Source organism: Hydra viridissima, unplaced genomic scaffold (assembly GCF_058129835.1).
Source record: "Hydra viridissima isolate aposymbiotic clone 2 unplaced genomic scaffold, HvirCarnegie_v1 scaffold_16, whole genome shotgun sequence".
NCBI lineage: Eukaryota > Metazoa > Cnidaria > Hydrozoa > Anthoathecata > Hydridae > Hydra > Hydra viridissima.
This window is the reverse complement of record NW_028324315.1, coordinates 5529723-5634234: the sequence shown is the minus strand read 5'-3', so window position 1 is coordinate 5634234 and position 104512 is coordinate 5529723. Positions and strand designations below refer to the sequence as shown.

Here is a 104512-nt window from a genome sequence, read left to right as displayed (position 1 = left end):
AGCATGGAGAAGAATATAACAGTGTATAAAGTTTATATAGCGTTAAAGTTTATACACTATCTGTTATATTCTTCTCTATGCTTCTCCACGTTATTTCATAACAACTTACGACAGAAATAGTTGCCAATATTTTTGATTGTTTATTTTACTCAAAGAAAATTGTGTAGTAAAGCCGAATCTGAAACCGAAAGTAAAACCTTTTCAACCAATAGGGTTAAATACAAAAAATTATATTGTTTACGATCTAATTTTTTTTTCTTTTTCAGAGTGTCATTAGGATGCAGGAGCATCTTACAAACTTAGTAAATGATTTTGAGTGGGCGTGGGGTGGTGGTGGCGAACACTGGAAGCAACTTAACCTCCTATCTAGTAATTTACATCAATTTTTTTTTTTTAAATTGACCTTTTTTGTCCTTATCATAAAGTATAAACTCTGACACATTTTTCAAAATGCATATGGCTTAACTTTATTTAAAAATAGCCATGTAATAAACAGTTAAATCTTTGCCAGTATTTGCTACACCCACTTGCTTGTAGTCGCCACGGTTGATGATTGCTCTTTAAATTTTTAATAAATAGATATGCAACACTGTTTTTTTTTTAAGATTAATTAAAGAAAAAACTAAAGAATTTAATTCAATAATTATGATATATTTTGAAACTAAATCATTAAATAGAAGTCGCTGTCGTATAGAAATATAATTTTTATTTTTTGATTAATGATATTATGCTTATTTATTTTAAAAATTTCATTATTAATGAAATTATACTTATTTATTTTAAAAATTTTTCTGTCCTTTTCATACCTTTTTGTACCCTATGCATGACTGTTCCAAAATAAAACAGCATTTGAAAGATGCGGTTTGCACTTATTCAAGGCAGATAAGCCAGACTATTCCTAACTCAATTTATATAAAGTTCATTCTGCTGATGCGAGAGTTTTCGAAGGAGCACTTCAAAATGGATTTGTGGAGACAGCAACCTAGGTTGATCGTACAATGCAAAAGGATGCTTGGACTCAAACTGACACTAGTAACTTTTTGGATGATATAGGTATTGGTCTAAATTTTAATGAATACTCAGGTGCTGGACTCAGCATATACCTGTAAGTAATAAATTTATTAGTATACATAGATTATATAAATCAAAAATATTTAAATGTAAGAATGGGTTAGTATGCTAGGTTTGGTACTTAATTTGTTATAATATTTTTAATCACTGAATTTCTAATTTTCATTATTATTTTATTCTAACTTTCATTATTATTAAATTTCATCAAGTAAATATAATGAGCCACTATCTGATACAGCAGTTGTTAGAACACCTAAACCAAAGAGAACTGGTATAAATCCTAACATGCTTCACTATAAGTGCTTTCGTTTGCCAATAAAACTAACAGGTTAGAATTGTGAATGACCTTATTTTCATTTCATTATTTTTATATTTTATATGGTCAAAAAATTAACTTTTAAACCCACTAACCTACCAAATAGGTATATACTCCAATATTAACCTATATTGTGTTACCTATAATTGGGAAAGCGTAACAGTGTCGAAAATTAACTGATCGAAAAAATGATTAATATCGAAAAATAACTGACCGAAACCCATTTTAATGATTAAGATCGAAAATTTGATTTTCAGATTAATATCGAAAAGTTTTTATATCGAAATTCACAAATGCGGAACAATATCGAAAACAATAAAAACGGAATAAGATCGAAAACTCATTTTAATGATTAACATCGAAAATATGATTTTCTGATCACACTTTTTCATTTTTTTTTTTTTTTAAAAAAAACAAAAAAAAAACTAGTACTAAGAGAAAATCTTAAGAAACTTTTAATACTAAGTCACATTTCAATAAGAAACTAACTTTTCACCTAAATATCGCATCAACTTTACACGAAGTTAGCGTATCTACAATGGAGTCCCTTTTCGATATTGCTCTTTTTTTCACAATTTCGATCTAATTCCGTTTTTTAAATTTTCGATACTATTGCTTTTTTTCAACTTCGATATTATTCCGGTAAGTCCATTTTCGATATTATTCTCTTTTGAGCTATTTCGAGATTATTTGGCTGTTCGGATTTTCGATACTATTCCATTTTTAACAACTTCGATGTATTCTCTTTTTCGATATTATTCCGAAAAGTCCCTTTTCAATATTATTCCTTTTTTCACAATTTCGAGATTATTCTGTTTTTCGGATTTTCGATACAATTCTTTTTTTACAATTTGGATGTTATTCTCAAATTCGATGTTATTCCAGAAAGTCCCTTTTCGAGATTAATCAGTTTGACTGTTTTCGATACAGTTACTGCTAGCCCAAATAACCATATCATTATGACCACTGCTGTAGAGTGCAGCTCTTGCGCGACAGCTCGAATTTTTTCTAAGAAAATTATAGGTTTTTTTTTGTTTTCAATATTGTTCCGCATTTGTGAATTTCGATATAAAAACTTTTCGATATTAATCTGAAAATCAAACTTTCGATCTTAATCATTAAAATGGGTTTCGGTCAGTTATTTTTCGATATTAATCATTTTTTCGATCAGTTAATTTTCGATACTGTTACGCTTTCCCGGTTATTTGCATGCTGGATCAAATGCATAATCAGAAGAAACGGCTTAAAGAAGCCAAAGAAGAAAGTAAAAATAAAAGCTTGGCTGCAGCAGCAGCTAAGAAAAGTAAAGTAGTGGTGGCAAAGAGGAAACAAATGTCAACAGCAAAACCTAAGAATAAGCGTAAAAAAAAAACCAGTTGTGCAATAAAATTCTGATTCTGGTGAGAACATCATAAAAGCAAACTAAAGTCTAACTACCTATCTGTTCTTTTAAAACGCAACATAAAAGTATCTAAAGCTTTAAGCCAGCCGAAGCCTAGCAATTCAATTGGGCTATTATCACAAACTGTGTTAATTAAAGTTATCTTTAATTTTTTTAGTAATACAGCCTTATCAAGCAAATGCAACGAACTTTGAGCTGCTGAAATTGATTGAGCCAGAATCGAAACCAAATTTTTAGTTGTAAAGCAGTCGAATGTATGGATTTTTTTTTTTAATGATATCATTCCTTTGTTTGCCTTTATAAATTTTAAATACATTCAAGTGAAAAAACGACTTCCAGAATATATATTTAAAAAAAAAAAAACATGTGGAATAACACTGGAAGAAGCTAAAAAATCTTTTCTCTATACAGTCAAACTTCGAGATCGATATTTGTTAAAAAAAATGAGTGAGAAAACAACTTTTGTATGAGACTAGGTCGAAGATATTGGCGAACACTTGGTGTTTTACCTTATTCTGAAAAATATTTACATTATTCCTTAGGTCATGTGATGTTTAAGTGATGTCAAGGTGTTCAACATTATTAATGCGTTCTGAATTCTTCAATACATGAGATAGCGGCTGAGGAGCTAGATCAATGCTGCTCTAGTTAATTCAGCTGAATAATACGCTTATGATACTTAGCAATCAAACGAGGTTTTTTTCTGATCATAACGAGCATTCGGCAACTAAAATTGCTCTTTGGTATTGGAAATAAATATAAAAAACAGAGAACCACTTTCGTTAGTAAAAGAATCCTATCCAATAATTTAATGGTGCTTATTTTACTAAAGATAATCCTACCAAGACTCAGAGAAGTCTAGGAAACGGGGAAAAAAGCAATTTGTATATACTTTCGAAGCGAAAAATCCATCGATGTGTATATACTTTCGAAGCGAAGAATCATATGATCGAGAGCAACTGCAATTGCCTTAAATTGACGTAGACCATGGGCGTAACCGCAATAGGTACGGAGTTAAACATTTCCATCCCACTCCTCATGTATGTCTTTTCCGCCCCGCCTCTTTCCCAACCACTTTAACTAGCAATTATAACAGCTTAATTCATCATTACATGTGTTTTTCTAAGCAAAAAAAAGACCTGTAAAAAATGTTCCCCCCTCCCCCCCCCCCCACTTTCAAAATAGTGATTACGCCGTTGACGTAGATTACCAATCCGAGAAGCATGTGAGAAAATGGAAAACTTAATAAAAGATAAAATTGATATTGTGATAATAAGACGTGTTGTTTCTTTGATACGAATGAATTACTTAGTTTCTATAAAAACATGTTTTGAGCTAACAAATTTAAATTCATTGTCTATAGTTAGCATCGGACAATAGCTGGTCAATTTTCTTTTAAGGATTCTTTTCAATAAGAAACAGATTTTTTAAAAATTTTTTGTATTTTCAAAGATTTTGCGAACTTCAAAAATTTTTAAATTTTTCTCGTATATGTACGGAACCAATCGTAAAAAGGTGCTGTTTTTTAACTTTTATTTTACTTCAAATTACAAGACATTTGATGAGTCTAACAAAAAAATATATATATTGAGAAATGAAATGAGAATCATGGGGTAATTTTATTCACTTTTTGCCGATACACTTTTTAAAACATGGACTGATAATTCAGAATTTCACTTCTTGGCTAATAGTTTAGCTAAGTCTTGGAAAGATACTTTATTCTGGTTCTGATTTTCGGATGGTTTCGACTCGAAAAATAAATCGTTCTTTGAGTTTCGGTCCGAAATGCAGAACTTGCAGCCAAATATGGCGAGTTTCATCTCCATCTTGTTCATTATCTATCCATAGTCTCATAGTAATAAGTGGTGCCATAGTGTCAGTTTTGTTGTAAACATTACATTTAGGTATCTTCAGGTTTCAAGGTACATCTTCTGTCAGTGATTACGCTAACAAAGCCACTAAACAGTCTTTCTGAAGCTGCAAAAGTCACTTGATTTCCATATTTTCTACTTGCTGCATTAGCTAGAAGTGGGAACTGATCTTGATGGCCTTTCTACCTTAAGATGATGTCTACAATTTGCAATAATGGTGGACTCGCAAGTGCAAAAATTGATTTTTTTCTATAGGTGGTTTTGTGAAAATGGTGAAATTGTGAAATTGGTAAAAATGTCTAATACAACTTCCTTTAATACTGATTTGAATGTTGTTTGACATCTTCTTCAACGATTTATCTACAAATGAATCCCCTTTATCTGTGAATCAATATTTTTACTTTCATAAGTATCATATTTACTTTGTCATTCCATTTTAACGTAAATTATGTACTCACTATAATAATCATTGTATACGAATTAAATTATTTTTAGAATCTGTCAGATAATCTGATAAAAGATATTTACAATTTGTAATCGAACATTCGTGTTTCACCAAATATATCTGATTATAATCTGTTGTACGTGTCATCAGATAACCATAATCATCTAATGAAACATGCAACAGATTATCTGATGCAACACAAATGAATAATGTTTGATCAATTCAGGTATGAAACAGAAATGTATATATCATTTCTCTCTCTCTCTCTCTCTCTCTCTCTCTATATATATATATATATATATATATATATATATATATATATATAAATATATATATATTTATATATATTTATATATATATATATATTTATATATATAAATTTATATATATAAATAGTAGTTAAGACATGTCATTAATGTCTCAATTACTGTAATTTGTCAAAAATTTGGAATATGTTGACACTATTGTAAGCCATTACATAATAAATTCTTTAGAAGTGTTAGTTTCTGTATTTTTATATTTTTAATGGGACTGTTATTATTTTATAGGTTTTTTTGTTTTTATTGTTTTTCAAAAAAAACTTAATTTTTTTGTCTATAATTAGATATTAATTCCAATTTTTTATTTAATAAACAATCTTAGATTTGATTGTGTCAATATTTTCTTTCAGGCATAGTATACATCTTTTGGAAATATCATTATATGCAGGTGCTGTTTTAAGAATAGACCAGTTCAATATAAAATCATTAATTTCTTAATCTTTCAATTCCTGTATGTATTTTGATAGCATAGTGTGTTTTAAATACTTTTGTTTTTAAAAGAATTGTGGGGTGTTCTTTTGTTTTTTATTTATGCTATATTTTTTTAAACAGCAGTTCTTATCAGAAAATATTAAGTTAAGTTAAACTTTATAATGGCAACATCTAATGATGATTTCAAGTTGTGTTCAGATAGAACAAAACGAAGTAGAATTAATTCAAAGGTTTCAATAATACTTACAGAGCTATGTATGAAAAATGAGAATTGTGCTAGTATTTCCATGTTAGATAGAACTGTGGATGATATAAGTTTTAGTAAATCAAGAAAAAAATTTGATCAGAATGCAAATGTTCATGAAAAGCAAAATGAATCTATAACTATTTTTGATAGGTTAAATTCTCAAAGCGAGTTTTCAGAAAAGTTTTCTGATAGTATTGATAATAAATCTGATGTTGATTTTGATTAAAGTAGGGACGATTCGAAAACTGATGAAATTGATGAAAATAAAAAAAGTGATGATGTCAACGATAATTATAACTGCAATGACTGTACACTAAAAAATAAGTTGCGAGATTGGGCAATAACTTACAGTGTATCACACTCAGCTTTAAAAAGTTTATTGCACATATTGAGTCCATTACACTCCAATCTTTCTAATGACTCAAGAACTCTTTTAAGCACTCAGCGAACTGTAGATATTAAGTATATTGCTGGTGGAGAATATTATTACTTTGGGGTGCAGTATTGGTTGCTTAATATTTTAAAATTAAATCAGCCTGATTCTATGGTTGACCTTTTGCATATTCATATTAATATTGATGGTATACCACTGTTTAATAGCAATTCAGTTTCACTTTGGCCAATTCTTGGTTCACTGAAAGAGTGTCCATTAAGTGGACCTTTTCCCATTGCAATTTACAGTAGTACGAAAAAACCTACACCTCTTGATGAATATCTGAATGATTTTGTTTCAGAAATGAAGAGTTTAAAGCAACATGGTTTTCTATTTAATGGTAAAACTTACATAGTGAAGATTGATGCTGTAATATGTGATGCACCAGCAAGGGCTTTTATTAAATGTGATGCACCAGCAAGGGCTTTTATTAAATGTATTAGGCCTCACTCTGCTTATAACTCATGTGAGAGATGCATGCAGCGTGGCAAATGGTGTAACAAAGTAACTCTGCCCAATTTAGAAGCACCACCAATTACAGACCTAACCTTTACTGAGCGTCATTATTCTGACCATCATGTAGGTTCTTCATCATTGGAGCAGTTAGGTTGTGGTATGGTTACAGAATTTCCTTTGGAATATATGCATCTTGTGTGTTTAGGTGTGATGCGCAGGCTTTTATTTCAATGGATTCATGGACCACGTGGGGATTGTAAGCTATCTCAGTTACAATTATCTATGATATCTAACAACTCAGCAATTATACGTAAACACATCCCCAGAGAGTTTTCAAGAAAACCACGATCTCTTTTAGAATATAAAAAATGGAAAGCTACTGAATTAAGACAATTTTTATTGTACACTGGGCCTGTTGTCTTAAAAACTATTTTAAAAGACACAATATATTCAAACTTCCTTGATTTGTCTGTTGCCATACGGATATTGCTGAGCCCAAATTTATTGTCAAAAAATATTGCCTATGCTGAACAACTCTTAAAATACTTTGTGTTTTCATTTTCTAAGTTGTATGGTGAAAATCAACTTGTGTATAATATTCACTCTTTAATACATTTGCCCAGTGATGCTAAACATTATGGTGTTCTTGATAATGTATCTGCGTTTCAATATGAAAGTTACCTTGGGAGATTAAAAAAATTAGTTCATAAGCCTCAAAATCCAACTGGTCAAATAGTACGCCGAATTATTGAAGGGCACTGCAACATCAATGACAACACTTTCAATAAGAAAGAGCCAATGTTGAAGAGAATTCATTTAGATGGTCCTATACCTGTTGATTATCGTTCTTATTTTCAGTTCAAACAATACCATGGACCTAGGTATTTTATCTCCACATCCATTGGAGACAATTGCTTTCAGATTGAAAGTAAGTTAGGAATTGTAAAGAATATTTTGCACAATTCTACCTTTGCTGAACCCAATAATGCTTTAGTTGTGTTTGAAGAATTTGAAGATGCTGAACTATTTTTTTCAGATCCAGTTAGTTCAATTTCACTTTCAATATATTTTGTGACCAAGCTGGAATTAGACAAACTTTTCCTGTTGCTAGTTTGCTGACAAAGTATCTTCTACTTCCATTTAAACAAGGATTTGTGGCTTTACCACAGTTGCATTTATCTTAACTTTTAAAATATTTTTTTCAAGTCAATTTAAAATTTCTATAGTTTAAAAAAGAAAATAGTTTATTACTTATACAACTTTAATATTACACTTTCTTTTGGTAATGCTTTGAGTGATTTTTTTTGTTTAGAATTTGTGAATGTACAAGTTCTTACTCCATAGATAAATAAATGTTAAAAAAATTTTACTTTGATAAGTTTAGTTGCAATATTAATTTGTAATATTTTTATTTGATTGAAAATATTTAAAGAATGGTGAGTATTATGACTACATGACTATTAATATTGATTACTAAATTTCAGCTGATGCAGTTTTGATTTTACTATACTCAGTGCTCGAAGTGGGAAAAAAAAGGTAGCGGGATGGTTTTTAATATTTTCTAATCACCATCCCACCTATCCTAAAATTATAGATTTCGTATTTTGTGTAGATTAAATAAAGGAATTATAAATCCCTAGAGTATCCCTATAGTAAAAAACCTATATTAAAAAAACAACTTGAGGTCCGTTATATTCTTAAGAGACTGTCACCGTAAAATATTGAGTTGAGTTTCACATCAAACGTCATTAAGCAATCAAAAAACAATGATATATTTAAACATTTTATTTTTAAACAAGTCTTATTTTTTTGTATTTACCAATTTTTAAATAATTGAAAAAAAATACCATCACATTGAGGAAAGGATTAGCAAGTTTCAATACTCGAAAAATCTGTCACTTCTTTATTTATTTCAGTGTCATTTTCCAAATTACTTTTAGAACTATCACTGCTTAACTTTCTTTTCCTTCCGCTTGCTAGCCATTTACCCATATTTAAAATAAGTAAATTTTTTTTAAATCATAACATTTAATGTTGAGTAAATCTACTGTGTACTATATTTTATTTCACCAAAAAAAACTCTAATGATACTTTATCGAAAAAAAAAAACCAATGTCGCTTTTTGTTGCTTGGTAACTTTTTATTTAAAATACAAAAGAAAAGACACAATGTTTTATAATTATCGATTTAGTTTTTGAAATTTCTACCGCAAATTTTTAAATAACAGCTGAGACTTTAGTTCATTTAAATTCTTTAAAATTGTTTTTACAAGTTTATTTATAGGAGGAAAATAAAATAAAATTTCCATTAATTTATTATGTACCGGGATGGCATCCCACCCCAAAATATGCATAAAAAAAAGAGGTGGGATGGTCTTCAAAATTTAAAAAGGTAACGGGATGGCATCCCGCCCCATCCCGCCTCACTTCGAGCACTGACTATACTAAAATGTATGCAATTGTTGAATATGTTGAGACTAAAGAGATTGATTTTTTGCCAATGAAGTGGATGGTTAATGGAAATAAACAGAATGTTAAAAGTTTAATTAAAGATAAAACTGCATTAAGTTTTTACTATCCACCAGTAAAAGCAGCAAGTAAAGTGTCAAATGCCAAAAAAATATGCAGTAACCCAGAAGAACACTGGCTTTTATACAAAGTGCGAATTCTTGGAACTGCAAGTTAGTACTATTGTTGTTTTTAGAGATCCTTCTATGAAGGATCTGGCTTTCTCTCTTAATAAGATTTTTAGAGCTCCTTAAGGGACTCTGATTTAGTCATTAATAAAATGGTTTTGCAATGGTAGAAAGGAGAGCACTCTTTTCTCCCATTTCTAAAACATTTAGAGCACTCATGTTTGCAAAGAAAAAATAATTGTTTAGAGCATAACACTTAGCTATTGATGTGTAAAATTTTTCACAGACATTGCATGTAATCAATGAAATGTACACAAAATATAATTTGTTCTAGACACTCTTAAAAGCGCAAATGAAAAAACAAAACAGGCTGAAGACACATCTAATGTTGACTATGACACAGATGATTATAATAACTGTAGAAATTTGGAAACACAAAAAATTAGGTTAGAGAATTCCAGTATAATATGTTTCACTCATGTTCAGAGTTAAAATAAATGTAAATATATATTAATTTTTTAAATTTAATTTTAACTGTAGAAAAATTGTTTTCTGATTTACAGATCATTTTAGAATTTTTCATTCAAATTATTTTTAGCTTGCTGTCTATTGTTTCAATAATAAAATCAATTAATAAAATTTTTTAGTTTAATTTATAATATTTAAAAATAATAATTGTCACTTTTGCTTAGAAAAAGAAAACATTCTTTTGAAATGAAAATGATGTTGCTGATGATGAAATTGAAGACTTTTATCAAGAAAACAGATTGATTACGTAAAAAAATTAAATCTATAAAGTTCTAAATTGTTTATCTAAGATCATGAGATACCAAAAAATTATAAATAAATAAAATAGTATTAATAGAATGGTTTTTGTTATTTTTATCACTTCAAATTTTCAGATATGAAGGTTTTTTAATAGATGGCAGGTGTGGTTCTTGGTTCTTTAATAGATGGATTGCCGTAGTAATAGTTTTAAATGTGAATATAGTTGGTAAATCTAGTACATTTATACCTATTTTGTTATCTTGTTGTTTCAGAAATACAAGCATCTCTATGGTTACAAAACCAACACCACCTCAACACTTAAGGGCAATACAATCAAGCTCACACTCATCTTTGTCTCAAAATGTGCCTGTATTAAAACACCTACCACAATCCAGTACCTCTGATCACCACTCTAATGTAATACAACCTGATATGTTACCCAGTCATTCAAAAAATATAATGGAAACATCAGCTCAGGTGTTAAATTCAATAAACTCAAGTAAGCTTGTTTTTTAAAGTTGCTGAGTTCCATGATTATTAATTTAAAAAAAAAAAATTGAAGTAATTCAAATTATTGAAATAGTGAGATTATAACTTAGATTTTGAAATTGAGTTTTTGACTGTATTGTATAGCAAATTGTAGAGTATAAAACCAAATTTTTAAATATGATTTAGCTGTTCTTATGCAGAAGTTATTAACAACTCTTGAAGAAATAAAAGAAACTCAAAAGACTCATTTTGTAATGTTACAATCTATTATGCGAAAATTAAATACACCTCAGTTGGAAAATGATAATGAGTTGCCAAATGACATTCACTTTCCCCTTTCTAATATCAAAGATATTAATGATTTGGAGGAGCATCTAAAAGATCAATCAATAAAGAGAACACTGGTGAGTATTTTATTTTCCATGTCTAACAATATTATTTTTCATAACTTCATGGTTTATTTTATGTTTTATGAAATAAATAAGTAATGTGTAAACTAAATGTTTTATAATTACAACCTAACCCATGGCCTGGGCATGGTGTTAAACTGATCCTATATTGGCCCAGGTGAGGTTCTTTAGCTGTGGTAAGGTACTTAGTTAATTTAGCTGTGGTAAGGTATCAAAGTTTTCCATCTCCTAGGAGATGGAAAGCTTTGAGGTTAAACCCCCAATTTTAATGAGGAGTTTGTAAATCTAGGCTGAAGGGCCACTGTAGTTATGGGGGCCACTCCTTTTTTATTAACAGTCTCTCAACTCTTAATTTTGACACACAAGCCTTGTCACAAAATTGCTGCATGGAGAAATAAAATGAGTGTGGTTCTTCCTGAGGTGGAGAGTGGTGGGATTGAACCACAAACCTTGTATTTACAAGGTGGATGCTCTACCACTACTTCATCTATACTTAAAAGCCTAATCATATGTGTTACCTCAAAGTCTTCGAAAAATGTTACATTAGCAAATGTAATTGGCTGTAAAAGAGTACATACATAATTCAATCATTTACTAATTTAATTCAACTTGATACTTTTTTCAGACTTGTATTGTATCCAATATTGGTGGAAGCTCACTAAATGATGCCATTAAAAGAATGATGAAATTCATTCTCTCTAATAACCTTGGAAGACTGTGTAATCTTTCTGGGCAATCTGGAAAAGTTTGTTTTTCCAAACTGGAAATATTTGAAGTTGTCTGTGGTATGTTATTCTATTCATATAATAATCTTGAGACGTGCAATTTAAAAAATGTTTTTTCTGTTTTTTTTTGTCTTGTGAAATTTTTTTAATAAAGTTTGTGTATTAATACACAAACTTTATTAAAAAAATTTCATACCAGCAACTGCGGTATGGAAATTTTCAGCACTTAATCTAAACGGTCAAATCAAAACGTGTGTGTGCGTGTGTGTGCGTGTGTGTGTGTATATATATATATATATATATATATATATATATATATATATATATATATATATATATATATGTAATTCTTCTTTTGTGCGTTTAGGTGCAGTTAAAAGAAATGCATTAACGACTAATGCAACCCAAAAGGAGATCGAAGGCGAATTGCGCAGGTGGTTCGCTAACGCCCGAGACCGGGGCGAAGACAGCCGAAAAAAAAAAGTATCTGTAACATCTTCAGATTCTTTATTATCAGAAATATAGTTAGAATTCAATATATATATTCGACTATTAATTAAAGTATAAAGTATGCGAGGTTTACTAAGTTTCAAATACATTTGAGGATTGCCATGCGGTGATACTCATGCGTGTGGTCATACAGGTCGTAGATTGGTCCCAAGATGCACAAGTTAAGCTTAACAAACGGTCTCTGTGGGTCACATCCCAAGCAGTTCCCATGCGGGCCCCTTCCAAAAATAATGCCTTGCGGTTCCCGTGCGGGCCCCCTGGACAAAACATTGTGGGTCCCGACTGGGATTCCCGTGCGGGACCCATACTTTAACTAACGTGGGACCCGTGCGGGTCCCGACTTGTTTGGCTGGTTGGGTAAGTCCTGCTAGCCTATTTCAAGAACAGCCTTATTGTTTGCCTGAGTAAATTCAAATGAAAATGAACGAGCAACTTTTGTTGATAAACCATGATGCAATTTGGATGATGTAACTAAATATTCGGCTAATTAAAAATTTTTCGATGTAAAGACTTTGACTCAAAATGAAAAACACTCTTTAGCTTTACTGCATAATCATATTAAGTGGACTTTGGTATTAGGTTGAAACTAGCGGCTGCATGCAATGACGTTTCTCAGCTGATTACAGCTTTGAAGGCAGTCAACACAACCACACCACTTGCTACTACTATATTTCGTTTGTGAATTCTCTTTCTATTTATTTAATATACTTACCAATTAAATAGTATCAAACATATATTTACTTTGGTTAAAGCCAATTGAAAAACGCAAAACGGATTTAAGTTTGATATTTAAAATGAATTTATAAAGAACTTCTGCGACGTATTCATTTAAAGTAGTGTTCATATGTAAGCAATTAATTGATTGACAGAATTAACTTATACAGTTCCAACTTTTGAATAGTTAGATGCCTAGTGTACTAATAAAAACTGAATATTCTAACGCCTTTTATTTTTTATATAATAATTTTCAGTTTAAAATTCATATCGATTCATGTTTTTTTAGAATTTTTTGATTTTTACTTTAAATTGCATTGTTCATCTGTGTACCGTGTTCAACTGATTTATAAGGACAAACTTATAATAATTTTACAAAACATAAAAAGTTATTATTTTTAAAATTACTTATTCATGTCACAATGTCTATACATCAAGTTCTGGGTAACTTTACATCAATCAAAATTACATTTTAAAATTATTAGTTGATTTGGGTATTCTGGTTTAATTAATGACCTCTCAGCACAAACCTTATCTCCTGCCAAAAAATCGCTCTGCTTATACACTTGTTATTGGAGTTCGGAGAATTTTTCTAACAACCTTACTTAAAGTAGAAATTTTCACTCTTTATTTGCCTACCAAGTCAATGGACATTTATCACTTCATATTCTTGTAAGTGCTAATCTCCCATAAGTGGATAGTAATTTGATATTTTATCAAGAACTTCATGATATTTGTGAAAACGGTTTACATGTTGCACCTGGCCGGAAAATTTTTAAAAAACGTAATCATAGAAAAAACTGTTTCTTAGTTAATTCTAATCGTTGAAGCATTTACAAATAACTTTACTAAGTAATAAACATCTTACTAAATAAATACAGTTCAGTAAATAAAAAGTACTTTACTTATCAAAAAGCGGTATCTTCAGTGGAAAATGAAAATCTGGTTTAAAATAGAAACATTTTCTTCTATTTCTCTTAAGTATGGTACCTTATACAAGAATCAGAAAGCAAAAAACTATAAAAATCATTAAAGGTGGGCTCAATTTTCATTTAAATAATGTCTAGTCATTTTAACTTAATAAAGCATAATTCTTTATTTAGGCTATTGTATGTTAAAAGTAAACAGCATATTTTGGTTACATGCAAAGCATTGGCTATATAATTATGTTTAAAAGAAAATCAAATATTTCTTTTTGAGAAGTTCGTTAATATATAATATTTCATGAGCGTCAACAGTTTTTTTTTTAACGGGGTTGGTTTGGGAAAATTATCCGTTGATCTCTTAACTAAAACGTTCGTTAAGTGATTAACTAAATATGCGTTGTTGTTAACATGTTTTATTGTAATTGTCAATGACAAAGCAGTGATAAATGTTTAACGCAGAAGGTTTGTGTGATTTACAAACATACTTCATTTATTTGGACCATAACAGTCCAAAAAAGTTTTAGAAAGATTCTATTTACTGCACAATTAATTAGAATATAAAAGTAATTAATTACATATGAAGTTGGACAATATAAAAATTCAGACAATAAAAAATCATTATGCAACATAGACATGTGTTACAAAATTAGTTTTGTATATATGTGTAAATTCATTTCTATTTCTTTCTTTATGTTGTTGTAACATTCATGATGTGCCAATTAAGTACAAAAAAGTATTTAGTCTGTTTTCAGTTCGCAAGTATTTCAATATTGAGATTTGGAGATTTAGCAACTACATATTTCTCTCCTTATTTAACTGTTTCTTTATTTATTAATTGTTGTTACAAAAGCTCTTTTGAATTTTAACAAGTATACTTTACTAAAACGCTTATAAAACATATGAAGCTATAAACATACATGCTACATGAAACATGTAACATGAAAAAATTCTGCATTCGAAAGGTAATTTTTTTAAGTTTGTTGCAACATTTTTTAATAAAATAATGGTATCAAAAATTTCTTTCGTAATTCAACTTCTTAAAATGTTTTGTTGAAAGATTTTTCAAAAATCTGTCGCAAAACATTAAAATACAAATCCCACTTTTGTGTTTTACAGTCTACCAAACTCTAAAACAGTCATGGTTACTTAACTTTTAATTATTCTTGCTAAAAGTTTAACAAACCAAAAACCAGGCACTATAGTCTGTTCAAGGTGGCTCAACAAAGGTTCTTCCTTACTCTTAGTATGCAAACATAGATTAGAGGGAGATGAATTAAAAAATTATGAATTAGTTGTTAAGTTTATTATATCAGTATACTTCCCTATGTGGTTGCAAATCAAGGTGAAACAGTTGGATAGAGAGAACTCAACACATCCTGAACAAATTTGGCCATATAAAACTTCAAGATAAAAATGTACTATCTTCAGCATGGTATTCTGATTCTAAAACCTCATTACAAAGTTTAATTTGCAGCCAAAACAAGATTGAAAAGAAATTTGCTGTTAATAAAATTTTTGAAACTAGAAAACATCAGAAAGTTTAAGTAAGGAATCTCATATTTTTTTGAAACTAGAAACCATCAGAAAGAGGGAGTCCTCGCTCTCTCAGAGCATACAAGATTCCTTACTTAAACTTGCATGCAACCAATTTGAAGTTGGACAAATATAAAAATTCAGACAATAAAAAATCATTATGCAACATAGACATGTGTTGCAAAATTAGGGTCATCACGGCAGGACATCATTCAGCTCCCGTCGTGATTATCACGGCGGGAGCTACGATCTATTGTTAATAACTTTGACATCCTTTATCAAAATCTAAAGCGGTGTTTAACTAATTTGTTATAATGTAAAACATTAGACCTTTATTAAATATTCCATGCAAAATTTACTTTAAAATATAGTGCAAACAGACAGCATTGCATTTATAAATCGCGGCAGGAATTAAAATGTACTCGAAAATCTTGCCACAATTTCTCAATGAGGTTATAATAAACTATTACTAAACTATATATCATTTGAAAGGCTGTTTTTTGGTCTATTTGAATCAGTGGAGCTATTTTGACAAATCAATTGTTAAAGCAGAACTATTACCTTACCAACTGAATGAATAAAAATTGGAGAAAAAAACCAAATATTTATAGTCTTATAATACAATATTAAATCTATACATTTAATGGCTTTAATGTATTCGAAAGTTATTAAGGTTTTAAAAATTCATTTGTTTGATAATTATGATAGTTAAAAATTCACAGTTCAAACCGTTTGTAACAACAGTCACTTTTATGCTAATTTTCACTTCTTCCATGGAGTTGCCAATTACTTATTTATTTCTTCCTTATATTGTCCATTTTGCAATTTTAACCTTTGTGCTTAGAGTGATTTTTGTATTCATAGATGAATTTTGTATTCATAGTATACAAATACAAAGTTTTTCTACAGATGCTTAACGCACACCAAGTTGCCCAAAAGAAATATCGTGAAGGGAATACTGAATATCATGATCGGGATATTCAACGACGGCGAATCGCTTGAAAGACCATGACAGAGGATAAAAAAGAGAAAGAAAAACAGCGTCATTGTGAAAGAAAGCGGAGGAAGGTGGTAAAGTATTAGGCAGAAGCTTCGAATGATTCGAATCCCCAATTGGGGAACTTGGCCAAGCTATGGGAAAGGCAATCGCCCGTGTAGAGCGTGCATTGCTTTTTTCTGATACGACTAAGAAAGTTGTAATTTCAAAGTTGTAATAGAAATACTGTTCATTTCCCCAGCCTGACATCACTAGCTCATCAACTACCCCAAAACAAGTATACCTTAGTTGTCAAATTTTATCAGCCCGATGGCATTTCTCGACAAGCCCCTGGAAGGAAGGACTACGCCTTGAATAAAGAGACCAAAGAGGAGGCAATTTTTTATTGATGACATACAGATCAATAAATATTATAAAAACAAAGTATAATATATAATATAATATAATTATATGTGTTTGTTTTCTTGCATTTCTATCAGACTCAATCACGTTACATGCTGTTTGTTCTTCGTGAGGCGCATGCGGTTGAGAAGAAGTTGAACCAAACTGTTTTGATATCCCTCAATAAATTCTGTTCCCTTAGTAAAATCTGTTCCATATTTTATCAAAATGCTTGCTGAGATTATGCACAATGTGTGCGTTTGTATTTATCATACAAATATGGACTTGTTATTGTCAAGTGTGCAGAGCGTGTGTCCTGAATTCTCTTATAACATTCTTGCTGGAGAGGTTGTTGTCGTACATGGAAGAAGAAGTAGTGGAGAAGGAGGTGACCTATTTGCAGTGGGAAAGAGCAAAGAAAGTTGCATGCACTCCCAAGAACCAGGCTTCATTTCTGTGATGAAAGAGAAACTCCCTCATTACTTGCGTCACACTCTAATAAATTGTCGAAAGAGCAATCACTTTCATCTAATGTTGGACCTATGTGCATCCCATCAAAGGCGTGGCATAGTTCAGGTCTGTAACTGTAGTCATTATTTTAGTTACGAAACAAAAACCCATCTCGATTTTCTCTAATAGTTTAAGTTCCGCAAATTCAAGTCCATCCATCAGGTAATATCTTTGATTTTGTTGAAACTCCTATAATTTTTTGTGACAATATATTTAAAATAGCAAATTTTGTCCCTGTTTATTGCATTTGTCTGCAGGTTTTCTATGATCCAAGTGGTAAAGTTGAGACCACTGTGTGCACTTTAGAGGATCGTGTTCTGGTGGGGGCAGGTATCGAGGATGGAGTTCACATCCCAGCAGCTATAGTGAATCATGTAGGGGAGGTGGCTAATGATGATTGCGATGCAAAAAGGAAACTATCAAGATTGGCACTCATCTGGTGGAGATACCTATTGAAAATTGCATTCCAATGGAGACCAATCCAGGGGACTCCAACATGACTCCCATCAGCCCGATGATCATCCCACCATATTATTTTGGCTAAGGAAATGTGGTAATTGCCAAGTTTCAATATGGCAGTAAAAGTAAGCAGTATGTTGGCCAGGTTTTGGCTATCGATGTTGAAGAGCAAAAAATCAATTTTCTTTGAAATCGGGGAAGAAAGTCTTCTACTTCCGAGATGAAAATGGTATTTCTTGGCATGCATGGGATGGCTGCTCACTGTGTGCAAAACAGCCATTGTGCAATAAAATGAGACAGCTGGTTTTTAACACTGATTTAACTCCATTACTGTTTGTTCAATATTATTTGTTATTCTCATATTTTCCATGAATATGATTTCATGTATCTTTGGCAATGACCAATAATTCAGAACGAATATTACCACCCCACCCCCTTAGTCTCACATTTCAAACATCTTTTTATTAAACACGTATACCCAAAAATGAGTCAGTGGGAACAATTCTCCATTACCTACTTAATAGTATTTGTTGATGACAAAAGCGCTTGAAGATACAAGTAAGACCATGATTTCTATGTTGCTTATTCACCAACTTTCTCAACGTTTCTGCCATAGAAAAGAAAAAAAGAGAATATGAAACGAATGATAAATGGGCATGCATAATATACATGCTAAAAGTAAATTAAGGACGTAAGCTTTGTTAGTGTGAGGCGGGGCTTTCTTTTAAATATTTATATTTTATTTTTTTCTCTCAACGTTTGTATGTAGTGTAGTTGCGTTTGTAGATTTAGGGAGGAGTGGGAATGGGGTTTATTGGTTTGTATTTTAGGAGGATAGGGTGTATTTTGTATGGATGCCTCTTGGTTCTATGTAATGGTAGCACTCTGACTAGTATATGATACGCGCGTACTTTTCTTGGCGCGCTATATATTTCTCCCTTATTTTCTTTATGAATAACAAATCTTTTATCTTTTAACACTGTTATTAACCAATAATATATTCTCCACTTTAAACTATAAAAAAAAACTGTTTCTTACTAATTCTTCTGTTCCTTCTTTTATCGTTTAACATGTAACCAACTATAAATCTCCCTACCCTAAATGCCCACCCGTATATCCCTTATGACGGTAACTTGTCTTCCCCACTTTCAACAATTTCGTAACTTTCTCGTAACCTATCTCTTAGGTTTTCTCTCTCTCTTCTCTTCTTCCCTTCCTCTCTCCTTTCTTTTCGGGTTTCTCGTTTTTATATTTGCTGCTTTGTTTTTGGGCGTTGGCGTCTTTTCATTTTCGTTAGGTAGCTTGTAAAATATTAATGGTTGATTTTGGGTGTTTTGATTGTTATGAATAGCATCTTGATTAATTAGAATTAGCTTCTTCACATTAACAAGGATAAAAAATAATCCCACTTCAGAATTTCCCAAATTTTTACCAAAACAGATTTCCAAGCATTATTTGAATGTTCATGCATTTTCTATGATTTTAATGCTCCTAACAATCGCTAAATCAGAAGGAGTTAGTGGTTATGAATGAAATCTTTTTATTTTCTTCTATTCCCACCATGATTTCTTATTTTCCAAGAGTTTTCTATAATTAGGATTAACAAATTATTAGATTTTTTTTGGAATTCGTAAGTATCAACCATTCAAATGAACAGCTTGAGTTTCAATTTAATGACATCAATTTTGTTTATAAAAGTTAATTAACTTTATAAATTTTCAAACCATTTCTATTTCCTTTCCCATTTTTTAGATTTCAAGTGAATTAAGCTTGAATGGGATTTTCACGTCATTTTCACGAGAACCTCCACTGGTTCAAATGTTTTGATTTTGCCAACGTGCAATTTTTTGTAATCCACCCTTTTTTTTTTCTTGATAATTCATATTTAAAATAATATAACTTGTTTTGGTGTACTCTCACTCAAAACAATCTGGTAACGAACGTCATATTGGTCATAAAAGAAACTAAAAAAAACTGCACATGATGCTTAAACAGTGTTGGGAAACTGAAAATATTTTGCGAAAAAAGGTCTGAGTCCAAGTCTATAACTTGGTCCAAACTGGGTCCAAGTCCATAATTGGATCAAAATCCATAACCGTGAAAGATGGAAAACTAAAGTTTGAAGCACGTTTTTTGTATTGAAGTCGAATTTTTTTCCAAATTTCATCATTTTAGAAAGAGACGGGGGTTCAAAAACAAACATTTCAAGTTACGTTTGTTCTTCAGAACAGCAAAAAATATACAAAAGTGAAACAAATTTTAATTACCAAAAATAGGTGTCTCTGGTTCTTTTACGTAAATTGCATGCTGTTTTTTTAAGCTAATTTTATTTGTTTTTGTATTTTTCTCCATTAAAAAAATTTCTTACATTCTAACAAAGATCTTTTGATTGGCTTCATATAATTTTTTTGCCAAAAATGGCTCGTGTATTGAGTAGTTCTTTAAAATATGTATTTCAATCTTTTAATTTAAAATATATTTGTTTCCCAGGTAGGTTCCTAATCTGGGTATTAGTTAGGATCACTTAAATTAGAAAATTTATGGTCGCGGTACGGTATATCACTGCACTATTGTTTATAGCCAAAATTTTTATCATCTAAGCTTATTTGGCAATGTTAGTAATTAGAAATCTCGGAATGAAAAATCTGTATTTTTTTTTCTAAAGGCGCAACTAGCGAACTGTTAAAAAAATCTTCATTAAAAGTTTATTAACTTGTTTCTTATTAATAAACTCATACTCTTTATTTTTTAGATGCTATGAAACAAATAGATCTTTAATAGATTAAACAAAAAAGCTAGATGGTATGCAATACTGTTATAGTAACACATGCTGTTTTTTTATCAAGAGCATTTCCTCTGTTCAATTTTAATTCATCTAATCTAATAGATGAATTAAAATCAAATAAACATACAAAATAAAACGGAAATTACAATCACAAAGTAAAAAAAAAAAAAAACACGAATGGGCATTTTATGTCATTTTATACAACAATCAAAGCAAAAAATTAACAAAAAATTTAAAAAAAAGCGGTCGCGTAGATAGGTGGGGGCTTATGGGTTGGCTAAACATTTTTTGGGATAGCAGATTTATAAAACTTTTTCGCATCCTCAACTGAGTACCATAACACATTACATTGTTTTAAAAAGCATCAACTGGTTACTATAATGAGAAAAAGAAAACATATTAATGAAGTAGTGCTACAAACAGTAAGCTAAGAGCTCAGTTTATGTGATACAGCAAATTAGGTTCAATGTTTAGATACTTTGGTTGAATTAAAAAAACCGTTATGAATGATATTCTTACGCATGGCTCAATCTTTGTAAATAACTTATCTTTACAAGATAAACTTCTTATAAAGATATCTCTTTACTAATTGATCAAATTAAATCAAGTGAAAAAATAACATACATATACAATAATACATATATATGAAATTACAATACCCTTTAAAAAAAATATCTTTATTTAATTTTTACACAAATTTTTTTTAGCAAATAGATCTTTTATTTCAATTTAATCCGTGAATCTGCAGCCACAATCAAATTATGCTGTCTGGTTGTATGTCTGGTTACGATATAAACAAATACGCGTGAGAACTTTAAGGTATTTCAGATATTGTAGATCACAAAAATAGCCGATTTGATTTTTATATCGTAATGAGATAAGGATAAAAATAAATTACTATTATGTACAATTGACATCTTCTTTCAAATAAAACTTTAAAAAAATAAAGTTAGTATCTAGTGTATTATATCATAATGCAATCAAAGTTTTAAGTTCGTCAATGCTACTAATTCCTTGGATTGCACGTTATGTAATAATCAAAAGTTTCAGAATATTTTAAAACATGAATCTTTGAATATTTAGAAGGGAATACTTCATTCAAGAGAACTTTTAGATTGAATGAGCGATTCTTTTTTCTTCTGAAGCACATGAATGGTGAACTGAAAAAAAAGGATGGTAAGTTATTTTGCTTGTTGCTTCGTTAAATGAAACTTTCTTTTCGTTCTTTTTCAGTTCTATCAAAGTCAAACTTCAAACAAACAAACAAAAAAAGACAAACAAACAAAAAATTTGAAACTTATGAGCAGATTTTGTGGCACATGAGTTTCAAATTTTTGACGTGTAGTTCCATATAAATGCAAAAGACTAATATAGAGAAGTATGTAAACAACTTTTGCGACTTAAGTTAAAGTACTTGCACATAGTTTAGAGCCGGACATTAGTAGTGCAATATTTTTATCAATAATCAGTAAGACTTGCTTAATTATGCTACTACTTGATTAAGCTTAATTATTAAAAATTGACTTTTAATATTCTCAAAATAGAGCGAAAAGAAAGAACCTGAATTTAGATTAAACTCACTAAAATTTGAAATGCGCATTTAAAAACCTTAAAGTCAAACTAATATGTCAAACATTATGTAACAAATTTTTACAACCCTCTTCATGAAAATATAGATTTCGACAAATCAAATTAAGTTTGAATTAACACAAAAGTTCAAAACATTTTAGATAAATTTAGATACCACTGGGTATCTAAATTTATCTAAAATGTTTTGAACTTTTGTGTTAATTCAAACTTAATTTGATTAGTCAAAATCTATATTTTCAACACTTCGTTGAAACAACGTTGAAATAACATTGATCAACGTCGATCAACGTCATTTCAACGTTGTTTCAACGTCGTTGCCGGCTGGGTACGAATAAGATAATAAAACATGTTTTGCATTTTTTCGTGATATTAGGGCGTTGTTTCTGATTTATGTTTTGTATTTAGTTTTAAACTTTTAAAATTGCATTGTGGGGTTTGTTTAACCAATTAAAATCCATGGAGTTGGTAGCAACGTCATCAACATATAAAGACTTTTTATATTTTCTATAGATCTAAACTATTACATTGAGAGTTAAAGCATAGGTTCTCATACTTTGATAACTCAAAAATGACTGCAGAAAACGAAAAATGGGACGTAATGGTGTCGTATAATTGGAAAACGGGTGAAAAAATCGCTGATTATCTATACAAAGTTTTCACTAAAAACGGCTATAAAGTTTGGATTGATAAAAAGAACATGAGTGGTCAATTAGAAAGCGAAATGGCAAAAGGTATTGCAAACTCCCAAATTATATTGTTACTTATTTCAAAAGAATACCAGGAATCACATAATTGTAAGATGGAATACACACATGCAAATACCTGCAGAAAAAAGATCATACCAATCAAGGTTAAAAATTATGATCCTCCACCTGATTCCAACTTAGCTCTTATCATTTCAGGGAAGATATACTATCCACTTTATGAAAATAAGAAAAAAAATATGAAGAAGATATTAGAAGAAATTGAGAATCATATCGGAAAAAGAAACTCGATCGAAGGTTCGTATTAAAAAAAAAAAGTTTTTTTAAATCAATTTTTTAGTTAATTTATTTTATTATTACAATTTAACTCCATTTTTTTTCTCAACACTCGAAGGAAACTAAATCAATTTCTCGGTTTTATATATAATACACTTATTTTCATTAAGTTATATTCGGTGATGAATTGTGTAGGCGAGGCCGCTCTCCTCCGTGTTTGTTGTTTCTTTTGTGTTTCAATGTCGCTTCTAATTCTCATTATCTCGAGCAACTTAATCTTAATACGAAAAATTTAGAGCATTTGTAACAGGAAATTCTTTTTGTTTTTTTATCATTAAGCATTGAAATAACCCATAGTATATGACAAGGTCTATTGCAAGTCAAGGGTTGTGAAAATGTATTCTTTATTCAGGCAAATTTAAAAATGTTAATTCTAGCATTTACCTTTAAAAAAGTTATGATTTTCATTCCAATCACCATTAACAATTAGTAAAATTATGAAATAGGGAAAACTCTTGTGAGTCATGCACTCTTCTGTCTCTGCCAAAACTATATAAAAAACTTGAATAAAATTTCTTTACTTCAAATTTTTGTTCGGAGTGTTAAATGAAAAGACCGTTTATTTAATCCTTAACCGTCTCGATTATTAAACCTAGGAACCTTCATTGATTTATCTTCCTTTCATAGATTATCTTATTAAAATGATAGGGTGTGGCATCTGGTGAGGGTATAGTTGGAAAGCAAACTTTAGTTAAAGTTTGCTTTCCAACTATGAAGTTCTTTTTAAAGTTCTTATAAACGCTATCGTAACCATTACTTTTAAGAGATCATTTTTATGGGGAATGTAAAAAATGTTTTTCTTTAGCGGTTAACTGTCAAAAAGATGCAATTCGGAGGTTTTTGGCCAGGATTTCAGGGCTTGTAAATCAATTTCCCTGGAAATCTATTACCACTGAATCCAACTCGTGATATTTACTGACAAATAAGTATCGTTTTTCCTGCAATGTGCACCACATACTGCGCTGTGCAGTGTGCGCTTAAATAGATTTGCAGCTAACTGCCCAAAATTTTTTGAGAGCAGCTGATGTCATTTGCAAAATTATTTACACTAATAGTTGTGCAGGTCAAAATAATAATTGAAAAATAATGATTATAATCGTCTTTGGATAAATACAATAGCGTGCGCTGACCTGATACTCACAAAAAAACTTTTTTCCATTCATAGTTTAATAGAAACCAAGCTGATGATAAACGATAGATAGTTATTTGGTTCAAAAAGAACTCGTTTAATGAAAAGATATAAGCTCCGAAAAGTATAACCTCAGTACGGCGCTACTGCAGTTACTCCCCCCCCCCCCCCGTCTTCTTTTTTTATGATTGACTATGATAGAAAATTATATGCTGATTCAGAAAAATACAAAAACATAGACCTGAAAATAACAAAAAATACTGTAATTTGAAATCAAACTTTTAAAAAACCCCACCAAAAACCATAATATTCTCCATTTTTTAAGTCTTTTTCCTAATTTTTACTAATCGTAAATTTCCTTTACCTTGCGTAATATACTTAGTATGTAATTAGTTATGGTTGATGGTTTTTATAAAGTTGAAAACTCTTATTATTTGAATATTGTTTAAATGATTTAAAGAAAAAAATTAGATGATGAACAGAACAGTAGGGTATCCCATACCTTTTAAAAGTCACCTTTTTTACCATAAACACTAAGCCCCAAGTATTTTTTGCTTGCAGATATATAAATGAAGGATATGTTAAAAAAAACTGATAGTATAAAGTCTTCATTTGCGAAAATAGACTTTATTGCTTCATTTTCTAGACAAAAAAAAATCAGCTTTTGGCGAAATTAAAGTTGTTGCGACAGCAATATAAAAACCCATTACACTTCTTGATAAAATTAATATTTTTAACAAACACAAAACAAAGTTTTAGAAAAAGTACTTTAACAAGATTATTTTACTAAAAGGTTTTGACTCATCTTTTTATTTATATATTTTTCGTATCTCGATTTTTTTTGTAATTACTTATTTTAACCAAGTATATTGCCAAAGTAAAAGAGATATTTGACAATGAGTATAAAACAGTATGAAAACACTAATGGGTTAAAAACAAGAAAAAAGGCAAGCATGTTTGAATTAATTGGTAATAAAGAATTTTTTAAAATTAATATATTTTAGCATTATCTTAATATTATATTATATAGATAATGTTTTAATATTTTATTTCTTTAGTAATATTATTGTTAATGTTTTCTTAAAAAAAATTAACCATTAATAATAATAATGATATCGATAAGTAATATAATGATAATATTTCATTTCCAGAGAAAAGGAAAAGCTTTTATCATATGAATCAATATTTTAAAAAAAGTATTCCACTAGTTAATTTTGTATGATGTTGAAGTTACATTTAAGTCCATTGTTTTTGATAGCAGTAATACAAATATAAGTTATAATAGAGATGTTATCCATTGTTTAGAGGTTAAATTAAAAAAAATTATGATGGATAATATGTTCATTTAACACAAATGAACTTTGCCTTCAACATCTAATAGAAGAGCTTGATAGTCAGAAAACCTCTAAGATTCCTAAAGAAGTTATTTCCAAGGTGACTAAAATAAAAAGAAATTACAACTTCCAACCAATATCTGTAAGTCCTAGTTTAATTGAACTTCGTGAAGAAATAGTAAACGAGTTATCTTTAGATTAGAAATATGCCTATAAACAATACCAGATATTAACTTTAAGAATTCTTGCTAAAAGTTTAACAAACCAAAAACCAGGCACTTTAGTCTGTTCTAGGTGGCTCAACAAAGGTTCTTCCTTACTCTTATTGTGAGTATGCAAACATAGATTAGAGGGAGATGAACTAAAAAATTATGAATTAGTTTATTGTATCAGTATACTTCCCTATGTGGTTGCAAATCAAAGTGAAACAGCTGGATAGAGAGAACTCAACACATCCTGAACCAATTTGCCCATATAAAACTTCAAGATAAAAATGTACTATCTTCAGCATGGAATTCTGATTCTAAAACCTCATTACAAAGTTTAATTTGCAGCCAAAACAAGATTGAAAGGAAATTTGCTGTTAATAAAATTTTTGAAACTAGAAAACATCAGAAAGTATAAATAAGGAATCTCATAATTTTTTGAAACTAGAAACTATCTGAAAGAGGGATTCCTCGCTCTCTCAGAGCATACAAGATTCATTACTTAAACTTGCATACAACCACTTTGATTGACCTTATAACATGGAGAGAAGCCTATAAACCTGTCAAATGAACAATAGTGATCTAGAAAAATTCCTGATTGTCTTATGGTATTTCCATATTTCTCTGTTGACACACAGAGAGGGCAGTTAAGGATTAAAATTAATTTTCATTATGCTTATTAATAAATTATAATTTGTAAAATTTAAGAAATATTTATTGTCATGAAAGAAGTTTTTAATTGATTAGCCTGTTTTTAGTAACTGCTGCTTTTAAAACCGTCTTTGATTTTGAGAGAAAAGATGGTTTTATCTAAGCGAGAGCAGAAAATATAGGCAAAAAAATCCTTGGGGCCAACTTTGTTAATGAAAGTTGAAAAGTACGGGATGCCCTACTGAACAGTATTAATCCTGTTTGCTGGTTTTTTGAAACTGAATTTGATTTATATTAAAAAAATTTCAAAATGCTTATTTTTTTAGTTGTGTTTATTTAAATGATAAAGTTTGAGAAACTTCATATTGTTTTCTATCTATGTAACTTTTATGCTCAAGAAGAATTATTATGGCACGTTTTAAGAACAGTGTAAACATGAAAAGAAAATTAATCTTAAAACATTTTTTGAATTACTCATAATATTTTTAAAGTTGTTTAATTAGGCATATGAAGTTTTACTAAAAACAACTTAAAAAAAAAAATCTTATTGAAATGAATTTTAAAATTCTCTCTCTTTATAAACTGTTTGTTAAACTTGATTATAAAAAAACTAGGTATTTTAGCATAAGATTCTGGCCTACCATTAAGATACCGGTGGGTAGCAGTACAAATGTGCTGCTGAACAAACATAGAGACTTATCAACCATAGGTTTTAAGCCCAAAAAGGGAAAGTCAGATTTCAGGTCTTTCTTTTAAGAGAGTTTAAGCTTAAAAAATAATTTTTGATAGTGATAATTTGGTTGGGATGGTATATGTTCATTCTTATTTGCTTTTTCAAAGTTAGCATTTTTTCAGCTTGTAAACTTTTCTTCTCTGTAAAAAGTTAAAATAATCTTACTCCAACAAGTAAAAACATGATTTATAAAAGCTATCTTCAACACATTTTACAGGGAAAAAAATCTTATTAGCTGAAATAAAACTATCATTGAAATTATAAACACTTCAGAACGAACGTTGTAAGATTTACAAGAACATACTAAAATTTCTAGTATATTAACTGGAAAATCTATTTATCTTTTGAGTATGCAAACCTTAAAATATGTAGTGGGATAAAAAATTAAATTACTTTTTATGAAGGTTCAGAAGTGTATTGATTGCATTCGAATTAAAAATAAAACCCTTAGAGCAGCAAATATGGCTCTTAAATATGAAACAGTGAAGATGAGCTGCAGTATAATTGTGCAATGTAAAAGAATATGAAAGGAACCATTTTCTAGCAGAATTAGTACTGCGAAAAAATAATATAAAAAATTAATAATTTAAAAGAAATTCATATACTTTTTGTGTATAAATATAATATAATAAATTATTAGTGTGTTGAAGGTTAATGTGATTAATTTGAAAAATAAATCAATAAATAAATAATACAATTTTTCTTTTTTATAATTTACAAAAGGCTAATTACGCGAGAAATAGTTAATTTTGCATGTAATTTATTTAAGTAAAATATTTTTTTTTCAAAAATACAGGTTTTTTTAATGTAAAGATAATATTTATTGTGTGAAAAACAATTCATTATCATTGAATATTATGTATATTTGGAAGTAGGGCTAGCAGTTAGGGGCTTAGACCAGCAGCTTGGCAAACCATATGCTCGTGATCGCTGAACGCCTAGGCGAACCATAGGTGCCAACAAGTCAGCGCATAGGCGCCAACAAGTCAACGCATAGGTGCCAACAACTCAGACCGTCTACCTGATGGGCAACACTGAACCGATCCTAAACAGGAATGATATGCTAGCGAGATCTAAGGGAAGGACCATAGAACAGTTTACATACTTAATGGGTCAATAAGGATTTCAAATTTTGAAAAGGACTTCTTCAAGCAAATGAACAACAGTGTGTTTGGCAAAACTATGGAAAACCTCAGGGAAACTTCACAGGATAAAAATTGATCCTCTTTTTAAACATCCATAATCTGCCCATTTGGTTACTTGTTTTAGACTTTCTTGTGAGACAAATCTCTTAAGAGTCTCACCAGTTTCAAGGGTATTTATCATGGTTGGTAACAAAAAATAGCCATTTAGCATTTAACAAGATTAGCAAAACTTTTTAAATTGGAATGCACAGCAATCCAAGTAGTACTTAACACCTAATGCATCAGGTAGATAGTCTTCGATATATCTAATTACATCATTTCAAATTTTGTAGAAGAAAAGATTTTTATATTTGAAAAATGTTTCTACTTTAAGGTAAGGCACAAGTGGGTAAAGTGAGCATTAACTTTTGCTCAAGTGATATTCTTGACATCATCCTGGACAACATGTTGATAACTTTCATCAGTTTTAAGCTTTCTTTCTGCTTCAGATTTTCTTTACTGTTGTCAATTTTGTTGCATAACAAACCATTAAGTTGATTGAGTGGCACCGTTTTTAACACTAGCGTTGTTTGGTCAGCACTGTTGTACGGGACTTTGGTTATGGATCCACACATTTTGATTGCTTTGGGTGTTACGCAGCACTAAGATTTCAGATTGCATTTTTAAACCCATTTTATATTTCATTAAGTTTGAGTAGTAACAGTTTTTTTTGACCACGCTGGTTTTGTCTAATACTTACAAATCCATTTTGCATTTACATTTGCGAAAAGTCATCACTTAAAAGTCAATTACTAGTTTGACTGTATTTGGTAAAACAGGTTTTCCAAAGTTTTATTCATGGTAATAATAGAATACCTTGTTCTTCTTTAACTTTTCATGGAACTCTAGCAAGATACCTAGACCATTCAAACAAATCTTTTTATGTTTCCAGAATTCTAGTTGGATTCCTTCTTTAAACAAAAATCTTCACCAATTTTTACTAATTTCTTAATAATATTACTACATTATATCTCCAACCTGAGATTACTTGTGCATTTCTTGTTTAGATTCCCAAATTCAAATCTTTAGATTGCCTAAACGCAATTTAAAAAATACTGTTATATTGCCTGTATTAACTGAATAGACGAATTATTCTGGTTTAGCTGATTTGATAATCTTATATATTTGCAACAAAGTTGATTCTTAATGACAAAATTGTAAAAATAAGCTTCTGAATAGTTTAAGAATATAAAAAATTATTAATTCGGTGAGATTCTTATTAAAATTTTACAAAAAGCAACATATATCATAATTCCTTTATTATTATCATTTTTAAATCAAATAGTTGTTATTATTGTTATCTTTTTTGATTATTATTATAATTATAATTATTCTTATTATAATTTTCATCATTTTTATTGTTGTTGTTGTTAATACTTTTGTTTTTGTTATTGATATTATAATTTATACGAGAAGATGATGGAGATGAAGATGAAGATAATGAGGAAAATGATGATGAAGGTGATGATGAAGATGATAGTAAAGATGATGATGAAGATGAGGATGATGATGAAGGTGATGATGAAGGTGATGATGAAGGTAATGATGAAGGTGATGATGAAGGTGATAATGAAGTTGAAGATGAAGATGATAATGAAGATGAAGATAATGATGGAGATGAAGAAGATGATGAAAATGAAGGTGATGAAGATGATGAAGATGAAGATGATGGAGATGAAGATGATGATGAAAAGAAGTTGAAAAAATAAAGTAGATGAAAAAAATAAAGATGCAGATGAAAAAGATGAATATGAAAAAGATAAAGATGAAAAAGATGAGGATGAAAAAGATGAGGATGAAAAAGATGAAGATAAAAAAGATGAAGATGAAAAAATGATGATGAAAAAGATAAATAAAAATTTAAGTATGAATATAAAGAAGACGATGATGATGATGAAGATAAAAAGATTTCAATTAGAAAAATCAACAGCTTTGATTTTTTTTATTAAAGTATAAGTTTAAAAGCGGCGATGAGAATATTATACTAGATGGTAAAAAAAAAAAAAAAAAGCAGAATTTATTTTAAGGAGATATAAAAGACTTTTCGTCAAAAATTTTTCTTTTAAGAATATTTCTTTTAAATTTAAGTTTGTCGACAACATTAAAAGCTGGGAGGAAAAAGGAAAAATGAAAGCAATAAGAATTTATATATATATATATATATATATATATATATATATATATATATATATATATATATATATATATATATATATATATATATATATATATATATATATATATATATATATATGTATATATCTATAGATAGATAGATAGATAGATATATATAACATAATAACTTTGATGGACGTTTTTGTTTGTAAGAGAAACACCAAATGAAAGAATCTTTCATACCTCGATAATTGAATACAAGCATCCCTAACCATTAAAAAAAAAAAGCCTTAAGAAGGAATGGATTTTTTTCATAGCTCTGATATAAAATTTATGCGCGCGCAGAAATGGAAGTAAAGACGTAAACAAACGTTATTTTAACAGTAATTTAATCGAGTTTTACCAAGCAATATTGAGATTTGCCAAGTAGTACTGATGTTTACTAAGCAATTATAGTGAAACAATGCGATAAGTGTTTTGTTTAATGTCTATTTAAGATGAGAAAATCAAAATATATAGCTTGGTTTTGAACTGTTTTACAAAATGATTGCAAAAAGGTTTTATGCTAAATTTCGAATGTGGAACTTCGAACTTTGCTGAAAAAGCCTGAAACAATATAATTTTACAAAAGGCATGATTTAAATCACACAAAACCAGAAAACTATATATATATATTTATATATGTATATATATAGGATTCTTTTGGTTTGGCTTGACAAAAAGCACCCCGATGGATACGGATGGAAATATTTCAACGGAAATTTTAATTAGGTACATAAAAAAGGCTTCCGGCAATTTCTCAAACACCTGAAATTTTCATAATTTTGAAATTTTCTTAATTACTTTTAAAACCAAATACAGACTGTAAACATATTATGAATATTTTCGGTTTACATTTAAATCGAAATACGGAATGTATACATGTTATGTATATTGAAAAAATATCAAAATTTTTCCGAACTACGTTTTTGCTTCTCCAAAATTTAGATATTGTTCATTTTTCGGAGCAGTAGAAATGTCATGATAAAAACCGTCAATTGAACTTTAAGTTATATGGCTTACTGTATAATAATATTCATGTATGTATAATATTTACATTTATTTGTAAAAAATCTCAGATGAAGAGCAGGGAAAATGTTAAAAAAATTCTGGTATTTGGAGAAAATTTTTGACATGCCAAAGATTGTAACAGAATGGAAAAGTTTAGCAGCACTCGATGGATTGGCTAGAATGATAATAATAATAAAAAAAAAATACAATTATTGGATGGTTTCAATTTTTTGCTCAAAATGAAAAAAATAGAAGTAGCAGATTTAATGAGATAGCTAATGAATTGAAAAAATTGTGTGAAAAGTTAAATTTTACATTCATAAAAAAAAATGTCAATGGTGAGGAAGATTGAAAGATTAATTAACAAATTTTCATATTAAGTTTTTAAGAAGTAACATTTGTGCTGAATGAGCAATTAAACTCATGCAAAATATACAGTGCAAAAGTGCTTAAAAATCAGTTTGAAGTTCATTTTACCAAACAAGTGATTGCATTAAATTTCATTATTCATTTACAAGGACTGAAATGTGTTACATTTTAGGATTTTCTCATAAGTATTATCTTATCCACTTATACTATATCACAAAAATTTTAAATATATAATTCATATATCCTTGAGTAGTCTTCTGACAAAATATTATCAATGAATGTCTATTTCAGTGTTTTTATACTAAAACTCATCTTGTAAGACCATGGCCATATGAGGTTGTAACCTAATTGAAAATTTATATTGACGCAGAGGTGTGTGTGTGTATATATATATATATATATATATATATATATATATATATATATATATATATATATATATATATATATATATATATATATGGGCGCCGAGTCCACGGGGGAAACAGGGGCAATGATCCCCCTCCCCACTCAGAAAATTATGCACGGGGGCGAGAGTATCTGTTCGCGCCCGTTATAAAGTTATTTCACATGAAATAAAAAGCGAATTGCTTCAAATGATTGCAACTGAAATAATCAGGGTTATTACTGCCAAAATTAAGAAAGTTAAATTTTTTTTCAATAATGTTTGAGGAGACTTCAGACATATCTGTGATGGAACATATTTCAATGTAAGTCTCATTTCATCTTCGAGGTAAAAGATATTCTTCAGCTTACTAGGGAGTTAATTTCCTTCATTCGCAAATCACCGAAACGACAGACTTGATTTAAGACATTTTAGCAAGAAAGTGACAATTTGTCCTTTAGATCATTTTGACCTACACGATGGACGTTGCAACGCACATCGTTTGCATCAATACTAAATAATTAAAAGGAATTACGAAACTTCTTTTCAAAACTCTCTAATACTAAAAAACTTTAGGCGGGGGCAAGAGCTAACGGATCCATAAAGCAGCTGGATAAGGCAGGTACATTTATCATGTTGAAAATTATTAATAGCATCCTTCGAAATGTTTTAGGATGCTATTAATAATTTTCAACATGATAAATGTACCTGCCTTATCCAGCTGCTTTATGGATCCGTTAGCTCTTGCCCCCGCCTAAAGTTTTTTAGTATTAGAGAGTTTTGAAAAGAAGTTTCGTAATTCCTTTTAATTATTTAGTATTGATGCAAACGATGTGCGTTGCAACGTCCATCGTGTAGGTCAAAATGATCTAAAGGACAAATTGTCACTTTCTTGCTAAAATGTCTTAAATCAAGTCTGTCGTTTCGGTGATTTGCGAATGAAGGAAATTAACTCCCTAGTAAGCTGAAGAATATCTTTTACCTCGAAGATGAAATGAGACTTACATTGAAATATGTTCCATCACAGATATGTCTGAAGTCTCCTCAAACATTATTGAAAAAAAATTTAACTTTCTTAATTTTGGCAGTAATAACCCTGATTATTTCAGTTGCAATCATTTGAAGCAATTCGCTTTTTATTTCATGTGAAATAACTTTATAACGGGCGCGAACAGATACTCTCGCCCCCGTGCATAATTTTCTGAGTGGGGAGGGGGATCATTGCCCCTGTTTCCCCCGTGGACTCGGCGCCCATATATATATATATATATATATATATATATATATATATATATATATATATATATATATATATATATATATATATATATATATATATATATATATATATATATATATATATATATATATATATATATACACACACACACCTCTGCGTCAATATAAATTTTCAATTAGGTTACAACCTCATATGGCCATGGTCTTACAAGATGAGTTTTAGTATAAAAACACTGAAATAGACATTCATTGATAATATTTTGTCAGAAGACTACTCAAGGATATATGAATTATATATTTAAAATTTTTGTGATATAGTATAAGTGGATAAGATAATACTTATGAGAAAATCCTAAAATGTAACACATTTCAGTCCTTGTAAATGAATAATGAAATTTAATGCAATCACTTGTTTGGTAAAATGAACTTCAAACTGATTTTTAAGCACTTTTGCACTGTATATTTTGCATGAGTTTAATTGCTCATTCAGCACAAATGTTACTTCTTAAAAACTTAATATGAAAATTTGTTAATTAATCTTTCAATCTTCCTCACCATTGACATTTTTTTTTATGAATGTAAAATTTAACTTTTCACACAATTTTTTCAATTCATTAGCTATCTCATTAAATCTGCTACTTCTATTTTTTTCATTTTGAGCAAAAAATTGAAACCATCCAATAATTGTATTTTTTTTTTATTATTATTATCATTCTAGCCAATCCATCGAGTGCTGCTAAACTTTTCCATTCTGTTACAATCTTTGGCATGTCAAAAATTTTCTCCAAATACCAGAATTTTTTTAACATTTTCCCTGCTCTTCATCTGAGATTTTTTACAAATAAATGTAAATATTATACATACATGAATATTATTATACAGTAAGCCATATAACTTAAAGTTCAATTGACGGTTTTTATCATGACATTTCTACTGCTCCGAAAAATGAACAATATCTAAATTTTGGAGAAGCAAAAACGTAGTTCGGAAAAATTTTGATATTTTTTCAATATACATAACATGTATACATTCCGTATTTCGATTTAAATGTAAACCGAAAATATTCATAATATGTTTACAGTCTGTATTTGGTTTTAAAAGTAATTAAGAAAATTTCAAAATTATGAAAATTTCAGGTGTTTGAGAAATTGCCGGAAGCCTTTTTTATGTACCTAATTAAAATTTCCGTTGAAATATTTCCATCCGTATCCATCGGGGTGCTTTTTGTCAAGCCAAACCAAAAGAATCCTATATATATACATATATAAATATATATATATAGTTTTCTGGTTTTGTGTGATTTAAATCATGCCTTTTGTAAAATTATATTGTTTCAGGCTTTTTCAGCAAAGTTCGAAGTTCCACATTCGAAATTTAGCATAAAACCTTTTTGCAATCATTTTGTAAAACAGTTCAAAACCAAGCTATATATTTTGATTTTCTCATCTTAAATAGACATTAAACAAAACACTTATCGCATTGTTTCACTATAATTGCTTAGTAAACATCAGTACTACTTGGCAAATCTCAATATTGCTTGGTAAAACTCGATTAAATTACTGTTAAAATAACGTTTGTTTACGTCTTTACTTCCATTTCTGCGCGCGCATAAATTTTATATCAGAGCTATGAAAAAAATCCATTCCTTCTTAAGGCTTTTTTTTTTTAATGGTTAGGGATGCTTGTATTCAATTATCGAGGTATGAAAGATTCTTTCATTTGGTGTTTCTCTTACAAACAAAAACGTCCATCAAAGTTATTATGTTATATATATCTATCTATCTATCTATCTATAGATATATACATATATATATATATATATATATATATATATATATATATATATATATATATATATATATATATATATATATATATATATATATATATATATATATATATATATATATATATATATATATATATATATATATATATATATATATATATATATATATATATATATATATATATATATATATATATATATATATATATATAAATTCTTATTGCTTTCATTTTTCCTTTTTCCTCCCAGCTTTTAATGTTGTCGACAAACTTAAATTTAAAAGAAATATTCTTAAAAGAAAAATTTTTGACGAAAAGTCTTTTATATCTCCTTAAAATAAATTCTGCTTTTTTTTTTTTTTTTTACCATCTAGTATAATATTCTCATCGCCGCTTTTAAACTTATACTTTAATAAAAAAAATCAAAGCTGTTGATTTTTCTAATTGAAATCTTTTTATCTTCATCATCATCATCGTCTTCTTTATATTCATACTTAAATTTTTATTTATCTTTTTCATCATCATTTTTTCATCTTCATCTTTTTTATCTTCATCTTTTTCATCCTCATCTTTTTCATCCTCATCTTTTTCATCTTTATCTTTTTCATATTCATCTTTTTCATCTGCATCTTTATTTTTTTCATCTACTTTATTTTTTCAACTTCTTTTCATCATCATCTTCATCTCCATCATCTTCATCTTCATCATCTTCATCACCTTCATTTTCATCATCTTCTTCATCTCCATCATTATCTTCATCTTCATTATCATCTTCATCTTCAACTTCATTATCACCTTCATCATCACCTTCATCATTACCTTCATCATCACCTTCATCATCACCTTCATCATCATCCTCATCTTCATCATCATCTTTACTATCATCTTCATCATCACCTTCATCATCATTTTCCTCATTATCTTCATCTTCATCTCCATCATCTTCTCGTATAAATTATAATATCAATAACAAAAACAAAAGTATTAACAACAACAACAATAAAAATGATGAAAATTATAATAAGAATAATTATAATTATAATAATAATCAAAAAAGATAACAATAATAACAACTATTTGATTTAAAAATGATAATAATAAAGGAATTATGATATATGTTGCTTTTTGTAAAATTTTAATAAGAATCTCACCGAATTAATAATTTTTTATATTCTTAAACTATTCAGAAGCTTATTTTTACAATTTTGTCATTAAGAATCAACTTTGTTGCAAATATATAAGATTATCAAATCAGCTAAACCAGAATAATTCGTCTATTCAGTTAATACAGGCAATATAACAGTATTTTTTAAATTGCGTTTAGGCAATCTAAAGATTTGAATTTGGGAATCTAAACAAGAAATGCACAAGTAATCTCAGGTTGGAGATATAATGTAGTAATATTATTAAGAAATTAGTAAAAATTGGTGAAGATTTTTGTTTAAAGAAGGAATCCAACTAGAATTCTGGAAACATAAAAAGATTTGTTTGAATGGTCTAGGTATCTTGCTAGAGTTCCATGAAAAGTTAAAGAAGAACAAGGTATTCTATTATTACCATGAATAAAACTTTGGAAAACCTGTTTTACCAAATACAGTCAAACTAGTAATTGACTTTTAAGTGATGACTTTTCGCAAATGTAAATGCAAAATGGATTTGTAAGTATTAGACAAAACCAGCGTGGTCAAAAAAAACTGTTACTACTCAAACTTAATGAAATATAAAATGGGTTTAAAAATGCAATCTGAAATCTTAGTGCTGCGTAACACCCAAAGCAATCAAAATGTGTGGATCCATAACCAAAGTCCCGTACAACAGTGCTGACCAAACAACGCTAGTGTTAAAAACGGTGCCACTCAATCAACTTAATGGTTTGTTATGCAACAAAATTGACAACAGTAAAGAAAATCTGAAGCAGAAAGAAAGCTTAAAACTGATGAAAGTTATCAACATGTTGTCCAGGATGATGTCAAGAATATCACTTGAGCAAAAGTTAATGCTCACTTTACCCACTTGTGCCTTACCTTAAAGTAGAAACATTTTTCAAATATAAAAATCTTTTCTTCTACAAAATTTGAAATGATGTAATTAGATATATCGAAGACTATCTACCTGATGCATTAGGTGTTAAGTACTACTTGGATTGCTGTGCATTCCAATTTAAAAAGTTTTGCTAATCTTGTTAAATGCTAAATGGCTATTTTTTGTTACCAACCATGATAAATACCCTTGAAACTGGTGAGACTCTTAAGAGATTTGTCTCACAAGAAAGTCTAAAACAAGTAACCAAATGGGCAGATTATGGATGTTTAAAAAGAGGATCAATTTTTATCCTGTGAAGTTTCCCTGAGGTTTTCCATAGTTTTGCCAAACACACTGTTGTTCATTTGCTTGAAGAAGTCCTTTTCAAAATTTGAAATCCTTATTGACCCATTAAGTATGTAAACTGTTCTATGGTCCTTCCCTTAGATCTCGCTAGCATATCATTCCTGTTTAGGATCGGTTCAGTGTTGCCCATCAGGTAGACGGTCTGAGTTGTTGGCACCTATGCGTTGACTTGTTGGCGCCTATGCGCTGACTTGTTGGCACCTATGGTTCGCCTAGGCGTTCAGCGATCACGAGCATATGGTTTGCCAAGCTGCTGGTCTAAGCCCCTAACTGCTAGCCCTACTTCCAAATATACATAATATTCAATGATAATGAATTGTTTTTCACACAATAAATATTATCTTTACATTAAAAAAACCTGTATTTTTGAAAAAAAAATATTTTACTTAAATAAATTACATGCAAAATTAACTATTTCTCGCGTAATTAGCCTTTTGTAAATTATAAAAAAGAAAAATTGTATTATTTATTTATTGATTTATTTTTCAAATTAATCACATTAACCTTCAACACACTAATAATTTATTATATTATATTTATACACAAAAAGTATATGAATTTCTTTTAAATTATTAATTTTTTATATTATTTTTTCGCAGTACTAATTCTGCTAGAAAATGGTTCCTTTCATATTCTTTTACATTGCACAATTATACTGCAGCTCATCTTCACTGTTTCATATTTAAGAGCCATATTTGCTGCTCTAAGGGTTTTATTTTTAATTCGAATGCAATCAATACACTTCTGAACCTTCATAAAAAGTAATTTAATTTTTTATCCCACTACATATTTTAAGGTTTGCATACTCAAAAGATAAATAGATTTTCCAGTTAATATACTAGAAATTTTAGTATGTTCTTGTAAATCTTACAACGTTCGTTCTGAAGTGTTTATAATTTCAATGATAGTTTTATTTCAGCTAATAAGATTTTTTTCCCTGTAAAATGTGTTGAAGATAGCTTTTATAAATCATGTTTTTACTTGTTGGAGTAAGATTATTTTAACTTTTTACAGAGAAGAAAAGTTTACAAGCTGAAAAAATGCTAACTTTGAAAAAGCAAATAAGAATGAACATATACCATCCCAACCAAATTATCACTATCAAAAATTATTTTTTAAGCTTAAACTCTCTTAAAAGAAAGACCTGAAATCTGACTTTCCCTTTTTGGGCTTAAAACCTATGGTTGATAAGTCTCTATGTTTGTTCAGCAGCACATTTGTACTGCTACCCACCGGTATCTTAATGGTAGGCCAGAATCTTATGCTAAAATACCTAGTTTTTTTATAATCAAGTTTAACAAACAGTTTATAAAGAGAGAGAATTTTAAAATTCATTTCAATAAGATTTTTTTTTTTAAGTTGTTTTTAGTAAAACTTCATATGCCTAATTAAACAACTTTAAAAATATTATGAGTAATTCAAAAAATGTTTTAAGATTAATTTTCTTTTCATGTTTACACTGTTCTTAAAACGTGCCATAATAATTCTTCTTGAGCATAAAAGTTACATAGATAGAAAACAATATGAAGTTTCTCAAACTTTATCATTTAAATAAACACAACTAAAAAAATAAGCATTTTGAAATTTTTTTAATATAAATCAAATTCAGTTTCAAAAAACCAGCAAACAGGATTAATACTGTTCAGTAGGGCATCCCGTACTTTTCAACTTTCATTAACAAAGTTGGCCCCAAGGATTTTTTTGCCTATATTTTCTGCTCTCGCTTAGATAAAACCATCTTTTCTCTCAAAATCAAAGACGGTTTTAAAAGCAGCAGTTACTAAAAACAGGCTAATCAATTAAAAACTTCTTTCATGACAATAAATATTTCTTAAATTTTACAAATTATAATTTATTAATAAGCATAATGAAAATTAATTTTAATCCTTAACTGCCCTCTCTGTGTGTCAACAGAGAAATATGGAAATACCATAAGACAATCAGGAATTTTTCTAGATCACTATTGTTCATTTGACAGGTTTATAGGCTTCTCTCCATGTTATAAGGTCAATCAAAGTGGTTGTATGCAAGTTTAAGTAATGAATCTTGTATGCTCTGAGAGAGCGAGGAATCCCTCTTTCAGATAGTTTCTAGTTTCAAAAAATTATGAGATTCCTTATTTATACTTTCTGATGTTTTCTAGTTTCAAAAATTTTATTAACAGCAAATTTCCTTTCAATCTTGTTTTGGCTGCAAATTAAACTTTGTAATGAGGTTTTAGAATCAGAATTCCATGCTGAAGATAGTACATTTTTATCTTGAAGTTTTATATGGGCAAATTGGTTCAGGATGTGTTGAGTTCTCTCTATCCAGCTGTTTCACTTTGATTTGCAACCACATAGGGAAGTATACTGATACAATAAACTAATTCATAATTTTTTAGTTCATCTCCCTCTAATCTATGTTTGCATACTCACAATAAGAGTAAGGAAGAACCTTTGTTGAGCCACCTAGAACAGACTAAAGTGCCTGGTTTTTGGTTTGTTAAACTTTTAGCAAGAATTCTTAAAGTTAATATCTGGTATTGTTTATAGGCATATTTCTAATCTAAAGATAACTCGTTTACTATTTCTTCACGAAGTTCAATTAAACTAGGACTTACAGATATTGGTTGGAAGTTGTAATTTCTTTTTATTTTAGTCACCTTGGAAATAACTTCTTTAGGAATCTTAGAGGTTTTCTGACTATCAAGCTCTTCTATTAGATGTTGAAGGCAAAGTTCATTTGTGTTAAATGAACATATTATCCATCATAATTTTTTTTAATTTAACCTCTAAACAATGGATAACATCTCTATTATAACTTATATTTGTATTACTGCTATCAAAAACAATGGACTTAAATGTAACTTCAACATCATACAAAATTAACTAGTGGAATACTTTTTTTAAAATATTGATTCATATGATAAAAGCTTTTCCTTTTCTCTGGAAATGAAATATTATCATTATATTACTTATCGATATCATTATTATTATTAATGGTTAATTTTTTTTAAGAAAACATTAACAATAATATTACTAAAGAAATAAAATATTAAAACATTATCTATATAATATAATATTAAGATAATGCTAAAATATATTAATTTTAAAAAATTCTTTATTACCAATTAATTCAAACATGCTTGCCTTTTTTCTTGTTTTTAACCCATTAGTGTTTTCATACTGTTTTATACTCATTGTCAAATATCTCTTTTACTTTGGCAATATACTTGGTTAAAATAAGTAATTACAAAAAAAATCGAGATACGAAAAATATATAAATAAAAAGATGAGTCAAAACCTTTTAGTAAAATAATCTTGTTAAAGTACTTTTTCTAAAACTTTGTTTTGTGTTTGTTAAAAATATTAATTTTATCAAGAAGTGTAATGGGTTTTTATATTGCTGTCGCAACAACTTTAATTTCGCCAAAAGCTGATTTTTTTTTGTCTAGAAAATGAAGCAATAAAGTCTATTTTCGCAAATGAAGACTTTATACTATCAGTTTTTTTTAACATATCCTTCATTTATATATCTGCAAGCAAAAAATACTTGGGGCTTAGTGTTTATGGTAAAAAAGGTGACTTTTAAAAGGTATGGGATACCCTACTGTTCTGTTCATCATCTAATTTTTTTCTTTAAATCATTTAAACAATATTCAAATAATAAGAGTTTTCAACTTTATAAAAACCATCAACCATAACTAATTACATACTAAGTATATTACGCAAGGTAAAGGAAATTTACGATTAGTAAAAATTAGGAAAAAGACTTAAAAAATGGAGAATATTATGGTTTTTGGTGGGGTTTTTTAAAAGTTTGATTTCAAATTACAGTATTTTTTGTTATTTTCAGGTCTATGTTTTTGTATTTTTCTGAATCAGCATATAATTTTCTATCATAGTCAATCATAAAAAAAGAAGACGGGGGGGGGGGGGAGTAACTGCAGTAGCGCCGTACTGAGGTTATACTTTTCGGAGCTTATATCTTTTCATTAAACGAGTTCTTTTTGAACCAAATAACTATCTATCGTTTATCATCAGCTTGGTTTCTATTAAACTATGAATGGAAAAAAGTTTTTTTGTGAGTATCAGGTCAGCGCACGCTATTGTATTTATCCAAAGACGATTATAATCATTATTTTTCAATTATTATTTTGACCTGCACAACTATTAGTGTAAATAATTTTGCAAATGACATCAGCTGCTCTCAAAAAATTTTGGGCAGTTAGCTGCAAATCTATTTAAGCGCACACTGCACAGCGCAGTATGTGGTGCACATTGCAGGAAAAACGATACTTATTTGTCAGTAAATATCACGAGTTGGATTCAGTGGTAATAGATTTCCAGGGAAATTGATTTACAAGCCCTGAAATCCTGGCCAAAAACCTCCGAATTGCATCTTTTTGACAGTTAACCGCTAAAGAAAAACATTTTTTACATTCCCCATAAAAATGATCTCTTAAAAGTAATGGTTACGATAGCGTTTATAAGAACTTTAAAAAGAACTTCATAGTTGGAAAGCAAACTTTAACTAAAGTTTGCTTTCCAACTATACCCTCACCAGATGCCACACCCTATCATTTTAATAAGATAATCTATGAAAGGAAGATAAATCAATGAAGGTTCCTAGGTTTAATAATCGAGACGGTTAAGGATTAAATAAACGGTCTTTTCATTTAACACTCCGAACAAAAATTTGAAGTAAAGAAATTTTATTCAAGTTTTTTATATAGTTTTGGCAGAGACAGAAGAGTGCATGACTCACAAGAGTTTTCCCTATTTCATAATTTTACTAATTGTTAATGGTGATTGGAATGAAAATCATAACTTTTTTAAAGGTAAATGCTAGAATTAACATTTTTAAATTTGCCTGAATAAAGAATACATTTTCACAACCCTTGACTTGCAATAGACCTTGTCATATACTATGGGTTATTTCAATGCTTAATGATAAAAAAACAAAAAGAATTTCCTGTTACAAATGCTCTAAATTTTTCGTATTAAGATTAAGTTGCTCGAGATAATGAGAATTAGAAGCGACATTGAAACACAAAAGAAACAACAAACACGGAGGAGAGCGGCCTCGCCTACACAATTCATCACCGAATATAACTTAATGAAAATAAGTGTATTATATATAAAACCGAGAAATTGATTTAGTTTCCTTCGAGTGTTGAGAAAAAAAATGGAGTTAAATTGTAATAATAAAATAAATTAACTAAAAAATTGATTTAAAAAAACTTTTTTTTTTTAATACGAACCTTCGATCGAGTTTCTTTTTCCGATATGATTCTCAATTTCTTCTAATATCTTCTTCATATTTTTTTTCTTATTTTCATAAAGTGGATAGTATATCTTCCCTGAAATGATAAGAGCTAAGTTGGAATCAGGTGGAGGATCATAATTTTTAACCTTGATTGGTATGATCTTTTTTCTGCAGGTATTTGCATGTGTGTATTCCATCTTACAATTATGTGATTCCTGGTATTCTTTTGAAATAAGTAACAATATAATTTGGGAGTTTGCAATACCTTTTGCCATTTCGCTTTCTAATTGACCACTCATGTTCTTTTTATCAATCCAAACTTTATAGCCGTTTTTAGTGAAAACTTTGTATAGATAATCAGCGATTTTTTCACCCGTTTTCCAATTATACGACACCATTACGTCCCATTTTTCGTTTTCTGCAGTCATTTTTGAGTTATCAAAGTATGAGAACCTATGCTTTAACTCTCAATGTAATAGTTTAGATCTATAGAAAATATAAAAAGTCTTTATATGTTGATGACGTTGCTACCAACTCCATGGATTTTAATTGGTTAAACAAACCCCACAATGCAATTTTAAAAGTTTAAAACTAAATACAAAACATAAATCAGAAACAACGCCCTAATATCACGAAAAAATGCAAAACATGTTTTATTATCTTATTCGTACCCAGCCGGCAACGACGTTGAAACAACGTTGAAATGACGTTGATCGACGTTGATCAATGTTATTTCAACGTTGTTTCAACGAAGTGTTGAAAATATAGATTTTGACTAATCAAATTAAGTTTGAATTAACACAAAAGTTCAAAACATTTTAGATAAATTTAGATACCCAGTGGTATCTAAATTTATCTAAAATGTTTTGAACTTTTGTGTTAATTCAAACTTAATTTGATTTGTCGAAATCTATATTTTCATGAAGAGGGTTGTAAAAATTTGTTACATAATGTTTGACATATTAGTTTGACTTTAAGGTTTTTAAATGCGCATTTCAAATTTTAGTGAGTTTAATCTAAATTCAGGTTCTTTCTTTTCGCTCTATTTTGAGAATATTAAAAGTCAATTTTTAATAATTAAGCTTAATCAAGTAGTAGCATAATTAAGCAAGTCTTACTGATTATTGATAAAAATATTGCACTACTAATGTCCGGCTCTAAACTATGTGCAAGTACTTTAACTTAAGTCGCAAAAGTTGTTTACATACTTCTCTATATTAGTCTTTTGCATTTATATGGAACTACACGTCAAAAATTTGAAACTCATGTGCCACAAAATCTGCTCATAAGTTTCAAATTTTTTGTTTGTTTGTCTTTTTTTGTTTGTTTGTTTGAAGTTTGACTTTGATAGAACTGAAAAAGAACGAAAAGAAAGTTTCATTTAACGAAGCAACAAGCAAAATAACTTACCATCCTTTTTTTTCAGTTCACCATTCATGTGCTTCAGAAGAAAAAAGAATCGCTCATTCAATCTAAAAGTTCTCTTGAATGAAGTATTCCCTTCTAAATATTCAAAGATTCATGTTTTAAAATATTCTGAAACTTTTGATTATTACATAACGTGCAATCCAAGGAATTAGTAGCATTGACGAACTTAAAACTTTGATTGCATTATGATATAATACACTAGATACTAACTTTATTTTTTTAAAGTTTTATTTGAAAGAAGATGTCAATTGTACATAATAGTAATTTATTTTTATCCTTATCTCATTACGATATAAAAATCAAATCGGCTATTTTTGTGATCTACAATATCTGAAATACCTTAAAGTTCTCACGCGTATTTGTTTATATCGTAACCAGACATACAACCAGACAGCATAATTTGATTGTGGCTGCAGATTCACGGATTAAATTGAAATAAAAGATCTATTTGCTAAAAAAAATTTGTGTAAAAATTAAATAAAGATATTTTTTTTAAAGGGTATTGTAATTTCATATATATGTATTATTGTATATGTATGTTATTTTTTCACTTGATTTAATTTGATCAATTAGTAAAGAGATATCTTTATAAGAAGTTTATCTTGTAAAGATAAGTTATTTACAAAGATTGAGCCATGCGTAAGAATATCATTCATAACGGTTTTTTTAATTCAACCAAAGTATCTAAACATTGAACCTAATTTGCTGTATCACATAAACTGAGCTCTTAGCTTACTGTTTGTAGCACTACTTCATTAATATGTTTTCTTTTTCTCATTATAGTAACCAGTTGATGCTTTTTAAAACAATGTAATGTGTTATGGTACTCAGTTGAGGATGCGAAAAAGTTTTATAAATCTGCTATCCCAAAAAATGTTTAGCCAACCCATAAGCCCCCACCTATCTACGCGACCGCTTTTTTTTAAATTTTTTGTTAATTTTTTGCTTTGATTGTTGTATAAAATGACATAAAATGCCCATTCGTGTTTTTTTTTTTTTTTACTTTGTGATTGTAATTTCCGTTTTATTTTGTATGTTTATTTGATTTTAATTCATCTATTAGATTAGATGAATTAAAATTGAACAGAGGAAATGCTCTTGATAAAAAAACAGCATGTGTTACTATAACAGTATTGCATACCATCTAGCTTTTTTGTTTAATCTATTAAAGATCTATTTGTTTCATAGCATCTAAAAAATAAAGAGTATGAGTTTATTAATAAGAAACAAGTTAATAAACTTTTAATGAAGATTTTTTTAACAGTTCGCTAGTTGCGCCTTTAGAAAAAAAAATACAGATTTTTCATTCCGAGATTTCTAATTACTAACATTGCCAAATAAGCTTAGATGATAAAAATTTTGGCTATAAACAATAGTGCAGTGATATACCGTACCGCGACCATAAATTTTCTAATTTAAGTGATCCTAACTAATACCCAGATTAGGAACCTACCTGGGAAACAAATATATTTTAAATTAAAAGATTGAAATACATATTTTAAAGAACTACTCAATACACGAGCCATTTTTGGCAAAAAAATTATATGAAGCCAATCAAAAGATCTTTGTTAGAATGTAAGAAATTTTTTTAATGGAGAAAAATACAAAAACAAATAAAATTAGCTTAAAAAAACAGCATGCAATTTACGTAAAAGAACCAGAGACACCTATTTTTGGTAATTAAAATTTGTTTCACTTTTGTATATTTTTTGCTGTTCTGAAGAACAAACGTAACTTGAAATGTTTGTTTTTGAACCCCCGTCTCTTTCTAAAATGATGAAATTTGGAAAAAAATTCGACTTCAATACAAAAAACGTGCTTCAAACTTTAGTTTTCCATCTTTCACGGTTATGGATTTTGATCCAATTATGGACTTGGACCCAGTTTGGACCAAGTTATAGACTTGGACTCAGACCTTTTTTCGCAAAATATTTTCAGTTTCCCAACACTGTTTAAGCATCATGTGCAGTTTTTTTTAGTTTCTTTTATGACCAATATGACGTTCGTTACCAGATTGTTTTGAGTGAGAGTACACCAAAACAAGTTATATTATTTTAAATATGAATTATCAAGAAAAAAAAAAGGGTGGATTACAAAAAATTGCACGTTGGCAAAATCAAAACATTTGAACCAGTGGAGGTTCTCGTGAAAATGACGTGAAAATCCCATTCAAGCTTAATTCACTTGAAATCTAAAAAATGGGAAAGGAAATAGAAATGGTTTGAAAATTTATAAAGTTAATTAACTTTTATAAACAAAATTGATGTCATTAAATTGAAACTCAAGCTGTTCATTTGAATGGTTGATACTTACGAATTCCAAAAAAAATCTAATAATTTGTTAATCCTAATTATAGAAAACTCTTGGAAAATAAGAAATCATGGTGGGAATAGAAGAAAATAAAAAGATTTCATTCATAACCACTAACTCCTTCTGATTTAGCGATTGTTAGGAGCATTAAAATCATAGAAAATGCATGAACATTCAAATAATGCTTGGAAATCTGTTTTGGTAAAAATTTGGGAAATTCTGAAGTGGGATTATTTTTTATCCTTGTTAATGTGAAGAAGCTAATTCTAATTAATCAAGATGCTATTCATAACAATCAAAACACCCAAAATCAACCATTAATATTTTACAAGCTACCTAACGAAAATGAAAAGACGCCAACGCCCAAAAACAAAGCAGCAAATATAAAAACGAGAAACCCGAAAAGAAAGGAGAGAGGAAGGGAAGAAGAGAAGAGAGAGAGAAAACCTAAGAGATAGGTTACGAGAAAGTTACGAAATTGTTGAAAGTGGGGAAGACAAGTTACCGTCATAAGGGATATACGGGTGGGCATTTAGGGTAGGGAGATTTATAGTTGGTTACATGTTAAACGATAAAAGAAGGAACAGAAGAATTAGTAAGAAACAGTTTTTTTTTATAGTTTAAAGTGGAGAATATATTATTGGTTAATAACAGTGTTAAAAGATAAAAGATTTGTTATTCATAAAGAAAATAAGGGAGAAATATATAGCGCGCCAAGAAAAGTACGCGCGTATCATATACTAGTCAGAGTGCTACCATTACACAGAACCAAGAGGCATCCATACAAAATACACCCTATCCTCCTAAAATACAAACCAATAAACCCCATTCCCACTCCTCCCTAAATCTACAAACGCAACTACACTACATACAAACGTTGAGAGAAAAAAATAAAATATAAATATTTAAAAGAAAGCCCCGCCTCACACTAACAAAGCTTACGTCCTTAATTTACTTTTAGCATGTATATTATGCATGCCCATTTATCATTCGTTTCATATTCTCTTTTTTTCTTTTCTATGGCAGAAACGTTGAGAAAGTTGGTGAATAAGCAACATAGAAATCATGGTCTTACTTGTATCTTCAAGCGCTTTTGTCATCAACAAATACTATTAAGTAGGTAATGGAGAATTGTTCCCACTGACTCATTTTTGGGTATACGTGTTTAATAAAAAGATGTTTGAAATGTGAGACTAAGGGGGTGGGGTGGTAATATTCGTTCTGAATTATTGGTCATTGCCAAAGATACATGAAATCATATTCATGGAAAATATGAGAATAACAAATAATATTGAACAAACAGTAATGGAGTTAAATCAGTGTTAAAAACCAGCTGTCTCATTTTATTGCACAATGGCTGTTTTGCACACAGTGAGCAGCCATCCCATGCATGCCAAGAAATACCATTTTCATCTCGGAAGTAGAAGACTTTCTTCCCCGATTTCAAAGAAAATTGATTTTTTGCTCTTCAACATCGATAGCCAAAACCTGGCCAACATACTGCTTACTTTTACTGCCATATTGAAACTTGGCAATTACCACATTTCCTTAGCCAAAATAATATGGTGGGATGATCATCGGGCTGATGGGAGTCATGTTGGAGTCCCCTGGATTGGTCTCCATTGGAATGCAATTTTCAATAGGTATCTCCACCAGATGAGTGCCAATCTTGATAGTTTCCTTTTTGCATCGCAATCATCATTAGCCACCTCCCCTACATGATTCACTATAGCTGCTGGGATGTGAACTCCATCCTCGATACCTGCCCCCACCAGAACACGATCCTCTAAAGTGCACACAGTGGTCTCAACTTTACCACTTGGATCATAGAAAACCTGCAGACAAATGCAATAAACAGGGACAAAATTTGCTATTTTAAATATATTGTCACAAAAAATTATAGGAGTTTCAACAAAATCAAAGATATTACCTGATGGATGGACTTGAATTTGCGGAACTTAAACTATTAGAGAAAATCGAGATGGGTTTTTGTTTCGTAACTAAAATAATGACTACAGTTACAGACCTGAACTATGCCACGCCTTTGATGGGATGCACATAGGTCCAACATTAGATGAAAGTGATTGCTCTTTCGACAATTTATTAGAGTGTGACGCAAGTAATGAGGGAGTTTCTCTTTCATCACAGAAATGAAGCCTGGTTCTTGGGAGTGCATGCAACTTTCTTTGCTCTTTCCCACTGCAAATAGGTCACCTCCTTCTCCACTACTTCTTCTTCCATGTACGACAACAACCTCTCCAGCAAGAATGTTATAAGAGAATTCAGGACACACGCTCTGCACACTTGACAATAACAAGTCCATATTTGTATGATAAATACAAACGCACACATTGTGCATAATCTCAGCAAGCATTTTGATAAAATATGGAACAGATTTTACTAAGGGAACAGAATTTATTGAGGGATATCAAAACAGTTTGGTTCAACTTCTTCTCAACCGCATGCGCCTCACGAAGAACAAACAGCATGTAACGTGATTGAGTCTGATAGAAATGCAAGAAAACAAACACATATAATTATATTATATTATATATTATACTTTGTTTTTATAATATTTATTGATCTGTATGTCATCAATAAAAAATTGCCTCCTCTTTGGTCTCTTTATTCAAGGCGTAGTCCTTCCTTCCAGGGGCTTGTCGAGAAATGCCATCGGGCTGATAAAATTTGACAACTAAGGTATACTTGTTTTGGGGTAGTTGATGAGCTAGTGATGTCAGGCTGGGGAAATGAACAGTATTTCTATTACAACTTTGAAATTACAACTTTCTTAGTCGTATCAGAAAAAAGCAATGCACGCTCTACACGGGCGATTGCCTTTCCCATAGCTTGGCCAAGTTCCCCAATTGGGGATTCGAATCATTCGAAGCTTCTGCCTAATACTTTACCACCTTCCTCCGCTTTCTTTCACAATGACGCTGTTTTTCTTTCTCTTTTTTATCCTCTGTCATGGTCTTTCAAGCGATTCGCCGTCGTTGAATATCCCGATCATGATATTCAGTATTCCCTTCACGATATTTCTTTTGGGCAACTTGGTGTGCGTTAAGCATCTGTAGAAAAACTTTGTATTTGTATACTATGAATACAAAATTCATCTATGAATACAAAAATCACTCTAAGCACAAAGGTTAAAATTGCAAAATGGACAATATAAGGAAGAAATAAATAAGTAATTGGCAACTCCATGGAAGAAGTGAAAATTAGCATAAAAGTGACTGTTGTTACAAACGGTTTGAACTGTGAATTTTTAACTATCATAATTATCAAACAAATGAATTTTTAAAACCTTAATAACTTTCGAATACATTAAAGCCATTAAATGTATAGATTTAATATTGTATTATAAGACTATAAATATTTGGTTTTTTTCTCCAATTTTTATTCATTCAGTTGGTAAGGTAATAGTTCTGCTTTAACAATTGATTTGTCAAAATAGCTCCACTGATTCAAATAGACCAAAAAACAGCCTTTCAAATGATATATAGTTTAGTAATAGTTTATTATAACCTCATTGAGAAATTGTGGCAAGATTTTCGAGTACATTTTAATTCCTGCCGCGATTTATAAATGCAATGCTGTCTGTTTGCACTATATTTTAAAGTAAATTTTGCATGGAATATTTAATAAAGGTCTAATGTTTTACATTATAACAAATTAGTTAAACACCGCTTTAGATTTTGATAAAGGATGTCAAAGTTATTAACAATAGATCGTAGCTCCCGCCGTGATAATCACGACGGGAGCTGAATGATGTCCTGCCGTGATGACCCTAATTTTGCAACACATGTCTATGTTGCATAATGATTTTTTATTGTCTGAATTTTTATATTTGTCCAACTTCAAATTGGTTGCATGCAAGTTTAAGTAAGGAATCTTGTATGCTCTGAGAGAGCGAGGACTCCCTCTTTCTGATGGTTTCTAGTTTCAAAAAAATATGAGATTCCTTACTTAAACTTTCTGATGTTTTCTAGTTTCAAAAATTTTATTAACAGCAAATTTCTTTTCAATCTTGTTTTGGCTGCAAATTAAACTTTGTAATGAGGTTTTAGAATCAGAATACCATGCTGAAGATAGTACATTTTTATCTTGAAGTTTTATATGGCCAAATTTGTTCAGGATGTGTTGAGTTCTCTCTATCCAACTGTTTCACCTTGATTTGCAACCACATAGGGAAGTATACTGATATAATAAACTTAACAACTAATTCATAATTTTTTAATTCATCTCCCTCTAATCTATGTTTGCATACTAAGAGTAAGGAAGAACCTTTGTTGAGCCACCTTGAACAGACTATAGTGCCTGGTTTTTGGTTTGTTAAACTTTTAGCAAGAATAATTAAAAGTTAAGTAACCATGACTGTTTTAGAGTTTGGTAGACTGTAAAACACAAAAGTGGGATTTGTATTTTAATGTTTTGCGACAGATTTTTGAAAAATCTTTCAACAAAACATTTTAAGAAGTTGAATTACGAAAGAAATTTTTGATACCATTATTTTATTAAAAAATGTTGCAACAAACTTAAAAAAATTACCTTTCGAATGCAGAATTTTTTCATGTTACATGTTTCATGTAGCATGTATGTTTATAGCTTCATATGTTTTATAAGCGTTTTAGTAAAGTATACTTGTTAAAATTCAAAAGAGCTTTTGTAACAACAATTAATAAATAAAGAAACAGTTAAATAAGGAGAGAAATATGTAGTTGCTAAATCTCCAAATCTCAATATTGAAATACTTGCGAACTGAAAACAGACTAAATACTTTTTTGTACTTAATTGGCACATCATGAATGTTACAACAACATAAAGAAAGAAATAGAAATGAATTTACACATATATACAAAACTAATTTTGTAACACATGTCTATGTTGCATAATGATTTTTTATTGTCTGAATTTTTATATTGTCCAACTTCATATGTAATTAATTACTTTTATATTCTAATTAATTGTGCAGTAAATAGAATCTTTCTAAAACTTTTTTGGACTGTTATGGTCCAAATAAATGAAGTATGTTTGTAAATCACACAAACCTTCTGCGTTAAACATTTATCACTGCTTTGTCATTGACAATTACAATAAAACATGTTAACAACAACGCATATTTAGTTAATCACTTAACGAACGTTTTAGTTAAGAGATCAACGGATAATTTTCCCAAACCAACCCCGTTAAAAAAAAAACTGTTGACGCTCATGAAATATTATATATTAACGAACTTCTCAAAAAGAAATATTTGATTTTCTTTTAAACATAATTATATAGCCAATGCTTTGCATGTAACCAAAATATGCTGTTTACTTTTAACATACAATAGCCTAAATAAAGAATTATGCTTTATTAAGTTAAAATGACTAGACATTATTTAAATGAAAATTGAGCCCACCTTTAATGATTTTTATAGTTTTTTGCTTTCTGATTCTTGTATAAGGTACCATACTTAAGAGAAATAGAAGAAAATGTTTCTATTTTAAACCAGATTTTCATTTTCCACTGAAGATACCGCTTTTTGATAAGTAAAGTACTTTTTATTTACTGAACTGTATTTATTTAGTAAGATGTTTATTACTTAGTAAAGTTATTTGTAAATGCTTCAACGATTAGAATTAACTAAGAAACAGTTTTTTCTATGATTACGTTTTTTAAAAATTTTCCGGCCAGGTGCAACATGTAAACCGTTTTCACAAATATCATGAAGTTCTTGATAAAATATCAAATTACTATCCACTTATGGGAGATTAGCACTTACAAGAATATGAAGTGATAAATGTCCATTGACTTGGTAGGCAAATAAAGAGTGAAAATTTCTACTTTAAGTAAGGTTGTTAGAAAAATTCTCCGAACTCCAATAACAAGTGTATAAGCAGAGCGATTTTTTGGCAGGAGATAAGGTTTGTGCTGAGAGGTCATTAATTAAACCAGAATACCCAAATCAACTAATAATTTTAAAATGTAATTTTGATTGATGTAAAGTTACCCAGAACTTGATGTATAGACATTGTGACATGAATAAGTAATTTTAAAAATAATAACTTTTTATGTTTTGTAAAATTATTATAAGTTTGTCCTTATAAATCAGTTGAACACGGTACACAGATGAACAATGCAATTTAAAGTAAAAATCAAAAAATTCTAAAAAAACATGAATCGATATGAATTTTAAACTGAAAATTATTATATAAAAAATAAAAGGCGTTAGAATATTCAGTTTTTATTAGTACACTAGGCATCTAACTATTCAAAAGTTGGAACTGTATAAGTTAATTCTGTCAATCAATTAATTGCTTACATATGAACACTACTTTAAATGAATACGTCGCAGAAGTTCTTTATAAATTCATTTTAAATATCAAACTTAAATCCGTTTTGCGTTTTTCAATTGGCTTTAACCAAAGTAAATATATGTTTGATACTATTTAATTGGTAAGTATATTAAATAAATAGAAAGAGAATTCACAAACGAAATATAGTAGTAGCAAGTGGTGTGGTTGTGTTGACTGCCTTCAAAGCTGTAATCAGCTGAGAAACGTCATTGCATGCAGCCGCTAGTTTCAACCTAATACCAAAGTCCACTTAATATGATTATGCAGTAAAGCTAAAGAGTGTTTTTCATTTTGAGTCAAAGTCTTTACATCGAAAAATTTTTAATTAGCCGAATATTTAGTTACATCATCCAAATTGCATCATGGTTTATCAACAAAAGTTGCTCGTTCATTTTCATTTGAATTTACTCAGGCAAACAATAAGGCTGTTCTTGAAATAGGCTAGCAGGACTTACCCAACCAGCCAAACAAGTCGGGACCCGCACGGGTCCCACGTTAGTTAAAGTATGGGTCCCGCACGGGAATCCCAGTCGGGACCCACAATGTTTTGTCCAGGGGGCCCGCACGGGAACCGCAAGGCATTATTTTTGGAAGGGGCCCGCATGGGAACTGCTTGGGATGTGACCCACAGAGACCGTTTGTTAAGCTTAACTTGTGCATCTTGGGACCAATCTACGACCTGTATGACCACACGCATGAGTATCACCGCATGGCAATCCTCAAATGTATTTGAAACTTAGTAAACCTCGCATACTTTATACTTTAATTAATAGTCGAATATATATATTGAATTCTAACTATATTTCTGATAATAAAGAATCTGAAGATGTTACAGATACTTTTTTTTTTCGGCTGTCTTCGCCCCGGTCTCGGGCGTTAGCGAACCACCTGCGCAATTCGCCTTCGATCTCCTTTTGGGTTGCATTAGTCGTTAATGCATTTCTTTTAACTGCACCTAAACGCACAAAAGAAGAATTACATATATATATATATATATATATATATATATATATATATATATATATATATATATATATACACACACACACGCACACACACGCACACACACGTTTTGATTTGACCGTTTAGATTAAGTGCTGAAAATTTCCATACCGCAGTTGCTGGTATGAAATTTTTTTAATAAAGTTTGTGTATTAATACACAAACTTTATTAAAAAAATTTCACAAGACAAAAAAAAACAGAAAAAACATTTTTTAAATTGCACGTCTCAAGATTATTATATGAATAGAATAACATACCACAGACAACTTCAAATATTTCCAGTTTGGAAAAACAAACTTTTCCAGATTGCCCAGAAAGATTACACAGTCTTCCAAGGTTATTAGAGAGAATGAATTTCATCATTCTTTTAATGGCATCATTTAGTGAGCTTCCACCAATATTGGATACAATACAAGTCTGAAAAAAGTATCAAGTTGAATTAAATTAGTAAATGATTGAATTATGTATGTACTCTTTTACAGCCAATTACATTTGCTAATGTAACATTTTTCGAAGACTTTGAGGTAACACATATGATTAGGCTTTTAAGTATAGATGAAGTAGTGGTAGAGCATCCACCTTGTAAATACAAGGTTTGTGGTTCAATCCCACCACTCTCCACCTCAGGAAGAACCACACTCATTTTATTTCTCCATGCAGCAATTTTGTGACAAGGCTTGTGTGTCAAAATTAAGAGTTGAGAGACTGTTAATAAAAAAGGAGTGGCCCCCATAACTACAGTGGCCCTTCAGCCTAGATTTACAAACTCCTCATTAAAATTGGGGGTTTAACCTCAAAGCTTTCCATCTCCTAGGAGATGGAAAACTTTGATACCTTACCACAGCTAAATTAACTAAGTACCTTACCACAGCTAAAGAACCTCACCTGGGCCAATATAGGATCAGTTTAACACCATGCCCAGGCCATGGGTTAGGTTGTAATTATAAAACATTTAGTTTACACATTACTTATTTATTTCATAAAACATAAAATAAACCATGAAGTTATGAAAAATAATATTGTTAGACATGGAAAATAAAATACTCACCAGTGTTCTCTTTATTGATTGATCTTTTAGATGCTCCTCCAAATCATTAATATCTTTGATATTAGAAAGGGGAAAGTGAATGTCATTTGGCAACTCATTATCATTTTCCAACTGAGGTGTATTTAATTTTCGCATAATAGATTGTAACATTACAAAATGAGTCTTTTGAGTTTCTTTTATTTCTTCAAGAGTTGTTAATAACTTCTGCATAAGAACAGCTAAATCATATTTAAAAATTTGGTTTTATACTCTACAATTTGCTATACAATACAGTCAAAAACTCAATTTCAAAATCTAAGTTATAATCTCACTATTTCAATAATTTGAATTACTTCAATTTTTTTTTTTTAAATTAATAATCATGGAACTCAGCAACTTTAAAAAACAAGCTTACTTGAGTTTATTGAATTTAACACCTGAGCTGATGTTTCCATTATATTTTTTGAATGACTGGGTAACATATCAGGTTGTATTACATTAGAGTGGTGATCAGAGGTACTGGATTGTGGTAGGTGTTTTAATACAGGCACATTTTGAGACAAAGATGAGTGTGAGCTTGATTGTATTGCCCTTAAGTGTTGAGGTGGTGTTGGTTTTGTAACCATAGAGATGCTTGTATTTCTGAAACAACAAGATAACAAAATAGGTATAAATGTACTAGATTTACCAACTATATTCACATTTAAAACTATTACTACGGCAATCCATCTATTAAAGAACCAAGAACCACACCTGCCATCTATTAAAAAACCTTCATATCTGAAAATTTGAAGTGATAAAAATAACAAAAACCATTCTATTAATACTATTTTATTTATTTATAATTTTTTGGTATCTCATGATCTTAGATAAACAATTTAGAACTTTATAGATTTAATTTTTTTACGTAATCAATCTGTTTTCTTGATAAAAGTCTTCAATTTCATCATCAGCAACATCATTTTCATTTCAAAAGAATGTTTTCTTTTTCTAAGCAAAAGTGACAATTATTATTTTTAAATATTATAAATTAAACTAAAAAATTTTATTAATTGATTTTATTATTGAAACAATAGACAGCAAGCTAAAAATAATTTGAATGAAAAATTCTAAAATGATCTGTAAATCAGAAAACAATTTTTCTACAGTTAAAATTAAATTTAAAAAATTAATATATATTTACATTTATTTTAACTCTGAACATGAGTGAAACATATTATACTGGAATTCTCTAACCTAATTTTTTGTGTTTCCAAATTTCTACAGTTATTATAATCATCTGTGTCATAGTCAACATTAGATGTGTCTTCAGCCTGTTTTGTTTTTTCATTTGCGCTTTTAAGAGTGTCTAGAACAAATTATATTTTGTGTACATTTCATTGATTACATGCAATGTCTGTGAAAAATTTTACACATCAATAGCTAAGTGTTATGCTCTAAACAATTATTTTTTCTTTGCAAACATGAGTGCTCTAAATGTTTTAGAAATGGGAGAAAAGAGTGCTCTCCTTTCTACCATTGCAAAACCATTTTATTAATGACTAAATCAGAGTCCCTTAAGGAGCTCTAAAAATCTTATTAAGAGAGAAAGCCAGATCCTTCATAGAAGGATCTCTAAAAACAACAATAGTACTAACTTGCAGTTCCAAGAATTCGCACTTTGTATAAAAGCCAGTGTTCTTCTGGGTTACTGCATATTTTTTTGGCATTTGACACTTTACTTGCTGCTTTTACTGGTGGATAGTAAAAACTTAATGCAGTTTTATCTTTAATTAAACTTTTAACATTCTGTTTATTTCCATTAACCATCCACTTCATTGGCAAAAAATCAATCTCTTTAGTCTCAACATATTCAACAATTGCATACATTTTAGTATAGTCAGTGCTCGAAGTGAGGCGGGATGGGGCGGGATGCCATCCCGTTACCTTTTTAAATTTTGAAGACCATCCCACCTCTTTTTTTTATGCATATTTTGGGGTGGGATGCCATCCCGGTACATAATAAATTAATGGAAATTTTATTTTATTTTCCTCCTATAAATAAACTTGTAAAAACAATTTTAAAGAATTTAAATGAACTAAAGTCTCAGCTGTTATTTAAAAATTTGCGGTAGAAATTTCAAAAACTAAATCGATAATTATAAAACATTGTGTCTTTTCTTTTGTATTTTAAATAAAAAGTTACCAAGCAACAAAAAGCGACATTGGTTTTTTTTTTTCGATAAAGTATCATTAGAGTTTTTTTTGGTGAAATAAAATATAGTACACAGTAGATTTACTCAACATTAAATGTTATGATTTAAAAAAAATTTACTTATTTTAAATATGGGTAAATGGCTAGCAAGCGGAAGGAAAAGAAAGTTAAGCAGTGATAGTTCTAAAAGTAATTTGGAAAATGACACTGAAATAAATAAAGAAGTGACAGATTTTTCGAGTATTGAAACTTGCTAATCCTTTCCTCAATGTGATGGTATTTTTTTTCAATTATTTAAAAATTGGTAAATACAAAAAAATAAGACTTGTTTAAAAATAAAATGTTTAAATATATCATTGTTTTTTGATTGCTTAATGACGTTTGATGTGAAACTCAACTCAATATTTTACGGTGACAGTCTCTTAAGAATATAACGGACCTCAAGTTGTTTTTTTAATATAGGTTTTTTACTATAGGGATACTCTAGGGATTTATAATTCCTTTATTTAATCTACACAAAATACGAAATCTATAATTTTAGGATAGGTGGGATGGTGATTAGAAAATATTAAAAACCATCCCGCTACCTTTTTTTTCCCACTTCGAGCACTGAGTATAGTAAAATCAAAACTGCATCAGCTGAAATTTAGTAATCAATATTAATAGTCATGTAGTCATAATACTCACCATTCTTTAAATATTTTCAATCAAATAAAAATATTACAAATTAATATTGCAACTAAACTTATCAAAGTAAAATTTTTTTAACATTTATTTATCTATGGAGTAAGAACTTGTACATTCACAAATTCTAAACAAAAAAAATCACTCAAAGCATTACCAAAAGAAAGTGTAATATTAAAGTTGTATAAGTAATAAACTATTTTCTTTTTTAAACTATAGAAATTTTAAATTGACTTGAAAAAAATATTTTAAAAGTTAAGATAAATGCAACTGTGGTAAAGCCACAAATCCTTGTTTAAATGGAAGTAGAAGATACTTTGTCAGCAAACTAGCAACAGGAAAAGTTTGTCTAATTCCAGCTTGGTCACAAAATATATTGAAAGTGAAATTGAACTAACTGGATCTGAAAAAAATAGTTCAGCATCTTCAAATTCTTCAAACACAACTAAAGCATTATTGGGTTCAGCAAAGGTAGAATTGTGCAAAATATTCTTTACAATTCCTAACTTACTTTCAATCTGAAAGCAATTGTCTCCAATGGATGTGGAGATAAAATACCTAGGTCCATGGTATTGTTTGAACTGAAAATAAGAACGATAATCAACAGGTATAGGACCATCTAAATGAATTCTCTTCAACATTGGCTCTTTCTTATTGAAAGTGTTGTCATTGATGTTGCAGTGCCCTTCAATAATTCGGCGTACTATTTGACCAGTTGGATTTTGAGGCTTATGAACTAATTTTTTTAATCTCCCAAGGTAACTTTCATATTGAAACGCAGATACATTATCAAGAACACCATAATGTTTAGCATCACTGGGCAAATGTATTAAAGAGTGAATATTATACACAAGTTGATTTTCACCATACAACTTAGAAAATGAAAACACAAAGTATTTTAAGAGTTGTTCAGCATAGGCAATATTTTTTGACAATAAATTTGGGCTCAGCAATATCCGTATGGCAACAGACAAATCAAGGAAGTTTGAATATATTGTGTCTTTTAAAATAGTTTTTAAGACAACAGGCCCAGTGTACAATAAAAATTGTCTTAATTCAGTAGCTTTCCATTTTTTATATTCTAAAAGAGATCGTGGTTTTCTTGAAAACTCTCTGGGGATGTGTTTACGTATAATTGCTGAGTTGTTAGATATCATAGATAATTGTAACTGAGATAGCTTACAATCCCCACGTGGTCCATGAATCCATTGAAATAAAAGCCTGCGCATCACACCTAAACACACAAGATGCATATATTCCAAAGGAAATTCTGTAACCATACCACAACCTAACTGCTCCAATGATGAAGAACCTACATGATGGTCAGAATAATGACGCTCAGTAAAGGTTAGGTCTGTAATTGGTGGTGCTTCTAAATTGGGCAGAGTTACTTTGTTACACCATTTGCCACGCTGCATGCATCTCTCACATGAGTTATAAGCAGAGTGAGGCCTAATACATTTAATAAAAGCCCTTGCTGGTGCATCACATTTAATAAAAGCCCTTGCTGGTGCATCACATATTACAGCATCAATCTTCACTATGTAAGTTTTACCATTAAATAGAAAACCATGTTGCTTTAAACTCTTCATTTCTGAAACAAAATCATTCAGATATTCATCAAGAGGTGTAGGTTTTTTCGTACTACTGTAAATTGCAATGGGAAAAGGTCCACTTAATGGACACTCTTTCAGTGAACCAAGAATTGGCCAAAGTGAAACTGAATTGCTATTAAACAGTGGTATACCATCAATATTAATATGAATATGCAAAAGGTCAACCATAGAATCAGGCTGATTTAATTTTAAAATATTAAGCAACCAATACTGCACCCCAAAGTAATAATATTCTCCACCAGCAATATACTTAATATCTACAGTTCGCTGAGTGCTTAAAAGAGTTCTTGAGTCATTAGAAAGATTGGAGTGTAATGGACTCAATATGTGCAATAAACTTTTTAAAGCTGAGTGTGATACACTGTAAGTTATTGCCCAATCTCGCAACTTATTTTTTAGTGTACAGTCATTGCAGTTATAATTATCGTTGACATCATCACTTTTTTTATTTTCATCAATTTCATCAGTTTTCGAATCGTCCCTACTTTAATCAAAATCAACATCAGATTTATTATCAATACTATCAGAAAACTTTTCTGAAAACTCGCTTTGAGAATTTAACCTATCAAAAATAGTTATAGATTCATTTTGCTTTTCATGAACATTTGCATTCTGATCAAATTTTTTTCTTGATTTACTAAAACTTATATCATCCACAGTTCTATCTAACATGGAAATACTAGCACAATTCTCATTTTTCATACATAGCTCTGTAAGTATTATTGAAACCTTTGAATTAATTCTACTTCGTTTTGTTCTATCTGAACACAACTTGAAATCATCATTAGATGTTGCCATTATAAAGTTTAACTTAACTTAATATTTTCTGATAAGAACTGCTGTTTAAAAAAATATAGCATAAATAAAAAACAAAAGAACACCCCACAATTCTTTTAAAAACAAAAGTATTTAAAACACACTATGCTATCAAAATACATACAGGAATTGAAAGATTAAGAAATTAATGATTTTATATTGAACTGGTCTATTCTTAAAACAGCACCTGCATATAATGATATTTCCAAAAGATGTATACTATGCCTGAAAGAAAATATTGACACAATCAAATCTAAGATTGTTTATTAAATAAAAAATTGGAATTAATATCTAATTATAGACAAAAAAATTAAGTTTTTTTTGAAAAACAATAAAAACAAAAAAACCTATAAAATAATAACAGTCCCATTAAAAATATAAAAATACAGAAACTAACACTTCTAAAGAATTTATTATGTAATGGCTTACAATAGTGTCAACATATTCCAAATTTTTGACAAATTACAGTAATTGAGACATTAATGACATGTCTTAACTACTATTTATATATATAAATTTATATATATAAATATATATATATATATAAATATATATAAATATATATATATTTATATATATATATATATATATATATATATATATATATATATATATATAGAGAGAGAGAGAGAGAGAGAGAAATGATATATACATTTCTGTTTCATACCTGAATTGATCAAACATTATTCATTTGTGTTGCATCAGATAATCTGTTGCATGTTTCATTAGATGATTATGGTTATCTGATGACACGTACAACAGATTATAATCAGATATATTTGGTGAAACACGAATGTTCGATTACAAATTGTAAATATCTTTTATCAGATTATCTGACAGATTCTAAAAATAATTTAATTCGTATACAATGATTATTATAGTGAGTACATAATTTACGTTAAAATGGAATGACAAAGTAAATATGATACTTATGAAAGTAAAAATATTGATTCACAGATAAAGGGGATTCATTTGTAGATAAATCGTTGAAGAAGATGTCAAACAACATTCAAATCAGTATTAAAGGAAGTTGTATTAGACATTTTTACCAATTTCACAATTTCACCATTTTCACAAAACCACCTATAGAAAAAAATCAATTTTTGCACTTGCGAGTCCACCATTATTGCAAATTGTAGACATCATCTTAAGGTAGAAAGGCCATCAAGATCAGTTCCCACTTCTAGCTAATGCAGCAAGTAGAAAATATGGAAATCAAGTGACTTTTGCAGCTTCAGAAAGACTGTTTAGTGGCTTTGTTAGCGTAATCACTGACAGAAGATGTACCTTGAAACCTGAAGATACCTAAATGTAATGTTTACAACAAAACTGACACTATGGCACCACTTATTACTATGAGACTATGGATAGATAATGAACAAGATGGAGATGAAACTCGCCATATTTGGCTGCAAGTTCTGCATTTCGGACCGAAACTCAAAGAACGATTTATTTTTCGAGTCGAAACCATCCGAAAATCAGAACCAGAATAAAGTATCTTTCCAAGACTTAGCTAAACTATTAGCCAAGAAGTGAAATTCTGAATTATCAGTCCATGTTTTAAAAAGTGTATCGGCAAAAAGTGAATAAAATTACCCCATGATTCTCATTTCATTTCTCAATATATATATTTTTTTGTTAGACTCATCAAATGTCTTGTAATTTGAAGTAAAATAAAAGTTAAAAAACAGCACCTTTTTACGATTGGTTCCGTACATATACGAGAAAAATTTAAAAATTTTTGAAGTTCGCAAAATCTTTGAAAATACAAAAAATTTTTAAAAAATCTGTTTCTTATTGAAAAGAATCCTTAAAAGAAAATTGACCAGCTATTGTCCGATGCTAACTATAGACAATGAATTTAAATTTGTTAGCTCAAAACATGTTTTTATAGAAACTAAGTAATTCATTCGTATCAAAGAAACAACACGTCTTATTATCACAATATCAATTTTATCTTTTATTAAGTTTTCCATTTTCTCACATGCTTCTCGGATTGGTAATCTACGTCAACGGCGTAATCACTATTTTGAAAGTGGGGGGGGGGGGAGGGGGGAACATTTTTTACAGGTCTTTTTTTTGCTTAGAAAAACACATGTAATGATGAATTAAGCTGTTATAATTGCTAGTTAAAGTGGTTGGGAAAGAGGCGGGGCGGAAAAGACATACATGAGGAGTGGGATGGAAATGTTTAACTCCGTACCTATTGCGGTTACGCCCATGGTCTACGTCAATTTAAGGCAATTGCAGTTGCTCTCGATCATATGATTCTTCGCTTCGAAAGTATATACACATCGATGGATTTTTCGCTTCGAAAGTATATACAAATTGCTTTTTTCCCCGTTTCCTAGACTTCTCTGAGTCTTGGTAGGATTATCTTTAGTAAAATAAGCACCATTAAATTATTGGATAGGATTCTTTTACTAACGAAAGTGGTTCTCTGTTTTTTATATTTATTTCCAATACCAAAGAGCAATTTTAGTTGCCGAATGCTCGTTATGATCAGAAAAAAACCTCGTTTGATTGCTAAGTATCATAAGCGTATTATTCAGCTGAATTAACTAGAGCAGCATTGATCTAGCTCCTCAGCCGCTATCTCATGTATTGAAGAATTCAGAACGCATTAATAATGTTGAACACCTTGACATCACTTAAACATCACATGACCTAAGGAATAATGTAAATATTTTTCAGAATAAGGTAAAACACCAAGTGTTCGCCAATATCTTCGACCTAGTCTCATACAAAAGTTGTTTTCTCACTCATTTTTTTTAACAAATATCGATCTCGAAGTTTGACTGTATAGAGAAAAGATTTTTTAGCTTCTTCCAGTGTTATTCCACATGTTTTTTTTTTTTTAAATATATATTCTGGAAGTCGTTTTTTCACTTGAATGTATTTAAAATTTATAAAGGCAAACAAAGGAATGATATCATTAAAAAAAAAAATCCATACATTCGACTGCTTTACAACTAAAAATTTGGTTTCGATTCTGGCTCAATCAATTTCAGCAGCTCAAAGTTCGTTGCATTTGCTTGATAAGGCTGTATTACTAAAAAAATTAAAGATAACTTTAATTAACACAGTTTGTGATAATAGCCCAATTGAATTGCTAGGCTTCGGCTGGCTTAAAGCTTTAGATACTTTTATGTTGCGTTTTAAAAGAACAGATAGGTAGTTAGACTTTAGTTTGCTTTTATGATGTTCTCACCAGAATCAGAATTTTATTGCACAACTGGTTTTTTTTTTACGCTTATTCTTAGGTTTTGCTGTTGACATTTGTTTCCTCTTTGCCACCACTACTTTACTTTTCTTAGCTGCTGCTGCAGCCAAGCTTTTATTTTTACTTTCTTCTTTGGCTTCTTTAAGCCGTTTCTTCTGATTATGCATTTGATCCAGCATGCAAATAACCGGGAAAGCGTAACAGTATCGAAAATTAACTGATCGAAAAAATGATTAATATCGAAAAATAACTGACCGAAACCCATTTTAATGATTAAGATCGAAAGTTTGATTTTCAGATTAATATCGAAAAGTTTTTATATCGAAATTCACAAATGCGGAACAATATTGAAAACAAAAAAAAACCTATAATTTTCTTAGAAAAAATTCGAGCTGTCGCGCAAGAGCTGCACTCTACAGCAGTGGTCATAATGATATGGTTATTTGGGCTAGCAGTAACTGTATCGAAAACAGTCAAACTGATTAATCTCGAAAAGGGACTTTCTGGAATAACATCGAATTTGAGAATAACATCCAAATTGTAAAAAAAGAATTGTATCGAAAATCCGAAAAACAGAATAATCTCGAAATTGTGAAAAAAGGAATAATATTGAAAAGGGACTTTTCGGAATAATATCGAAAAAGAGAATACATCGAAGTTGTTAAAAATGGAATAGTATCGAAAATCCGAACAGCCAAATAATCTCGAAATAGCTCAAAAGAGAATAATATCGAAAATGGACTTACCGGAATAATATCGAAGTTGAAAAAAAGCAATAGTATCGAAAATTTAAAAAACGGAATTAGATCGAAATTGTGAAAAAAAGAGCAATATCGAAAAGGGACTCCATTGTAGATACGCTAACTTCGTGTAAAGTTGATGCGATATTTAGGTGAAAAGTTAGTTTCTTATTGAAATGTGACTTAGTATTAAAAGTTTCTTAAGATTTTCTCTTAGTACTAGTTTTTTTTTTGTTTTTTTTTAAAAAAAAAAAAAATGAAAAAGTGTGATCAGAAAATCATATTTTCGATGTTAATCATTAAAATGAGTTTTCGATCTTATTCCGTTTTTATTGTTTTCGATATTGTTCCGCATTTGTGAATTTCGATATAAAAACTTTTCGATATTAATCTGAAAATCAAATTTTCGATCTTAATCATTAAAATGGGTTTCGGTCAGTTATTTTTCGATATTAATCATTTTTTCGATCAGTTAATTTTCGACACTGTTACGCTTTCCCAATTATAGGTAACACAATATAGGTTAATATTGGAGTATATACCTATTTGGTAGGTTAGTGGGTTTAAAAGTTAATTTTTTGACCATATAAAATATAAAAATAATGAAATGAAAATAAGGTCATTCACAATTCTAACCTGTTAGTTTTATTGGCAAACGAAAGCACTTATAGTGAAGCATGTTAGGATTTATACCAGTTCTCTTTGGTTTAGGTGTTCTAACAACTGCTGTATCAGATAGTGGCTCATTATATTTACTTGATGAAATTTAATAATAATGAAAGTTAGAATAAAATAATAATGAAAATTAGAAATTCAGTGATTAAAAATATTATAACAAATTAAGTACCAAACCTAGCATACTAACCCATTCTTACATTTAAATATTTTTGATTTATATAATCTATGTATACTAATAAATTTATTACTTACAGGTATATGCTGAGTCCAGCACCTGAGTATTCATTAAAATTTAGACCAATACCTATATCATCCAAAAAGTTACTAGTGTCAGTTTGAGTCCAAGCATCCTTTTGCATTGTACGATCAACCTAGGTTGCTGTCTCCACAAATCCATTTTGAAGTGCTCCTTCGAAAACTCTCGCATCAGCAGAATGAACTTTATATAAATTGAGTTAGGAATAGTCTGGCTTATCTGCCTTGAATAAGTGCAAACCGCATCTTTCAAATGCTGTTTTATTTTGGAACAGTCATGCATAGGGTACAAAAAGGTATGAAAAGGACAGAAAAATTTTTAAAATAAATAAGTATAATTTCATTAATAATGAAATTTTTAAAATAAATAAGCATAATATCATTAATCAAAAAATAAAAATTATATTTCTATACGACAGCGACTTCTATTTAATGATTTAGTTTCAAAATATATCATAATTATTGAATTAAATTCTTTAGTTTTTTCTTTAATTAATCTTAAAAAAAAAACAGTGTTGCATATCTATTTATTAAAAATTTAAAGAGCAATCATCAACCGTGGCGACTACAAGCAAGTGGGTGTAGCAAATACTGGCAAAGATTTAACTGTTTATTACATGGCTATTTTTAAATAAAGTTAAGCCATATGCATTTTGAAAAATGTGTCAGAGTTTATACTTTATGATAAGGACAAAAAAGGTCAATTTAAAAAAAAAAAATTGATGTAAATTACTAGATAGGAGGTTAAGTTGCTTCCAGTGTTCGCCACCACCACCCCACGCCCACTCAAAATCATTTACTAAGTTTGTAAGATGCTCCTGCATCCTAATGACACTCTGAAAAAGAAAAAAAAATTAGATCGTAAACAATATAATTTTTTGTATTTAACCCTATTGGTTGAAAAGGTTTTACTTTCGGTTTCAGATTCGGCTTTACTACACAATTTTCTTTGAGTAAAATAAACAATCAAAAATATTGGCAACTATTTCTGTCGTAAGTTGTTATGAAATAACGTGGAGAAGCATAGAGAAGAATATAACAGATAGTGTATAAACTTTAACGCTATATAAACTTTATACACTGTTATATTCTTCTCCATGCTCCCTCATATTTGTGGCTTCACATTTATAAATACTCAAGGGATTAACATAAATATGTTAATTAGATTTATTAAATAAATTTTAAAACTTCACATAACAAAATGTGATGAAAAAGAAAAATCTTTTATTTTTATAACTTAAGTTTTATTATTTTTTACATTTTTTCAAGCCTTCATATTTTTATAGTTGTCTTCTATGTTTACATCAGTATCAATAAAAAGTTTGCTTCTTATAGGTAAATAACCTTTAAAAAAGTAGCTTTTTGAAATCTTTACCAGAAATTTCATAGAAAATTGAATCAGTGCACCAAACTGTACTTGTCTTATTTTAACTTTCAGTTTCATTTTATTTTGGTTAACTTTGATTAATTTTTGCCTCCATTTGAATTAAATTTGAATATTTTTGTTGTATTATAAATTTAAATACTTTTGTTATATTATAGGTATCTTTAATGAGGTATTTTTGCAATCTATATATTTTTAATAATGAATAAATTTAAAGTGTTACATTATATACATTTAAACTACACAGTCTGGTTTATAAGTTATTTGTATAATTTATAGTAAGAGATACAAATTTTCTTACTTTCATCTCAATTTCAAAGATCCGTTTTTCAAACTAAAAATAATAATACATGATATCATTTTAATAAAGCATAAATTATAAAAGTTTAATTTATCTTTTTCTTAATGATAGCAAGAATTAATAGTATATTAAAATATTATTAATTTACTTTCTGGCCTGTATTTTTTATTGAAAACACTCCACCTTTACAACAAACTTTGTTTTTTATCTTTTTATTGGTTGCAGGGTTTAATTCTTGCTCTATGGAATAATATTTTATGTTAAAAATGCACAGCTCTACAGACCAAGACATTTTATAATTATTGTGAAATATTCTTTTCATATTAGTTAGTGAGCAAATTAATATTTATTGGGAATTTTTTAAGAAGCAATAACTTTTTAAAGTAACTTTTTGAAGTTTATTAATTGTAATAATATTAATCTTAATTGTGGTGATAACTCTCCTTAGAGTAAACTCTGATTACAATAAAAACATCAACTTTGGATTGTGAACTACCATTTCTATCTTGTCCGATGGTTTTGTTCTTATTTGCTTTGTTACTGTAAGAAATTGTTGCTTGTTATAAATAAAATCTTAAATCTTTAGTTACATAATGAAAACCTGGTTAAAACAAAAACTGCATAGTTTTAAACCTTGTTAAAAACTTAACTTGTCACATATATTATAATTTTATCAAGAATGACTGTCATCAGTTAGAATCCCTGTTGTTGTGGGCACTGCTGACATTTTATTTGTGTTTGAAATGAAAACCAATCAGTATGATAAAGCTTAATTTTATGTATGTTCATTTAAAGCTTTTGTGGAATGTGGTCATTATTTTTTGTGGAACTTAGTCCATATTATCAATCTACACAAGTTACTTTTTGATGACTAGAAGGCCTCTATTATGATTTTATTTTTACTGATTATTTAATGTTTTTAACTGTTGCTTAATAAAAAATTCAGGAATAAAAATCTTTACCTCTTATGTAATTACTCATTTAAAGCAAAATTTGAACTTAAAAATGTGAAAGTTACATAATTACTTACTTTTTACATAATTGATTCCTTTTTACTAGATTTTTTAAATGCTTCCGTTGCTGTAATTTCTGTGCTCTTATTTATGTTAAAAGTAATATGATGTTTTATATAATTTTCTTTTGACACACTAGGTTCAATGGGGAACACTTTAGGTAAAACAGTTAACAAACAAAGTATAATTGACTCTCAAGATGGTCATCACACTGGTACTGACCCAACAAGTTCTTTGAATTATGATGGTATGTAAATAATGTATATATAAATATATATATATATATATATATATATATATATATATATATATATATATATATATATATATATATATATATATATATATATATATGTCTATATATATATTTTGTAATATTTCCTCATGCGATTTGAATTGTGAAACATTTAGGTGTGAGATTTTGCTGGTGTATAAACTCTTTGTCTGAAGTCTTTAATCTGTAATAAAACATTAAATCATAGTATGGTACAGAAACTGAAAACATTTCAATAAAAGTATTTGGGTACAGTTGTTTCTAAAAGATATATATGAAAATTGGTTCAGAGGAAAAAAAACTCTACATTATTTGTTTATAAAGGATATAACACCTGGACTTAAAACAAAAAAAAAAAAGATGATGATGAAGGTGAGTTTGGTGAGGATACAGTTTACAAGAATGACTCAAACCATTTGAAGAATATTGCTCTCCTAAAAAAAATTTGTTTCCAAAAAGGTGCTTTTTACAAAAACAAGATATAATTTAATTTTAGACCTTCTATGTAACTGATTTGAGAGTTTGGCTCCATCATATGAACTTGAAAACTTCTGAGATGGTTTCTTGTTACACAAAATAATTGATGGAATCAAGTCAAAATGTGCTAGAGAATCTTCATTTTGGCAGGTAAAATATTGCTAATCAGATTCAAATCAGTTAAACTGGAAAAAAAAATGAGGGGTAAAATTTATAGATAGCTAAAGATGTGCAAGAAGTGCAGCAAAACACATGAACCAAAAAAATTATCCTTTTTTTAGTCATGCCACAAGTGTAACAAGAGAAATCGCTGGTTGAACTACTGCAAAACAAAAAATATACATGAAGTTTACACTGCAGAATATCTAATTGAAGCTGTAATTTTGGTTGATACAAATTTAAAAAAGAAAAAGCTTTGATAACGTTTCAAAATAACAACAGTTCTGAAAAGAAAAACTGACATAGAAGCAGAAGTTGATACTATGTCCAAAAAGGGCTATGATCAACTAGTATGTCAATGACCTCACTTATACCAGCATCACCTATGTGTCTATGGTGGAAACACTGTTTCAGTTCTGGAAAATACAAACATGTTTCTAAAAAAACTATAAAATGTGAAGTTTAATGTGTTAAAATCAAGAATTGCAAGCTATCAAACTGTTAAATACAGTGAAAATGATAAAAGAAGAAACAAAATCTGTTTAGAACAAAGTACTACGCGTTGAAGGAAACTTATGATGAGAACTTAAAGAAGTTAAAATAATGAAAGAAAACATTGGAGTTATACAAATTGTACAATTTTACTTAACTTTTAAAGCATGCTAAGTAGAAATACAAATATATCCAAAATTGTTTAATTGATTAGTGTTGATTTGAACTGAACATCACAAGGAATTAAAGGCTGACTTGAAATCTATTATTCATCCTTAAAAAAAATTTGTATTATCCTGAGAGATAAAATAAAGATAATGCTTGGATAAAATGAAAGAAATTGTATAGATAACCAGTCAAATAACCAACAGAAAGGGTAAATTCTTTAGTTGTAGTGGAAAAAACAAGTTGACTATTATAACTGTCTGGATCCAAGAGACAAAGTGATGAAGAGAGAGTACTACCAATTACCAACTTTTAAAGAAATCTCAGCTATGTGATGCAAGCTATTTTATAAAGCTAAATTTAAACAAATTTTATTAGTAGATTCCACTTCATAACAAAAACTGCTCCTTATTAGTAGAGATGAACACACTGTTTATAAGGTGTCGGTTTACATAATTCCCATATGGTAAACAATTAACACAGGAGGTGTTTAACAAAAGAATAAGTCAAAGTTATTACGATTCTGGCAGATTTTGTCTAGATTGCACCCTTTAGAAATTGAAGAAGTTTCCAAAGAAATTTTCAAAGAAGAAATGCTTAAGTAAACGTGGTTAACTCAATCATTTCCACTGCAAAAAATTTGAGTTTAAAAGAAAAAGTAAGCTACATAAGTAAGTCAACTAAGAAGAGAAAAAAGAATGATTGATCATTCAGCAAAAGTCTATTACTCATACTGAAAAAAACAAAAACACTCATACTGAAAAAAACACTCACATATGGAGTTATTTTTAAAAATTGAGTGTTTGTAATACTTCTAAAACATTTCGAAGGAGCTAATACTGTTTTCCAGAAAAAAAGTCAACATTTAAAAACATGCACTGATATTGTTGATATATTGAAAACCACCATTTACAACATGAAAGAAAAATTTAATTCTTTCATGTGGGAAGGAAATAAAAAAAGAATGAAAACTTTTTTGGTTTAGATGAACCTTAAGAACCAAGGAAAAGAAAGTCACCAACTAGATTTTTCTGTGAATTAACAGAGCCGTTTTCACTGTAAAAGAGCGTCACAATAAAGTCTACAAAAAAGTCATTGAATTTGTTCTAATTTTTTGTTATTGAATGCAGAGTCTTTTCTGATTAATTTAGAAGTCTCTCCAAAAACAATTTGTGACTTTTATAAAGTTGATCTAAATATAAATCAACTTAAATTGCATAGGGACATGTTTCATGGAGCCAAACATTTTAAAGTAGCCTCTTACATGGACGTTTTAAATGTTTTGAAATGTCATAAAAATAGCATAATTCATCTAACAGAGCGAATAAAGATCATGCACTTATTTATGACAGTTCCAATAACAACATGTACTACAGAATGATCATTTTCTATGCTAAAAAGAATGAAAATATATTTAAGAAATACAATAACCCAGAAGAGATTAAGTCACTAGTCCATAATCAATTGTCACCTAGATATTCTTTAAAGGGCTAAGATTTGTAATGAGTTTGTAGAAAAGACAACTATTCAAAGCAATACTTTTGCTATAAAAATTCTTAGCTCATGAATTAATTAAAAACACCACTTTTTTAATTATTCATGAAGGAACGACTTCTTTTAAGTTCCTCAAAATCTCAATTTGTTATCACTAATATTTTTGAATAAATTTATGTATATCTTACCAAGTACAATTCTCGTTTATTTTAAAATTATATCACAAATAATATCAGTTTTCTCTTTTATTGTTTGCATTTCATAAAGATAATAATAAAAAAAAAGCCTAAAAAATTAAAAAAGATAAAAAGCCTCCAGTGTTCTTATTGAAGCTAGTGTTAATCCATAAATGATGTCAGTAATTTAAGGAAGAGGAGCAAGAAGTTTTTCCCTCCAAGCATTTTCGTTCGCCCCTTGGTCAAAATCAAAAGTCTTTTTTTTGTTTTATAGGAAAATTTTGGAAAAAACCGATGCATTAACCAATAATCTGTCGATTATGGGCGAATAACCGACGTGTATAAAATTAATCGAATGAAACTTCTTCACATCATCTGTGATCATATGATCTTTTAAACACTTAAAACACTGATACATTTCTTGTTGAATCATAACAGCTGTGTAGTAAATTTTAAATTTGAAATATTTAGCTAAGATATTAATTAATTTTAATTTTTAAATAAATTTAAATAAATTTAAATAAATTTAAATAAATTTAAATGAATTTAAATAAATTTAAATAAATTTAAATAAATTTAAATAAATTTAAATAAATTTAAATGAATTTAAATAAATTTAAATAAATTTAAATGAATTTAAATAAATTTAAATAAATTTAAATAAATTTAAATAAATTTAAATAAATTTAAATAATTAATTAAGATATTCATCAAACAGCGTTGTAAAAAACTAAACAACGCACTTTTTTTTGCATTTCGTGAAAAAATCCATTTGAAATTTCAAAACCTGAAGGATTTCAAATTTTTCAGCATACTCTTTTGATCTTTAGAAATGTCAATTTATTAGCTGTCTTCTGATCTATTAGAGAAAAATGTGGATCTCATGAAAAGCAATATGATGGTATTAATAACTCAAAAATGAAAAAATATCGTCTGTACATATTTTTAGGTAAAGATTTTTAAGGGTTTATTTTTAATAGATATTACTTTAATAGATACACTTATTATAATCCCAATCATTAATGCTGACTGATTTCAAAACTCGTGTAAATTTAATCAACTAATACTTCCCATTTCCATAGCAATCAAAATAAACATAAGAGAAAAAAAGAAGTTGAAATGAAAGTCGGAATTGAAGCTCTTCGCTTCACTTTACAATTATCTTGTAATCGACAAATCTGTAACATTGCAAAATGATAAAACCTGTTTATGTGAATTACAATTAACATGCTCACGTCATTCTTTGTCCGATATATTTTTCTGTCCACATTTTTGATGTAATTTTATGTCTGACTTAATTTCTGTTGACATAAAATTTGTCCGAAATATATTTTCTGTCCATATATTTTGACATAATTTTATGTCAGAAATATTTTCTGCCGACATATTTTGACATAATTTTTACTCATCAAGAACTTATAAGGATTAATAAGTTGTTACAAAGCACTGAAGCAATAGGAAATGTGTTTAAATTTGTTTCTTTAGAAGTTAAAAGTTCGGTGGAAATCATCTATCATCAAAAAAGTAGAATCCCAGCGTGATTCAATGTCTATACGAGGATTCTTTAGATTTTCAAATGTTTGAATTTATCCCAGCAAACATGAGACGTCTTAAGACCGTCTTATTCAAATCTTTAAACAGTCTTGTCGAATGACTTCTCCAAGACGTCTTCTAAAAGACTGCATCATCATGAAAAATTGCGCGTCTTGAAAACGCGTCTTTATTTTTCAAATAATTCCAGCAAACAAAAAGACGTCTTTTAGTCGTCTTAAAGTTGTCTTAAAACGTCTTTTAGTTATCTTAAAGACGACTAAAGATGACTAAACGCCTAAAAAAGACGTCTTAAAAAGACGTTCGGCATGAATAAGTTTTATGTCCATTAAAGATGTGAAATTTTTCATATAAATTTTTACCTCGACCAATATATATTTTCAAAATCATTTTCTAGCAAAAGGTTTTATATAGGTATCATTACGGAAACTGAAAATCGAATGAAGCGTCACTACTAGAGAGTGGGAGTTCTGGCTCATTTTCATTTTTCGTATAAAAAACCAAAAAAAAATTTGAAAAAAAAAATTTGAAAAAAAAATTCAAAAAAAAAAAAATTTCAAAAAATTCCCGAGACAAAAAAATTTTTAATTGATAAGATGCAATTAAAAATGTGCAAGACGTTTTTCGCGTTGTTTTTTTCTTTCTTGGTCTTCTTTTCGTTGTATGAGAATGGATTTGTAAATTTCAATCTCTCGCCCTCCAACTCCTTTGCTTCTTAAAAATGGAATGGAATCTTTAATACTTCCGTCGTCATTTCGCAATATTCTCATTTTTAATATGGCAAGAAAAAAAAATTTTTTTCAAAAAATTAAATTTAAAAAGGTTTAGATTTAGGCGTAATAATATGCTTGTCCAAGCAAAACGTAAAAGCTTCCAGATTGTCCGACTTGCGCGTCGCCAGAGTTGAGAGTGATAACAAGTCTTCTTCCAGATGCAACGCAAGGCATGGAGTCTGCTTCTCCGAAATTTCTACAAAAGGAAATGGTGGTGGTGGATCCGATGGAGGAGGTGGATTGATACAATAGTCCCGTCGATTTGTTGTTGAAAGCATTGACGTTTGATCCGTTCCATAAAGACAAGTAAAAATCTTCTAATCCGGACGAAGAGAAAATGCATTTGCTATTAGCGTCATACCCAGGGAAAGTGGTGTAATTGTTTGTGCTGTAGATTGTCCGCGGAGTAATGACGTATCCATTTCCAGGAGGAACTGTACTTCCATCGTACAATCTCACTCTAGGTTCCCACCAGTTTCCAGAAGCGCCAATGATGTGCATTCTGATGTATTTCAGAAACACGCCATTACCCTTTCCTGGGGTGTTTAACAAAATATATTCGTTTCCGTAAGTGGTGCTTAAATACCTAAACATCGTCCCGTAAAGCTTGTAAAGAGGTATGGATGGTGGAATGGAGGAAAGTGTGGAGATGAAGGGTTAAATCCAGTACGTGATGGCTGAAGTATTTTTGTTGACCAATTGAATGGTGATGTCTGTTTTAAAAGGCATGTCGAGTGTGAAATACCCTCCAATGGATGTGGTGCTGAAAACGTTACACCCTTGCAAAGAGTTGGCGTAAAAAGGACCGCCTAAAGGAGAAAAAAGCAAGTCGCAAGCGAGACCGACGGCGTCCACGCCAATTCCGTCTGTGACTTCTGCATAATTACCCACGTTTATCTCCCCGTCTGTATGAATTCGAAGAAAAATGTTTCCAGGCACGTTTGTTCCGGTTCCGTAAATAGCCAGCCATAATCTTCTTAAAACTCCAGAACCGCCAGAGTAAGCAAAAACTGGAGAAGTCGATGCTGCCACTATTTGAGACTTTAATCCCAAACTGGTGAATCCTGACCCTGGAACAAGAATTGTCAAACTTGATTTTTGCAATAATAAGTCTGCATAGCTTTTCGTTGCAGCATCTTGCAAGTTTGAAGGGTCAAGCACATTGATCAGTTTGTGAGAATTCAAATCCAAGTCGGAAGTGCCAACAGTAGTTCCGCCTGACGCATGCGTGTCGACGTAATTTTTGGTGGCAGAGTTTGAAGACAATGTGGGCTCAGCCAAATTGGTGAGTTTGTGTTAAAAGTCTTTGAGTTGTAATTATTTGAATTTTGAATGTTTTGATGCAGCACCACTACAGACAACAAAAATTATCCGAAGATTTGGCAATGTGGTCTTCTAAAAGCAAAATTTCTCAAAATCAATTAAACGAGAATTTGAATATTCTTAAAAAACATGGTCATTCAGAGTTACCAAAAGATGCAAGAAACCTTTTAAAATCCTCTAAAACTGTTACAGTAGGTAGAAAATGCGATGGAACTGAAGCGTATTTTACAAATGCTTATGGCATAAATTATTTTTTGAACTTAAAAAAATAATTCTAAATGTATTGAGTTATCTATACTATTAATTTTAATGGGCTATTTCTTTTTAAATCATCTAATCTTTGATTATGGCCAATACTTGGTCTAATAGAGAACTAAATTTTCACTACTTTTCTGTAGAGATGGGAAACCAAACTGCTTAAATGATTTTCTCAATGATTTTCTCAAAGAACCTTTATTGTTAAGTAGTAAAGGTTTATACTATAATTATAAAAAAATTGATGTTACACTTAAAGCATTCATATGTGATGCACCTTCTCGCTCTTTTCTTAAATGTATACAAGGTCATACAGGATATTACTCCTGTGAACGACGTCAAATTAAAAGATTTTACGAGGAACATTGAGTGGTTTTCCTTGGTAACAACCCATCAACTTCAAGATTAACTGAGGAGTTTAATACCTTTTTGTACACTGATCATCAGAGATCTCTTACACCTTTAGCTCAACTTAAAATATCTTGTGTTTCTGATTTCATTTTGGATTATATGCACATGGTTTAGATTATATGCACATGGTTTTGGATTATATGCACATGGTCTTGGCATAGTAAGACCCATGCTTTCTTTTTTAAAGTCAGGTCCAAAACATTGTAGACTTTCAAACGTCCAAATAAAAAAATTTAATCTATTAATCTCTTAAGCTTACGTGGTATGCCAGCTGAATTTACAGTTAGATCATTGGAAAGCAACAGAGTTCAGACAGTTTTTTTTATACACTGGTCCCTTAGTTTTAAAGGATATTAATAGCAAAGATATTTATAATCAATTTCTAACATTGAATGTTACAATGGAGATTCTTTAAATGAAGGTAGTGAATTTAGGAACCATTATCTTGCTTTTGCTAGAGAACTAATTAATTATTTTGTTATCAGTTCGAAACATTCATATACAAATTTATTCTGTATTTATAATGTTCACTGTTTACTTTATATTTGTGATGATGTTGTTAACTTTGATTGTTCACTAAATGACATACCTTGTTTTCCCTTTCAAAATTATATGCAGACATTAAAGAAAGCAGTAAAAAACTTTAAGAGTCTTGTTGTTCAAATAACCAAGCAATATCAATGTATACAATCTTTGTTAAATACAAAATCTCGAAAACTAAAAATTTCAGTGAAGCTGAATAATTCATATTTTTACATAGAAGAAAATCAATTTTGTTTTGTTGATGAGAAAATATCATCTGGGTTTTTTAAATGTAGAATATTTAGACTTGATTTACAAAATGATTTATATACACGAACTATTCAGTATAAAACCTTTCAAATTTTCTTTAAACCAAATATTGATGACATTAGAGTAAAAGTGGTTGAGTTAAAATGGAAAGTCTTTATCGAAAGGTTGTTGTTCTATCTTGGAAGAAAGGTCTTAGATCCTTTCCTTTGTTGTTTAAAATAGAAAATTAATTGAAAGGTTTTTAAATAAAAATATCTTTTGAATAAATATTTTATATTTATTATGTTTCATTACTTTTCAATTTGTATCCAAAGTTTGATACACATACATACATACATACATACATACATACATACATACATACATACATACATACATACATACATACATACATACATACATACATACATACATACATACATACATACATACATACATACATACATACATACATACATACATACATACATACATACATACATACATACATACATACATACATACATACATACATACATACATACATACATACATACATACATACATGCATACATACATACATACGCAAGTTGATAAGAAAAATAAAAATATATATACATATATATAAATATATATATATATATCAAGGACTACTATACGGAAGGATGCGCAAAGTCGATTTCCTGACTCCGCTAGCGAAGGCCATTCAATATTTCTTACTAAACGCTTATTTAACTGAATTTGGGCGAAATAACGTTTTATAAAATCAAATTACTGAAATATTATTAAAATAATTTTGCGTTATTGTTAATAAAAAATTAATAACAAATTAAAAACTTATTTAAAAAAGCATAAAAGATCAATATAAAAAAATTCCTCTATGAAAAAACGTAAGCATTATATCCTCTAGAGACTTTTTTACAAAGTGAAAACTTTAAAAAAAACAACATGAATTTAATATAATAAACTTCTTAAAAAAAGAAACAACAAAATATTATATATATATCATAATGACATTATTCAGCTAGGCGTGCCTTCTTAGTTATTGTCTGATAAAGACATGCATTTTTCGTTTGGTTTTTATCCAAATTCTGCATTCCATGCGGGAGAACATTTTCCAAACGCCGGAAAAGGCTTTTTGAAGATAAACCTAAATCATAGTATGTGTCCATTACAGAAAGAATGTTTATAAGTCTTTTTCTACAACATGCTCTGTGTTTTTTTTCTTTTACAAAGCATAAACCAATTTTAACTAGCTGATAGGTACACTCATGTGGGACTGTCAAATATCCCCTTGAAACTTCCTCAATAATGTCTTTAGCTTTATTTGTTAGTTTAGGTTTATCATCTGGATAAACTAGTTCACCTTCACATTTTTTCTCAAGCCACCCTGCCACATAGGCAGTAGAGTTCTCTTCAGTTTCAGAAAGACTCACATCATAAATGCATGTTTCAATTGAGGTTGCATCTTCAATACTAATTGGACCCTCGCATATGTGACCTTTTCTATTGGGTTGCCCTACTTCCACTGATTCTAAAAATGATGCAGTAAATCGAGCTAAACGCTTTTTAAAAGCAGAGAAAACATCACCAGCAGCCATAAAAGCATTTGCCCCTGTGATTTTCTATAAACAGAAAATTTTCCTTCTATTCTGTCACTATGTAGCTCATAAAGCAAAACATAATCAAAACCAACTGAAAACAAATGCTTGCAGATAGCTATCAACCCTTCAGTGGTTTGCACAAGGGCTTTTTTGGTATTATGGGTAACATACTGAACACATTCAGGTCCATGTCCTGATTTCATACATTTAAATATGTCTAAAAACAATTGAAGATTATTTGAATCTTTATCTTGCACAGATTGGTTGTGATCTCTCAGCCTAATATCTTGCCCTTTTGCAGAAACATTAACAATGTTCCACCAATCTAAAATATTCTGAATAAAAGAGGAGGTTTCATAAGCTCCTTTTAGTTTTAGGGCAGCTACTACTTTCTCATTAAATACTCTTAAAACATGTTGCACATTCTGTAGTTGAAGTCTCGAAGGATAAACAGCGGCATAGGATAAAGGAACTGATTTTTAAATGTTCTCTTTCTCATACTGATATAGACCTTTCTTATCTGAAAATGAAGCTATGGTTTTATTATCTAAATATATCTTTTGACACTTTTCAGAAATCCAGTTATTTCGTAAGCATTTAAGTAGATGAACTGTGTCAAACAAAAGAAACCAAAGACGATGACCGTCTAATGGATGAATGGCCTGATAGTCAGTAATTCTGTTAAATATTTTGCAGTATTGCTGATAGATTTTATGATTATCAGTTACAGATCCTAAAACTATTCCACCGTGTTTTTCAATTATAATAGCAGCTTCTTTCACAACAATGAAATGATACAATGATGTTAGTTTGTGAACAGGAGTAACAGAAATCATTAAACTAGGTCCGCCATGTAAGCATTTTATCATAACACATAGCATAGAGGTTGCTTTGGATTCTGGATCATTTTTTGCCATCCTATTTAAAACTCCACATGAATAAGCAACTGTTGGTCTAATCTTTACCTCGTGAACTATCAAAATAACATCTCTCTGGCAATTATTCTTTACTTTTTCAAATGTTTTTTGTAAAACCTGATCAATGTTAGTGGCAGAAATTATAGACTGCAGCTTTCTTTTACTTGGAAGGACTAAAAAATCACGAAGTTGATGGTAGTTGCAGTTATAAAAAGACTCGATTGCAAAGTAATAATCAGCTATAGAGAAACTTTTGTTACGCAAGAGTTTAAGTTGTCTTGTAATGAAATTCAATTTCTTTTGCTTAATATCATCATCTAATTCAAATTCATTTTCTGAAAGAGTGTTTGACACCTTTTCAATAAAATCATTAACATGGAGTTTATAATTATGAACTAAATTAATTGCTTCGAAAAATTGTGAGTTGAAGATTAAGCCATTGTTTGGATTCAATATATTACCTAATGAAACACTAATTCCATGTTTAAAAGCAGAAAAAGTTAGTGGTGAATACAAGGTACACTTATCATAAACAATAATTGTCATAAAACTCTCTTTGAAATCTTTTGACATAAAAATTCATAAGAATTTATCCTCTTGTCAAGATATTACTATATTTTCATACTTTTTGAGTAATTTGGTGTCAGGATAAAAATCAGAAATCGAATTTATTCTATCTTTTTTGATGAATACTTCAATTGCTGATCCTCAGGCTTAGATTGGCGAAGCACAGACTTTGGTGTTGGTAAACAAGAAAAAGGAACATTAAAAATACTTGGTGCACATGCTGGTCGAGTATAGCCACCAGGCACCTTTATCATTTCTGTATTTTCAGGCCAATGTTTTTCACATATAAAGAATTTAGATGGCTCCATAATAAAATTTTTACGTGAAGGAAGCACGTTAATCCATCTCTGTTTCTCAACTTCATCTTTAGGTAATTTAAAAACACGATACTTATTAAATTTATTATAATTCCCTTTACAATTTACAACGCCACATTTGTTCACCATAATAAAAGTAAAAGATTTTCAAAAATTATTACTGGAACGTAAAAAAACACTACAACTTTGATAAAATTAATGGCCTTCGCTAGCGGAGTCAGGAAATCGACTTTGCGCGTCCTTCCGTTTACTAGTCCTTGATATATATATATATATATATATATATATATATATATATATATATATATATATATATATATATATACCCAGTGGGCACACGACGATATATATATCTATATATACCCAGTGGGCACACGACGTTGAAATAACGTTGATCAACGTCAATCAACGTTATTTTCAACGTCGTTTCAACGGCGTGTGGCCGCTGGGTATATATATATATATATATATATATATATATATATATATATATATATATATATATATATATATATATATATATATATATATATATATCAAACTTTGGATACTTTTGATGTTTGTTTTATCTAATGTAAAGCACATTTGTATGACAATATTCTGATCTTCTTAGGCCTATTGTCACTGAGTTGGATTTCATTATCCTCAATCACTATTATCCTAATTTTCCTCAGTTGATGAATTTTCTGCTAATAATGTCACCTTTTCAAACTGTTTCTCTTGTTATTTTTTTCTTGACATGTGATAGGCCTCTCATTTCTTTTGCTTCTCATCAGCTATTTTTTCTTTATAAGCCAGAGTCTTGTCTATGCTTCCAATGTTACCTACTCTTTTCTCTTTCTGCAGTCTTATGAACTACCTGCCTTCTTCATTTATTGTAATCGACGTAGAGTCCGCTTGACTGATTAAAACAAATCACCCTAATAGATAATTCTTAACATTATCAACTACCACTCTAAAGATCAACCATCTTAAGCTGATTTAAAGAAATTAAGTTATAAGTTAACGACTTACAAATAAGAATCATTAGATTATTCTTAAAACATTATTTGAAGCTATTCTCAAATAATGTTTTAAGAATAACCTAATGATGAAATCATTTCACAATCACATACATATTCACTTGAAAAATATAAATCAAAATTTATGAGCAATCAAAATCTATCTAATTTGGAAATAAGGAAATACTTGGGAATTCTGCAATACAGTTCTTTTTTTTAGATAATCATACGAACCTATTGTTCCAACGAGTATCCGTTTGAAGCAGTAAAAGTATCAATGCCACTGGATCGTTTTGAAAACATTCGTTAACTTTCACATTTCAACTTAAATTCTACAATACTTTTAAAAACAGATAAAACTTACGATAGTCTTTATAAATCCAGAACAATTAAGGATCATCCCAATAAAAAGTTTTCAGTATTCCCAAGGATATTATATTATTTGTCAATGGAAGGATGTGTTTTTCAAAAGTAAGCATTACACAGAACAATGTCTGCATAAAAGACCAAATATGTTCTTACAAATTTGAAATTTGTTAAGAACAAGAGAATGAAAAGTACTTTCAGTTTTTTAATGAGCCTTATCTTGCTTCTAGTTCCAACATTATTGTTCGATGGGATTCGTGGATTTTTAAGACAGATAAATTTTCTTCTTTGACAATTCCCTCAAGTTTCCAACTTCTCACACTATCATGTTGTAATTTACCCAATAAAAATAACTTGAAAAATGGGAAAGAGGAGTGAGCCATGGAACAAATCAATAAGAAGTAGAACTGTAACCCGTTTTTTGAATAGATAATGTATTGGTACATTTTTTATCAACTTGCGTCAATATTTTATTAGTCAGAATGATTGTTAAAAGACGTAACTGTCATAAATTCATGGCTTCTACTTAAAAGATCTAGAAGAGAAAAAGAACTTCCAACTTGTGGACATTATTTAAGTATAGATTGCTACTAGCATTAGCTTTATTTAAAATTGTAACCTAATCTGAATCTAAGAAAGCAAGACCTTCTTCAAACAATTTGGAAAGGGAATTGCAGCACGTTGCCAAAAGAGATCGAACAGTAGTGCGACCAGTGAAAGATGTCCTTAGAGACAATATTGCTAATTGTGCCTGTCTGGAAGGAACATCAAGCTAGATGTAAAAGACATGGTTTTAAAGTTCTCACAAAACTTATTTGTGGAAATGTAAAGTTATATAATGTTTCAAAAAAGGTAATATGCTGTTTCAAATCATTTCATTTCACCTAAATATAGTGCTAATGCATGCTGCTTTAAATTTAACACTAACAGTTAAATATGATAATTGTTAATTACTACTTAATATTCATTTTTAAAATTACTTTTTCTATTCTAATACCACCCTAAGCAACCAAATAAATTTTATCCAAAAGGATACAAAAAATAAGTGTTCTATATTCTATACGAGGTACTATGCACTAATACTGAATATTTATCTTTACGATGTGTCATGAGAAAAATGGGTCTTATAACAGTGATTAAATCACGGGATAAAAAATATTTCGTCGTTCGAAGCAATTAAAGTGCTGAGTGTTTTGAATAAAAAGTCGCGAATTTTCATTTTTCTGAAATCAGAAATTTTTCAAAGGCTGTATAACAACAGCAAATAAAGAAACATGGTTTACTCTCATTTTATCTGTAAGTTTTATAAATTTTTTAAAACACTATGAAAATTCAAAACTTAAAAAAATTAAGTTAATATTCTTTGAAAAACTTTTTCCATTACATAAATTTGTAAAACAAAGGAAAACAAAAAAAAAAACAAAAAAAAAACAAAAAAAAAAACTGGACATGAAAATATTTCAAGGATTTCCTTAATTATTTCTTTTACATATTTATTATTTATTTTAAATATTTAATATTACTTCTTTTACATATTTATTTCTTAATTTACATGTTCATTATTTATTTTACATATTGATTGTTAATTTTATATATTTATTATTTATTTTATATATTTATCTAAAGAATCGAAATGTTTTAAAGTTCAAGTCATTTTCCCAAAAACAAACTTTTTTAACTCTTCGATGTTTTGAAAGATATATCCACGGTAAGAGATATATAAGTATTTGATGTTTGAACCAAGAAGCCATTCATAAATGTCGTTAATGAAGTTCATGTCCTCGCGAAGGTGAAGTTCTAAACAATTTGTGAGTCTAAACAACGGGAGGACGAGATCTTCGAACTCGTTCTTTGATACGAAAGTTTTACTGCTGTATATAACCACTTTTTCAACTTTTTGTGTCGGTTTTTCAGCAATATGAGAAATAGGTTTCAACAATAAAGAAATAAGTAGTCCTGGAAAAAATATTTCTGAAGTATCAATCTTCATTGAAAGATAAACGTAGGTCGTACAAACTTTTGTCGAACATAAAGTCAAAAGTTTTTTCTCATCCTTAGATAAAACATTTTTACCAACATACAAAGCATCCAATGTAAATCCTGCATCAATAAATTTCTCCATAAAGTATTTCTCATGTGAAACTTGATGAGGAGTTTTTCGATCGTGTATATAAATTGTCCAGTTTCGCTCACCAATCGATCTTACTAAGTCATCTGTTATTAATGCCTGTGCTTCAAAGAAGCATTCCATAAACATCTCTTTATCTGAAGAACAAAATTAACAACCTACTAGCGTTGTTTGTTCATTAACAATATCGGTCATTAAAATAGATTTTGCCTTCAAAAACATTCATTTGGATGACCGATATTTTAATTTTTTCTAAGCACAATCCGTATGATTCATTTTGTTTTAAAAAGATAAAAATATTAAATTAATTAAAGTAGTTGCAGTGAACTAAAATCTTGTGTTTACAAGCGATAAAAATATTTCCACTAAAAAGTATATTACTTTTGTCAACACATGAAAAAGAAAAATTTTTTCACATTCAATCTAACACTTTTCTTTTTTCAAAAAAAGGGAAATAAATTTTCCCTTTATATTGATTAAACTTTTCTTATCATGTTTTTAATATAAATATTAACTTAAAGATAGAAATTCAGGTCCAAATTAATTCCTTTAAATGGATGATGAAACAAAAAATCCTTCAACATTAAATCCTTCCAACAATTAATCCATCAACAATCAATCCTTCCATTACTTACAATTTTTGAACAGCATTTGCGACTTTTCACAAGAAAACACTCTTACGAGATGCCTGTTCCCATTTCAACAAAACTTAACAACCTAGAAGATGAGGACATCGTAAAAAATTAAGTGTTTCAAATAGTTCATGCAGTGAAAGCAAAAAAAGTTTATGAAAATGTGAAACGTGTTTTGCAGTAAATATTAGATGATCTGCATGAGTGGATCATATATTTGTTTTTAATTTAAACAGCAAAGTGAATACACAAAATATCAATGTTTTCTTTGTTTGTGAGATTGTAATAGAAAATGTTTATGCTGTTTGTGCAGTTTAAAATCTTTAAAGTGATAAAAATGATTAGGCTGAACCAGTTAAAAGAAGTCCTCAAATTTAGTCACTTCTCAGTTAAAAAAAAAAACGCCAAGAAAAATATATTTATGCAAGAAGATCAAAATTTGCGATACAGCAAAAATTATTGCGGTTTGTTGTTAGATCAGGATCTGGAACAGCAATCCAAAGTTGACATAAACTATAAAAAAGTCAGTTGCAAGCGGCACATTGACCCTGGTATTAGGCATTAAATAAAGGCAGTTTTACAAAATATTTATATCTATATAAGACAAATCGATGACAAGGCGAAAATCAATGTAAGACAAATATTTTGTAAAAATATTTGTCTTATATTGATCTTATACGAATCCTGTCAACAAAAAATCTGAAAAATTTTTATTTTTGAAATCATTAAGAGAAAGGTAGCTGATCAATAATTTCAAAATTGCAGCTAGCATGTGGAAAACTTTCACTGAGAAAAGTGGTAGAATTTTCTATACTTTGTATAACAGTAAAAAAATTCATTAAAGTAAAAAAAAAAAGTTAAATATTTCTATAAGGTTGTGCAAGAAATTCTTTGTATTCTCTTGGTTATATAAAAAATTTGTTAAAACAATTATATTAATTAATTGGCTTGAAATTGGAGCAAAGGCAACATTCTTCAGCTTTCTTTTGTTCTTTCATATTTTTTTGAGCTCTGATGTTATTTTTTAATTAAAATTTCTTTTATAGATTACATTATATATTTTATAGAACTTTGAGAAGAAATAGTAAGTAAGGAAGGGGAATATGTAATCAATTACCTGGGCTAACTATGTTGCAGTGTTAAATTAAAAAAATGGGAATTTTTAGTTTTCTAAAATTGAATGCTTTTGTGGCAAGGAGTTCTTGGACAACCGAATAATGACCATAAAGATTAATTGAAATAGATATCGTTGTACTAATAGACGTTCAATCAACATTAATATTTCAGTAAACAGTTTGTAGTAGTTTTAAAAAACGTACTTACCGGCAAGTGCTAGCGGCATATCTAGAGAAAGAAAAAAAAAACTGTTGTAAAACTGCTCTGGGAGAAACATTCGCCATATATATAACCCTGTAAATAAGCTGTTTAGAAGAAGTCGAAAGGAACTTGACTTTTTCGCTGAATCAATATATATATACCGAGTGCACTTACGAATCCTGTCAACAAGTATTCAAGTCAAGATTTTTTTTATGGAATTTTTCATAACACTTTTTAACAAAACTTAAAATTAAAACTAAAAGAGAATACTTTTACATAATCAAATTATTTTTCCGTTTCAAAAAAATTATATTTCTTTGGTAAATATTTAATTTTAGTTATAAAATGTTTGTTATATTCAAAAGAACCTTAATTTAAGTCGCAGGTTTACGTCAAAAGTAATTTTCATGAAGAATTGTTCTCTTGACGTCACCAAAAAGCTCTTCTATTGAAACTGCTGGTTTCCAGGCACCGTTTTCTTTTATTTTGGCAATAAAATTTGTGCCGAGAGAAAACTAATTTTTAACTGCTTTTATCCAGAAACCATTCATAATTAGTGAAAAATACGTTACAATGTAAATAACATTTTTTCGGAGTGTGAGGAAAAAAATTTTTTAAAAGTGCTAAGAAGTTTCCATTAACAGTCATGCACTATTTTTTATAATATTTAAAAAATGGTGTGGAAATGCAATTTCAAATTTTCATTATGTGAGAGTTCTGCACACTGGCAAATTCAGCCAGTATGCAGAACTCTCACATAATGAAAAGTATTCTGACTTGTTAAAACTTTTCCTCTCTAAAAAATACCTTCTAAGTAGAGAGTATCTGAAACTACTAACTTTACACTCAAAGCAATTAATAATCAAATGTTAATTAAATATGATAAAATCCTTGAACATAACTGGAACCTTTCATAACTTTCAAAAGCAATTATATAATCAAATGTTGCAAGAGAATTTTGAGACTAATAATAAGAAAAGACTTAAATCATTAAAATTTGATCAAATACATTTTAAATAATATATATCGTTAAAAAATATATTTGCTTAAAAAATATTTTATAAATATATATATTTCATAAATACATATATATTTTACTGATATGTGATATGGATAAAACGTCTTTAAGTGTTTGACGTGCCGACCTCAAAAATAGTTAACACAAAGGGCACTGACTAAATTATACTATCATTCTATACAATCATTCTTCTTTAAATTTGTTAATAACAAACTTTTCCTCTAGAAAAAGTTTTCTAGCAAATTTTCAACTTTAATTTGCAATAAAACTATTTTTTACTCTACCTTCTTGTTTGCTAGTTATCATAACTTGACGCATCCAACTGTAAATCTCGCAACACCTTCATGCCTACCCCATATCCCCTTTCCATAACTACTTCTACGCAATACAATAATACCACTACTTGATCCTTTTGGATTAAAATTAAGAGCAACAACGTTCAGAGTATTTAAAAGGCATTTGTTTATTGCAGCGGTACTTTGGAGTCCTGATTCTCGAAGTACCTTTAGAAAATCTGCGTCCTCGTTCTCACGTGTTACCCTCAACATTTCTACCAAGATTTTCATGTTTTACTTTTTAGTTACTTCTTAAACTGTCAATAGTAATCTCTAATTCTTTATCTGGCATATCACATATTTGGCCTTATTGCATTTTTCTGCTTTCATTCCATTCCCTTTTTGTCTGAAGTGCTTTACATGGCATGGCATTTTGTTTGTCAGGACCATTTGCTCTGATGCATCCGAGTAATAGTGTCTAGACGCCATTTTGTAATACAATTTACCGCAGGTGAGCTTTAGTAACACTATTCTGTATGGAAACCTTTTATCGCTCTATTGCTTTTTTGACTGTGGTGGATTCTTTCAATAATGACATTCCCAACAAGACAGGTATTAACACGAAGCTTCAAACACACACAATAGTTCTCCAATAATCTTTTTGCTTTTTAAACTCTAAATGCAGTGACGTTACCTGACATTATTTTCTTAGGTGCTCATCTTAGAACGTCACAGTTGACGCCCCAGTACAAACCTTAAATTCAATTGACTTGGTTTAAGCTCTTGAATTGTTTTCTTTAAATCTTACTTTGATGCAGCGGAAATTTTCACTCAAAAAAAGAGTGAAAACTTTTTTGCAGAACTAACTATTTTTTCAGAACTAATTGTTTATCAATACAATTCCAGCAAAATTTACAAGTTTCTTATATTTCATCATTCTTATCCACCGATCATATATTTTTAATGAGTCGTTAGACAATATCAGCCTTTAAATTGTTGTCGTCAACTAAATCCCGATACACATTCACCCTTGGCCATGTAAAGTGTTCAGCTTGCGATTTTGATTTCAGTCTCTACTTTCATAAAAAAGAACTCCAATGAAAGACCGTTATGGAGTGTGTGAACAATTGCAGTTTGTTTAGCTTCTAGCTAAAACAACATTAACACAACGTAGTACGGGGTCTAACAGCCATACTGTGCATATTGATCTACTCGCCTAACGCAGTCATATTGCATCTTTAGTGGTGACTTTTGACCAAGTGCTTCCCATTCTCCACTAGTAGGACCGTTTTCTCCCATCTTTTTCATTAGTTTTTACAGTGCACACCTCACACTCATACTTTGGACCTCATTATGCCATCCATACGCAAAATAAATTCCCTTCCGCTTAACAAGAACCCAGTTAGATGAAACCAATGCAGTAAGGCGAAACCAATAGCACAACGGTAAGTTATTAACAAAACGCCAACAAATAGTAAACACCGTCCTTTTTGATATCCAATACTCATCCAACCGATTGCCTCTTTTTCACCTTGCCTAGCATTTTTGATCATCGGAGCCCCCGTTAAGCCCTAAGTATTAGGCATTAATGGCTGTATAGGTTAAGGGACTTCGAAATACCATGGTGACAATCATGACCCTGAAGAGAAGGTCACCTACACTACACTAGTTATTGGAACAAAGCACCGATATTTTTCTTTCTCGTAGTCTTGTTCCACATTAGTTAGCATAAAATTTCGTGTAATCAAAAATTTTGTGTATATGACATCGTAAGTGTAGTCCGGTCATTTACAGTATAATTGTAAAAGAATATTTTATTAGGAAAATTTGTATATGATAATTTTGTAACTGTTAGTTCTACCCTAATGGAAAGGCTCAAATTCATAAAGCGTGATCAATAATTGAAGCGAGTCCTGCGCTAAATAAAAGTTTCTTTTTGTTGTTTCAGTTTTTAATTCTTTTTATCGCGCACTTTAGCTTTCTTAAATTTTTAATTAAGCAGAAAATGTAAACAGAAAAGCTTATATATATGTTGCAATCTTCGATGAGCATAGATAGGTTAGGTAACGATCTAAAGTATGTTTTATAGCAACTAAACTTTCTGCTCTTCGTGATTTTTTGTTTTCTCTGGACAACTATTCAAAATTATTTTTACTACTCCTATTCTAAGAACTTAAACTATTTTTTCTCTAAGGCTTTCCCATTCATTTTTAACCAGTGCATGCAAATGCAAAATAAAAGATAAATAAAGCAAAATAAAAGATAAACAATGCAAAAGATTTTACCTTTAAAATAAAATTTTAATCTCTCTGAAGAACTTGGTATAAGTTCTAAAAAAAAACTTCAGAAATTATTCTTAATAAATGAAACCAACAAAAAATTTTAGAAATCGTCAACTATTATTAATATATAAATGTAGGTAAAAGAGCAACAGAAAATATATAAACACCAGTATCAACAATATTAAATTTTTTTTCATAAAAAGGACATCTAGAATAACCAAAAAAAATCCAAAAATACTCAGTCATTCTTTACGGATATATTCCCTGGGAATTTAATTCAAACACCATGGAATTCTTTGGGACACCATGGTTAAACCATGGAATCCCGTGTTTTTTAATTCACTAGTAATATTACACAACAAAAATTTTATGATTCCGCCTTCTGTCTTCATGCTTAACTTATGGGTCTCAATTTGTCTATAAATCCAATTGTCATGGACCCATGGTTTCATCATGGGTCACAATAATTACATCATGGGGTTAAATTTTTAAAAGCACGAGAGCTTATCATTTGCCATGCAGCACAATATACCAAATTATGTACCTGCCCGCGCCGAGAGTAACTGCGTAACTTATCGCACGGTAAACTCAAATCACATTTTAAAAAGTTTTTTTCTTTTGATATGTATTACATAAAAGTATTTTTAATCACTAAATCAAAATTTTACACTATTTGTTTAGTTTTAAAAAGCTAATATCAATCGTTAAAAAGCAAATTTCATTTGTTTTTTGCCAAACGAATTCATCACAAGTGCTTTATTGTTGTAACTCGATTCTTCTATGTGAACAAAAACTTGCAACCGCGAAAAATCTCCGTACCAGTTCCATTAGTTGCCCAAATTTAATGAAAATTTGTGTTTAACTTTCTTTACACCGGATAGATATAATAAACCCAAAAACGCTACAATTTCACTTTTAGCTGCTTATATAATTTCATATATCTCCGAAGATTGCGGGGAGATTTTTAATTACAGTCTCTACGGCTTTTGTTGTAATAGTAATTTAAATACGACTGGTGTATAAAATATACCGATAAGAGTAATTAAAGATTAAATGAAAAATAATGCACTAAAAATGAATTTATGTAAGCATGCATAAATAATTGCGTTTAAACTTAGCAGTTGCAGCTATTAAGCTCTACTGTGATCACATAAAAAAAAAATATATATATTTTTGATATTTAGTGCACTGAGGAGAGTAAAACATTATCTACACTTTCATTTATTTAATATATTTAAAAACAACAACAGTTATAAAAAATACATCATTTACTATATTATCTCCTTGCTTTTAATCGCACTTGGTCTATCGGTGAAAAAACTTGCACCCTTCTCAGAAAATTTTCGTCTTCAATTCTGTAACAATTGAACAAACGCTTGTGCTCTTCGGCAAGCTGTCTTGGAAACCATTTCGCGCAGACTTTATTGAAGCCAAGTTCCGTATAGATGATTATAAAGACAGTGCCATGACTAAATTCCAGAGAACAAGGAACGTCATCAGTAGTATTGGTTCTCCATTACGGTATGATTAACTTGCTGGGCGTCCTGCTACTCTTTTGTGCATATCGGTTGTCCTGTTACATTTATACATATCTATCCATTTATAAACATTTCTACGTAAAAGTGCACTGTCCCCGTATTGTGAAAAGAGCCCGTGATGGATTTTAGGCCCTTTCACTCCTTCTGACTAAAGAAATCGGGTGATGACTCTTTGTTCTTTTGATGTGCAAACTGGAAGTGGAGTCTCCATTCTTAAACAGTAACAATGCTAAACTAGCTAGCGCTATTAGCCTCAAATTTTGATCTCAAGACCACTGCTATTATTACACATGCACAGTACGTAATTTATGCTCTGAAGAAAGTGCATATAATATTTGAATTACCCTCGTACATCTTAATGATATACATTTACATATCTGCTTATGAAGTATTGAAGGAAAATTTATGAAACTAGCTATTTATATATAGTTTATCAATAACTTAGCTAAAAGAATGCTTTTTTTGTTTAAATAAAATGTTTGAATACTTAGCACTTTAAGTTCATAGAGGTGGATTTACAATTGAAGTTGATTGCTTAGTTAATTATGTTTCAATCACATTTTTTTGTAAATTAAATATTAAGTGGCTAGAAACGGCCCCCTTTTCTTTTTTCTTTTTTAGATTAAACATAATGAAATAAATTTTCAACACATTTCAACCAATTTTCTAACATTTTTTTGTGATACAAAGAAATATGAGGAAAAAAATTGCATTGATTTCCTCTTTATTATACCTGTATATTACTGATACTTGATCATGCTGCTTATAATTGCAGTATGCGTATACACGTAATAAATAGTATGCTGAAGTGTTTCAAGTGCTTTATAGCAATTGCTTTTTCAAAATCGAAGAACTTGACAACAATTTAATTGAACTTCATTTATTGATCTTATTCTATAGATCAAGAAAATTCAATGATATTTTTATTTGTGTGTTGCTGAGTAAAAATTAAGCGTTATGGTTTTGCATCGTGTTTTTATGCCAACAAAAAAAACAGGATTTCAATAAACCAAAAGATTCCATAAAGAAACCGTAGTAACAGCTGATGGTATTTCAATTGGTGTTAGGCCACCATAGAAAAACATGGACCAATACTTTTTAATAGGAAATCATGAAAAAGAAAGCAAACAACTTTCTAAGGTATTTGGACATCATAGGAGACTCATGGGTCATGGTTTTTCCTTCGAAAATTCACTACCGGTAGTGTTTAAAGTTGTACAAATGGAAAAAAAAAGTAAAAAAATGTACCAGTTGAAATATTTTTGTGGTTTTCCCAAGTAAAATATCCGTAAGGGATGAGTTTAAAAAAGTGATTAAATTGCGTGGTTTTTCTTCAAGCCATAATCCAAACATACAAAAACCAGTCTAAATATAGAATTCCAGTCTAAATAGTAATAAGAAAAGTAATCAGCGTTTAAGAAAGTTGAATAAATAGCTGCTTCAAGAAAATTAATGCCTCTTTATGGACGACAAAGCTTATGTTAGAAAACATTCGGTAAAGCACGCGGATAGCATTTTTATTAAACATTTAAATGTAAAGATGTTGAGAAAAAGTTTAAATACATATTAAGAAAGATACTATCAAGTACTTAGCAATATGCAGTTGTGGTCCTCGCTGCCCTCCATACGTTATAAAGTAAAATTTGATAGCAGATATTTGTATCAAGGTCTGAAAAATATATTGCTTCCTTTTATCAAGTCACAACATTTCTTCACTTTTCTGGTCTGATTTAGGATTGATTATTTGAAGAAGATAATTGAGAGGTAAAAACGGAATGAAGTCAATTTTGTTCAAAATTCAAGTAAGCCACTCCATTGCTCGGAGAGAGCCCCATCAAATCCCACTGTTCAATTGTTAAAAGACACTTTAATAAAAAAACTACAACTTTAATAAAAAATCATATGAATTGTTAAAATGCTTTATATCCTGTTCTAAAAGTTTGCCTTTCATAAATGTTTAAAGGTAGTTGACGTTCGGTATCAAAATGGAGATATTTCATTTTGACACCGAATGTCGACTTGGACCCCCGATCAATTACTTTTTTTAAATTTAAAAGTAAAAATTTATTCTAATTTCTATAGTCCTAATATCAAAATATAATAAACTTCGAAAACGAGAACACTATAAAAAGATTGCTTAAATTACAAATTAGTTGTTTAAATAAATTGTTCATACAATTTATTTAGAACCAATCTTTTGATTTCTTGCTTTCAAAGTTTGAGCAAGCAAAAAAAAAGTTGATCTCTTATTTATTCTTGATAGAAACTTTAGAAATTTCTCTAAAATTTGAGAACTTTGGTGAAAAACATAAATTTAAATGTAAGAGTAATTTTTGCTTACCACAAATTTCCTTCAGCAGAGAGTTGTCTGTGTGAACAGGTTTTTGTAACTTGGTAATTAAACTTACAACATTCCTTCCATCACCAAAACGTAATCCGCACACAACTGGTAAACAACTGCGTAAATTTTCGTTTTGAAATACTTCTTGAGGACTTTTGTAAAAATACAAATGAACAGAAGCACAAAAAGTCATTAAAAAGAGATGAACAAATTGATATTCATTAGCTAGGCTGGACTTTATAATTAGACCAAATGGTTCAAAGCCATTCTTATCAAGAACTGTGGCTAGTTCAGCTTTGGAAACCTTTACCATTCCTCTCTCTAGCATATTGAATGCTACTTTACACACATTTAAAATATGCTGCTTGTTTTCTTGTATAACTAGGTATAATGGCTCAGTTGCTTTGTTGATTTGCTGAACAAAGTATAAAAATATTAATGTTTGTAGTTCAGTCATGGTTTTTAAAGAACTACCAAAACATAAAGAGAGTGTTGAGCAGACAGCCTTAGTATTAAAAGGAACAGACAGCAAGGCCTTGGCAACAGGGGAGCTTGTGATTAGTTCTGCTATATCATCTCTTAATGTTTTACATAACAAAGTACTTTCAAAATAATTTCCAATTGCAAGGTTGCTAAAGCCCATGATCTGTATGTGTAAAATATCATTATGATTCTTGGATAAACTATGATATTTCATTACAGATTCAACTCTGCCTCCAAGAACACATTTAATCTTTCTTGTACTGAAGACATCCATTAATGTAGATAATATGGAAAGGTTGCTAGAATCCCCAGATATGCATTTATAAAATTCTTCCAAGTAAACAAATTCGTCCAAACCATCTAATACAAACATTATATTCATTTGAGACCCCATTATGTCTAGTCCCTTCAAAATATTTTTGTAAAACTTGTTGATAAACTCTTGTGCATTCAAAACGTGACAAATTTCGTTCAACTTTTTGAAGTCGAAATAAAATAAAAAGTCTACATTTTTCCAAAGTAAACCCTTTGCCCAGCAAAAAACACACTTTTGAAGAAAGCACGTTTTACCAATACCAGTAATACCAGAAAACAAAACCAATTTTGATTTTGGGAATGACATTTCTTCAAGTGCTATTATAGTATTAGTAACATCACAAGGCTTTTTAACAAAGTAATCCCATTCATCAAACTTTTCACAACTTACAAATTCTAACACCTCTTTTGCATCGATGTAAGCCAATTCAACATTATTAATCAGAAGGTCAGTGTTCACTAGCCCAAATGTGTTTTTGTGACCATAGGACTTTGTGTAATAAGATTTGAGCATGTCGCTTGCTTCTAAAAAGCCAAATTAATATTTTATGTTAAATTAGAAATTAAGCCTATAAACAGAAAACTAATTATATTAAAAATTCAAAAATGTATATTGAAAAATCCGAAAGGGTGAAGAAATGGGACATATTCAATGAAATTTGGTTTGTTTAAGAATATAGCATCTTCTTATTGCATAACTGATTTCAAAGATGGCGCAAGAAGAGCAAGTTTCATAATTTTGCTGATTTGATGACTTAATTTTTTTCAAGAATAAAAAAAAAACAGGTTAGAAACCCATTTTTTTCAATGAAATCAATATTTTACTAGAAAAATTTAATGTCTAGTTCGTTATATAGTGTATAATACAATAACCGGTTAATTGAAATCACTGTCAAATAATCGAACAATTGTGCGTACAAAATCTAGTGCATAACCAAAAAGAATACCAATTACGGTTACATAACTTTTTTTAAGAAAATTAAGATAAAAAGTCTTTTAAGGAAAACTAAGAAAACAGTTTATTTTTATTTCACTTCTTAAAGTAATACAAAAATATAACATACACTACAACTAAACTTTATACTTAACAATTTTACCATTAAACAAGATTTTTAGAATAATGAAGCCCCAAACAAATTTTTTTTATGAGGGAAGGGAAGGATAAAAGCTTCTGCCTATATGGCTTTAAAAATTTATATAAGCATAAACGTGTATACATATACATATTTCGATGTGTAATCATTAGTTTCAACGCTTTTATCTCCCAATTTTTCGTGCAAATTTTATCTCTTTTAAACACTTTTTCCAATATTATCTCTCAAAAAATGCACCATTTTCTGATGGGGATCACGAGCAAGTCAACTTGAGTCTAGTATGCCAAGATATCCAATTCTTTTGATATGTTAGCATATTAGACTCAAGTTGACTAAAAAATATTGAAAAAGGTTTGTTGCATATACAATACTGTCTCATATTATTCGTCTCAAAAAAAGTTTCCAGACTTTGATTGTTATTTTAATTTTTTTTTTTTTTTGCCACTTAATTGTTAGTTAGGAGTTATTTCTATTAATTCGTTTTTTTCAGAACTTAACTTTGGTTTCTGGAATTCGGAGGATTAATAGAGTCAAGTGCAATAAAAATTTAGAATTTCAGAATAAACCACCTCAGAATTTGATAAAACTAAGTTGGTTTATGTCAATGAGCAAGGCAAATGCTAAAAAATTTAGCTGAAAACATTTTCTGGTCATGAGATAGGGTTTTTTAAAACATTTAATTATTCCAAAAAAAAAAGTCAGTAGCAATTGCATGTCATTTTTATCATCAAAGCTATATATTTATAAAATGAAGTTCAGAAGACTTTCTTGTACTTTATATCTAAGACACCGATGGACTTTCGGTGTCTTAGATATAAAGTACAAGAATTTAATGTCAATACATTGACATTAAATTTTTTAATATTATAATTTAAGTTGTTTAGAAGTTAAAAAGTTGATTTTGGATCAGTATCCAAAATGATGAAGGATCAATATACAAAACTTTGGTGACAAGATGTATTTTTTAGTTTCAATATTTTACAAGCAAGTTACTTTATAAAAATTTATAGATATGGCACATAAGTAATTATGTTGACCTAAAAATGGCTCTAGGTAAAACTTAAAAAAATTTGTTTTTAAACCACCAAAAATGTAGAATTAACAGTTGCAAAAACATTCATTCAATACAAAGAAAATAGAGTTATTTGCATACATTTGTTACATACAGTTTGCATACAGTTCGCATTATATATTGTAATACAACATATAAAAGAATAAAGAGTATTTCTTAATTAATATTAGAAATAAACCCTAATTTAAGCTCTAATTACTCTCAAGATTTGAATAGATTTAATACAATTGAAATTTAAATATTTAAAATTTAGCATGCAAACCCATTAAAGTTCCAGAATCTTCTCTGTTAATTAATTCTATCGATTGGTGATAGAACATTTCACCTCAAACTGTATACCTGAACTTGTGTCTGATTTAAGCACAAAGAAACATTAGTCTGTCTACTAATTTTAAACATTTTTTTCCAATCCGTCACTAAAAGTTACTTTGTATATCATCAGGATACACAAGTTGTTATGTAATTATAAACCAAATGCTTTTATGTATCAAAAACCTCATTAAATAATGAGAAATTAACATGAACATTAAATAAATCAAATAAATACTTTTTAAGATCAACTTTAGTTAAACTGTGTAAAAATTGAAAACAAAAAAATCAAAATTATAAAACTTTTGCAATGTTATGTAACTATATAATTGTAAAATTTCAGTTAGTTCTTGAGATGATAATCCTTGGGTTCCAATCACAAACTCTTCATGGAGTTTTCCATAAAGCGTTTGAAATTGGAATCCAGCAAATGCCTTCATAATGTGGCGTTAGATGTTTTATAAAAGAGATCACTTATCAAACGAAGCAGCAGGTTACTTTTTTATGCATAGTAACTTAAGTAGTTATCGCAACTGAGCAGCATACAATTTGGATTTGTTGAGTCACAAACAACTAATAAAAAATTTCAAATTTCAGTTTAAATTATCTGGTATTTTAATGCTAAAAGCTTTGTATTCTGGTGTTATCCACAATCACATACAAAGTGGAGACCTGAAATATCTTCAACATAGATACACCATTTTGGTCTAAGTTTACAAAAATTAGTAAACCTAATCTTAACATCAAAAACATTTTCAATCAACTTTAAGTTTAGTTCTTTTGTATTAACTAAAAAGTTATTTTTAAATATTTCCTTTCATTATCAACTTGGAAAGAAACATATCGTTTCTCCCTAGACTTATTTGAGAGTATTAATCGAATTAGTAGTAGTTATGGCCTTGATTTCTCACTAATAGATCTTCAACTCAATAACTTTAGTTTCGAGAAACTGCCAAAACAAAAACAGTATTTTTTTGGTTGTTGGATCTTTATCATCTTTTGCACAGCTAATTCTTTATTTATAAGCTACTAGTCTTAGTGGTGAACAACCAAGGCTATTGATGCTAGAATTAAAGTTTTTCTTTGAAAACTTATGTCTTATTGAAATCATAATTGCTCTAGTAGCATGAATAACTTAACTTACTCTCTTTGATTTTTTTAAAATAAATTGTCAAACTTTACAAAATTTGTGGCCAGATAGTAAATCAAGCTCCTTCCCAGCAAGCACACAACGTTGAAATAACGCTGATCGACGTTGATCAACGCTATTTCAACGTTGTTTCAACGTTGTGTGCTTGCTGGGTTTGGAAGACTGATTACTCTGATAAATCGTTATGAAATCAAAAAGTTTACTATATAAGTGTAATAAAGCGTTAGGAAATAAGTCTAATAAAGCTTTATGAAATGAGTTGAAAATTGTAAGGAAAAAGTTAGGCTTTAAAAGACACTTTTTAACTTTCATTTTTTGTAGTTTGAAGTGGAGACAAATGTTTTAATGCTTCAGCTGGTGCTATTTTTAAGACTCAGTAATTACTTGCTAAATTGCATCATGTAATTAAATTTTAAAATATTAGCTAGCCTACTAAATATAGAAGAAAAAAATCAAATCTAATCATTTCTAAAACTGTTATTTTATGCAACATGGCTCACAGACTTTTGAAAAACCTGAAATTTCAAACGACCGTGTAGTGTTTCCCTGTTGGTGCTTCAGGTCCTCATTCAGCATATATTCAAGAGTAAAATTCCCAGAATTACACAAACTAGATTATCTAACATGTAACATGTATAAAGATTTTACAAGAATATTAGCCAAACTTTCTTTCATTCAGCTATTGTACACTCTCAAAAAATATGGCTAAACATGAAAATGATTGTTAAATAAGACTTACCTTCATTCTCATGTTTAGCCATATACTCTGTATAAAAGTGATACTACAATATAAAAGTGAAAGGTGTTAGCGTTGTGCGCCACAAAAAAGTTCATTGTTTTTGCAATGTTAGAAAAATCTTGTTTTATTATCAATTTTTTAAAAAAATGATTTTTTAATATTTTATAGAATTGTAAGGAATAATTTTATTCTTTTGATTGTTTTCAAAATGTCAGCTAAAAATCTTGATCAAGAAATCTAACCTGCTCTAAATCAAAAGGAAGGTAAATTCTTGACATGATTTAAAGATTACAATGTATTGGATAATCTGAGATGGTTTGTGGAACATTCAATTAAATATAAATTAACTGAATAAGTAATTTATTGTTTATACATCCTGAATAATCAAATAAAATGGTAATGGACAAATTTAAGTTAACATTTACATTTTGAGAGCCGCTTAGTATTGCGCATCATCATGGTGAAAAATTTAGGAAGCGTAAAACTGATACGATTACTTGTAAGCAAAATATAAGAATAAAACAGTATCAATCTGGTGGACCTTATAAAAGCTACTGCAATTAAAAAAACTACTGCATTGCCAGTGTAATTGAAATGGGGGAAGCATGTTAAAAAATTCTAACCCAGTAAACATTGAATGTGCCTAGACGTCCGGTGGACGTATAAAGACGTCCAATATATACTGGGAAACAAATTTTACAAGATCATATTAACATTTTTTCAAACAAAGAATACATGGAGAATTCACGCAATATATGTAAACTGTATAATTTTTGTAAAATATGTAGTGATGAAAAGGACAACACCAGTCAAAGAACATAAGTATCAATATATCAGCAATCATGAGTTCAATATAATATTTCAAAAACCAAAGAAAGATTCATGTGACACTTTCTATGAATATTACAGCATTGTTAATCCGAGCAATGAGCCAACAGTTTGTTATAATAAGCACATATTGATCTTGAAATTATTTTATGTTTGCCTCGAGTTAACGTTGGAAACTTTTTTACAAACGGAAACTTTCAAACTACAATTTAACATTATCATTGTTTGCTTAGCAGGAAAGGTTATTGCACCATTTAGCATAAAGCTGAGAGTGATCATAGAGGAATGATCTAAACCACAAAAAATCTTTAATAGCTTCATGTCAGCCGTTTTGCTTAAGTTCATTATACGATAACCACAAATATTGAGCAGAAGTACTGCGAGCCAAGTCACTCCAGCATTCAAAAATTTAGCAACATTCATAACCGAATTGAAAAATCTCACTCTGCTGCAGAAATATTTTTTCCACTTGAGTAAAAAAGATCTATTAAAAATTTAGACCGTTTAAAATCATTCACTGTTTAACAAATGCAGACTGAAGATGAGAGGAATTTTTCAGTTTTTGCTGGGTTGTCAAATTAATAAAGTGAGTGCCTTATACAAGTGTTAAAGATCCTGTTTATCGAAGTGGATTGCAATACCATGTGTTTTTTAAAACCTCTTTTGCAGATAATTATTCAAAAGGTAGTATAAATTAATCAATTAAGCAAGCAGCATTATCAAGCATTGTTGCCAAACCGTTATAGCTTTCGTGTTCCGTACCAGCCTCTTCCTATTAAAAAAGCAATTAATAAACTCATTTCTATATTTTCATACATCCCTGCATCTCTTCCATTTTGTTTTTTTAAATAAGTCTTAAAAATGATATGCTTGTGGTAAATTATTGATTTACCACAGGCAGTGTGCTAATTTACCCACCATAGTTAATATATTTATTTCGAATGATAAAGAATTTTACTTTGGAAACTGTCGCTTTTCTGAGGTACCTATAACTTACCTCTACAACATGCAAACAATATTTTGTTGCTTAGAAATTACAATTTAAAATTGCAAGATCATAAATAATGTTAGTATTCAATTACTACCAAAATGGGTAGTTTAAAACCGTTTAGGAGCCCAATCTTGAGCTAGAAAAAGAAATTTCTTCCTAACTATCTGAAAGAACACAGGCTTCCAAATTCATACAGTTTTGAAACCTGTGTTCTTTTTGTGTTGAAGAAACACAAGAAAAAACACCACTCAGCTCAAATGGGAAGTATTTGAACATTGACTTGGTGAAACAGACGCATTTCTATCTTGAGATTTGAAGAAGTGCTTCTTGATAGTTGAAGCAGTGTTTCTGTAATCTGCTTTCAGGATGTGTCCTTAAAAGTACCAAAAAAAAAAGTGCTTTAGTCTTACGCTATTTCCCGGATACACGCCCATTTGGTAGATGATGAAAATATTGCCTTAATACAGGATGCAGCACCTTTAAACGAAATAAAGTTGGTTCAAAACTGACACCAAGTTAATATCAAGTTTTGGCCAAAAGATGTTTGGCTCCCTAGCTCCCTGGCTCTCCTGAAATAAAGCCAGTTTTTCTATAAAGGGCAGTTCAACCAGGGGCTTAAATCAAATAACACCCAAACTTGGTTAAATTTTAGCACTCCTACAAGTATCTTTGGGACAAACTATCAGCTGATTACATTGAGCCCATCTGCAAAAAAATTAGTCCTCACCTGAAACTGTTTTTAGTGATAAAGAGAAAACAAAACCTAGAGCTAAAGAATGCACATTGAATATAGAAAATAAATTTTCTATATTCAATGTGCATTCTTTAGTTATTTGAAGTATATTACCTTATCAAGGTGTAAACTAATATACAGTATTGGGTAAATGAAGCAACTGAAAATGTCTGATAGCATTTTATTTGTTTAACGGTCTGTAAACCGGTTTTTAAACAAAACTGTACAACGTGAAAATGTTATGACAATAACATGGCTTCAAATACTTTTTTAAATTAATATTACTTTACATATAATATATGATATATGTAATGGCATAAGCACATATTTCAGTAAATACATCCATACATACACACACATTTAAATATATGTTCCTTACACATATCAAAAAAGAATTACTTACGCAACAGCTTTATTTCTTTTAGAATATCTAACTTCCCAATATCTGCCAGTGATTTTTCAATTAAAATCATATAATTTGTTGGATTCCTTTTAATGAGCTTTTTAAGAAATGACTCCAACTTTAATTCGTCACTCTTGTTACCAATATCAATATAGTCTACAACAAGATGTCCAAAACCTGTGGCATAAGCAAACTCCTTCCACTTTGATGCTAGATTAATTAACAACTTTTTCACTCTTTCATCCATCTTGTCACAGCTATGAGTAACTGAAAATTAACTTCACCAACTATTGCTCCCCAAATCTTGTGAACGTACTATTAAAGTATAAATTTGAGGTCTAAATAAAAAAACATTTATTATGAAAAAAAATCTCGGGTGCAAATTCTGTCACCGAACCTTTAACTATCAAAAAAAAAAAGACCAATATAAAACACGTTTAAGTAAAAAATATTCTCAACTTTTTTAATATCAAATAAATTTGCTCTTAACATCCTCAAGTTTCAAATTAAGAGACATTTTCTTTTAAAAACTTTCCTCTTAAAGATAAAAGTTTTTTTAAAACGAAATGGCGAATATCTTCGGAGGGATGTTTCATTGAGTTGAGATGGCGTTGAAACTCATTTTAATTACAACATCTTTTTTAAACCTTTTTATTTTTTAAGAAGCAATTTAAGTTTTTTTTTTTATTTTTTAAAGCCATTTTTTGTTTTTTTGTTTTATTTCTTTTGTGAAAAAACAATGTCACTCATGGCTTTGTGTTCAATTCCTCTTTTCATTTCTAAAATCTTTTTAAAAGCATCTTTATCTCATGCAGGATTGCATTTATTAACATTGAGTCAATCTATGAATTGAACATCGATCGAGAGGCAGGGTTGTCGATTATACAAATTTATAGCCAAAATGGTGAATACCCCTTGAACCATGCACATCAACACATAAAGTAAAATGGATTCCATTTAAAACTGAAACTCAACTCTTGCCATTTTCATTTAAGACCTTAAAGATTTCTTTGTTAAGTCCTTAATTCAGCCTCTCTACAAGGCCATTAACTTGATTATGGAAAATTAACGCCCCAAACTGTAAATTAAAAAAGTCAGAAATATAATATAGTTATATAGTTAACAGTAAAATTCCAGCGTTAAAACATTATGTTTTTACTGCAAAGTAAAAATTTAAAGTTATAAATTTACTCTTCAGTAAAGTATTAACGACAGTAAATTAAAATGCAATGCAGTTAATCGCGGCGTAATTTTATTATAACAAATTTATTTTTTTGTTAGAATAAACTCTACGGTGGTGAAAATGAAAACAATTAATTTAAAAAACAACGTCATAAAGCGTGAAAGAAAACAAAATCTAAAAGAAAAGTTTTACGAAAGAAAAGTAATTTAGTTAAATTTTTTTATTTTTCCATTTATAATATATATCATAAATATCGTAGTTACTAATTATATATATATATATATATATATATATATATATATATATATATATATATATATATATATATATATATATATATATATATATATATATATATATATATATATATATATATATTTTCTTGGGCACGTACTTTTTAAAAGCATATTGGCAAGTACAATAATCGTAAAAAAAATCTAAAAAATTTTTGTTTTGAGAAGTTAATTAATCCAAAACAATTTAAAATTATCAACAATTTTAAAACATAAAGTAAAAATTTTTTTGTATAAATAAAAATAAAGTAAATAAAAGCAATATAAATGTTAAAATGATAAAATATTAACAATAAAAATAAATAACAAAAATGATAAACAAAAACGTATTTAAAAAAAACAAACAAACATGCAAATAACCTCTTTAAAACTTTTTTACTTTGATTTTTGTAAATTCTTTAAGAACTTTTAAAGTTTTTACGAACGATAGCGATGAACGCTAAATAATTTAATTAACGCAGCTTAACTGCAGGCTTACCGAAAAATTTTCTTGATGATGCACAGTGTATCGCTTCATACAAGCTCGGTGGACAAGAATATTTTGTTTTGTAATTTCATTCCTAAGAATGTAGTTAACAATATTTTGGTATTTTATTGATTAGTTATGCAGTAGGGTAACCTAAGGGAGGCAGGGGGGCAATTACCCCGCGCGTTTAAGCTTAAAGGGGCGCCAAAAAGTCAATTTTACTATAAAAAGTTTTTTTTTTTTTTAATTTTATTGTAAAAACGGCGATATTTTAGTAACTTTCAAGTTTTTAAAAGTTTTTGTCTTGAAAAAGATAATTAAGTAATAAAAATTAATATTGTTATAAAATTTTGCCTAAAATAAAAAAATACTCACTACAAATATACAAAATATAAAAATATACTCACTACACTACGTAAAATAAAAAAGTATTTTATTAATAAGTAACTATTATCGGATGAATTATTGTTATTTTCAGTACCCGTTGAATTGGGCTCTAAAATAATCTTCATCGTCACACATAATTCCATTTTCAACAAGCTGTGGTGGTATTATAGGCGGGATAATTAAATTCCCGCTTATACAAGTAAGAAAACTAGTAAACTTCCAACGGTAGTTTACCAGTTTTCTTACTTGACAATTCTCTGTGTGAGTTGATGACAGGATCTGATGTTACCAAAAGCACATTGAGCAAATCTATATTCGTGCAAATACGTGAGTTTTTTCTTGCTTCTAACTTGCCACTGTTTTATATCTAAACGACAGCTAATGTGTAGCATGCACTCATAAAAGCGAATCCACGCATGCAAAGTAGACAGACCAAAGCCATAATGTTCTTTTTTAACAACTAAGTCTTTTAGTTCACCGTTCATCATTTTAAGAGTCGCACCGCATATGTAACATTTTTGTAGGGAACTTGTGTCAGTCAAGGTGTTGCAAACTTTTCCATCTACTATTGATAGTATTAGATCGTGTTTAACAGTAATTTGAGATTCGTTGAGTCTTATAGATGTTGGAACAAGTTGAGAAACTTCTTTTAAAACTTGGTTAGTTTCTGTTGTAGTTAAAAAACTGGTTTCTTTTGAAAAAATAAATTTAATTGGTCGTGGATTTTGCCAAATAATATTTTGACCGTCACTCAGTCTCAACGGAACAAATGAAAATACAAACAGAAACTCATCAGTAGCATCAGAGTTTTTAAATCTCTGTTTGTATGTGCTGTGACCGGGGCTCCTATCACATCCCCATTTGCTAATTAGTGTGAATGGCGGAGTAAAAGTAATACTTTTAAGAACCTCGCATTGGGCTTTATTTAGGCGTTTAGTAGTTTTATCAAGTATAGCTTGTAGGCTAATTTCGGCACGTGTTTCTGTAACTGAAATATGTTCATCTAATGGTGCCTTTAAAGACCACTTTCTCGTCTGTTTGTAAGAATGACTTGTACATTTAGAGTCAATGTAATAAGCTTATGCCTCGTCACGATTTAACTGCCTGCCCCCACAAATAAAGTCTTTTGATTTAGTTTTTTCT

The 104512-nt window shown here is 29.4% G+C and overlaps 5 protein-coding genes, 2 long non-coding RNA genes and 5 pseudogenes across 16 annotated transcripts; 6 read left to right on the top strand and 6 right to left on the bottom strand.

The window, feature by feature from the left end:
- The first annotated feature begins 740 nt into the window (after nucleotides 1-740).
- LOC149877702 (uncharacterized) lies at nucleotides 741-4117 on the top strand. Its single transcript, XR_016448062.1, has 3 exons — nucleotides 741-1399; nucleotides 2947-3043; nucleotides 3332-4117. It is a non-coding gene; the product is annotated as an uncharacterized LOC149877702 (long non-coding RNA).
- A 1625-nt stretch (nucleotides 4118-5742) lies between these two features.
- Nucleotides 5743-8233, top strand: LOC149877701 (uncharacterized; annotated as a pseudogene).
- A 1208-nt stretch (nucleotides 8234-9441) lies between these two features.
- On the top strand, nucleotides 9442-12560 carry LOC149877700 (uncharacterized). 3 transcript variants are annotated; one of them, XM_090074308.1, is made up of 6 exons: nucleotides 9442-9673; nucleotides 9963-10074; nucleotides 10669-10895; nucleotides 11072-11289; nucleotides 11921-12080; nucleotides 12388-12560. In XM_090074308.1, the coding sequence occupies exons 1-6, from the start codon at nucleotides 9442-9444 to the stop codon at nucleotides 12543-12545; spliced, it is 1107 nt and encodes a 368-aa protein (XP_089930434.1). In that variant the 3' UTR covers nucleotides 12546-12560. The 3 variants fall into 3 exon arrangements, with proteins under 3 accessions (XP_089930434.1, XP_089930435.1, XP_089930436.1); XM_090074309.1 differs by lacking the exon at nucleotides 11921-12080 and having other exon boundaries at nucleotides 12388-12551; XM_090074310.1 differs by lacking the exons at nucleotides 9442-9673; nucleotides 9963-10074 and adding an exon at nucleotides 10325-10403.
- A 9300-nt stretch (nucleotides 12561-21860) lies between these two features.
- On the top strand, nucleotides 21861-30688 carry LOC149877698 (uncharacterized). Of its 2 annotated transcripts, none has more exons than XM_090073451.1 (3): nucleotides 21861-22011; nucleotides 22936-23426; nucleotides 30119-30688. In XM_090073451.1, the coding sequence occupies exons 2-3, from the start codon at nucleotides 22994-22996 to the stop codon at nucleotides 30409-30411; spliced, it is 726 nt and encodes a 241-aa protein (XP_089929577.1). In that variant the 5' UTR covers nucleotides 21861-22011; nucleotides 22936-22993; the 3' UTR covers nucleotides 30412-30688. The 2 variants fall into 2 exon arrangements, with proteins under 2 accessions (XP_089929577.1, XP_089929578.1); XM_090073452.1 differs by lacking the exon at nucleotides 30119-30688 and adding an exon at nucleotides 24271-24745.
- Nucleotides 25942-27008, top strand: LOC149877699 (uncharacterized; annotated as a pseudogene).
- A 5395-nt stretch (nucleotides 30689-36083) lies between the features above and the next one.
- LOC149877696 (uncharacterized) lies at nucleotides 36084-44847 on the bottom strand. 2 transcript variants are annotated; one of them, XM_090073454.1, is made up of 3 exons: nucleotides 44697-44847; nucleotides 43282-43772; nucleotides 36084-36590 (listed from the first exon to the last, which is right to left on the bottom strand). In XM_090073454.1, exons 2-3 carry the CDS (start codon nucleotides 43712-43714, stop codon nucleotides 36298-36300), a joined length of 726 nt encoding a protein of 241 aa, XP_089929580.1. In that variant the 5' UTR covers nucleotides 43715-43772; nucleotides 44697-44847; the 3' UTR covers nucleotides 36084-36297. The 2 variants fall into 2 exon arrangements, with proteins under 2 accessions (XP_089929580.1, XP_089929581.1); XM_090073455.1 differs by lacking the exon at nucleotides 36084-36590 and adding an exon at nucleotides 41955-42437.
- Nucleotides 39701-40767, bottom strand: LOC149877697 (uncharacterized; annotated as a pseudogene).
- Nucleotides 44848-54147: 9300 nt separating the features above from the next.
- On the bottom strand, nucleotides 54148-57264 carry LOC149877695 (uncharacterized). 3 transcript variants are annotated; one of them, XM_090074303.1, is made up of 6 exons: nucleotides 57033-57264; nucleotides 56632-56743; nucleotides 55811-56037; nucleotides 55417-55634; nucleotides 54626-54785; nucleotides 54148-54320 (listed from the first exon to the last, which is right to left on the bottom strand). In XM_090074303.1, exons 1-6 carry the CDS (start codon nucleotides 57262-57264, stop codon nucleotides 54163-54165), a joined length of 1107 nt encoding a protein of 368 aa, XP_089930429.1. In that variant the 3' UTR covers nucleotides 54148-54162. The 3 variants fall into 3 exon arrangements, with proteins under 3 accessions (XP_089930429.1, XP_089930432.1, XP_089930431.1); XM_090074306.1 differs by lacking the exons at nucleotides 56632-56743; nucleotides 57033-57264 and adding an exon at nucleotides 56303-56381; XM_090074305.1 differs by lacking the exon at nucleotides 54626-54785 and having other exon boundaries at nucleotides 54169-54320.
- Nucleotides 57265-58528: 1264 nt separating this feature from the next.
- Nucleotides 58529-60963, bottom strand: LOC149877694 (uncharacterized; annotated as a pseudogene).
- Nucleotides 60964-62586: 1623 nt separating this feature from the next.
- LOC149877693 (uncharacterized) lies at nucleotides 62587-65963 on the bottom strand. The gene is made up of 3 exons (XR_016448063.1): nucleotides 65305-65963; nucleotides 63661-63757; nucleotides 62587-63372 (listed from the first exon to the last, which is right to left on the bottom strand). It is a non-coding gene; the product is annotated as an uncharacterized LOC149877693 (long non-coding RNA).
- A 7730-nt stretch (nucleotides 65964-73693) lies between these two features.
- LOC149877691 (NACHT, LRR and PYD domains-containing protein 9-like) lies at nucleotides 73694-103042 on the bottom strand. 4 transcript variants are annotated; one of them, XM_090074352.1, is made up of 6 exons: nucleotides 102995-103042; nucleotides 101041-101378; nucleotides 92924-94246; nucleotides 89048-89092; nucleotides 85476-85496; nucleotides 82934-83657 (listed from the first exon to the last, which is right to left on the bottom strand). In XM_090074352.1, exons 2-6 carry the CDS (start codon nucleotides 101285-101287, stop codon nucleotides 83038-83040), a joined length of 2256 nt encoding a protein of 751 aa, XP_089930478.1. In that variant the 5' UTR covers nucleotides 101288-101378; nucleotides 102995-103042; the 3' UTR covers nucleotides 82934-83037. The 4 variants fall into 4 exon arrangements, 3 of the variants coding, with proteins under 3 accessions (XP_089930479.1, XP_089930478.1, XP_089930480.1); XR_016448106.1 differs by lacking the exon at nucleotides 102995-103042 and adding an exon at nucleotides 84156-84237 and having other exon boundaries at nucleotides 83570-83657; nucleotides 101041-101385; XM_090074353.1 differs by lacking the exons at nucleotides 82934-83657; nucleotides 102995-103042 and adding an exon at nucleotides 73694-75255 and having other exon boundaries at nucleotides 101041-101385.
- LOC149877692 (uncharacterized) lies at nucleotides 98821-99765 on the top strand (annotated as a pseudogene).
- Nucleotides 103043-104512: the final 1470 nt, after the last annotated feature.

What these genes read in the sequence shown, in the direction of transcription:
- LOC149877698 (XM_090073451.1), top strand. Translation starts at nt 22,994, where the DNA reads ATGACTGCAGAAAACGAAAAATGGGACGTAATGGTGTCGTATAATTGG. An exon ending in AAAAAGAAACTCGATCGAAG is followed by an intron (nt 23,427 to 30,118) that starts GTTCGTATTAAA and finishes TTATACGAGAAG; the next exon opens with ATGATGGAGATGAAGATGAA.
- LOC149877696 (XM_090073454.1), bottom strand. Translation starts at nt 43,714, where the DNA reads ATGACTGCAGAAAACGAAAAATGGGACGTAATGGTGTCGTATAATTGG. An exon ending in AAAAAGAAACTCGATCGAAG is followed by an intron (nt 36,591 to 43,281) that starts GTTCGTATTAAA and finishes TTATACGAGAAG; the next exon opens with ATGATGGAGATGAAGATGAA.
- LOC149877700 (XM_090074308.1), top strand. Translation starts at nt 9,442, where the DNA reads ATGTATGCAATTGTTGAATATGTTGAGACTAAAGAGATTGATTTTTTG. An exon ending in GCGAATTCTTGGAACTGCAA is followed by an intron (nt 9,674 to 9,962) that starts GTTAGTACTATT and finishes AATTTGTTCTAG; the next exon opens with ACACTCTTAAAAGCGCAAAT. An exon ending in GTTAAATTCAATAAACTCAA is followed by an intron (nt 10,896 to 11,071) that starts GTAAGCTTGTTT and finishes AATATGATTTAG; the next exon opens with CTGTTCTTATGCAGAAGTTA.
- LOC149877695 (XM_090074303.1), bottom strand. Translation starts at nt 57,264, where the DNA reads ATGTATGCAATTGTTGAATATGTTGAGACTAAAGAGATTGATTTTTTG. An exon ending in GTTAAATTCAATAAACTCAA is followed by an intron (nt 55,635 to 55,810) that starts GTAAGCTTGTTT and finishes AATATGATTTAG; the next exon opens with CTGTTCTTATGCAGAAGTTA. An exon ending in AATATTTGAAGTTGTCTGTG is followed by an intron (nt 54,321 to 54,625) that starts GTATGTTATTCT and finishes TTGTGCGTTTAG; the next exon opens with GTGCAGTTAAAAGAAATGCA.
- LOC149877691 (XM_090074352.1), bottom strand. Translation starts at nt 101,287, where the DNA reads ATGGATGAAAGAGTGAAAAAGTTGTTAATTAATCTAGCATCAAAGTGG. An exon ending in AAAAGAAATAAAGCTGTTGC is followed by an intron (nt 94,247 to 101,040) that starts GTAAGTAATTCT and finishes TTGGCTTTTTAG; the next exon opens with AAGCAAGCGACATGCTCAAA. An exon ending in TATGCCGCTAGCACTTGCCG is followed by an intron (nt 83,658 to 85,475) that starts GTAAGTACGTTT and finishes TTTGTTCTTCAG; the next exon opens with ATAAAGAGATGTTTATGGAA.